This window comes from Pseudopodoces humilis, chromosome 5, assembly GCF_049639895.1.
Source record: "Pseudopodoces humilis isolate 2021_Gansu_Grassland_sample_001 chromosome 5, ASM4963989v1, whole genome shotgun sequence".
Classification (NCBI taxonomy): domain Eukaryota; kingdom Metazoa; phylum Chordata; class Aves; order Passeriformes; family Paridae; genus Pseudopodoces; species Pseudopodoces humilis.
The window spans coordinates 19,158,489-19,286,098 of NC_142204.1; the positions used below are offsets into that span (position 1 = coordinate 19,158,489).

General features: G+C 37.1%; 1 protein-coding gene and 1 long non-coding RNA gene across 3 annotated transcripts; one reads left to right on the top strand and one right to left on the bottom strand.

The window, feature by feature from the left end:
- Positions 1–2,593: 2,593 nt before the first annotated feature.
- Positions 2,594–56,941, bottom strand: IGF1 (insulin like growth factor 1). Of its 2 annotated transcripts, XM_088055215.1 has the most exons (5): positions 56,714–56,941; positions 54,222–54,292; positions 52,279–52,435; positions 17,297–17,478; positions 2,594–10,781 (listed from the first exon to the last, which is right to left on the bottom strand). In XM_088055215.1, the coding sequence occupies exons 3-5, from the start codon at positions 52,427–52,429 to the stop codon at positions 10,722–10,724; spliced, it is 393 nt and encodes a 130-aa protein (XP_087911341.1). In that variant the 5' UTR covers positions 52,430–52,435; positions 54,222–54,292; positions 56,714–56,941; the 3' UTR covers positions 2,594–10,721. The 2 variants fall into 2 exon arrangements, with proteins under 2 accessions (XP_087911341.1, XP_005527936.1); XM_005527879.3 differs by lacking the exon at positions 54,222–54,292.
- Positions 56,942–104,055: 47,114 nt separating this feature from the next.
- LOC106628412 (uncharacterized) lies at positions 104,056–118,933 on the top strand. Its single transcript, XR_001331801.2, has 4 exons — positions 104,056–104,194; positions 105,621–105,704; positions 106,732–106,810; positions 118,297–118,933. It is a non-coding gene; the product is annotated as an uncharacterized LOC106628412 (long non-coding RNA).
- The last annotated feature ends 8,677 nt before the right edge of the window (positions 118,934–127,610 follow it).

The following is a 127,610-nucleotide window of genomic DNA, read 5'->3' on the forward strand; positions in this document are numbered from 1 at the left end:
GTTTTGGTTGTCAAAATACAGAGATGACAAATGAGTTCTTTTCAGAAAGTCGGCAGAGAATATGTGTACGGCTGATGCAGCGAGCAACATGTGCGAACCGTGGGGAATGGTAATAGCTCTGTCACCCTCTCAGTTGGGAAAACACTTCTCAGAGGTAACTCCTTTTCAGAGAGATGTTGGCTTAAAACCCCCATTAATCGACTTCATATTTTTACTTGTTATATCTCCTGTACACGCTTTTTAGATGAAAGTTATGAGAGACAACATTTAGGCAATAACATGAGAATTAAACCATGTGTAAAGCAGTATGAAAATACAAATGTAGAAATTGCAATGCAAATGTGGACAAAACCACACATAGCTTAATGAAGTTGCCCATGTATAAAAAAACCCAACAGTTTAGTTCTCCACATTCAGTGTAAACTTTTCACTAATAAGATAAGAATGTCTTCCATGACATTATTCACTGCGGTTGTTGATAGTCCTAATTTTCACTAAGCTTCTGCAAGCCCTCCTGACCTTCATGTAGCAATGGACTTCTAGGCTGATTTTTTTTCTTTAGTTGTGATATAAAAACTGTTTCAAGCTTGGGCAATAAGTGAGATGATTTCCAGGCAAGTCAATATCCAGGTTTGGTTAATATGCAACAACTCTTAGATCAAAATTCCTATAAATTAAATTCTCTATCTGAGGAAGCACATAATTGAAGAAATTTTTCTGAACTGTTAGTAATTTCTTGTACATTTCTTCAATCTGTGTTTTTATTTTGCTTGTGTTCTCATAGCTTACTATTCCGTTGTATTTATTAACAAGTTAACAAACTTGTGGTAATGCAATACCTATAATTAACAACTTTAAAAAACTGTGGTTAAGATTATGAATAATAGATTTTTAAACTTTTTCTTGGCTGCATTTTTGATCTCTGTTGATTGTATCTTGCCATGAGAATGTAAGAATGAAAATATGTTGAGTATTGCTGAGTGATTATTTTTAAACCAAAATCTCCCTAAATTGCTCAGGTATTAGGACAAGTCAGTGTGGGTTTAAGTTTTATTGCCTGTAAATATTTAAATACATTGAATTTTCTGTGAAAGATATTACTTCAGGGATTGTGCACTTAGAGACTGTGCATTTAGTCTAGAATGGCAATTGTAGCAGTGAGATAATAACACAAGGAATCAGAGTAAAGATGGGGTAACTAATCCAGGAAACTGTTTTGCCCTTTGGCCAAAATCAGTATCTAGGGAAAAATACTAGAAGGAAACATGCAGTTAAACTCCTACCCTCCAGAGATTCAATTTTGGGACTTCCTGGGCCAGAGGCATTTTTTTGTAATTTTTTTTTTCCTGGTAAGGCTATCCTCAGGCCTTCCAGCACCAAAGTTCTCTGGCAGAGAATTTCCCACAACTGAAGTAGATGGAATTATGAAGCACTTGAGCCAAATGTTGATACACAAGTGTTTGGGACAACATGGGATATATAGGAGGGTGGTAAGGGAGCTGCACAGTGGTGTTTTGAGGCTGTTCTCTATCATATTAGAAAGATTAAGGAAAGTATGTGAGTTTTGTGACTGAAAAAGGCAAATACTGCACCCACCTGAGAGGTCCATGATCTGTGGAGATGCACATGAAGGACAAGTTGACAACTGGGAGCAGTCTGCATTGATTTACCATTATCATCCCTGATCCGTCTGATCGCCTTAATATAAATATATATAAATAAATATAGCACCTATAAATTTTGTTGTTACTGTCCACCCGTTCTCCTGCTCATTTAGGGAAAGTTTGAACACTTGGGTTGCTGGAACAGATTACAGCAAGATTTCACATATGGTGCCACTCTGCTATCAATTGGCCATTCTTCCTAATGTCCCTCTTCTGCTTTTTAATCAGCAGTGTGCAGGTATGAAGAACTTGTCTCTTTTTGCATGACAGTTTAGTGTTTTAAAGAACTTTGGATCTGGGACCTGTTTTACAAAGACTTAGGAAATAACAGATCACCCTGTTCTTCCTTGACTAGGTTATTGTCCTTTTTTAAAAAAAAAGGACTCCAAATAGATTTCTGAAGCTTACCTTCACAACCGCCATCCTCCTTTTCCTGCAAAATACTATATTTATAATATAATATTTATTCACTTACAGATTCTGTTCTTGAGAGCAGAAGTGATAGAGATACAAGCCAGATATTGGCTGCCACTTAGTTTTGTTGTAATGAGAAGCTTTTGGGAGATCTCTGTATACCAGAGTTCAGTCATGTTCCTCTGTCTGTGAACATGGTCAGTTCGTGGTCATACACTTCTATCAATTTTATCCATAGGTTCCATAATTTCATCTGCTGACACTTCCTTTCATCAAGGCTCTTGAATCACTTTCCATGCCAGTTCTATTTTAGGATGAATGGAGCCTGATCACCCCGCTAAGGTATGTCCTGATTTTGGTGTATTCTGAGAAAATTGAAATGTATATGCCAGGAAGAGAAAGGAAGAATGCAAATTGCTGCAAAATCTGGATGGATGATGAATTTTCAACACATTTTTTATTAACCATAATCCTTTATTAGACCTCACAGAGGTGTAAACTATACATACAAATACATTAGAAAGATACCCTCTTAACAGTAATGCTTCACATTTTGGACCTGATACCAAGAGGGTTGCAAACATTTCAGTACATTCTACAAACCAAAGGGTGCATTAGCCTTTATGTATACAGAGTGACAAAGCCCTTTACTGAAATCAAAGTAGATAAAAGTGAAAATCAGTCAACTACCTCTTCCAACCTTTACCTACCATAAATGCATATAAAAGCCTTTAAAAGCATGAATACACTATTATTTATGGAGCAAAGTTTACTGTTCTAGACAGCTCATAGAGAGAGGGGAAGAGAATGGTCAAGATGGCATTACATGAACTGCAAACTAGCAAAACTTCTTGAATTTTCCTTATATTTGTACATATCAAGAGCTCCATTTTTTTTTTTTTTTATTTATTGGTTGTTACTAGAAAAGCTTATAAGTGCTAAATGGGGAGAATAGCGCAACAAAGACATTGTTGAGGTATTTGGGGGATTCTGCAACACAATGATGTTACATACACAGTATGAAATATTATTTGTCATCAAGTAGTGACATTGTATTATGAGTAAGCACAAGAAAATAAAAAAGAAAGAATAAATCCAGTTAGAACTTTAATAGATATTTAAATGGTTTCTAGTAAATGAACACTTAACACTTTTCACTGTTTGGATATAATGACTTGAAATGTTAATAGTAGGATTATTCAGTAGTGAAATCAGAAACTCATTTATCCACATTCATGCTTTGCATCATGGAAACCCCAGTTTTAGTCAGGATACCAATTGAGGTCCAACACTGAAGAAAGAGAGGACAATTACTCTTTATGGAAAGGCTGTCCTGAAAACCAAGTGCTATTAATCTCTTTTTTTAGCATTCTGGGTAGCTTTGCAGTAATTTGGGAGAACAGAAAGCTTATACGTTATTTGATTATCAGCAGCAGGTGGTGCTGCTTCTTCTACTTTCATTTTGTTTCCTGAAATCCTTAGTCTTGATGAACATGTTTAATATTCAACCCTAAGACTCCAAGGATTAAGGAACTGTGAAACAGAACCATCACATTCTGATAAAAGCAACAAGAGGTGTCGGACTACAGGTGAAGCTGTTCAGAACATTATGAAGTACCAGTGTGCTTTCAGTGGAGCATTTTATGACTCATGTCTGATGAGACTTAGTTTAATCAGGCAACTATTGTCATTATGCACTTTTGAGAATTATTTTTTCACCTTGTTCAGGATTTCTGTAGAATTCTGTTGGACTAATTCCTTAGAGACAGAAATAAATGAAAATATATTATTTATGCACTGTATCATGCACTGTCACTTGCATGTGCTGTATTATATTCAAGCTTGTCTCTAAGTGGAAATAATGAAGAGAAACATAAGTCTTATGCAGTATTTATATAAATTACATTTGAAATTCTAGAGTAAAAAAAATAGGATAGAATTCATTGCTGTGCACAAAATAAGGACATTTTACTTCTTTATTGATAACACTTTAGTCTATTGTTTCTGGTTCTTTTGTCTTTGATCATTGTTAAAGTGAGGGTTTTTTCACACCTTAAGTCAGGTTAATGCCAGTAAACCAGGAAGAGTGGAACATTCGTTTGATTTTTAAATTTATGAACTTAAATATTTCACTACAAGATATGAGTTTCATTTAATCAGTTGTTTATATAGTTATCTGGCTAAACCTTTTTCTTTAACATGAGTACATGAAGCATGATCCTATTTGACAGGATAGAATCCTTTTTGTTCTGCAGGTATTTTGTTGCTGCTTTAGAGGAATTAAATTATACTAATGAATGGAAAATACAATAAAATGTATTTTTATCAAATCCCTTTGATTTGGTAAAAAAAAGGTGGGAAAAATTACGTCTCAACTGTTTTGATTTTGTTTATTAAGAACTTCAATAAAGTCATAATATGTAGCTATTTTAGGTGGGTGTATGTTAAATACTTGTGGGAAAGAATGTTTAGCAGCAGAAGTATCACATTGGTGCTTTTTATGACTTCTGTGAGTCAAATTGTCAAAACAAAAAGTTACTGAAGAACACAGAGAAATCAAGAATTATTATAAGTAATTTGGGATATAGGAATTTGCTAAGCTTTTTCCACTTCTGATATAGTTAAGGGTGCTGTAGAGAGGGATGAATTATTCTTACAAAAACATATAAATGACAAATTAATAGTTCAGGTGATGATAAAATAATCATTCTGCTCTGTTTATATTACCCATTCTTACTTTGAAGAGATGCTTACACTTAAAAAAAATCAGAATTAACAGAAGTTTTATGGAGAAATATGAAATAAAAGATAAAATTTTAATTAAAGTTTTTATAATATGGCCCTCTGAGTTAGCATTTCATATCTGCATCTAAAAAGATAAATTTATTTGCCTGATGACAATGAAGAGGTGTCTTATGGTTTAAATGTCTGGTCATTTCTTTAGGTATGGAAAACAAAGACAGGATCTAAATTGTGACATCCATATTACACAATGTTCTTCTAAAATTAGATTCCAGTTGGATTACTGAAAATCCAAAAGATTTGGATCAAATCCATAAGATTTGAAGAGAAAAAAGCAAGCATTTCAAATTTTACTTGACAGGAAAAAGAAAAGCATAATATACACGTGCACACACACATGCACATAGACATGCACACACTGTAGCATTGTCTATATATACACATATATATATGTACATGTGTCTATATATGTGTATGTATACACAACTACACCCTTTATGCAACCTAGTGTAAGATTTCCTAATGTAATCAGCAGGGAGGTCCTTCCTATTTTGGTCTCTGCCAGAATGGCATCTCTATACTTCCTGATGTGTAATCAAATTTCAGACATTCCTGTAACACCCTTTGTGTAAAATAAAGTCAAAGAAGATTTCTATATATCAGATGCTGTGTGTTTGGGCATTTATAGTCCAGTGGAATATTCTAGTGCTGTCAGAGGCAAAATGTTTAGTGTAGGAGTAGAATGGGTAACAACTTTGTGTTGAAATCTTTCTTTCAAGACAAATTTAATCTAGTTGCTTTACTGAATGCCACTTCCACACATGAATTGGATAATTAGTAATCTCATTAGGAAAAAGTCTTTATTTTATGCGGATTGTACCCAAGAGAAAAAATATCACTCAAAAGCCTCATCTCCTCCTCCTGTGCCCCTTGTCCCCAGAATCAAAACAAAATGAATCAAAGCAAAACAACCCTCCCAAACAAACAGACAAACAATAGAATTATGTTGCAATAGTGTTTTAAGTTTTCTGGGCAGAGCAAGAGGGAGGAATAAACCTTGGTTTTGATTAGAAGTTGGGTGTTTGGAAGACTAATTTCCACTGACTAGCATCCTAAAAAGAGGGATCAGTGTAAGTAGACCTCCTCCCCCAAAAATAAATTATTACTATTCCTTTTCAGACTAAAAATAAAACATTTTAAATATATTGTTTATACCTTCATCAGAACAACATAAGTATTCTATCTGGCCGATAGGTTCCAACAATCTTTTTGGGCTTAATTTAGCATAATTTCAAAATAAAAAAAATGAAATGTGAAATTTTGCACATAACGATGTTCATAGAGACCACATAAAGTAATAAAAAAAAATAATTCACAGACTGTTAGCCATATATTTCAACTTTTTCTCACAATTTGGAACTGGTGAGAATTGAAAAAAACAGTTTCCTTTTAGGAATAATATTTTTCATTCCTTGTTAAATACAGATGTGCTTGCATCTTTTGCAGGTTTTAAGAAAATTTAGTTTTGGATTATGTACCATGAGTGAGAAAGGAATCAGGTAAAACTAAAAATGTGTGCTCAGTGAAAATCTTGATTGTATCTTGCCACTGACCAAGCCAAACTTTACACTGATTTCAGACTAGAGTGTGGCTTAAAAATCTCTGGTATGTTATAGAACTTGCACAATCTGAAAGGCTTTTAGTCATATCAAGGTTTTCAGTTCCCTGACTTCAAACACTTTTCTTCATCCGAATTTCTGACTTGGAGTAAAGATTAAGAATTTCATTTAAAGTCTATGAATTTTTGTGGCATTTTGTTTCTTATTCCTGCCGCACCTGCATTGATATAAGATTACTGTTTTTTGAGTGACAAAAAGTTGAAAAGTTATGGCTAGTTTTATTTCTATTTTAATAACCATACCTATGTAATTGTCATTTTCATACATTAAAAAAATATTTATGCTTTCTTTTATATTTTAGTCAAGTACTTTCTTAAACAAAACAATAGCACCACTTTGGCATTGTTGGCCAAATCAGTAACAGGTAAAGCAAATATGCAAATATGCTTTTCTGATCTTGTCATATCACACACTTGCTTGTTGAATGGAGAGCAAGAAGACACAGTGCTTGACCTAAAGTCTTCATTAATCAACTTTAACCATTGGTACTGGGAGAACAAGGAGCTCAGGGGGCAACTGAGCATGGCTCCTAGCTGTGTGTGGAATTCACTTCTATAAAGAATTACCACTAATTCACCCTTCAGTCTTACCAAAGTAATCGACATGGTGAGCTGCCTTGGGAAAAAAGGGGACCTATTTTCATGTATCTACCAGGACTGGATGCTTTGATTTTCTTGTCTCTCTTGGCTGAATGGTGCACATGAGCTCATAGAAGTCCTTAGTGGAAATGGAGGTGTGGGTTTATAACTACATCTTGAGAAGAATAAAGGATTTATTAATTATCCGTTTAAACTCTTAATGACTAACTACGTTTACTATGAAGATGAGAATTAAATTTTGCTACCTTGATGAAAGAGAGATAGTAACTTCAGTGTGTTTAGATCTGCAGTGCTATTTGGACTGACTGAAAATGAGGCTTAATTCACTTTTTACTTATGCATTTCAGTGATATTCTGTGTAATAGTTGGAGTTCTAAGTCTATTCTAGAAAGCAAAGATCTGTGATCTGTCATGTAACTTATACAATAGGGAAGGGTGAGAAATGGGCTTTTCTTTACCATTTCAGTGACTTATGAGAATATACAGCATCTGTTGGGAGCCCTGTTCCTAAACATCTGGAGTGCTTTTAAAAGTTCAGTTGAACCTTTCAATTTATTTAATTAGAAGTTTTTCAAGACAGGATGCTTTGTACTTTTTGGAGGAAGGTGCTTTGGCTCACACTTCAACTTCTTTAAGTAGCAGATTTTATTGTGATTATTAAGCTCATGCAGCCCTTTATCTTTCACACTAACTGGTTTAAAATATGCTCCCTGCCATATGACTGGAGACTTCTTATGCAAAATGCATTCCCCATCCATGCATTTCTCACCTCTGTGCGGCTGGAGCTACTTTCCATTTTGTGGTATCATTTATTCTCTAGTAAAGCATAGTGTTGCCTTTGAAGTTTGCAGCTATTCAGTATTTATTTTGTTGCTTTCAAGAATTGTTCTAATTTGTTTAGATAGTTGTCAAATTGTGATAAATATTTCTGTCTCAGAGTGACATTTTCTAATTATGGTTTTTCAGCAGCAGTAATACAGTGGCATGAATGTGAGTGTGTGAATCCCAAGATAAGACCAAGAATTTGAATTAATTTACAGGAATTAATGCAAAATGATGGATAGTTATTCAGTTAAAAGCGCATCAGTAAAAAAGTTATCTACAAAGAAACTTGCTGCCACAGATATCTGTAAATTGCTTTCTACGCTCACACCTTTATTCCCTCTTTCCCTTAGAACTTCAGAAGAAACAGGGGACAGAAAGGTTCATGGGGCATGAAATAGAAACCTGTATTATGTCCATTACATCAAAATAATGGTTTGTTCTTAGATTACATTGCAGAATTCTTATAGCCATTAAAATAAAAGTCCTTCCCTCTCCATCCCCCCTGTGAAAAAAAAGCCTGTAGGAGCTGTGACAGGTATCAGAATTGCTAACTCTGTTTATTGAATTGGTGGTAAATAATTTAGATTAGTTTCCACATCTGTTTCTCTTTTCTTCCTTTTTCAACATAACTATCTCAGTCAGTGAGAGCTGTGACATATTCTTTTTATTCATTTACTGTTCTACTTTTACATTGCTATGGCAGCTTATTGTGCATATAGACATCCATCTCACAGAAAGCAGAGGGTTTAAAGAGTTGTATAGGAATACATTGCACTTGTTAAGAATACAAACCGCAAATTTGCTATGGGAATATAAAAGAAACTACAATAATTTGTTAGACTTTTATGACCTTTCCTACTTGTTTACAAGGGACTATTGAGGAGCTGTACATATGTAGTCTGGAGAGAACTTTCTCTTGTGTTGAAGTCAATAGTTACTGACTCCCTTGGTTGCAGTGGAAAGTAAGGCAGATTTGAGCAGCCTTCAAAAGGAGACGCTTCCTTTATAGATCTAATCTACCACCTCCCTAACTGCTCCCTTCATGCACTGTTTTCCAGGCCCCCTTTGGAGCCTGACCAAGAGATGTTTCATCCCTTGCCTGAGCCTAACACAAAAAAAGTTGAATGGGACCACATTTGAGTTCTTGAACAGGGTGGAACAGTGAGTTCTCCTCTACCTTCCCTTCTCCCACAGGTATGTTTAATGCTCACCTTGAGACACTCTTGGCTGCTTATGACCCTTCACTGCTTGGCCAATCTACACTGGGCTGGTTTAAAAAAATGCAGCAGAGGACACGGTGTTATTCAAGGTAGAACCACTGCAGGGCCCATCAAAGTTACATGGCAGGGATTATCTGGGGATCTCTGTCTCCCACAAGAGCACGTGAATGGCAGCTGTAAGTAAGGGTGTAAGGATGTTTTGTTAATCTCTCCTTGAAGACTCATTCTACACTAGTAATTTGGTAATTAGGTTAGCCTTTCTGATTTATAGAGAGATGCAGCAGCCCAGCTCACAGTCAGGTAAGCCACACCTGATCGTGGGAAGAATTAAAATGGAAGGAAACTTGAGTACCCCTTTATGATTGAACAGAATGCTGATATTTCAGGAACATTTAGGCCCTGGTGGACTATCCTTTGAAGTCACATGAGGGCTGTTTTTCAAATTGTCTTCTCTGGGCGTAGACAACTATGAGTTTGCATTCCACATAATCAGATGTCAAAACACCACCCTTCAAGTATCTAAAAGGAAACAAGTGTCTGAATTTTCTTTTGAAGATGATAAAGTTATTTTCTAGTTGAAATCTGAAGCCATTTTCATTGATTGAAGCTGAATATTTTTGAATGTATTTTCTTATTTAATCTTTGGCTTGGTCTTTCCATATTTGCTTTTACTTATTACTGTTTTGGCCAGACCCTTTCATGTAACAAACTATAAAATAGCACCGTTGCACTATAAAACAGAGATTTTTTTACATACTGTTTGATATATGTGTATTGTTATGCTAAATTTTACATACTGCATTATATGGAGGAAGAAAGAAGTTACCTATATTGTTGCAAAATAATTACCTGGAAGAATCATTACTGGTTTGAGAGCCTATGTATGCTTTAACTGCTTTTAAAAATCTTTTGTCTCACAAATTGCAAAAAAATTGCACATTTGCAAGAGAAGGAAGAATAAAACTGTCTTAAAACAAATGCATCTATAACCCATATTTTGTCAAAATGCCGCAGATGGAATTAATGGATGTTTAAAACTGTATATGTTACCTTACTGCTGCTGTTACTGGGAATGTCAAACTGTGCAAATATGAAGGGATAGACAAACAATGTTTGCAGACACTGTAAAACAAACAGCCTGTTGCTTGTAAAGAAGTGCAAATAAAAAAACCACCACTTAGACAAGGCTGATGAATGACTCCAGCAGCCAGTGTTCATAGGTTAATTTAGTGCAATTGGATCCATCAAAGGCCCATAAATTTGTAGGCTTTTGAGGGGCACAGGACTTTAAGAGTTTTCGTGCAGGACATTTAAAACAGGTTAACAAACAGTAATATATCAACCACAGAATTTTTTAGCTCTGGGCTGGTTAAAATGTTCTGTTCTCTAAAGACTTAATATTGGAATGTTTAGTTGCATTGTTCACTGGGAGAATGCCCATTGGTTGAAATTGCATCAAGCTTTTTAAAACAAAGGGGTTTTTTTTTTAAGTCTTCCAATGTTTAACAAATAATTTATTTACAGCAAAGTATCCTGCAGATGGCACATTCATTCTTCATTCTTGTGGATGGCATGTTCTTACATTCTGTAATTTCTGTTTCCTGTGTTCCCTCTACTTGTGTTCTTCAAATGCACTTCCTGAAAGTTTAGAAAGAAAAATTTATTACAGGTAGGTTTAAATACATTGTATGCTCACAAAACTTATAATAGTGGGAAAACAGTTGTCTAGAGTTCTGGAACTGCAGATAATTGTGTTTAATCAATAATTCAGTCATCTGCAAAGAACTTAGCTACACAGAACTCCTGTATCTGAAATTCCCTATTCTCTCCTAGACATAAACACTTCGACTGCTGTCATGCTTGATCTGGTAGAGGAGACATCTGCTGCTGGAACTTGAATGGGCTTAGGGATATGGTAGGTACCAAAGATTTCCTTTCTTTCCCAAAGACATTTACAAAAGCAGGATGTATAGGGGCCAGGGAACTTTCTAGTTTTAACTGCAGGATTTATGGAATCTCTTGGGCTATGGTACCAGGTATTTCAAAATTGCTCTGCTAACTACATATTGCACAGATGGCATATTAGGTGTTTTGGATTTTGTTGGATAAGACCTTGAGGAGGAAAAAAATTATGGATTAGCTGGAGGAGCTGCAGCCATATAATTTGGATTTTCAAAACAGACAAGGTGATATGCCAGGCAAATCAAGAGAGCTTTGGAATGAATAATACCCTCAGTTCCCTGTCATTCCACACAGAGGCCAGTCTTCAGCAGCTGTGATGGGGGTGGTATATACATTTCATTTTGATTTCCACATTTGCCACTCTAGTAAATATTAGCCAGGCCCAAGACTCCATATTCTGTATGAGACTAAAGCCAGAAGTTTTAAGTGACTCTCCATATTTATAATACTCATCAGAAGTCAAATTCCTAGTTAAATGAAATGATGGGTTTTTTTCCAAGAAAAGCCAAAAATATGAGAGGAATTATTATTTAAAAAATGTAAAAAATTCGGCAGTACTATTAATTGTTAAATTTATTATACCACCACCAAGTATAAAACATTGAGCCAAACTAGGATTTATCATCACTGACAAGTCAAAGTTGTTAACAGCAAAATAATCATAACGAATAAATGTTTTGCTATGAATATGCCATTATAGACTAGATTAATCATCTAGTCACTATTCCTGTGAGCAGTTCAGAAGGATACTGGCTTGTTCTCATCCAGTTTTGCTAATATTGCTGTAGAATAGCATCAATCAAATACAGAATCAGAAAAGTCAACACAATTCTGCTTATGCTTAAATTAAAATATATTTTGATTTTCATTGCCTGTTTCTCTTCTAGCTTTTCCAAGATGACCTTTGCTATCTTCACCTTTTTCTGAAGTTATACCTTAGTTTTCACCCTGAAGAGCTCAGTCTGTGTGAACCCCTAAATTTTCACTTATTTTCATTAAAATCATCATAGCAGAATTTCAGAGGAGTCTGCCAACACTAAGGATTCTGCATTATTCTACAAGTGCTTATATTGGTTACAATGAGCTAAGAAAACAGGAATTTCTTTACTCATCTGCCCAGTTTGTTTTTTTTTTCTACACGGCAACAAAACAAAATATTCTTCTCAGTGCTGACCCTAAATGCCTTGAAGAGAGTTTAACAGCATATAGGAAAAGCTATATGCTTCATTTTGTCTGCCAATAGTCATATATTCTTAAAAATTATGAACTCTTGATCTACAAAATGGACAGTGAGAGCCTTAAAATGAAACAACAGCCATTTTGCATTGCAGTGATTTTCAAAGTATATTTAGATTGAAAATTAACTCTATGTTTCCCAAATGAAAATGTAAATTCTCTCTGCTGCTGTTGTCTGACTTTGAAATGGATTTATCATTCAAATAAAGCAGGTACTAAGATGCAGGAGTGTTTCACTTACAGATTTTAACACTGACAAGTAGGTGGAAAAAGAATTGTCATGATACAGACTAGCTTTGAAATTGAAGGAAGATGGCAGGTTGCTTTTAAAACACTTCCTTCTCCAGAATCAGCATTTTGAGAAATAGCTACTAATAGTGTACTGGTAGTAGCATGCATGCCAGAAAATGCTTTGACCCACATAACACATTTTTTTTCAAGTATGAAATGCTGAGACCACTTGCAGGGGGGAAGCACAGACCCCCAAACCAGGTGTGACTGGCTTAATTAGGTTCTCAGACCTGCATTGGTACTGGCATAGAAAAGTTTGGTTTGTTTCTCAAGTCTTTGAGAAGAAGGTAATTAGAAATAAAACTGCTCCGAGCTGATATTCAGACCCAGGCAAAGAAAATCTTCAAGATGACAGATGCAAAATGTCAGCAATGTATAAGTCAGCTAAAGAACAGGGAAGCAGACTTCTAGCCCATCACCTTCAGAGTGATTCTTTGTAGTTAAGGCATCATCAACAGTAGGATAACAACTACCTCGGTGATGGTAATGGTCATTTGACTGAGCTGGAAGGGTATTGGGTAGCATGCAGCAACATTCTTATCCTATTAGAGCAGACATTCAAACCTCATACTGGCATTGAAAGTTCTCTTGCTCTACTGGTAGTAAATGGAAATTCTAATGTTTGTAGTAACAGGCATGATACCTTGGCTATGAATTCTCTGGGGTCTCGTTGAAAGCTTTCTAGTTCTGTGGGCAGTGTGATCACTGACATAAAAACAGGGCTGCAAAGGAAGCAACGGGAGAAAATAGTTCTCTGAAAAGGCCAAGTCCTTCTATCTGTTTCACCTAAAAGTTCACTCATTGGCTTGGTGATGTGGCATAGCTTCAACAGAAATTGGGACTGGTGCCATGGTGCATATTTTGGCCTATAAATGTATCTGTGAGTTGAAACTGAGCCAATTACAAAAGAATCTGCCAGTCTTAGAAAAAATTAATGAGAAATAATGCAATACTTTTTCTGTTTTCTTAATGGCGTTCTCTTAAACTAAAAATACTAATACCTTTTCCCTTTCTCTCTTAGTCCCCCTTAGTATTTATTTACATTTTGAAGGTTAGATAAAATCAGAAAAGCATTTTTGAGTGAATCCACTTCCTATTCATACTTTGTTGGTATATATATTTGTGTTTTTTTTCACTTTTGAGGCCTAAAGATGAATAAGGACTGAAAATCTGAGGAAGAGCAAAATTTTATCTAGATATGTACCTCTTATCCCCTTTTGCTCAGGTTGCAAGGGGATGACATGGCACTGTGTTCATGAACAAGTTCAAGATGTGCCAGGGTTGATTTAGATTTCATGGCAGGAAAACTTTCTTCACAAACAACATTGTCAAGCACTGAAAAAGCTGCCTGAGGAAGTTGTGCAATCATTAGCCCTGGAGTTATTTAAAATATGTGTACATGTGGCACTTACGGACAGGGTTTATTGGTGAACTTGGCAGTGCTGAGTTAATGGCTGAACCTAATGTTCTTAGAGTTCTTTCCCAACCTAAAAGATTGTATGATTCTTTTTTTTACTGGATTTTAAAATCAGCCTTACTAGCCTTCACCTTCAGTAGTAATTTTCAAGGTACCCTGTAATCTTGAATTTATAAGCAGTTTCTGACATTGTTTCTGTGACACAACTTCATTTGGAACGGTCACAATCTTCCCTCATGTAGAGTTGTGGAAATGTCTGTTGCTTCCTTTAGTAGGGTAGTTGTTTTTCAAGGAGCTAGTTTTCCAAATTGCTGTTAAAATTAATTCACTTTAAGAGTGATTGGCTAAACTTTTAGCATTTTTCAGAAGAGAAAGAAACAAATGAAAGAAAAGCTAGATGGTACCATGACTCCAAAGACAGGACTTAAACTCCCCTTCTTGCACTTGTTTTGCACTTTAAAACTCTAAATCTAATGTAAAACTAGAAGAAACCATTACTTTGACTTCCAGGAGAAATAGTGAAACTGTAAATAAGATCCCTAGTCCACTGAACTAAGATCATCCACCATCTTGTGCCTAGCAGGAACCACATCTGCCCAAGTGGGAAAATAGACCATTTACTTAAGCACTAGAAACACTAAAACAAAACCCTGATTCCTGGATTTGTCATTTAAAAAGATTACAAGGAGATGCTGAACGAAGACTGTCAGGTGTATGAAATGCATAAGAAACTGATTCTCTGTGAGATCTGAGAGGAACTGTACACATATATTTCACCTAGTCCTACTTTACATCTTGCATCTAAATACAAAAATTCTGATGAGGTTGTGTATATAAATATAATCATAGATATATATATACTTTATATGAATAAGATATAGATGTCATATATAACATCATATTGAGAGAAATTGTTTAACAGAAAAATAATCTGCTTAAGTATATCTATTATTATAGTTAAAACAAGTGACATATCAACACTATGAACTAGCTAAATACATTCGTCTTTGGAGAGTGTGTCCAAATAAGTTTGAACATTGTTGCTTTCCTTAATGGTGGCATGAACAACTGACTGCAAAAAGAGAAAGAAAAAAACTAAATGAGAATGTATACCAGTTTTTCCTACTGAATTCTGCTTCTCTTCCCTCCAGTGTACTTTCATTTTATCTATCACAAATCTGAATAATAGTTTTTCGTAACTGCTCTGTATTTTTATTTCCTCAATCTAATTTTCTCCATCCACAGGTAAAAATGAAAATTGTTTGTATTTTCCATCATATTTGTTATTCTGTTGCCAAGTTTCTATTGAGAAACATTTGCGATTTGTTTTATTCTGTTCAACACTCCTTTTCATGTACAGTTTCTGTAAAGGTGTTTTCTTTAATATTAATTTGCCTCTAATTTAATTTTCTTTCTTATTTTCTAAAAATTCCATCCTTTATTTGTAATGCATGTTGGTTCACTCAGTTTATAATATTTTACATCTTCTTGACCTCTTTGGTCTAATTCCCTCACCCTTTTTTTTTTTTTTGGTACTCCCCATTGTCCTTTTACTGCCCTTTTCACCTTTTGATTTTTTCTCTTTTTAATTTCCAGGATGATTTCTTCAGCAGCTATGCTCTCTCAGTTACTCAGTTGCATACTCCCTCTATTTTTTTCTTCTTCCAGTACCCCTCCTGAGTGCTGCGTCCCCTGATGCTGCAGAAGGATACAAGGTCTTTCCTGTCTGTAAAAAACAGTTCTCTCCTGCCTGTGTTTTGAACTGGCAAGAGGACAGCTGCCTAAAGATGACATCATTCTTTAGTCCTCCAAGGAAAGTGGTGTGGAGATCCGTCAAAGAGCTGGCAGGTATCTTGTCTCCTTTACTCCAATGTTTTATCCATCGCCTTAGCAACAAGCATGGGAAGGAGCACACGGATTCCTGGCCAAGCCTGTTCTCTTCTTTTCCCTAAGTTTTCTTCAGCTTTCCTTAAGTTTATGTGTGCCCAGATAAGAATAAACCTAAACCTGGGGTTTCTTGTCTGCAGTTGAGCTCCATCTGAAGAAGTCTTCACTTTTCGCCCTATGTGCCCTTTGAGGTCTCAAGGTGATACTTCCCAGGAATTATTATACAGACACTGATTTTTGGAAAACTCCTGAGGAAGAAGGGGGAAAGGATTCCATTCTATGGATTGATTTATGGAAAAGAATGGATTCTGGAATGTTTATGATAGTTCTTTTCATAAAGTTGATACTAAGGATTTTAATATACAGCATTGGTTTTCTGACTTCCTATGAAATCTCAGGTTCCAGGTCTTGTAAGCAAAAATTTTCAGATAACTGCAGGAGTGGTGCCAACATGTGTGTAGGACAGACAGGGTCAACAGCAATAAAATAAATCACGGGAGACTTCCAGCAGAAGACAGATAATATGTAAAACAGATGTTCAGACCTCAAACAGGAGAGACGGTTAAACATGAGCTTAATTGTAGCATATTCTGAGATGAGTTTTCTGAACTATAGGCTCTGTAGGTACATATATGTACTGTATATCTCGTGTCAGAGGAACAAAAATCTAGATACTCAGTACTCCACAACTATATAAATAATACCAGTCAATATTGGAAGAGGCTTGGAGAATATACATATTGAATAGTTAAAATGAAGTATGCAATGATTGCAGTGACTATCCATTTAGTTTAGTTCTGAAAAATAAGAAAAAAAAGAAGGAAAAAAATAGTGAAGGAAAAAAAAAATCATTTAAATGTAGAATGAATAGCAGAATGTCTGATTTCCTTCTTGAGCACTCACTCTATCTCTCCCTAAAAAGGGAGGATGAGTGAAGAGATTCTGGATAGATGAGTTGTTAAACATCCAGTGTTCAGTTTCTCTTTTGAAAGAAGACTTAGGTGGTATTTATGATTGGATGATGTGGGTACTTGTCGCTTACTATCCAATGGCAGGATAAGACCTCACAGCTACTAGTTTAGCAATTCCATGTTTTATTCAGTGTTCTAAGAGATGAGATGGATACACCACTTCCCACTTATTTCCCACCTTGGCAACTATTTTCCAAAGTTCCAATGAATCTAGTAGGCAGAAGACATCAATTATTTTCTATGTTACCAGCCTTGATAGAATTTTCCTTCCCTAAAATACGTAGGAGGTATTGTTGACTTTTTATGTTTGGGGTTTTTTTTGTTGGTTCTTTTTATATTAATCTTGTTTGGTTGTTTATTGCTCGTGAATTTTTCCCAGCCTGGCCTACCTTTTGTGCTTTTGGCATGTCGGTGTGGCGCTGGGCACGTACGGACCGTGCGGATTTAGGCGGCTTTATTGGAGCACAATACATCTCCAGCCTTCTCAGGTCACAACTCTGGAAGCAGCATTCATCCACTATTCCCTTGTGGTGTAAACGTCTACTGCTGGATCCATACCCCGTGGGCTTACCTATTCAAAACACAAAGGGAAAGTTTTTATGTTAGAAAGGAAATGCAAAGATCTCAGGAGCAGTCATATTATTAACATGTATTATGCTAGTTGAATCACCAATGACCATTGTAGAGGCTGCCTGTGTGTATCTATTCTGACCCTGTTCTCAGATACACCTTTGAATATTCCTTTCCAGATATTCCTGGAAATGGACAGCTTTGATCTATGTCTATGTGTGGTCGCTATTTAAGCATTTGAACATATCTATGCCTTCTTAGAAAAGTATTATTAAAATATTTTCTTGAACTGCATTAGCCTGAAATGAAGAGAGAGGAAGCTGAAATTTGACGTTTAGAAACCCTACAAAGGAAATTTGCCTTTTAGCTTTTGTATGAAAACTGATGGTTGAGACGACTGAGGTAGCTGGTGTGTAAAACCCATAGATCACTACCGTGTTGTAGACAAGTATTTCCTAATAAAAAGGGCTAGACCGAGGTACTGTGTGAACTCAGAGTGTGTTACAAAAGTCAAATAAATACTGTGTATCACTGCAAAGGCTGTAAGATCTGCAAGCTCAAAAGTGGGAAGCAGGAATCAAAGTAACAAAGTAACCAATGAAATAGGAAGGTTGGTGGAACGGATAAAAGTGGAAGATTTTTACAGTCCGTAGATTTGCACAAGATAAGAAATGGGACTGATACAGTGTGGCTTTCCTGTGCTTTGCATATGCACCAGCCATCTATGGAAAATACTTAACTGGCAAATATTTTGCATTTTTCACTCAGCTCCAGTGAAGGCCAACATACTCATTCATGCAACTCTTACACACTTGTATTTTTGTCTTTTTTCCCCCTTGTGGTTTATGATTTCCTTATTAACTGTGGAATTCTCTGCTGTCCCACACAGAGATTAAAGGCCCATTGTTTCCTGGGATTGTTTGTACATGACCAAGTCAGATGTGCAGTTGCCCTGTTATGACTAACTAGAAATGAAGGAACAGTAAACTCCCAAAAAGTAAGTACTTGCTTACTCACTAAATCTTAAAATTCTGGTAGAATTTGATTTTAGACAGTAAAATTCTGAAAAGATTAAGTGTTTTGTTTTGACATTTTCAGCATTAAATGTTTCCATTTACAGAATGATCCACATTGGTTAAGAACTGAAAAATATGGAAAAAAAAGACAAGCGTGCCAAGAGCCAAAAAATGAAGTAACTCAATTCAGTCAGCTCTACCAATTTCTTTTCTTGCCTTTTTTTTTTTTTTTCTTTTCTCCTTCACAGAATTTGGCAGGAGTTTACATTTTAAGAATTACTCAAGTTAAATAAGGGATACGGATATCAAAAAAGATGAATATTCGGTTTTTCTTTGGGAAATTATTGCCCCAAATACCTATATAGCAAAGTTCAGGCTGATATGCATGTGTTTGTCAGCAGTTGTCAATTTGAAGAGACAGCACTACATAATCCCTGTGATTAAAACATGTATCTACTGATGAAGAACCCTTGAGGCCTTAGAACATTGGTAAATGAAAAGACCTCTAGTCTACCCCTATGAACTTTGTAAATGCAGAAAAAAGGGTTTTATTAATATGTCTTTTTTTTTCCCCCCCCCCAGGGACTATAAATTGTACAAAAAGAAAAACATGCTTACTTAGTATATTGCAATCCACTTGGGGCCTCTATATTGTACATTGCCTGCTAAATTATTTGTTTCATTAGACTAAACAGTACAGCAAGCCAGGAGTAGATTACAGTAATATTTTGGTTTGTCTGTGTGTGTTGTTTTATGTGTATCACTGAAAAGTATTACAAATACTAAAATGTAGAGTTTGGTTTGTTTGGGTTCTTTTTCCCCAGACTATTTTCCCTCACTGAGTTATAATATGAAATGTTTTTCCTTGGAGATTTTTCCTAAAATTTGTTAATCTGGTTTTTTTAGCCTAATACTTTTAAAATTTAGTAGTTCTAATAAAGTGTGGAGTGTCATTACTTTGCTGTATACCCACAGCTGTGCCACATTTTTTTCTTGCTCCCATTTAAAGCATGGATAGGAAAATCCTGTTCCTGGTTATGCAGGTGTAACCCTTCTTAAAAGATCCAGCTGAAAGGAAAGAACTGATTAGTTAAACCGTTTCTTTTATCAGTTTGTCAATTTTTCATAAGCAAGCATACCCTAAAAGCTTCTGTTCATTTTACCCTTCAGTGTCTAAATTTAATCATTTATAAAGTTAATAAATCACCTTTACTAACCTGTGTCTGCTGGCTGCTTTTATTCAGTAATCAGAAGCAAAATTTTTCCACACTATCATAAATATGCATAAATAATTAATACAAATCCTGAATCCTGGAATCTTTCTGGTGAAAATCTCCGAGTACTTCAAAATAATTTTTAATATTGCCAGACCACAGATACCTAGGTGATATTTTTCTTTTTTACAGAATAATAATTTTATAAAGGATTATATAATGCCTAATAGCTCTTTAAAAAGCCTGTGTGGTACATGTAACAAGACGGGAATGGAATCTATCACATCAGTGATGGTGTGAGCTGTGAAACGTGACATTAGCTTATTTGTAGGCCTAAATATTTGTGCATCACATGGCACAATAAATGCTCATCTTTTATATAAATATATTTATAAATATAAGTAAATAAATATTTAAATAGGATTTATATAAATCCTATATATATCTGTATATAAAGGTAACATTAGTATTGAGAAGTCATAATATTTCTGTCAAGAAATGTTTTCCCAAGGCTTTCAAAAGACCTAAGCAATCAAGTATACTTGAAATTTGTTTGATGTAGAAAGTGATATTGCCTAAAGTGCTGTACAATGGAGACAGAAAATTAACAGGAAAAAAATACGCTGTTTTCAGTAATCATGATGCACAATCATGATTAAGAAGTATCTGATGACTAAAGTAATTTTAAAGCAATAGATTTTAAATTGCTGCTGACCTCTTAAGTGCTGAAGTATATAAAGATGCTATCACAGAGAAAGATGAGATAAAGAATTACAAGGAGATACCACCACTTCTACAGATGTTATCACTGTTTGGCCCATCTGTTCTGGCAGGACTGCAGGATCAGATGGTCCCAGTTCATCAAGTTACCAAAGTATTCACTTAGATCTAGGCAAGTGTTCAAGCTCCTACGTGGTGTGTTGGATTAAATCACATATCAAACAGTGAGCACACGCCTGAGTGCTCTCCTACATAGGGACTGATGCAGCTAAGCACTTCAGTTACTTTCTGGACAATAATCCATATTGGTAAATAAATGGCTGGTGGTTCTACATTTCTAATATAATTTCTCCTCCTGATTTTTGTTTTCATAGTATTGCTTTCAGTATGGACTGTACCTTCTGTGTCACTACACTGGGAACCCATATAGTTATTTCTCATATTTCTGGCATAGTTTGAGTTCTGCCTTCCAGCTGTTATCAAAAGTTTCTTATATTTATTCAACCTTCACAATTCTGCCTGTGGACATACAACAGTCCTAGGCATTCCTTTTTGCTGATGTACACTCATTTCCTTGGAGGTTTCTTTCATTTTCTGTCAATTGGTAGCTCAAAATAATTTTATATCATATAGGTAAAAGTTTACTTAATAGAATATTTGGCTCTTATTTAATCTACTTTATCAGACCTATGGATGTTTCAGTGTGTGACAAGCAGATACAAAGTCTAGTGACAGTGATGTCCCCTGAAAGCAGTCCAAGGTGTAGGATCCCAGTAGTTAAACAGCTGGCTTCTGCCCTAACAGTACTTCTCTTTAAATAATGCAGTCAGTGGAGTAATTCAGCAGGACTTGTTTACACTTGGTTTCCTTCTGTTCTTCCTCATCCCTCTAAAATATCCTACTGTTGCTGCCACTGGTTCTGCTCTACCAATGGTTTCAATGTGAAAAGCACTGATGTAAGACTACAGAAGTCTCAAATGTCAGGTTATCTAGGCATTCTTTGTAGAATCATGATCTACTGTTGTATATTAAAATTAGAAATTACATGAGAAACAGCCCAGGATAAAAGCAAAACTAATCTACTCTAGTACTGTAGGAAAGACCTGGGGTTATGTGTCCTGGAACTTTTATGTGACTCCTTCTATTTGATGTTTTATCTTTTTTAACCAAGAAGTAGAACTCAAGAGTGCCATGTAGACTGTAATTCAGAAATATGCCATTAATCTGAAAAACAGTGGACTTAATCCTAATCTATTATTAGAGTCAATCTGCAGCTGCAGCTTTTACAGTATGGTGAAAGGCCATTGACCTACTAGAGTGCTGTAGTCTTTTAGCAAGAAACTCAAAATGTTTCCATCAAAACATCAGGGTAAGGTACAATTTGGAAGCATTGACAGCAGTTTACAGTATCAGGATGTATGGGAGCATCCTGTAAGGCAGCAGGTCAGTCAGACAGGATTTTCCTGTGGCCTGAACAACAGGCTGAGAGTTTGTGGTGCAGTATTACAGAACAGTAATTGAACAAGCACATCCTGTGTTCTAGATCCAGACTTGGAGCTGGTAGTTGGGGAGGTTTTGAGTTGCATGTGCTATGTGCCTTATGATGGCACAGAAGGCTAGGGATGCTGAGTTTGAGATTCATCTTGCTCATCTCTGGTCTCTGAAAATTAGGGATCTAGTTTAAGACAGTGAAGTCAACAGGCAGGTGTGTATGGAGAGAGAATTATTCCTGGATGGAATGCTTTGCTTAAAATTAAATTTATTCTTGTCCTCTGAAGGAAACAATGTTCTTTCATCAACTATAGATAAAGCTAATTGATCTAATCTTAGCATACATGCACAACTTCTTCTAGGAAACTGAACCCAAGGAAAATGAATGAAATTAAAAATTATTTGTCCTAAATCACAGAATATATGCACCTGGTGTAGTACAAAGCTATTTCACTTTGATTTCCAATTTAACAATTAAATATTATGCCAAGTTGTTCTAAAGAAAATGCCAGCCAGTGTGCTGTTTAATTATGAATCTCTGTACCGCTTTGACTACCTTCTGTATGTTAGGTCTAGTACTGTCTATTTTTGCATTATAAATGCCTGCATATGCAAAATAAGAGACTGTTGATATCACTTTTTGTCTGCTTGTAAGCTTGAACAAATGGATTAGTGTTATATTGGTAATACTTCTTGAGGGTACTCTGGAATTTCTCGTCTGTATTTGAAAAATTAGGAGTCAATGTTCAATCAGCAGGAAATGCCTGGGTTTTGATTCTTCTGTGAAGTGTTAAAACAAACAAACAAGCAAATAAACAAACAAGCATATAATAATCTTGGAGATTGTTGTAAAGTCCCTTACCAGAAGTACCTCAAAGTTTAAATGTGCAAAGTAGGCAATCTGATTTTCATGTAAATAAGTTGCATGCATTTTAAAGTGACAATATTTAATATTTAGTTTCCATTTTCCTTCAATGTTTTGTTAATGCAAAAAAAAATTATTATGCTTAGACTGATTTTTGTTTGTATTCATCAAAATGAGCATATATTAGCATTTATAAATGCTCAATGAATGGATGCCCTAGCTCTGAAATCTAATTTAATATGCATGAGAATAGAGGATAAGCTTTATCAGTATGCACAAATAAAATCTTTATGAAAGCATCTGCATTTGTTAATATTGAGATATTGCACTACAGCTACTGCTTTGTGGAATGCTAGATTGTATTAACTACTGAGTCCAATGCAAGAAGATGTTTGCTCTTTGCTCTGAAATCCTAGGCAAGTAAGACTGGGAAAACGTGGACGCTCATTTAGTATTGATCTATAAGAGAAATCTATCAAGACTTCACAGAGTGTTTTGCCTGAATAAGAGAGATTTATAAGCTTCACCTTTTGAAAAAAAAACCAACTCTTTGATATTTCAAATGCAAAATAACTATTTCACTTCTTTAAAGTCAGTGAGACAAGTGTAGCTATTTTCCAGAAAATCTCAATTTGTAATTTGTATGACTGTGCTTATTTAGTCTGTCACATAGTTAAATATTTTTTTTTTCTTCTAGAAATATACTTTCAGAAACATTTTTTTCCTTCATTGTGGAATTGGGAAGGAATTCTTCTCTTCCCCTAATCTTGTTTCCAAAGTATAGGACTTGTAACAATTTCCTCTCATATACACTGCTGTACTCTGCCCCTGCTTTTGGAGGCCATCAAATGTATTAAGCATGTGATAGAGCCATTATGTTTCATACAGTAATTTCCAAGCTATTTGCAATGTGTGAAGAGAAGGCGTTATAGTTTTGAGTGTTGTGCTGGGATATGAAGCAGGAATTTCAGTGTTTAGATACTTTTGAGTAAAAAAAAACTGGAAGAAGAATGGGAATCAATATAATGTCTTATTTTACACCAATTCAGTGCTCTGGAAGGTGAAAACCTTGCCGACCTAGCACAATTTACAAGCCTACATCAGATTCCAGGGCTGGAAAGTGCCAGATGCTGCCAAAAAATATATACTTTGGCAAGGAAAATGCTTTGCTGAAGAGAAATTCACTATTGCAAGAATAGCCAGGTTGATCAGGGTTTAGGACAAGATAATTAGAAGCCTGTAGGTCAGTGTTACATCTGAATATTGCCCCTTAAAGTGCATTGAGGAGGGCAATGATAATACAGACCTCCATCCATAATAAAAAGTCATCCTCTCCCCTTCTTGTACATTCTCTCACAGGAAATAATTACTGCTTACCCTTGTGTGTGGTGGTAGTAGGAGCAGATAGAACCTTTCATATCCTTCTTATCCCAAGCCAACGTAAAACTGCATTTTATTTGGATTACCAAACTAATAACAATGAAAATCTGTAAGTGAGTTAAACTGTAGCATTGCTGAAGTCACTGGTAAATATTTTAGTGCAGTCAGGATTATGTCTTGATGAATCACACATCAGAAATTGCTTGTATCTAGGTCTTGTAGACCTGATCTAAAGTCTACTAAAATCAATGGAAAGATTTCCATCATCCTTAGTAGGCTTTTCAACATGCTGATATTGAACACTTGCCTTTTCTTCCAACCTTACAGTTCAATAAATAAATATTTTGTTAGTGGCATCTAAAGAGAATTTATTTTTAATTTAATAAATTGCAGGGAATGGATGTGATGAGATTCCTTGAAGGAGGTAAGAAGAGGATACCGATGGACAGTGTGAAGCAGAATGACTGATATGTGGTTAATGCCACTGACCACATAAGAGGTAGTACATTGCTTTGCACTATGTAATTATAAATTTTAGCTCTATAGTTACTCTTTCTCAGCTGCACACTGAGAAATGAAAACAAGTACCAAATGAAAAACATACTGAGTGCCCTTGCATTTTGATTAGAGGCAGAAGATAGGAATGGGTGTTCCACATCCCATCTAATACATTTCCCATTGCCCAGGAGTGCACAGATTGACACACATTAATTACAATTTTAATTTTTATTTCTCCAGAATAGTCATTGCAGGAGGATAAGTAGGTGGGCACAGGCCAATGTCACCTACCAGAGAGGTGACATAATTATATAAAGGAATTTTCATTTCCTTATAAGAAACAAGTACCAGTTGACAGCAGGTGAACATGTGGCAGCTGTGGGCCCAGCTGGCCAAGAAGGTCAGTGACATCCTGACTTGTACCAGAAACAGGGTGGCCAGCAGGACCAGGGCAGTGATGGTCCCTCTGTTCTTGGCTCTGGTGAGGTCACACTTTGAGTGCTGTGTTCAATTTGGGGGCCCTCAGTACAAGCAAGACATTGAATGGTGTCCAGAGAAGGGCAGTGGAGCTGGGGAAGGGTCTGGAGCACCAGTCTGATGAGGAGCAGCTGGGAGAGCTGGGAATGTTTAGCCTGCAGAAAACGAGGCTCAGAGGAAACCCTATCACTCCCTACAACCACCTGAAGGGAGATTGTACCGATGTGAGGGTTGGTTGATTTTTACTTCTTCCAAATAAGAAGTGATAGGAAAAGGGGAAATGGCCTCAAGTAGTGCCAAGGGAGGTTCAGATGGGATATCAAGGAAAAATTCTTCACTAAAAGGGTGGTCAAATGTTGGAACAGGTTGATCAGGGGACTGGTGGAGTCACTAGCCCTGGAAGTGCTCAAAAACCTGTAGGCACTTTGTGATATGGTTTAGTGGGCAAGGGGATATTCAGTCAAAGGCTGGACTCAATCTTGAAGGTCTTTTCCAGCATTAATGGTTCTGTAAGTGTGGCAATAGAAGAGAAAGTGGGAGGGGAAAAGAAAGTAAAGCCAGTAAAGACCTGGCTCACTCGTCACTGACACCATAAACTTTAGTGGGTTTGCTCTAGTGTGCTCTAAGTTCTGTCTAGTACGATCTCACATCATTGCCAAGGGCTTTGCTGAGGTGAAAACCTTGTACAATGATGCAGCAACACAGCCTAAGGAATAAACAAGATTCAGTTTTGTACTTATGAAGTCCTGCATCTTCTTTAGACTTTGTTATTTAACCTTTCTGTACAATGACATTAATTATTCCAAAAGTTACTTTAAACATGGTCAGATGACTTAATGCTTTTGGTAAAAGTCCAGCATGTAGTTTTCTTACAGCCAACATTTAGATGTGAATCATTTCCCAGAAAAATTATTTTTTACTGTCTTCTACTTTTGCCATATTGGGATGCTTTTACTTGTGAAGATTGACTTGAAGATTCCTGATTAGAAAGTACCAATTAACCACTACATTCAGAAGGGAAATTAAGACAGAAAGATTAAGAGAGAAATTCTTTTGTCTTCTCTGATGCTAAACAGTACTGTATCCTAAATTACAAGAGCTCTTTGCAGAGAAAAATAAGAACTTAATTTGAGTAATATTTAGGGAATCTAACTATCAATTATTTGCACAGGAGAAGGCTGTGTCTGTGCCAGGAACTACATGAACATAGGCGTCGGGTTTTAACTATATACCTGTCTTTCTTTAACGGTATTTTTCAGTCAGTAGAACATGTAAAAATATAATCTTTGAAATGAAACATTCATTTGAGGTCATGATGCTCCTGTTAAATTTGTCAAAGGAGATAAAAGAAAAGTGAAACTTTCCAGAGGAGTACATAGTCATTAGGGAGTTAGGATGAGGTCATTGGGATGAGAAAGGGATATTGTGTTGTAGCTAGAAACAAAACCAGGGCTAAAACTAGCTAAAACATGGTAACATGTGGTTAATCTTTCATTCACATTGGTTTTTTACCAGTTGTAGCTCCATCCTTTAGTGATTTAGTTTTGCAAGTAGGTGCTAGGAGAATCAATTTTAGTGAAAGGAACATGAAGAAGTCAGTACTGAATAACAGATGAAACTACACTTGCTCTCCTTGTCCTTCCAGCTCACCTTGTTATTGCTGCAGACATGCAGGGGGATTATAAAGGAGCACTGGTATAGTGCACGGAGAAATTAGTTCCAGTATAACACCCTAAACACCAAAACTACAGTTTCTATAGGATCCTTGAAAATGGAAGTGCTAGTAAGCAGTAAAGCTGTTTTATCAAACAAAGAGGATGCAATCCTTCTTTTATGGGACTGACAATGCTCTCTGTGGTCACGATTTTTAAAAGGCAATGTAGTTTCTGAGTAAATTTTTTTTCAGCTCTCACTTGCTAAGTTTTAATGGTCTTTTCAGGGAAGTTCAAAGGCTTTAAAAGTTCATTTCTATTAAAAGGAAAGTTTTTCTAAATAATCAGAATCATTCCTTTCTGTTATTATTTCCTTTTCAACTTCTTGAAGTTTGGATAATGATTGAAACTTTTGCATCAGTTAAAGATGATTCTGAATGTTTTTTTCTTATTCTGCAATCCTGCTGTCCTTTTGCTTCACTAGGCTTCTTGTCTGGGTAATGTGGGAACACTATAAACATTAAAAGGGCTGTGGCAATGTTGATCTGGCCTTTAAATTTTAGGTACTCACTGACTTTTTTTGAGCTGCGACATCCACAATTTTTTAAGCAAGTGAATCCAGTTCAGCAGAAAAACTGTAGGATAAATAAGTATTCTTACAATTTTGTAGAATTTTTAATTTTTCTTGCAGGTGCCATAATGTATAAGCTTAATGGTGGCTCTGTAAATCCTGTTAGATGCACTTTGTCTGCAAAATCATTCTTGAACCAATGTTTTTCACATCATGTCATCCACTTCATCAGTCTGAGCTTAGCCCTGCTCAGGATCTATGGTGGTTATTTAAAAAAAAAAAAAAAAAAAAAGAAAGTATTGTGGAAAAAATACTTTTCTTAGACATCATTGGCCAGTGGAGGGCTTACATGGTGTCACAGCAAATGAGAAAGCAGAACCAAGTAATTCCTATAAAACACATTTCTAAAGAATCTCTTTTATTCCCATGTTGGTTATTAAAAATCACAGCCCTTTCTAATTCTCAGGTCTTCAACACCTATCCCTCTTTTTTTATTCCTTTACATGCTAATAAATCTCAAATCTTGGAAGACTTTGAAGAAATCTTTTGATCATCTGAAAGCAGAGACTCTGGGTTTTGTCCTGGACATAGGCATCAGTATGAGTATCTTTGATGTGACTCTTTAGATATTTAGTTCTGTGGTTACAAGTTACTTAGCTGTATTTGAGAGTAAGAACCTAGTATTCCAATTAAGAGTTAAGGTGCACAAAGGAAAATTATGTTTAGGTGTACCTTATTGGTACCCAGAATTTGACTTAATATGATCATAAATATTTTCAAATAACTAGCCTTAAGTAGTTAATTGTAGCTAATCCTACAATTAAATCTGGTACTGATATACATAAACTGACTCAAATAGCATAGAAAACAAAGCTTCCACACAAGAAAGCCACCTAAACAACTCGTAATTTTTCATCTTTGCTTCTTTCTGATTCAGTACAACTGAAGGAGTTGGAGAATGTGCAGGTGAGGTTAAATAATTTTTCAGATATTTTAGATGTGCAGTTGAAGAGATTTTCATTTAATAACATATCCAAATCAACTTTTTCATTAACCACACAAATATCATTGAAAAAATAATACCTGCAACCTCCTGCACTATTAGTATTTATACCATTTTAGTGAGGATACAGATGCTAGCAGTACAATGTCTCTTTCTTTTAGGTCTTCTGTAACAAAACCTTTTAGAGTTCTTTCCATCAAGAGTGATTTTTTTGGATAAAATATGACCATTGCTGTCACTGAAACTTTGGGAAAAATGTATCCCAAATTAAATTGAATTTTTTGTGGTTTGGGAAAGTTGGATTAATTTTTTCCCTTGTTCTTTTCTTTTAAATTCCTCTAAACTCCTCATTGCTTGCCAGAAAAGGAGGTGCCAAAATAACCCAAGGAGGCTGTGCAGCCTTTCCAGAAGTGAGAAGTACAGCAAGTTTAGTGAGGGTGGCTGTTCACTCATTTTCCCCATTTGTGAAATTTAGAAAAGTTTCATGTCTGCATCCAGGATATAATCCTAAATGGAAGTACAATTAAGTCACTTTCACAATTCTTCTTGTCTAAAATGGGTTTGAGTTTTCCCTTCTTTTTTTTCTAAATGATTACCTAAACCGAATCTCTTGTGATTTGGCTTAATTATTTGCAATTTCTTATCATCTGTTAGTTGCTTATGTCTCTCATCTGTTCCTGCTTGACTTCTTCTGATACCACTTCATAACTTTTCTAATGAATTTCCTAAACTTATTCCAGCATTCTAGGTGTTCTTTGTTTATCCCTCTAGCAGTTAGACAGCAGGGCATTAAATACATTGCTATCAATTTAAACTTCACAGTTGTTTTGACTTTCCATTCAGCATCATAAAACTGCTATGCAATCAACCGTGATCACTCTAAAGATAAAACCCACCAAAAAAAATTGTTGCATATGGTTTGCTCTATGCAGCTTCAGAACAGTATTGCTTTAAACTAGATAAATTTAATGTATGTCTCATTTAGAATTGGTGACAATAAAATAAACAACATCCTTGCTGGTTTTTTTTGTTTGTTTTTTTTTTCTGATTTTAGTGATACAAAGCATAAACCAAAAGGTTTTTATGCAGAAATAGCTGCCTATTATGGACCTGTGTGGGACTCAATATCTTTCTTTGTGTCTGTCCCTCTCTACTTGCATGGCTGTGACCTTTTGCCATACTACCACTTAGTTCTGAGCACTGGAATCTCCTGGATATGGTTCTATTGTAGTTCAAACTGGCTATGTCTCTGGAAGATTTGAATGATTCTGTGATAACTCATAAATTTTTTCCTAGTGCATAAGGATTTAAAAAAGGATTTCTGTCCTTTAAATGGTTTACATCAATTGTTTTTAAGGTAATGGTCTATCAAAAAATTTAAATAAAATATTTATCTGACAAGGACTTCAGTTTATTTCTACATTATTCTCAAGTTTTTGGATCCTTTTTTCAGATAAGACTGTCTTTATGGTCAGTCATACATTAGCCCTGAAATCACATTATGACATATATGTTTTTTTGTTTGTTTGACTTCAGGGTTGAGATCCAGGAGCCTTTGTAACTGTTGAATCTCCTGGGCAGTTGAGTTGGCACCGGCATTGTTAGTAGTTATTGTTCTCCTGTGTTACTTGAGTGCAAATTATGGGCTGCAGGTCCATTTCTTGTCCACACTAGAGGGCTCCTTCACACTTGTGTAGCAGTGTGGCAGCGCCTACAAGTCAGAGCAGTGGAAACAAGCTGCAGTGCAAGGGTTTGCCTGCATTTCAGGACATAACAGGCTCCTGTGTCTTCCCCTCACAGAAATTTCTTCTGCATATTGTAACACTGTCACCTCATGAGCAGTGTCAGAATGGCCTGTGATAATTTTCTCTCCTCCTTGCCACATAAGGTGGGAAGAGCAGAAGCACTTCAGAACTATTTCTGAACAAAGAGAAGTTAGGATTTGCTCCCTGTTCAGCCTAAAGGTACTCATGAGAATAATAAATGTCATAATCAAGCCAGCTGATAAACTGGAATTCTTACCTTGAATGTTCCCTAAAATTAGGTAAGATTGTTGGAGACTATTGAAAATCATGTGGACTTGTCTTTCTGCCTTTGGATTGGAAGAGTCGATTTGATTTCAGTACTGGGAACCACTGCTTTTACACAATGAGTAAAATGCTTGTGCTAACTCTGCATGTTGCAGTAGTCCTTCCTGTCAGTATTTGTATCTTGGACTACAGTAGGTCAGAAAACAGAAAATATCTGGAAAATTAGAAGAAAGCTTAACTGTTGGAAGAAGGCACCCCCATGTGATAACTACTCTTGACTTTTTTTAGACTAGAATTTCAGATCATTTTAGCCTCTAAATGCAGCTCTGAAATGTGAAAACTAAGTTGGTAGAGAAGATGTATAAATCAGGAAGCAAAATACTTCTCAAATAATCTGTCCTGTTCTCTATCTCTCTTCTTTTTCACAATGTTAATAGTTTTCTTAATTTTCTATATAGAAATTTCTTAGTATTAATCAGATTGGGCTTTCTTAATATCTAATTTAAATGAAGTACTATGGCAGAAAAACCTGAAATTTACTGACAAAATAGCTGTGTGCTATAATCCAGTAACCTTTTAATTTTCTAAAATAACTGAGTTCTCTTCAGTGTGAGAAGCTGTGTAGTAAACAGCATCTATTCAAGTAACAGTATCAGAAATTGTTCCCAAAACACTGAGTTGTGTTGATATTTTAAAACATTGCTACTGTTTTCCACAGCTTCTGCACTTAGGCTCTGCCCTGCTCTTTGTCAGCTTCATGCTTGGGAAATGTCACTGGAGTGACAGCTGGTGGAGTGAAGGCAAAGAGCAGAGAAGAAGCACTGAAAAAGACAAAGAGCAGAGGCAAATCACTGAAAAAATGCTTGGAACATGTTCCATGTTGTAGGGAGAAAGAATGCAGAAATAAAGAAAACAGCACATGGGTTTCAATATGCACAATGTGTTGTATCCTATGTAAAAGACTGTTCAGTGCTGGTTGCATTTAAACATCCATGCACAATGAGCAGCATTTTTGTTTGTCAGGACTCCTTGATATTCTTCAATAATGCAGCAACAAGGAAGATTATCTTTCTCCTACTCCAGGATGACGTCACTGCACCGATAAGTAGGACTTAGAAAAGGTTTATGTTCTTAGCACTAGATTTAAAGAATATAATGCTCCTTTTAATATAGTAATTTCTAGCTCTACTAATTTTCAATGTTTATCTTGCAAGATCATTAGGAAACTCAGAAATCATTTCTCTGGTTGCAGAGGAAAAGAGTGGGGTGACCTAAGGATAAATAAGCTCTATGCTGTAGAGTTCCTCTACCACTGTATCACATCTGGCAAGTATCCACGAGGTCTTTCAAAGTGATATGCTGTAAAATTGCTAAAAATGCAGTCTTTAAAAACTCAGAATACTTCTAATTTTTTTGTATTGATGTTGGTAGTAGTTATTGAATACTTGTTTCCTAATAGAACAGACATTTTTAATTTATTATTTCACATTTTAAACCTTCACATTACACACCATACTGGATCAAGAGAAAGTAACAGTGACAGAACACTTGTTCTTCCCTTTTAATCAGAAGAAAACAGATACTGTTGTACCATATCCTGCATCTTGCTCAGATTAATTTTGACTCATTTCCTTACAGAAATTGCTGAAAACTATCCAGAGTTCTTCATGGACAATTCATTCATTATTGTTTCATTGCTCTGGCACAATTATATTAAGTTGTATTTAGTGGATGTAGAAAAAGAAAGATGAAGAGAGCTCTTCTGGATGGGCTATATGGCATCTGCTATAGCTCAAACTGGAGTAAGTGGGGGGCAGCCCAGTCCCTAAAGAACAATTCATCCTGACTTATTGCACAAAGTTCATATAAGTGCTTGAGAATTAAATACTTCTGCAAAAGCAAACTAAATATCCACTATCATCAACTGAGCAACAGAACACAAAATTTGGTAATCATACATGCAAATGCTCATTGTTTGGCACGGTAATATTGCCACTAATTTTTGGAGCAGGTAAGGACACCTAATCATCAGATTGCCTGGCATTTTCTAATTTTAATCTCTGCCTTAACGTTGTTATAATTTAACCAAGCCTTAGCTGTCTGGGTTTCAGGTTTTGTGAATTGTGCATGTTCTATAGGTTCATGAGGTGTTTTGTTTTCTTCTTGTAGAGGAGTTGGAAAGAAAAAGATGCAGCTAAAATCATTGAATCACTTCTGACAGTAAGATTGGAAGCCATACAATTTTTCCCCTGTTAAAATGTAATCCCCTCTTCCCTGAAGTGTAGGCCTGTTTTACTGAAAAACCTTTGTGCTTCCACCATGTGAAGGTGGAATTTGGGGAAGATGCAAAAAGGAATAATGGTTTGGGTTGGAAGGGACCTTCCAAACCCCCTGGAGATTACATTGGTTCAGATGTTTTTCTTGTTATACTCCACTCATGAAAATTTCAAGGAATTGTCATCTAGCAACTTTCAGGCTGTTTAAAGTGGCTGCTATCATTTGTTACTACTGCCATAGGTGAACCTGCTATCTGATATTGACATTTCCCCATCTGAACATTGACATGAGGTTTCTCTTAAAAACATTTTTTCTTGGAATCTATTGGTATTGAAGTTAAACAAGGTGTGGCTGCGTTGTAGTGAGGTGGGTTGGTGTGGGTATTTCTGTAGAAATGCTTCACAGTCTGCACTAACCAGGAGAGCAAAATCGATATTTATGTATCTGTCCACTGATGTGCAATGACTACTACGCAGGGCAGTCACTGCCCAACCCAGATCTAGTAAGAAAAATGTGACAAGGTTGCATGTGCTGCGCATTTGTGAGAGAACTGTCCTTGAAACCTGGTTCAAACATGATTCACCCTCAAAGGAGTCAAAGTCCTAGTTCAGGTAAGGTAGCTGCCAAACACAGAACTTTTTTAGCAACTTTTAAAGGCTCCTCTGTCTTAAATTATATTTTCTTCTGATTCATCATTTTCACCTCTTTCTAGATGAGGTTTTTCTGCCTTTTTTGTAACACCTTTCTCTTATTGCTAATTCTCACCTTCTTTTCTCCTTGATGCAATTCTGTTGTATAATGAATGTTTTTAAAAGAAATATACTAGAATTTTGACTCCTTTAAATTCCTGATGGATATCTCAAATAAGACTTTTCTTTCCTATTGTTTCTACATTAAGAATACTGGAAACTTTTGACCAGAGTTTCTATTAAATTTGAAAGATTTAACTTTTCTCAAGTGATTTTTTCCAAGTCAAAATTACTTAGCAATTCTGAAAAATAATGCCTTCACAACTCATCAGCACAGTATTGACCCAGAACTGACAGATATCCTAACTACAGGGAAGTCACTGACTTCAGAAAATTAATCTCATGGGAATATCGATAGAAATGGGACTAGGAAAAGAGCATGCAAGGCAAGTGTGCTCTTCTCTGAGGTAGTTCTTTTGATTTATTGGCAGAATGTTGTGGAAAATAAAAGAAATTGCTTACTAGGCTCTACCACTTTATTGAGAGGATGCGAAGGAAGTGTGAAAAGTGGAATGTGTGGGGAATTAGAGTGAGAGCACAGTATTTTGTTGCTGGCAGATGTGTGCTAGGCTTCACCATTTTACTGGGGTGGTACAATTTAGTTGTTATGACACATCCAGGAAGAAAAACAGAAAACACAAGTTGGAGGCTTGGAGAAAATTAAATGATGATGACTCAGAACTTACACCCCAAACTTAAATGAAGATTGAAACACTGCACCAATTTGTTTAGAAGAGAAATCTGATGTAAATGTGAAGAAATGAGCTTCCTTCAAGTTATTGTAGCTTTGCACTGATCTTCAGATGAGGAGGGTAATACTGGAAAGTTAGCATCAAGGTGAAAGGCAAGGATGATTACAGATAAACTGCGAACTGAGCTTATGTTTTCACTGTCATTTTCTTTTCAAAGTATTCTTTTTGTTCATTGTGCAGTCAGCCTCACATCTGCTTCTGCTGAAAACCGAGGAAAAGTGTTTCAGTGCCTAAAAGTGTTATTGTTTGACTTGTTTGGCTGGGAGAACGAGTCTCAAGTAACCTATGAACTCTGTGCCATATTCCTGCAGTAAGCAGAGGGCCTGCTGGAGTGATCTACTTAACTTGCCATTAAGTTTTATGTAAACTGTTATAACATTGTTTAAAAACGGTTTGCAGGATTCTCTGCAGTAATATGGCATATATTAACTTCTAGACTGAAAGTAGTAGCCAATTTGTATCCCTTATGTAAACAGGTTTTGTTTTTTTTGTATTTACAGAACTGTCTTCCTAAGTTTGATAGACTATTACCTATAATTTATCATCAGTACTGCAATGTGACACTTTGCTTAAAACTTTAACCCTTGCAGTATTTGGGGTATAAGTGGGTGAGCTTCTAAAAAGTAGTATTTCGTTGGACCTGAATTGTTATCTGACTCAGGGGATTTCAAAAGCAGCTTTAAAAGGTGAATAAACATCATTGCCTCATTTTCACACATGGTGAAAGTAAGACAAATACAGATAAAATTAGTTGGTTCAAGGTTATGTAAACCAGTTAGTCCCATAGCCAGAAATAGTCCTAGCCCTCCCACCTGCTTCCTCTTTATCTATTTCCTATCTAAAGAAACACTTTGGCTGTTCCCTGAAATATAGAAGATGGGAGATGGTTTACACCTATTAGGCTTCTCATATTAGAAACTAACATTTCAACATCTCATAATTTCTTTTTTATAGTTGCAAAATTTACAATTAAATTTTCTGTACATGTGAGAAATTGGCTAGCAAGAAGATATCTTATGGAGCATATTAGTCAAGCAACTGTGGGTTTGATTCTGGAAGTAATCTGTGTCCAGAAGTCTTGGGCACTTTAAGCAGCATTTAAAATTGCCTGGTGTTGAAAGGCAAGATGGTGGTCTGGTTACCAGAGAAATTCAGGTATTTTTATCTTTGTGAAAGAAGCTGTAATACTCTCTACCCCAGATGATGATGTTGCATGGAGCACATCATCCCTTATCTTCTGAAAGCATAGCTTCAAATCTCACTGAATGCAGGGCAGCCTAAGGGGCACAGTGAGCTTAATAAAAATAAATAAATCTTTTTATGCATCATAAAGACAGTTCTACTGTTCTCCTTGATGGATTATCAGGAGGGCAAAAGCTACATTACACCACTGCCTCTGACTGTGATCACAGAAAGGCACAATCAGACTGACATTAGTTCCTCTGGCTTATAGCTCCAACATGCTGATATTCCAAAAGGACAGATAATAGATAACACCAGCTACTCCACACCATGTGTCACCAGAGGCAAAGGGTACATGTCATTCCCTTCACTAGTACCTGGCAATGCTGAGCTCTGTTCATCACCAGCCACTGGGCAACAAGGACTATTCTTGGTCAGGGCTTTGCTGTTGCCCTGCAGAGCAGCTACTCTGGAATTTCTGCAGCTCACAGGAATGAAGCAATTTCTGTTCCAGTGAGAGCAGGAATAGGCTAATGATTCTCTGGAAGGGCACTTAGGGACAAAATAAAGGAGAGCAGGATTATATTCCCAATTTCTGTTAGATGTTGTTCTCCATTGCTTGTAGCTGTTGCACCAAATGTGTTAAATTCACTTAGGCTGACACCTGTACCATTTACTCAGCAATTCGGGTGTGCTATGGTTTTGGGCTTTTTGTTTGTTTGCTTGTTTGGGTTTTGTTCTTGTTGTTTTTTTGTTTATTTGGGTTTTTTTATTTGGTTGTTTTTTATTGACTGCATACATTTTTGTGCATTCTGTCCCATTTTTCATATGAAAGCCCAAGTGTATTGCTGTCCATTAAAATGATCACGATTAGCTCTCTTACTACATTATATCATTGTGAGTTAGATTGGTGATAAAACCTGTTCTTACTGTGTCTGTTGTCCAAATCCAAGCTTCCAGTGTTAACATTGGTTTAACAAGCTTTCTCTTTTCTGTTTCCTTTATAAAAATAATACAAAGAGCTCATATTTCAAAATAAATCTCCTGAACTGTACTTTATTTAACAGCTGACACAGCTGAGATTTTAAGCAGCTGAATTCACATATAATGCATAAGAAGTGACATTGCTATGGTTATGAGTTACACAACAATATGATGTCAGCCCTCTGATTGGTGCCATGGTATTTAGCAATGCCACTTGGACAGGAAAGTTCACACACAGAAGCCTGTCCAACAGTTCTAAGAATTTTATATCTTTTGAAGTATTCAATATATTTCTTTATGTGTTGAAGCACTGGCCTTCCAAACCCCTTGTTTTCATTTTCCAGCAATCCCAGTGAACTTGGGGTCATTGGATTGTTTGCTTTCTCACTGGCTGCTCTGAAATCAAGCAGCCATCAGCTAAATTACTATAGCTTGAATGTGTCTAAAAAGAATTCAAAGCAGACCTTTAAGGCAGTGTTATGACTGTACTTTTAACTTAGCATGAGGATATAATACAAACTTAAGAGGTAGAGGCGGTTCAAAGGAAAGGTGGATTTTTAGTGCTGGATCAAAATAAGAAATGATGGGACTTTCAGATTTCAGCTGCATGCTTCAGTTTTCTGTGATTGTAGTTGTTCCAGCAAGAAAACAATCTACTTTTGGTACAAATTAAGTTTTTGTTTTCGAAGCCATCTCTCTGTCTCCTGAGACTATAGGGAAACGCAAAAATGAAAATTTTAGTAAGATACCAATCTATCCTGGCATTTTGACAGTGATAGCTTATCAATTTCTTTGTCTAGGAAAAAAAAAAAAAAGACAAATTGAGGCCAGTTAAGACAGACTTGAGCAAAAAAATCATATTTATCTGTTTAGGTTGTTCAGAACCACCAGTTTTCCAAGTGCTGTGTACAATATAGTGATGCAGAATGGAAAAAGAGGGAAGGAAACTAGTTGACATACCAAGTGGATTTTTATTTAGTAGATTACTGTTCATTGCAATCAAGGCTTGGTGTGCGAAAAACATTGAATTTTTATGGTGACCATTGAGAAATGCTCAGGTGGTCTCTGCTAAACATTCACATAATGAAATCATTTGAATGGATGCTCATCCAATTGTAGTTTCAACTGACTACCAGTGTGGATAAGCCTAATTCATGTCACTATGGAAGACAGGAAACTGCTGAAAGTTTAGAAGGAAACTGAGCTGGCAGCGTGCCCTTACAGCCAGGAGAGCCAGTGGTATCCTGGGGTACATTGGGAAGAGTGTGTCCAGCAGATGGAGGGAGCAGATCTTCTCCCTCTGCTTGGCCCTGGAGAGGCACACCTGGAGTGCTGTGTCCAGTTCTGGGCTCCTCAGCACAAGTGAGATGAGGAGCTACTGGAGAGGGTGCAGTGGAGGGTGACAAGGGTATTGCAGGGTCTGCAACATCTCTCTTATGAGACACTTTGGAAACTGGGTCTGTCGTTCTAGACAAGACTGAAAGGGGAGCTCATTAGTGTTTATAAAATACCTCAGAGGAGGGTGCCAAGGGGATGGTGCCAGATTCTTTTCAGTGGTGCCCAGCGACAGGATGAGGAGCAGATGCCATAAACTAAACCACAAGAAGTTTCACCTCAGCATGAGGAACTTCTTTCCATTGAGGGTGGTAGAGCACTGGAACAGGCTGCCCAGGGACGTCGTGGAATCTCCCTCTCTGGGAACATTCCAAACCCATCTGGACTTGTTCCTGTGTCACCTGCTCTAGGTGACCTTGACTTGGCAGGGGGTTTGGACTACATAATTTCCAGAGGTACCATCCAACCCTAACATTTCTGTGATTCTGTGAACTCTGAGAAGTGTTGACACAGCTACAGTACTTGATGAACTTTTAGTGAACAGATTTAGTGATACAGTTTTCTGTATCACCTTTCATGGGGTCCTTCATTAGTTGAAAAGGAAATTTAATTTTTTTATGTTCTTTCTTCATGGCTTTTAACCTGTTCATCTAAAATCAGATCTCTTGACCAAGAGATTTCAATAATTTTAAACTTTAATTATTTTTTTCATTGACTTCTATTTATCACCAGCCACTTGGCAGGAAATATTGTTCTTGGTTAGAGCTTTGTTCCTGTCCTGCACAGGAGGTGCTCTGGAATTTCTGCAGCTCACAAGAATGAGGCAATTTCTGTCGCTCCAATGAAAGTAGAAAGAAGCTAATGAGCCTTTGGAAAGGTGTTTAGATTTGAACAAAAACAGGAGGATTACATTGCTTTTTTCCCAGCTCTTTTGGCAAAAGTGCTTTGTTAGTTCAGGTAGGATAGAGTATATGCTGAAGCTGCTTTTGAGGAAGGGGTGCATTTGCAGCTTTGGCTTTGTTTTTATCCTTCATTGTTCCCTGTATAAAGGGAAAGTACTACTTCACTCTATCACTAGGTTAAATTCATTGACATTTGTATTCTATTTTGAACATGTGAAGTTCTAGCACAAATATAAAAATTATTTTAGGAAATAAAAGTTCTTGCCATCTCCAGTTGGATATGCAATCACTAGGGCAGAAAAACCTCAGAAATGTTCAGAGAAATAGATGATTTCCTGGGATATTGTAGTTTATAATGTATTTGTCTGAAGGCTGCAATACTTCTATGATGAGCACTTTAGAGGAGATTATGAGGAAAATATTAATTCTTAGTGTCTGCAACATTTGGATCTTGGAAGTCAATAAGGCATGAGACCACTCATTACCTAATGAAGGCACTGCTTCTTTTCCTTCTCCCAAGAAGTGTGTATTCTGTATAACTATGAATACAATTTTTTTGTTAAAGGCTTTAGTCACTTAGTGATGATGTAAAATTCATAGGTCTGTGACCAAAATTAAAGTTAATATTCCCTGACTTTAAGGAATTCCTAGACGCATCTTCAGTCACTGGTTCTTCCATTAAACTCTTCTGTTTGCATTGCAGCATGTTTAAAAGTGAGTTTAATTTACATATTCCTGTATTATTTGTTACACAAAGTAGTACTTTTTAATAATACTTACTCCTTGTATTACAATGTACTTTGAATTACTGCAGTAACTGTAGGTGCTGTCAGATAGTCTCATTGAAGGGGAGACAAGGTCTAAGCCACTAGTATCTGAAACTCCTAAATAAGACATCCTAAAGAATTTTGTGAGAATATAAATTAGATTTTCCTGGTTAGAAGACAAAGAAAATGCTAAAATATGCATTGTCTCCAAGGTTCTGCAGTGATTATATTTTTTTCTCATGCTTGGTTTTCATTCACTGTTGTTTGTGGTGCATGTTTAGGCTTTGGCACCTTGCGAATGAGGTTAATAGAATGGTAGCACTTACAATACTTATTAACTACTGTCTGTTCCAGAATGCCTCATGGAATATTTATTCAAATTTAGCCATCATTATTTTTAGCTTGCTTGGGAAATTATTAGCTTTCATCTGATGCCTCACATATTTATGCTAGAAATAAGAAGATTTCATACTAAGCGTATTAGTGTATTTAACGTCAGAGCGGAAGCCAAGTCATTATGCCAATTCTTATTTTGAAGAGCTTTTAACAGTGATGGCTTTTTTACAAGTAGTCGATAAGGTCCGTAAGCAAAATTAAACAAGTAGCTAAGGACCCTGACTTGTATTTCTAAGGATGCTCAGGCAACTAAAACCACAAGCATAAAAAAAAACCTGCCTAGGGTCACCTATCATTGATTTTAGCAGAAATTAGATACATGACTGCTTTTGAAAAATCTCTTGAGTGTCCATTTGCCTCTTCACTGCCCAAAAATTACTCATATGCCTTTAGGATCTTCAAAGGTCTCACTGGCTATTCATGAGACTCATGCTGATTTTTGAAAATAGAGTAACACTTTTCAAAAGTTAGTTTTTGATCTTTTACATGTAGCCATATACCTATCACAAAATCGAGACTAATTTAGGCACTTTAGCAAACAATTTTGCTAAACTTTGACAAATTAGAGAGATGGGCAATCACCAGCCACTGAAGTTTAAGAAGGGTGAGTGCTTGACTCTGTTCCTTGGATGGGGTAATCCTGGTTGTGTGAATAGACCAGGGAACGAGAGGCTGCAGAGCAGACAGGGACCTGGGGGTTGATGGCAAGTTGAACCCCAGCCAGCAGTGCCCTGGCAGCCAGGAGGGCCAGCCCTGTCCTGGGGGCATCAGACCCAGCATGGCCAGCCAGGCAAGGGAGGGGATTGTCCCCTCTGCTCTGGGACAGCCTCACCTCCAGTGCTGGGGGCACTTCTGGGTGCCACAAAATGAGAAGGATCTAAAGCTCTCGGAGAGCCCAAAGGAGGGCACAAAATGGTTAAGGGCCTTGAGGGAAAGCCGTGTGAGGAGCAGCTGAGGGCAGTTGGTCTGTCCAGCCTGGAGGAGACTGAGGGCAGACCTCATTGCAGCCCACAAATGTCCTTGTGAGGGGAAGAGGAGGGGCAGGCACTGATCTCTTCTCTGTGGTGCCCAGTGGCAGGACCTGAGGAAGGCGCATGAAGCCGAGTAAAGGGAGGTTAAGGCCGGATATTAGGGAAAGGTTCTTCACCCTGATGCTGGTTGGGCACTGGAACAGGCTCCCCAGGGCAGGGGTCACAGCACCAGGCTGACAGAGTTCAAGAAGTATTTTGACAGTGCTCTCAGGCACATGGTGTGACTCTTGGACTCTGGTTCTCTGCAGGGCCAGGAGTTGGATTCCATGATCCTGATGGGTTTGTTCTAACTCAGCACATTATATGATTCGATGAAGAACTGAATGGTAGACGATCTTTAAAATTACAAACCTTTCAGGTTGGTCTGAATAATGTTAAAAATGAGGAGTTATTTGATGTGCATGTACCCTTTTCAAATCAGAAACAGATAGTGTCTATTGATTGCTCAAAAGAGCCTTTATTTGCTGTATTTATACACAGAAAATAAAATATCAGAAGTTCAGTGGGTAGCTCTTAGGAAAAAACAGGTGACTAGTAAGAAAGCAATGGGAATCCAGTCAAGGGAAAATATTTGTGGCATAATGACACTTATGGCCAAAAGACCTAGGAAAATCAATGATCAATGTTTTCTTTAGTGAGCATAGCACAGAACTCATGAAATAGAATTCCTCAGACTAACTCCCACTATCCTCAATGAACTGAGCTAAAGCCATTTGAAGTTAACAGATAACCCTGAGTGAGTATCCATGGACTCATAATTTTGGATTATGAAGAAATTCCTGGACAGGACCAGCCCGGATTATTAACATTACTATTTTCTCCATCTCTGGCATCGGCTTTGTCCCTTCTTTATTATCCTACATATCAGATTTTCCTTAGCATTTTCTCTTTGCCACATGAAAAAGTAAAAATACACTTTAAAAATATTACATTCTAAAATAAAAAATAAACAAGGTACTTCCACCTGTTTCATAGTTCAAATATAATAATTTTGCATTCAAAATCTGTTGCAAGTTATTTAATTCTTGATGGGGCAGGGAAAGCTGTATTTATTAAAAAAAGTTCTGTTGTTTTTTCACAGATCTGAATTTCATCTGTTTCATATCAGACTATAAACTTCTATTTGAAAAGAACAGCAGACAGTAAGAATATCACCACTTATGAATTCTGCTCATTTTATTAGTCTTCATTTTAGTGATAACAGGAAATAGTTGTACTTTATTGCATCAAGTCCTACTGCTTTCAAAAACTAAAATGAAATGACTGGGAAAGAAATATTAGAGGAGTTGACTTAATGCTTAATGCCATTGTAGCTGCAGTTGTAGAATTTAATTCCATTTTTTGCAATAAGAAAGATAAGGGTGAAATTCTGCAAAATATCTTCCTTTTTTTTTTTTTTTGTAGTGAATAGATTTTCTTGACTATTCCACTTTTTAAAATGTTTGTATCTTGGAATAGTTGTATTAAATCTAGTGTATGTAATTCCTGAAATAGTGGTGGAACTCCTTAAGTTATGAAATAATTTTCGTATGAGAGCATCCTTTAAGCGAGAGCCTCATTTCTACCCCATTTTCCTCAAGCCAAACCAGCTGGGAATAGTACAATGCACAATGCTAAGAGCACCTTGAAATAAGCTAAGTCATATACATTTTATTCATAGAAAGTATAAATAATTCTTTCTTGGTTTTAGTGCTTGTTTTTACTCTGCTTCAAAACAATACAGTTACTGAAAAGGATTATCAGTGTCCAAACAACCTAAAGAACAGTTCCTATCCCCATAGATGGTTTGGAAATTTTAAGTACTGTGATTACTGATCCCTGCAAAGGGATCACTTTAGAGAAGATCATGAAATGTGTATGTCTTTGAAGAGGTTCTGTGCTTTTCTCTATTGTCTTGGATGAAGAGGGGTGGGTGCTGGAGTGAGGAAAGTAGAGATGCTTTGTGGTGTTGTTTCAACTCACTGAATGGTTTACAGCCTCAGATGGGATTCTTTCTTAGCTCAGTCACATTATTGCTTTTATAGGTGAACTCATTAGGTTAGCAGTAGCTATATTTTAAATCTTCCAACTGATAAACAGCTTGGGTTGGAAGAGACCTTTAAAGATCACATAATCCAGCCCCCTGCAATTAGCAAGAACATCTTCAACTGGATCAGATATTTCAGAGCCCCATCCAACCTGACTTTGAATGTTTCATTGGCTGAGTATCTCAAAACTGTACTTGAACATCATTCTGTGTCCTTTCTCCATGACAATACCATGATAAAAGGCACAGCCCTCTAACAGAGAAAATCCTTCTTTAACGACATCAATATTTAGCTGTCTCTGTAGATTAGAAATATTATTATTGTCTTGGTTTCTTAAAAAACTGCTGGGAAATGAGTAATCAAAGGAATAGAAATGATCTTGTGTGAACGGCAGTGTAAAAACTGCTTCATTATTTGTGCATGGAAAAGTGCACCTTATTTTTCAGGAATAAAACATGAAGGAGTTTTACTTGCTGTAACATGTAAGAGTATATTCTATCTATTATATCAAGAAAGAAAATATAGATAAGCTTTTCCCTTGCGCTTTTACTGTATCCAACTGGAGTGCTTTCTCTAACAGGATTCACACTTAGTCAGACTAAAGCCTGGGAGTTTTTAAGAGCTAGAGGAGCAGCTCTATCTGGTGTTACCTGGATAAGGCACTTTCTGGGCCTTTGCTCAACTGTATTATACCATAGCAGCTAAAATAAGCTTGGATTTGCTTTGATCTAAAATGGGATCTGCATGAGTGCATCCTTACCTCTATATGAAAGGTCATTGTGTGGTTTTAAACAGATTCATTCCACCAAAATTTTGGCTCCTAATGGAGGGTCCTTACTCAACTGACTTAATGGGCATAAGAACACAATTGCTACAGCTTCCTTGCTTAATTTAGGGGAGAAGGAAAAGTATGTCCTAGGGAAAATTAATGGCTTAATGAGAGCCCTGAAAGATTTTTAGTCCTCTCACTGACTGCAGGAGGAGTTTGAGTAGATTCCCAGCTCAGAATCCTCATTTAAGTGGCCAAATGTAGATGGACTGAATCTGAACCAGAATCTCCTGATTTTAGATCACACTCTGTTCATCATTCAGCAAGTTCATTCTGTATGTGGACAAAACAAAACAATGTATGTCTAGAGAGGTCTGAATTTGAAAGTCTTTTGTCTGAAAAGACATGAAAGGAACAGTATAATCAACAACCTAAAACACAAATGAGATATTTTTGAATATGTCTGTTCTTTATGTAAATCATGCAGGTATAATAACATCACCTATTCTTCCTACACCTCTGTCCTCTTGAAAAAAATGAAAAAAACCAAAAGCCCACTACCAAAAAACATTATAAGGATTTTTTTTATTACTGAATTCCAAAATTTAAGTAGGATTCTAATGCTAATTGTTTCAACTAGTGCCTCTGTTTTTCATTCTGTGCCCTTTGATTTAGAGTAAAATGCCAGAAACAATTAGAAAAAAACCCAGAAGTTTTTTAAAAGCAAATATATATGGTGTTTTTGCATTTAATCTTAGCTATATATTTCAGAAATAAACATGGCTTTTATTCAGGACATGTATTTGCCAATAATACATTTGATTGAACTAGGAAAATTAGACATACTATCAGTAGCTTGCTCCCAAATTACACAAGAAGAAATTAGATACATTTTCAGTAGCTTGCTCTCAAATTTCTACAGTCTATGAGTCACCAGATTCTTCCTGCCAAACTAAATATGTCTGTGAAAGACTGGAAACTTTAATGGAAAGAAACATAAAACTTGAAATACGTAGGAAAAATTAAGGTTTTTTTCATGGAAGACCTGTTGACTAGTAATTCAGGAATTTGGGGGATGTAGAAACAAATTATTACAACAATATTATTATTTGTCCAAAGAAGATTCAAGGTAAGAAGTGTATTCAATTTAAACCTGCTATGTTAAGCTAAAATAGATATCCTTATTAGCTTTCATGTAATCTGAAGTAATCAATGAAGACTTACAAAAAAGAAGCTGTAAAACTTTCATAATAAGAGTAGGAGCTCATATCCAGTTGTTTAGGTGGGGTTGAATTAAAAGAAACTTTCAGTATAGTTAATGCAAGTCTGAAAAAAAAAAAATCCCTCTTGTAAATGTGATTTATTCTATGTGGTCTGGAACAGCCATCAAACATAATTAGGAATGTACTCATCTTTTCAGATCCACAATCAGAATGATATCTTCCCTACAACATTCCCCATGACACTTAGACTTTTTATACCTTTGCATAAACCGTACATTTAAAAATTTTCTTTGGAATACAGAGCTATGAAATATAGAGTTTTTGTGCATAGTTTAAGATTTTATCCATTGCCTTACAAGGATATGTCTGTTAATGAACCTTCTTTTGAAGTAAAACCAATTTTCAGTAGCATTTGTTTTACTTAGAACCTGCTGTTTATAGGATTTGGAGGTATTAAGTGTTTACTTTTTTGGAGATAGAAATAGTGTTCCTAGAATATTTATTTTCAGAAAGAAAACAGTTCACTGAGCTGGACTGAATCAGGATGGTCTGAGCCAACCCCTTCTTTTTTTCTGCATACTCAGCCTTGTGTAAATTTCTGCCCAACACAGAAAGACACGAATAATATAAACAAATAATTCTGTATAAAAAATACCATATAATTTCAGGTTTGTGTGAGTCATAATTTCCCAAAGGAAGTGCTTTAACAGGACACTCTTACCCTACTTCCACACTTTTATGGGCACATAAGGAAGCAGAAGGGCCTGCAGTCTGGAAGCATCCTCTTACTCTGGAAGTGTTATATTACATAAATGGGAAGACTGGGATCACAGCTGAATTTCAAAATAAGGTGGGAAATATTTAAATATGCTGTACACTCAAGAAAAAAAACCAAAACAAAAAGCAAGAGACATATGAGCCCTAGAAAGTTTCTCTGATAAAAGGAAGCCATTCCAGTTTTCACTAGCAAAGGATTTAACATGAGATAAGCAAATGCATTCTGCTTTGCCTAGTAAGGGTAAGGACATTGAAAAGGTAAATTTTATCTGTGTATGGGATTCAACCAGAGAACACAGCATGTATATTGGACTAGGGCTGGATTTTTGTAGGAATTTAGGTAACTTTCCACAAGCTGGACTCACCCACTGGTTATTATATGGTATATCCCTCTGAAGACTAAGGATGTGTTAGAATTTTTGTTCTCAGAACCTCATTTACTGTTGCAAACATGAAATATGCCTGTCATTACTTAAAAGTTAGACTCAGCGTTTGGGCTTTATCCTTCACAATGGTTTTGCACTAAATGCACCACATAGAAAGTAGGAAATAATGGCTTTTCCTTCCTCTTGACATTGAAGTTCCTGTGGTTATTACCAGAGATAAATTTAGCATAATTTCTTCAATAAGTGTACATTTGTGGTATTTCTTTTGTCTTGATTTCTAGACTGAGAAATTACTTAACTGTTGGTTATCCCTTGCATTTTTTGTCATATTCTTGAACAATTAAGCTTGTGTCACAGGGAAACACTGACATTAGGATATGGTTTAATAAACAAGTCCAGATCCAACCTTTTTTAGCAAAGGTCTGCGATGGCTTTAAGTCTCTATTTGATTTTCACTGAGGTGAAAGGGTTTGAAAGATGCCTAAGAGCTAAAGTGCTGAATAAGCCCTAGAGAAATGTCTCTGTGAATTTCTGCCTTTGAACGAGTACTGTGTGTAGAATGCTCTTCATGCACAGGTAGTAAATGCAAAAGATTTTCATGAGCAGAGCGTGTGGTTCTGCCAAGCTGGATGATCTGCTTTGTGACTCCTGCTGCTGTAGATCAAGAACCACAAACACTTTATTGATACCAGAACAAAGAGGTCCATACTCAAAGGTTTTGGCTGATTGCATAGAGCATGAGCTGGAGTTGAAGTCAGGGAAGGGTTTTTCTTGGTATTTAAGATTCAGTGGAAAAGTAAGAGGGGCAGCTATGCCAAGAATTAATGTTGATCTTGCCAAGAGCTTCTTTGAGTGACTTTATCCAACATGAGACTAAACAATGTATTAAATATACATATAGCAGTTAGGGAATCAAATGTCAAGTAACAGCTTTCTGTTATTTGAGACCAAATTTGAAGCTTGGTCTAGTGCATTAAATAAAGGTAAACATCATAAAAAGCATTAACATCTCCAATATCTACCAGCTAATAAGAACATATATAAATTGAACTTCTGGAGAAAATGTACTTATTTGGTTTTGATAGTAGGCACTTTTTGAACAGATGTTTCTTGTTGAAATTTTGATCAATGATTTGTTTCCAGTCACTTCATTAAAATTATCATCACTACTGCAATCCCTCTTAAGGAAAATGTTGAAAAATTATAAAATCCTTGGTGACCTGAGAAACTAGCTGTAGAGGAGACCTGTTGGCAGGGGCTAAATTTAGTGTATATCAGAGGCTAAATCCTCCTAGACTTACTCTGCAATCCATGGAGAAAGAAGACAGAACCTCTCTATCTGTTTTTAAAGATGTAACTTAAGAAGATTAACGTCACTAAACTAAGGTTAGCCTTTATGAACAACTCCTTACCCTTTCTTAATGTGGTAAAAAATGAGAAAATTCTTTCAAAGACTGGCTTATTTTCAGAGAACTTTCTCAATGTTTACTACCAGGGGCAACAAAGCACACATCAAACTTGTGTCAGCTGTTTGACTCTACAGTGATATCATTCCAGAAGTCAGAGCTGTTTTCTTTCTTATGCAGCTACATCAGTGGCTGTACCTATAGTTCTGGCTCCCTAAGCACTGACCTTGCAGAGCTGGCTAAAGCACATCTGAGCTCCTTTCCAGGTTAGCTTCCTTGTAAGAAGCAGGGAATCTAGGGATAGATAGAGGAATGAACTCAAATCTTCCATAGATACAGTATTTGGACATGAATGGGGCATGAAGCCAGACCAAGGAACTTACAAACACTCTCAGATCTTGCCGTGTGAACACAGCCAAGATGACCAGTGTTTGTTTGCAAAGATTTGTAAGACTGTCAGTGACACCAGAGTCTGTGTGTGTCTGTGGCAGCTTTTCAGCTTGCCTCTGCTGGGCTTCTAACATTAACATTCCTTTCAATCAGGGATGCAGAGAAGAGCTAATGACTCATAGCTCCTACAGGTATGGAGTACTTAAAGAACTGAGTGCCATGCCATCTCTTGTAATTACGCTGATAGGTTTGACAGGCCTAGAAACTTTAATAACATCTTAAAAGCAGACTTCCTGAAGTAAACAAGAAGCTCTTAACTAGAGGGAAATGAGAGAAGCAAAAAGTAATTGCCTATTGCTCTGCTGCTTGTTTCCTCTTTTCTAAGGCAGCAATTCCTCCAGATATACCTTAGCTCTACAAAGCAATGAGATCTCATGACAGCTCTCAGCACCCAAAATTATGTTCAGGGGCTTATCCTGATTTTCTGATGATTATAAATAAATAGTTTTACATTGTGCACAGCTGGGGATTTTCCCAAGGACAAGACATAATTTTGATTGTCTTAGTGGACAAAAAAAAAATGCAGAAAAAATTTGCAGTAATTCTCCACAAAGCAGTTAACACAGGGAACATTAAGCTAGATGCCAGAAAAAACCCATCTTTTATGGGATTCATTGCTTTAGACATGGAAGCATGTGCTAGATCATTCTCCATTCTCTGGAGAATATCAGAGGAACTCTAGTGTCTCAGGTATCTAAACTGAGCTCTTTTCTTTTTTAAGCAAGTGATGGTTCAGAAGATTCACCACAAGACTAAAGCAATGTTTTTAGCAGAAAAAAAGGTGGAGTTTTAATTCATGAAGCTGATTGTCATGGTTTCAAATATGTATTGCCATCTAACTTGGGCTATAGATATTAGAAGACTGAAAATGTCTAAGGAATTAAGAAATCTGTTTCTTTATTGGCACTTTTGTATGGTTAGCAGGACTGCTATGTATTTGCTGTAAAGGAAAAGGTATATTTTCAAAGGACAAGAAACAAGTTAGAAAAAAATATAGCATTTTCTCCTTAGAACAAGCTACTGGATCTCACAGCAGTAATAGCCCTTGGAAAACATCATGAGCAAGAATGAATGATTGTTCAGCAAATTCACCATTTATGAAGAAATTATTTATTTTTTTTTTTACTAATTTACAAAGTAAATTCCTGTGATAAGATTAGACTATTCCAAGGAAAACTTTCCCTCTATTAGGCTTTCACTTTTATAAGTTTCATGTAATTTCTGCTTTAAGTTTTTCCAACATTCTCTGCTCTCAGTGTTGTTTTGCGATAAGCATGCTGTGGTAGACCTTTCTGGACATTAAAATTCACGTGAACAATGAAGCTATCCCACTTGGTTTCATGACTGTTGTATCCAGAGGTTTTAACATGGGAGAAACATTGAGAAAAGCTGTGTTAAAGTGTAGCCACTTTTGCAGCTGCGGCCAGGTTCTCTGTCACTTTCTCCTAACAAAACCTAGCACGCAGGAACATGAGGGGCAGTTCTCCTAGAGAGATGTCCCTAGATAGAAAGTGGACAATCCACTTTTCTCTGGTAAATCACAGGAGACAAAAAGCTGTCTGAGGAGCAGCCAGTGCTGGTTGGAGTTAAATGTGACCTTGGAAAAAAAGCAGATGCTCAGTTTGGGGAATGTTGTGTTTTTCCTTAAAAATCTTTGAAAAATACTCCTTGTCAGTCTATCTCAAGACAAAAGGGAGTGGTGGATACCACATTTGACTTTCTCTTGAAGTCAGTACTTCTCTTTGTGTGTGGTAAGCAACTGAGGCATCTCCTCAGAAGCTGTAAAGGATTTCTTTTTATAGCTAGAAAGTTAGGCAGAGTAGACTATATAAAGGAAATTTTTGTCTTCCAGTTCTAGCCATAGATATAGCCTTGTGGTTGGGAAGTACAGCGTTTTGACAGAAAGTAATACAATTATTTCTATCTTCACTTCCACCCACATCTCCCAAGGAACAGTCCAAAATTTGACCTTGACTCTGAACCAGGAATTCCACCTCCAGCCAAAAGGTATTCTTTATACTTGGAATCTCTAGTGAAATACAGAGTGATGGAAGAAAAAATTTTCCTCACAGCTATTTCCTGTGCAAGTTAAAGGCAAACACTACCATTGATTATACTTTATTTAAAGGAACCCAGAGTATGAGAATAGGCTTAAAATACTTCTTTCATTGGCATACTTTTTACAACAAAACAAAAATTTCATTGGGTTTTTACCTCTACAAATAATGTGGTATTCTTAAAAAGTCCCAAGAAATCAAGCAACATTTTTACTTTCTAATAGTATGCTACATTCTGTAGTACATTTGATATGAAGATCTCAATTTGTTTTACCGGTGTTACTGGGCTTACTTTTCTCTAATTTTGTGTTTTAGATTGAACTCTAACAAACAAGAGGGAGAAGGTTAAAACATGAAATTTCTTCCTTACAAATAAGAAGTAGCCAGGTAGAGCACACACATTTCTTGGCATCCAAGGGGCCACATGCATGTCAGCTTCATAATGCTCCTGTTGAGTGATACAACTGCAGTCTATTGATTACAACTGTGCAAGACTTTCCTAAAACAGGGTGGTCATTCATAAGCAAAACCTTCCATATTTTTCCATACAAAAAGAAGGTTAGCGTTTATGGTGCCATTATATTATTTTAATTGAAAACTCAGATTGTCAGAAAACAGCAAAGACTAGAGAGAAAGTCTAAACTGGCAGCAGATAAATGTCAAGATTGCAAAGGTAATGATCTCCTTTGAAACATTGGAAGCCCATCCTGGCATTTTAAATTAAGGGTGACCTAGCCTAGGGTAGAGATTTGAAACATTGTGAAACTTTAGAATAACTGAGATTGAAAGCAAAGAGAGTTATTGCTAATGATTAGCATTTCACATGACCTCTTACCTTGAGGATCACAAAGTACACCTAACAGTAGGTCTGATTGCTGGGCAGTAACAGCTACTCTTGTGGAAAGCAAGCATGAGAGGTCTCTGAACCGGCAGCAAACATTTTGCTGGCAGAGAAGCACCTGAGATACATACACAGTAAAAGAACAATTGCTCTGCTGTTCTAAGGATGTATTGTCTCATTGTTTTCTGGTGCAGAAACAGGAGGGGGAGGTGACAGTCTTTACATGCACTCCAGCAATAAAACATTTGTAGGACACTCATATAATCCCTAACTCTGCTGCTAATAAATGCAACAGACTTTGGTTTATAAATGAACACCTGAGGAGTTTGTAGGAAAATGTAAATTCCTGTATGAGAGACGACCGTACTTTTAACACTAACACCAGAATGCTAAGCTAAACAGCACCCTGGAGCAGGTGCTTATGAACAAGAGTTGAGGTGTTAAATACAGAAAAGAAGGGTTCTTTTGTGAATAGTGGATTACTTTGCATGTGTAAAACCAAGGTTTCAAAAGTGAAATTGAATAAAATATGTCAAGAAGATAGTGAAAATCTCTACAATTTATATGCTGAGGAAATTGAGATTTTCTGTAATTAAGAAGTGCAAGAGTCTAAATTTTTGTTTTTATTGCAAGCAAGGAGAAAACATTGAAAGCAATGAATAGAAATAAATGGGAATAGGGTGGGTATGATCAGAAAACTAAAAATGGTAGCTTAGATGAGAAGAAGCTTCAGCCAGGAGGGACTATCAAGAATATCAGAGAAGCACCTATTGTTATTAAAAGTAAATGCTATCTTCAGAGGCTATAGAAGCACAAATTCTATTATGTTTTGAAAAAATATATTAATGAATGTATTCAGAATTAATATATTTCTAGCTAAAAGCTTCTTTGTTATTTAAGTGGCAAATAGATGAACATCAGAAATAGATTTATATTACTTAAAAGTTGAGTATTTCTTGGCCCTCACTATTGCAGAGTTAATTTTATCTGTTGCCTGTACTGGTGTCAGTCTTCATTATTTCACCATGCATGAATTTTCCTCCACCTGTATTTAAATGATGAAGCATGTGGATACTTGGATGTGGTAACTTTCTGGTTGCTGCCTTCCAGCTCTTATTTTTTCCAAACCAGATGTTGAAGCTTAGTGTGTTTTTAATATGATACAGTGTGTACTTAAAATGTTTACTGTTAGTCTGACATAGCAGGTACATGTAGTTCTGCCTCATGAGTGTCTCGGGTTTAGTATGTGGTCTCATTCACTTAATTTCAGTGACAGGTCAGTGGAAAGCAGGAACACAGCAGGTGGAATAGCAACAGCTGGAAACTGGTGAAAAACAATAACAAGTCTGAAAATGAAAATTTGTCAGAAACTCAGAGAAGTTGAACACAGGCACAACTTTATTCTTTACTGAGGCTTCATGGTAACTGAAGGCTTGAGCATCTTCCAGATACAGGATACCAATCCTAGCTGGCAGCCTGGATGATCATAACTAAGCTCATTTAGAGCAACTGCATACTCCAATGGATTACATGAAGGTGTTTAGCAGTTAAATGAGAGAAATGGTGGACTTACTGAAGTAAAAGCCTCTGTCTCCACACACGAACTGAAGAGCATCAACCAGCTCAGCACCACAGAGTGTTTCTGGGCCAGCAGCAACAGAACTGGTTAAGGTAAGCAAACACAGGCCAAGGTAGAAGAAATGGATGTAGGACACAGTGTGCATCTTCACCTGCCAAGAAAGCAGAAGCAGTGTCAGAATTTCCCCAAAGAGTCTTACAAAAAAATGACTCCACCCTTGTCAATGAGAATGAATATGTATTGTGATTTCTTGGACAATAAACATGGAATCAGGAAATGTCTCACCATGATTTTGCAACTACTTGTTGAACTACTTGTAGAACCTACTTGTTCTAGTCCATGTATTTTGGAAACAGATTATTCTGGTGAATACTCACAATCACATCTAGTTATGGAGCCCTGTAGTAACTATGACTTATATTTACTTTTGGAAAGCAAAATATGGAAGGGCGGAATAGACAAAGGGAAGCCTGGAATAATAGGAACAAGGAAAACAACCTTGAATTTGTTTGTGTCAGACCAGATAAACTAAGAGGAAGTATGACAGGTGCCTGCCAATGAACTGTGGGAAACAGGGGTGGCATATGATGGAGAAGAGCTATTTAAACTAAAACCAACATTGTCACAAGAATAAATGGCTCTAAACTTGCTGTAAGAAAATTTGGCCCAATAGAAAAAGAGCTCATTATTAGTGCTCCACAGTTCTCCAGCCGCCTTAGAAAGGAAAATACCAGGACAAACCAAAAATGTTGCAAGGTTCACCTTGCCAAAGTTACAGGAAATGATGTGGGATCTTCTGTAGCAGAAGACCACATTCAGTGACTCTTACAGTCCCCTGGTACTAGCAGGCCAATGTTTGGAAACATTTGAGAAATTAACAGGAGTGTGAGTTTTAATCCTTTAAAGATTTGTATTTTTGCTTGTTGCAAGCAGCTATACGTCATTGACCTTCATTGTACCCTCTTTGGCAGCTGCGGCCATGAGGTTTACACGGAGGTGACAAAATTCTCATTTACATTTGGTTACACGCTATCTTTTTCCTGTACTTTTCACTGAAGAGAGGCCAGTCTGCAATGGGTGTAAAATTGCACCAATCTGTTTATCCACTTCTTTTTGTATCCCTTTATGTTCACCTAATTTCTTACCCAACATGCAAAGAAGACAGTTTTTTCTTTTGATACTAGGAAAAGCTATTTATGTGTAGTAGCAGGACACTGAGTAACGTGCTTAATGCATATTCTGAACTTATTTAGATCACTTGCCAAAAATGATAGTTTTTAAAGGTGTAAATCTGCATTTAATTTCATTCTCTTTCAAGGTTAACATTAGCATTGTAGTCAGGTAAGAAGCCACAAATCTGTCTTCCACATACAGTTAAACTTGGTTTAGAACTGCTTTGTGTTAGCAGTCTAGTGTAAAGTAGTTGAAGTAAAATGATTAATCTTCCCTAAAGTTTCTTTCAGGGTTTCAGGGGCCATTTAATCTTTAATATTTCTTCACTGAACTTTTGAAAAAAATATGAAGTTATCAATTTTCTGATCAATTGGGATCTGATCCAATGGGGTATTGAGCATTTTTTAGTGAATAATTTTTAAGAATTCTTATTTTCTTGGCAAGAGACCTTAGTGCCTTGCTGGATGAGTCCCTTATTTCTGTATTACAGTGAAAATACTGAAAAATTTTAAATCCCATGATATATCAGAAAAAAAAGAAAGAATAATTATTTTCTCATTCACAAGTGTCTTTACCCAACTTTGCCACGCAAACCCCAACAAGCTCAAACGCATGGACATGACTTCAATGGCAGATGGAAAAAGATCAGATTATAAATGAATGATGATAACATGAGGCACTATTTTCTGTAATGATTCCATATTTTAACAAGTTTCTTTTTCCCTTTGCCATAATTTTGAATTTATAAGATAAATGTGATGCACCTGCAGTTTAAGATGGTTCCCAGTTCTGAGGAGGTAAAGCAGAAAGCTGTTTAGCACACTGCCTCAGAAAGCTGAAAGACATTACAAATACAAGAACATTATGTATTTAACAATTTGTTCTCGTATAACATTTGGTCCAGAAATAAACATAAATTTTAGACATTTAACAATTTTTTATTTTTCAAGACTTCTCAGCTGGCTTGCATTTTCAGATAAATATCAGTACTGAACTACAACAAAACAGATTATCTACTGTTTTTCCTTTAGTGGAAGCCAAAAAAGGCTGCACAGTATAAACCACAGAGAATTTCTAACTTTATCTCAAAAATTTAACAACAGTCAAGAACTTTCAAACAAGTAAAAACTTTACAGAAAAGAAAACAGGCTCACATGTTTCTAGGGTTCAATCAATTATTTGATAAATTAAGTACTGTTTCATCAAAGCAAATTCCAAAACATAGTTTAAAACTTTAACTTTACTTCATCATTTTAATTAAACACAACATTAATTGATTCAATACGCTCATGATAAAATCAAAGTATGCCTTTATATCTGAGGGGAATATTCTTAAGAAAATACAAAGTTGTAATCCAATATTGCTTCAGGTTCTCTCTACAATCAAGCAGAGTACTTACATTATCCCCAATTTAACTAGAAAGTTGAGAGCTTAAAAGAAAACGCATTGGTGTGTGGGTGGGGTTTATCAAAGCATCTCATTACATGAGGAAATTGAATACAGGTTCAAGATGAGCCTGGTTAAGCACTTCTTTTAGTTTCATAGAATGACTGACCATATTTTCACAGCTGGAATTTCCTCTTTTTTCAGTAAAATAGCCAGCTTTTGCTGTATTCCTCTTTTAGTAGTCCAGAAGAGTAACACCACAAAGGAATGTCATATATGAACACTCTACATCTCATTTACTTCTTAATTCTTCTATGTAAGTTCCCTTGTTTAACAAACTATCACTTGACACAAGTTGTGCATAAGAATTCTTCACATGCTTGGTCATGTAAGAACATCTGCAAGAATTAGGAGTATCTTGAAGGAGGTAACAATTTTTTTGGAGAGTATATGCTACAGCAAGAAATCAGGAGTTTTATATTTAAAATTACATTTTATTCCAGAGGGGTTGGGCCTGATTATCAAGCTATAGTAGAAATGTGCAATTATTATGAAATATCAATATTCACTAGTAATTGTTATATAAATAAAGTATATACACTCTGGAGCAGATCAAGGTTTTAATACTGTTAACTTTGAGCAAAGAATCTGGGCTACATGCTAACCTAAATCAATATGTTCCATTGATTCCAAGGAAGCTTGGCAGGATGCACAGCTGAGGAACTAGCACATTACTTTTATGTCTCTTAGTGTCTTGCTCAATACTTAGGAAAAAAAACCAAACAAAACAAACCCCTTCATCTTTCAAGAATATTGGAAAGGTTGCCCATTTATACATTAAGGGAATGATTTCATCCCTTGCAATTACAGACCTGTAATTAAGTCATTAAAGAATGAGATAAGTGTGTTTTAAGTGTAAGACTAACTAAAAAAAATAATTAGGCCCTAAACAATTAAGATAATTCTTTCAACTACATAAATGTCCTTGCAAAATACTAAGGGGAAAAAAAGTTCTTGAAGGATATAAATATGCAGATAATGGAAAGCTGGACGGGTGCCAATTGACAGAAACAGAGGTCAATGCACCTACTGAAGTCAAATTTACCTAAAGACAGTTTATATTATTGTGCAGAAATTACAGGGTCATAACATCAAACTTCACATGCAAACTTTCCTGAAAAAGCCCTCCCTAGAAGGGAAAACTTGGAGATGAACATGTAAGGGAATTTCCATTTTCTTTATGTACAATTGCTTAAGCTGTACAAATATGCAAGGTCAGCAAGAGTCGCAGCTGGTTTCTAATGTAGAAAACAAACTGAACTTCTCATTTACTTTTAATTTATGAAAGCAAAAACCAAGTAAATGCCACGATGCTGCCAGAAAATTGCTGCAGTGACAACATCCCTTAAAAGTTTCCTTGTGAAAGCATGAACATTTTCTCTATAATTGTGTATAATAAAACTGCAGAAACTTAACATGTGAATAATACCTTTTTGCCTATAAAACCCTGCACCTGCAGAAAATAGCTAAAAGTTCTTGTTTTCAGAAGCATTCATTAACAGTATAGACAATGATGTAAGTGGACCTTTTAATAATGACATAACTGAAATATTAGAAAGTTCTCTGAATAGAAGTGAAATTTAAGACATGTATTTGCAATAGTTTACCCTTACAGTTATCTATGTAATTGCAACTATTACATACAGCCATTTTCCAGATCACATGAAATTGCATGTTCAGCAATTTATAAATAATTCTCAGTTCTAAAATAATGTTATTGAAAAGTGCACAATACTCCTCAAGCCAGCAGCAGACAATACACAGCAAAATAAAACTAAAAAATTATTTGAAATAGTAATAAAGATTTACCTTCAAGAAATCACACAAGCAGCACTTAACTAATTGTGTTGAAAGACTGTTGATTTTTTCCATTGCTTCTTGAAAGTGCAAAGTCTGGAAATGAATTTGTTAGCAGTAATGATGAGAAAAAAGAAATCCAGAGAGATGTGAGATGTTGAGAGCAATGTCACATTTCAATATTGAGGACTTTATTCCATTGCGCAGGCTCTATCTGCTCTGATTTTAGCAGTGACAGTGAGATTTAGCAAACAGAAGAGGGATTTAGAGAAAATCCTCACATTTATCTACATTACACAGACACTGTAGACAGGAAACAGCTGGGGGAGCATTTGCCTCTCTCTCTCTCCCTCTTCTGGCAAAGTTACCGAGTAAGGACTTTTTTGGGCATGGTGACAAATAACATCATACCTTTGCATTTTAAAACTAGAGCACAGAAGCATATTTTTTTCCCTTTAAAAGAATGTGAATTAGTGACTGAGGGGTTAGCAGACAAAAAGAGATTGTGCTGCCATGAAAAATAAGAAAATGTATTCTGGTTAACTTTCAGGTGGCTGTGTGTGCATTTGTATTTATGTGTGTGTGTCTGCATTTCAAATATATAAAAACTTAAATACATATGGGCAATGTTTGTATATATGCATACACCTTTATATATATATATATATATACATACATATATATATATACATTTTATTTCTGCATAGCAGCATAGGTATTTTATTTATATAGTACAGAAATGCAGACAGTTATCTACTTTTCCCTTAATGTGTCTTTACGTTATTAAACTTGGCACGTCTGTATGCTGAGTACCAATTAAAACCTCCAACTCTTTCTGTGATTAACCCTAAGATAGCAGTTTGTAATTCTCTAAGCATAACAGAATTGTTGAGAACTACTTGTAAATAGGGAAAAATAGCTTTGTGATCTTTCAGCAATCACACAGGAGAAATCATGTAATTTCCTAGAACTTACAGTGCTATGACTATAGTAACACAAGTAGCCTGGTTTGGGGGACTTCCATGACATTTATCTTAAATCTGTTGTTGTAATTATAAAGTGATAGCCCCCCCTCCCCCCTTTTTAGTACTAATCTTCAAATTTCTCTTGATAACAATTTAGATGACACTGGGAAAGAGAGAATTCAACTTTATTAGTTCTGCAATACCTAACTTCTGCCTTTTTATTTTTCCTCAATTATGAGTATATTATAAATAACACCAGCTGGCCAGCAACATGCTCTCACGGGTTATGATGTCATTCAAATCCCTCAACTGTGTTAGTGGCTTGCAATGTGCTCCAAGCCAGCTGTTTTTCTATTTATAATGTATGCTTGCATTTCAATACTTAGCTATTGAGAATAAAGTTGTGATGTTGTTTTATAGACTCAGTTTATACTTGTTACCCTTTGGGTTTGGAAGATGGTATTTAAAAGTAGAGGATTAAACAAGGCTGCAGCTCCAGAGACCAAACACATGTCACAAGGAGTGCATGATTTCCATAAAAGCTGTTTCAGAACATTGCATTTTGTCCCTGTCCGATTCCACTAAGTGAGGGTTGCATGCTGAGGTGCTAGCTGTACTTTATTATTGAAAATAACAATTGAGATCATGTTGGCCCAGATCTGCTCTCAATTTTCAGATCCACCTTGAACTATAGGGTGCTTGCCAGGCAGAAAGGACACATTTACTTATTTGTATCCTCTGTGAATGGCTAATACTTTGCTCTGTACTGTTTTAAACAGTGTTTGGTTAGCTAAGCTGATTAATCTTTGGAACGGATTTCTTCTAATGTACCATAATGGCAGAAGCACAGAGGGTTTTGAGGTAAGTTTGCTTAGTTCAGATAAAACTAGTGTTTCAAGTATTCTGATACACATTTGTATCACAGGTGCCGTATTTTAATGTTCTGGTCTATTTTATTCTCCCCTCTGCATTTCAGAGGTCACTGAGTGGTGGCACCATTCTGCACATACTTTGATGAAGCCTGCTGCAACTCGTAGGGCATGTATCACTTATTCCACTAGCCTTAGAGAAGAATGTGGGAAGACAAATTAGAAAGTTCTGATAATATTTTGCTTTTCCAGCAAACAGATAGGTGCACACACTTCTGCCTTTTTATTTCTAAATAAGAGAAGGGATACACTCCTTCATAACCTCCCTGCTGCCTGGGCTTCAAACGCCCTTCTTACTCCTCACTGCTTGCCTTCTCCTTGGTGTCACCAGTCTCTCTTGGTCATGAGAGCAGCATGCAGTGGAAGATTCAGTTTTGGGCTGTCAGGGTAATCAGAGAATCACAGTGTCTCCAAACAACTGGTAATTCTGGTTCTTTCCACAGAGCCATTCTCAACGCCTTTCCTCAACGCACCTGACCAGCCTAAGGTTCTGCTGCACTTCTTTATTTTGGTTCTTGTTTTAAAGTAGTACTGTGAAAAGGCAAGAAAACAGAAGAGATTCAAGAAAGTTTTCCATTAGGGATTTTTAGACTTAGTGCAGTGCTTTTCTTCACTAAGAAGTGATTCCATTTTTTTTAACAGAAAATTAAAAATCCCTTAGGTCATACTGATCTGGGGATCACTACTTTACTAAAATATAGCTTCTATGCTGGTGATAATATTCTAGTCAGTACAGCAGTCAGTTAACTATTGGAAATTGGTTCATTTCTCCCTTGTTAAATATAATAACTTTTAAAACCACTTAAAATAAAGTACTGTATGACTGCAGGCTTATACAGTTGTATACATTCCTTTAAATAAAATGCACCTGTAAACTACAGAGTTTATGAGAGTTTTCAAAGTATTTACAAAAGTTGTACGGATCAGAAAAGTTTAATAATTGGAATGTGTGTAGCTGTTCTACTTTAGAAGGCAATAGCATATACATCATTGTTTGGCTTCTTAAGTGTAACCTGTGGCTTCATAGTAGCCACAAAGATATATGAAATGTGTGAGAGATGGAATCAGGTATTTAGGAATTTAGGTGTCCTGATCCTCGTCTTTTGTACTTTATTACTCCAATGATTTCACCAACATGCTCTAATGCTATAGAACTCGTGTGTCAGCTTTTCCAAGGGACAACTCTGTGTTATAGAAGATAGCAAATATAAAAATATGCAATTATCCTAATTTATATATTGTCCCTACTTAAATCCTTTCTTAAAAGGTAGAAACATTGCCACAGTGCCTGAAAACACCTGAACCAGTGGGCCTTTTTCTTGGATTCTTCTCTGTTAGCTCACTCAAACAAAAAGCAATTTGTAGCGGTTGTTTGGGTTTTTACACTGTTTTTTATTTTATTATTTTACACCATTACAAGTTTTCCAATAGAAAGCCAAGATAGAACCACTCAAGTAGATAGAAGCACTGTAATAGATATCACCACTATAACAGATATCACTCAGAGGGTGATGGGGCAGAGAGCATGGTTTAGGAGAGGATGGAAGAGGGCAATAAACACCGTGGCAAAAAGCTGTTCTTATTTATATAAAATAGCAGAGACAAGTTTTTCTTTAGAGGAAGAGATGAGGGGGAGCATTTTATTAATATGGAATTCTGTGTTCAGAAGTTAGAGATTAGTCAAGTATAAGGTGGAACATTCCTTTCATCAAATCAATAGTTGGGAAGTCAAGAAAAAAAAATCATTTTGCTAGTTGATTTGAGCTAAAGAACTTTTTTTTAATAAAAAGCCTCAAACACCTTCTGTAATGGTGACCTAAGCAGCATCATCACTAGATGAAATGCAAGTAAATAGATTATTTATACATAAATAACAAATTTGATGGGAAGGATGAAGGCATGCAGTCTGAGCTGTCCTTACTTTGTCAGTATTGAAGAGACACCAAGGAGAAGGCAGTGCCATGGAAAACAGTTTCTCATTTGGGCAAAACAGGGAGAGTGCAAGCTTCATGTTTAAGTTTAAGAGAGAATCACAGAAATTGAAATCCTTTGTATTTGCTGATCAAGAAAAATATGAGTGTTTCAAGAGCAGGTTTAATGGGTTAGAAAGTCCAGAATTACAGTTTATAGGTAGCAGTGGTAGAAAAAAACTGATGGTAGTAACAACTGTGATGGTGTATGGTGAAAATACTCTGATGAATAAGATAAAATTACTTCAAATATTTAATGTATAGCACTAATTACAGTAGCTACTGTTTTGAATATCTTTACATTAACATGGGGTTTTTCTTGGTTTTTGAAACAAATGTGCTGAGAGGAATACAAAGCCAAATACTGATCTTATTTCCCTACTCAAATGAAATATACATCAACTATTGGGTATAATTGTTCACAATTTAAACAATTAAATTTTTAAAAATTATAATATATTATGAAATTATACATTAATTAAGTGGCATGAGATGAGCTATAGCTATGACTGTAAAACAAAAATACAAAATATTAAAATTATTATTAAATAAATAGAACTAAAAAGCTCAAACAAAATGTGTTTCAACATTTTTGAAAGCATTTTTTTAGTTTTTGGGTTTTTTTTTAATTTCTGCTTTGTGGGAAATTTTGAAATAGTGTGTCCTGATTCAAAATAATCAAAATACCAGCATTTTCCATTAAACTGGAAATTCCCAGTTTTAGCTGTTTGCAGTCTTGCTCTCACTTTCCCAATATTAAGTCCTGAATAGGTCATCTTTGCTCAAAAAAGTTGCTTACTTTCTTATTCCTGAAAGCAGCAAAAAGTAAGAATTACAAAAGAAAGAGATTTAAGAGATATGACTGCGTAAGCTGTATCCTTGCAAGCATAGAAAGAAGGTAAAATGTGGGAACTGGGATGGGCAACTGTTAACATACGTATGTGTATGGAGGGTGATTTCTATGAGACATTTAAGTGCCTCTGTCACAGAAAGAAAAGTGAATAACCTTAGATACTCCCTTAATTTCCTAGACTGTTTCTTCCACATTTAGATGAAATGTAGAGACATATTAAGTTTTTTTCTGAGTCATCATTAGCATCAAGGCTAAATCTGTGCCCACGGATTTTTATGAAATAGGGTCTATCACATATGTTTAATGGTATTTTGTTTTTTCTGTAAGTTAGACTCATGAATGCCAATGCCTATGTGTGATCTTTTTCTTTTAATTTTAATTGCTGACTTAGGAAAAACTGTCAAAAGAACTGAATACTGTAAATTTTACTATGAGCAGGTTGTGTATGTCCATATAAAGCAAACAGCGTTAAGAAAGTGGCAAAAATGCCTATCTATTTTATCTTGGCCTGAAGAGTACTTGCATGAGTTAGACACTTCAGAAACTACTCCTTATTTTACTTAAAAGCAAACTCTATTTGGAGATGAAATAAGATGTCTCTAAACAAAAAAGAACATCTGGTTTGACCATTTTAAATTTATTTAATTTACAATTAATCTGGTTCTTATTGTATGTTTAAGGACTATTTCTTCTGGGTTCATTTCTGTTCACTCTCATGATTTACTACTCAGGAGGGGCTTATCCCATTAAATTTATTCAGTTTTTTGTGGACTGAAGCCCGTATGTTCTGCATGGTCAAATATTGAGTCTGTCACTGACATTTTTCTGTATATTTTCTTCAAATAGAAGTTACAGATAAATCAGTCACCTCTACTTTGGCTTATTGATACAGAGGTTAATTTTGAACAAAACATTAAAAGGAAATGGAAAAAAAATTAACCCAAACCCATAAACAACTTCATCTAATTCTGATTCTTAGATTTTGGTCAACTGTGTTTTCATCAAGAAACTGCTGAATAATTTAAGTACTAAAAAGAACCCACAGAATGGCAAAGTTGCTCCAAATAAAAGCAATATTGACTCTGATTCATGGTGCTTCTCTGTAACAGAATTGTCTGATCAAATGACCAATTCTGATTTCCTTTCCCTATTTTCATCTTAAAATATGAAGCACATTGAACTGTAGCAGAATGATCTTAACCCATGCATGGATTTTGTGGGTCTGAGCAATATCTGCTTAGTAACCTTGATGTATTTTACGCCCTTTATTTTTATCTGCTTTACTTTGATGTTATTTTGTCTTTGCCTGTGGTATTAGGTTTTCTGAAAGGTGATGGCAACTTAGGCCATTGAGACCAATTTTGCAAACCTGTGGTTGTGGGTTTCAGGGCATCCTGTATGTATAAATGAATTAAAACAAACAAAAATGCACCTTTGATCTCTAACATATCTTAAATATGATTACACTGAACTTGGCTTTTATTACAATTTCTACCTTTGAATGACTTGAGCCACTGGAGTGATGTCTCCAACCAGTTCCATGTTTTCCTGTCTGTGAGATAGGAATAATAGTTACTTTAGGTTCTTTGAGAATCACAGAAGGGAAGCAGAGCAAGCCATATTATGTATTTTTTGGAAAACATTATCATGGCTGAAAGAACACCTCTGTCTGTTTATAGGAAGTGACAAGCTACTGTGCTAACCTTGCACATGTTATGTCTCTGTCATCTTCCAAATGTGTTAAGCACAGCTGGAAGAATTCCCAACAGATGCTTCCTTTTACTTATATTCTTATTTTTTTTCTCTTACACCATTCACAAGTGTTCTTGTCAAAGACCTACTTCACAAAACTTTTTCTGGAATGATTGTTGTATGATACAAGTACAATCAGTATGATAAAAGTATGATAAAAGTTTATGCTTCATTACTATGCTGGTTATAAAAGCAAGGCTGTTATTTAAACTTGAGTAAGAGAGGAGTGACGTCTCTAAAGACAGTGAAATGTAACTGGAAAGGGAACTGCATCCCATGAAGTGGCAGACACCAGTGCCTAACTTATGTATTACTTAGGATGTAAGGGAACAATTTATTAATTAATCCTTTATCTAAATATGGACACATGACTGGTTTATAGAATAAGGTCCTGTTTCTACAAACAGACTCATGAGCAATACATTTTTTCCAGTCTCTGAACCTGCCTATGAGTTGAACCATGCCCCTGTGCAGAAAAAAAAACACCTTTCTGGCAAGGTTACTGGCTGGGGTGCTTTTCACTGGTAATAATCACCTGCAGTGCCAACTGGGCTTCTTTTGGTGCTAATAGGTGGTAACCACACTTTAAGATTGGTAAGATAATTTTTGATCCTATGCAAGCTTTCTGTGATAGTTCAACCTCTTTTCCTTCAGTGTGATGCAGGATTTTAGATTTAAAAAAACCCAAACAAAGTGAAAAATCATGAGTATGATACGAAAAAAGAAAGAAGAAAGTAAGAAAACATGTTATAACTTCGTTAAAGAAGGGCAAGTCCTGTGAGGAGTATCATGGTCTAGAAGTTTAAATGATGAAGAGAAATAAATCTTGAGCTATTTTCTTTCATTGTTTGGAATTTTAGCTTTTCACACAAAAGATTAAGAAAAAGAGAGTACATTTACTTCAAATTCTGTGTTATCCATTTAAACAGGACTCTCCTGTTGCTATGTCTATATTACAAGTCTCATGTTTCAGTTTCCTAAATCTGTATTTTTCTTGCTTTTTCTTTTTTTTTTGTTACATAGGGTATATGCTACATCTAAGATTATTATTGCTTCTTTAAAAAAATGTTACTTTTTGAGATTTTTTTTTTAATGGGCAAAAGCATCAGCATTATGGTAAAGAACTGAATACTGATGCAGTTTTGAGATCATCACGCATCATCAATGTTTCAAAACACTCTGAAATTTGAAAAGCCTAGCAGGCTGTGTAGCAGATTTTATCAGTGGAGCAAAAATCTTCACTTAGTATTTGATTTTGAAGGCTTCTCATTCTTTATAAATTTCTATTTCTTTTTCCTTTTGACATAAAAGAAAATGTACATGCAAGCACAGTATCTACCTGTATTTTGCAATTCTTGCATTTATTTGGGATTTTTTTAAATACTTTTCTGCCTTCTGGTGAATGATTCATATTTTAACAGACCTTTTTTTATGTGGCTATAGTCACTGTAGTGGATCTGTATGGGACGAGGTCATTCAGAATCACAAATCTAAGCCAGATCAGCTGTGAACACAAGATCACATTTCAGCTAATAAAGCAGAGCAGAATCCAGCATTGATGTGGTTTTGTGCTGGTTGCAGAAGGAGACATGGTATTTCATTCTTCATCACATTATAGGGGTGAAGGCAATTGTTATCTGAGCTGGCATAAAGACTGCAGGTACAGAATTAACCTGTCAAAACTCCAGAAAATTTTAACAGGCACACTGAGTTTTGTTTGAAGCTTTGTGTCATGTATGCTTTTAATATTTTTATCTAGTAGAAGAAGCCCTGAAATTCAGTACCAATAACTGAACCGTGGACTCTAGCAAGACTGGAACATATTGGCTTGGAATCAGTTGTTTTATTAAAATTCTAGAAATGTCTTTGATACTCTTTACAGAAGATTATTCTGATAAGTGCATTAAGTTTGTTTCTTTTATTCTAATATTTACTGATAATTTTTATAATTTTCTTCTGCTCTTATTCCTGAAATATTATTTACAGGGGAACAAAGAGTATACTAAGTGCTTTTCTGTCTACTTTTTGTTGTGGCAGCTCTATATGATTCTAGTCATATTGCAATACATGTAAACTTACTGCTCACTTCACTACTGGAAAAACATTTGTCTATTTTGCCAGTATTTCTTCCATCATAAGAATCTATAACACTGCTACTGTGTAAAAATAACATCCCTTTCACTCTAAACTAAGTAATGGGATTTTATGGTTGAAAAGTCAAGTGTAGGCTATGATAAGAATAAGATACAGTTGCACCTGAACCCTTTCATCAGCCTCCACTGTGCATTCAGCTTCTTTCCTGAATGAAAATTGAATGTTTTTGGGGAGCTACTCTGTAGCTGGATAATAGGAGAAAAAGTATGGACTCAGGGTTACCTGAGGGAGCACATATTTGGCATCTCCAAGACCACTTGTCAGGCTTGCATAAACATCCTTCTGAATAGCAAGCATATAATTTCTTGGGCTTTGAGCATGGAACTCACTCTTTTTCTTTACAGTTTACTCCTCTTGCCACAAAAAGGGTATCTCATTCCTATTTAGTAAAATTATTATTGCTTCTCTGTGGGTACACGTGGCATGTAGTATCAAGAGACTAGAAAAGCATCCTGTATTTTTTCAGTGCCATACTTACAAGCAATGTTGGGTTTGGGGGCTGTGCCTACACTTCACTGGCCAGACAACCCAGGCACCAGCCCTTTTAGAAAATCACAGCAGAGAAGGTCTCACAACATGCTCAGGTCTTGACTCGAGGCTCAAAATGCACATCTCAGCTGGGGAGCTCAGAAGTCCTCAGTTTCACTGTCCTGATGTAGTCACAGGAAACTCACTGACTAAAGATTGCCTGAGAAACAACCTCCTATAATTTTTATGTGTCTCAGTTTTCCCAGAGACAACCATTTCATGACCTTGCACATCAAAAAATCCAGTGTGATCCAGATGCATTGTGTACTAATTACTTGTATTTGGTAACCACTGCTGGGTTTTCTGGGCTGTCAGGTGAGCTGAGAATGAAGAGCAGTCTTCATTCCAAACACATGGAATGCTTTCATAGTTCAGCAAGCACATGGCCTTTGGCTATCTCACTACTGTATGTGACAAATTAATCAGGGTGTTCTTGTGATATAGCTGGGAAGTTCTCTCAAAGAGGTTTGTCTCCTAAAAACAAATGGCTTAACCAAAAATTTTATTCTTCTTAAAGGTGTGAAGGCATACACTTACACCAAAAGCAGGTGTTAATGACAGGTATTAGGCCCACCATATCATCCTTGTAGTTGCAGATGGCTGTTTTTTGTTTTCCTTCCTTACCTTGCACTGGTACATCAAGCTGTGCATAGTGAAAAAAAAGAGCTGTCATGTTCCACTTGGGCTTTATACAGGGTCATATTTTAACATAATTAAGTCTGATGAAGTCCGTATTTGATTTTTTTGTCATGTGTGCCTCTTTTTAAAAGGCATTGTTTGAATAACAGGTGAGACAGAATGGTTTGACAAAAAGAAAAAAAAAAATATTTCCTCTTCATTTAAAGTGGTTGCTGGCTTCCTTACTGCAACTGTTAACAAGTTTACATGTGAGCTTAAATACTGTTCAGTGTTATATGGGTATTGAACTCTGTCCTCAAAACAACTGCTTGAACTTGTAAGTAATCCTAATGTTAATGAAAATGTTCTCAGAATCTTGTCTTACAGTACTGTATTTTAAATATGCATATGTGTACACGTCTGGCATGAGTTGATTGTGTGTTATAAGAACCAGCTGAAGTTCATGATGTAACCATGTTAACACTTTTTAATAGCTTTTTGAGAGCACAACACAATTGTGTTAATGATAATCAGTTAAAGACTCTATTTGTTCCAGATGTTACTTTTCTAGGCAAAATAAAATAAATTTCTTCTATATCCCTGCTTAATATCAAGTAGTCAAAAAAGTCCTAATGTGAATCTAATCTCCTTCTTTAGATAACATACTACTGAGCCATAGCTTGAATTGGATATGTGAATACAATTGTGAAAGAAACATAAATGCCTAGAAAAGGTTTTTGTTTTTTTTTTCTGGCACGGATCTTTAGTTCCCAGTGGCCTAAAGTCCCACACCACAAAATCACTATAATTGGCATGGCTGGCAACTTCTTCTCTCATTGTCAAACAGATCTTTTACAGTAAATTTGTAGGAACTCTGAAATTGAGCTAATACCAGAAGTATCAAAAGAGAAAAAAGAGAGCAAACCACACACAGATTCAAGCATACCAATAAATGACTGACATTTGATAAACTGTAATATTAGGTGACCTATATTAACAAAAAAAGAAGCATTTATTTATTAGTTGCTTACATTTCAAAGGGTTATCCAAGATAAACTTGACATTTCATGTCTCATCAATAAGAAGGGTACATTTTACTAGACTTATAATAGACGTGTCCAGGCTTGTTACTAATGTTAAATAAACATTTATCTTAAGGAATGTATCTTCAGGAAAGAATCTGGAATTTTGGAGGTGGGGAGATGTTATGCATGTAAATCTGTGCTGCAGTAGTAGCTGGAAAATACCTTTAGTCATTACAGTAGACTGCAAGAAATACGTTCTTCTAGGAATTTCATTCCTGCATAAAACAGGGGTAGGTATGATCGCCCAGAAACTCTCCTGCACTAGGGCAAAGAAAGGAAGGAAGTTCATTATGGGTTCTAGATTTCTACAGTTGTGTAGTTCTCTGCATTGATCCAGAGGATCTCCCCAATAAAGATATCTCAGGCAGAGGGCATTCACAAGGCCACACTGAATGTGTGACCACATGAGGTGACCACATTCGGCTGTGCCATTCCTGTTCACAGGATGGCCTTGGCATACGGTCACCTCTTGTAGGGATACTTCCTCCTTTCTTTGCTCTGTACCAAAAACCCTCTGTGATCCATCACGCTTGCTTTTCACAAATGAGTCTTCTCATTGCTGCCCTTCAGCATTGCCATTGGCCCTTCTGTGACTGTGTGTTCCTGGTCATGGAATTGAAGAGGAGGGAGGAAGGAAGCAGGAGGCTCCAAGGAGGGAGCTGACCCTGCTGCCCAGAAGGAAAGCAGTATTGTTCTGCCCTGGCACTAGTCATTCTGGGCCTGTTTTGTCAGTATCCCTGGTTCTGCCTAGTGAGGTGACTACAAGGAATTTAGCTACACAGAACAGGTGCCACATATCTGCTGAGATTGCCTCCAATTTAGTCAAAGCACAGAGGCTTTGCCTCTGAAGCAGGTGGACTGGCAGTGAGGGGAGTGCTATGAGGATCACTCAGGACTACAGAGCTCTTCAAAAAGCCTGTGGGGAGAGTATGGATTATCACTGTTTATACAAATACAGGGAAGACCTTGACCTTGGTGGATACAGCTCTTGCAAGGTAAGGGAAATATACCATCTGTATCAACATATATTGGGCACTAGGCCAAAGTAATAGTCTCTTTGCAAACAGCAAAACCATTTTCTCTTTGGCCAAGTGTAAAAGTCACTTCTGTTTCACAGTTTCACTTCTGTTTTGCAATTTAAGATTATTTTATTAGCCTTACGTGGAAAAAGAGTTGTAAAATATAGTAAAATCTGAGAGACAGGCCTTTTTTCTCTCAATTGTTAAATACAAACACTCTTCCCCAAAAGGCATAAAATTATTTTTGCCAGTACAGACAGAATCTATATAAAAAAGCTACCCATATTCATCACAGTCAGATCAAGCACTGACTTTTTTTAGAAGCACTATAACATGTTTATGCCCTTGATGGGCTGCCTTATTTTGATGTTTTTAATAGCGTTAGCGAATTTTGCAGTTTAGGGAAAACCAGAAAATTGAAATACCACTCATGAAGTGACAAGGTTGTTTTTTTTTTCCAAAGTATTTAATAAAAAAAATCATCCCCTAAGAGTCTTATGTGTTTGTGAAAGAACAATGGGCAAAGAGTGAGTGCCACCAGCCTTCTCTGTCACACAGAATGGTGAACTCTCCACTGAGTGTTCATTAAAAAATACCTGTTATCACAGGTATTTATTTTCTATTTTCTATGACTGTGAACAGAATGTCCTGTGTAGGCAACAGTGGTCATGTAGACAAGAGAGATGTTCCACTGCCTTTAACTACATCCTCATGACTGTAGACCTTTATCTGATACCTGAGTCACTGAATTTCCCCTCCCAGGGAATGAGGTACTCCACTTCCTCTTGCTTGTCCCAGATATCATGGTCACACCTTCTCTCCAAAGGAAAAAAAGTGCCTGCCAGTGGATTTGGTCTGTTCAGCAGGGTTTTGGAAAGGACATACCTTATGTAGAGCTACAGGGGTTAAGCAGTCTGATATGAGACGGGGGCAGGGTGGGCTGTGCTGTGTTAGGCGTGATGTTTTGGAATACTGGGGTGGGCTGGCAGGAATGCAGATCATCTAAGCTGTGCAAGGAATTCAGAGCATGCTGGAGGAAAATTCTCTAAAGGTTTATTTCTTGACATTAAAACTGCAATGCTCTCAGTTTCACATAAAGGAGATGTGAAGTGCTAGACAATGTGGGCAGTCAGGGAGTCTGGCCTTGAGTGTGTTGCTGAAACTGTAACAAGGCAAACTGTAACTGCAACACAGCAGTTGACTTGACTCGTTCTGGCCATAGCCCTGGCATGGGTGTTTTAACATGTGCCAAGCTGATTATAGTCTGCAGGAGACTATGTGCCAACTGAGAATTGCTGGAAGGCAGGCCAACATCAAAACAGTTAGAGGGTAAACTGCTTGTTGACTTTGTGAGTGACTTCTGGGAAGAGGGGCAGCCTCTGGCAGCCTCTGAAATTGCTGAGAATGGAAGGAAGTAGTGTCCTCTCAGAAATGCAGTTTAGGGTGGTTATGAGGAAAAATAACCCTTGTGCTTCTTTGAGACAAGAGTTGTGGGAAAGATAAAGTGAGTACATGGACTCAGTGTGGGGGAAGGGAATGAAGAAACTTGCTGGGTTTGTTAGGAAATTGGTTCATTTTGCCTTGTTCACTCCAGTTCAGTCTGGAGGATTGGGACCCTGTATCAGCCAGTGAAGTCAGGAGGGTTTGGAACACATTGGTCCTTATTTGCCACAAAAGCCAAAAAGAGAATGTATCTAAGTACAGGCTTTTAATCATTCAGATACCCTTGCACTTTACTCCTTCTGCTGGTAATAAGTTGACCAACACCCCTCAGTTTATCCTCGCCGGTTTTCTTAATAGGGACTGAAATTCATAAGTCATAGCTGTATTTTTTGGCTTTGGTCCGTGCTTAAAATCATTGCAGATGGAGCAGGAGTGGATAGGTAAACTTGTGGCACTTAAGTCCAGACGTTTATTCTTGATAAATTGCATTTAGTTCATTAGATCAATCTCTCTGAGCATTTTTATTTCTGCCCTCAATTCCCTGTATCACTAGAACCAAAGGGAGTTGTAGTGTCTGCATATTTTTAAAATAAACAGAAAAAATCCTTGATGGTGCTGGACTAGATGTTCCTGATAACATGTTGCCAACAGAAAAGTTCTCATCCTTGAAGAAAGTTTTTCAAGTGGTCATGACACTCTCAATCGCGTAAGCCTCTCTTCAGAACAGACATTCGGTGCCCTCAAATGACTCTTCAGACTTGGCTCAGTAACAGGCTGACACAAAAGGGGCTAATTAACACACACATTTTCATGTGGAGGAATCTGGTTTCCAAACAGATTTTTACCAGTAATATAGCTGACAAGCTGAATCTGCTAGGACTGTTTCTTCCGTCCAATTTGAATGAAAATGGGAACAAGGGATAGGAGAAAGAGACATTTCATTCCAGTGATGGTACAGACATGATGAATTCCTTTGAGCCCAACTTCTGTCACATTATATTTCTTCTTAAAGGGAGCAATGCACAAAATATAAGAGGCAACAAATTAAAACAGGGATAAATTTTGCATGTGCCATGTACATATCCATGGAAAATGTGGGTATGAACATTTCAGGAGTATGTATGAATTTATGGAGAAGAAACAGAACAGGGCTAAAAAGGTGGTTCTACATTATGGCACTGGCACATTATAAACTCTTATTTTTCACTTCTGCTATAGACTTCAGATCCACTAATTCCCTTATAATGCAGCATAGGCCTACTCTGCACAAAATATTTTGAGACACTCTGTGTGTCTGTCCAGACAATTGTAACAGGACTTGGAGGCAAAACAGTGTAATCAGTAGAACCCAAAATCCAAACACTTCCTCTACTCTCTCACACTGCCCCAACACCAGTTAGAAGAACACATCCTTAATGTGCAGGGCCTTGGGCTCTCCTATTTACTGTCAGGTTCTCTCTGTTCCACCTAGATTGATTCTGAACCAATTATTATTTTACTGTCTCCTTTATGGAAAATTATACACATACCTCTCTCCCACCATAGAAACAACTACCAGGTGTTGATAGGTAATTGCTCCAGACTAATGCACTGCCTGTAGCCTTGTATCTGGCAGAGCATTGTAGTGGCTTCTGGTAAAGGGCTCTGGAGATAAGAAAAGATTTTCACATGTTTCAGTGAAACTCACAAGGAGTCCATTGTAACGTTGTGCCCTTTGGATTAAGATTAAAGAAATTACTGTTTTGTCAGTTTATCAAAGGAAAATTAAAGTTCTTTAGACATCAGTTATATTGAATCTGAGCCTTTAATCATACTGACAAGAAAAGATAGAGAATTTGAGCTGAAAAATATGTTCATAGCCTTAATGTTGGATGGCTGGTATTTAACTCTGTGTAAACTACTGGTTTTTACTGGGAAGAGTTTTAACTCACCCAAGTTCTGTACTTCTGTATCACTTCAGTTTAAAGTATTCTACCCCATATCACTCTATACTTTTATCTCATATGGTAGACTGGATCACTCCAAAGACTATTAGATAAAATTCTGGAAATGCTTCATCACAAACCTCTTTGGTTTGCATCCAGCAATACAAGGAACTCCAGTGGAAGTTTAGGGGGGAATAAAATTTGTGATTCTCAATGACACTGCCTGGGCAGCCTTTATTCCATGTGAAACTCTATTTGCAGTATTACCAAATATTAATATACTGAAAGTTGTTATAAATGGGTGCTGGACCAACTCCCAGAAAAACCTTTAGGAAATGCTTAATGAAAGAAAGTGTTGAACTTGAGGCTTACCTTTGAGAAAGTAAGAGAATGCTAAGTGGAAATTACCTGCAAACAGAAGATGATCTGGTTAATACCTGAATTACTTTGCTGTTATTTCAGATTACAGTCTTTTCCACATCTGACCAATTGAAAAATGTACAAACAAGTTATAATTCCAGAAAGAAAGCCTCCTTGACAAACAGCTGGTGGTAATTATGAGACCGTGACCAAGCCATCAACAGTGTAGGTGTTACTTTAAGTTTGGAGCCAAAGGGAAAAGGAAGAAGTTAAAAAAGTGCCCTGGGGAGGAGTAGGATGGAGCTGTAAATACAATAAGAAAGAGGGGCCACCTTAAAAAATAATAGTAGCAGTAGAGAGCTACTACTTTTATTCCTTACAAGAGAAACAAAAAAAAATCTGTACGTTCTAAAGAAAACAGATTTTTAGAAGCAGAAAAGTGGAGAAATAGCTTATGTCCAAAGTCAAGCAGAATCGGATGTTACAGGCCCCTCCTCACCAAAACCTAAATAAAATAGATATCTAATTTTCTTTTCTACTCTTCATAGAGTGGGTTTTTGACTCACTTTTCTCTTGCCCTGTAGTTTCCTTTTTTCTCCTTCTATGTAATTTTCAGTGCACCACAAGTTTTGTGATTCCCCTGTGTTATGTGATATTCTTTACTTTTATTAATAAAAAGTGACAAAAGAGAGAATTTAATTTCTAGGATTGTCTGCATCCTTTAGCATTAATTCTCCTTTTCACTGCTATTTACTAACTGAGGATTTGGGATAATGAACTTCAGGTGAAATGACATATACAAGAGACTTTTCTTAAAAAAGCCTTGCTTCTAATTAAACAATCTTTTATAATTTTCTTTTTTTTTTCCTGTGGGATGTCCAGTCATTGAATAACATGGGTACAACTTTAGCCATATAACATGAATAGGTATTCACTGGAAGTCTGACGTTGTGCACAGATGCATTTTGGACAGATATGGTCATCTACTTTACATTTCTCATCCCCTTTATTCAGCAGAACAGTGTTAAATTCATTATTGCTAAATAGCTGGGAGGACTGGAATTGTCAGTTCTGTAGTGATGTAAGATGCAGGAAGATATTTATCAGTGTTTTTGATCCAGAAAGAATAATTTTTCTCTCTGAACCCTTAAAAATATAAGCAAGACTACTGACCAGTTCCAGGCCCTGGAGGAACTATGAGATGAAATTCAGTCTCTCATTCAGAGCCAAGGAAAATAATTATGAGAGGTGGTCAGTATGCATTCATACAGAAAATAGATAATGAGAATCAAAGAAGCTAAGTCCTGTCACTAAGCCTCATCTGAAACACCTGGTACAAGCAGATAAGTAGTTTCCTAATTTTGTTACAACTTGGTTAAAGTACTGCTGAATTTTTGTTTGATTTTGAATTATAGACTTTCTGCTATGTGTTTTACCTTCAAAGTAACTATTTTTTTTTTCCATTTCATAAATTGCCTGTTCAGATTTTGTAACTTGCTTCTTGCCTTTGGACCTACTTGTTAACACTGAAATTCTGGTTTATATGCTAGGAGACATCAGTTACACCACAGTTAGGTTTCGAGCATTTTTTAGCCTAAGTTCTTGTAGGAAGCACCATACAAACACCAGAAAATCTTTTGACAAAAAACTCTGGAAGGCTGTTGAAAGGAAATGTTGAGCTAGAAGAAACAGAAAAAAATAAAAAGATGTAGCTTTAACTTGTTATGTTGGTGTGGACTGAACATGTATTCCACTGTTCAGGAGGTGTCAGGTTGAGAATGCTATCTTAACCACGGCCCTTTATAGTGGCTGAGGTCTAAACTTGACCCAAGTGCATGTTTAGCCAGATGTCACTTGCAATTACAGGAATTTGGACTGACTTTCAGCTAAACCACGAACCTGGATGAATGAATGTTGTTCCAGATGCATTATCTCATAATCCTAAAGAAAATAACATCTCAGATGAAAGGGCTATAGAACTTTCTTTTGTACGACCTTTGAAAGCTAAGGCTAATCCTGAGATCATTGAAAAGGTTTAACCTACCACTGCATGAAATTTTAGCCAAACAGAACTTAAGAACTCTAATACTTTTAGAATCCTCTCAAATTAATAAAAGCATATTCAAAATTAATTGGACTGGAAACAGTGATCTTGAAACTTATAACAATTTCTCACTCTAAAACATTTCAATACATTTTTATGTATTTGGTAGCTTACATTGTGCTAGTAACATCATGATCATGCATGGAATATGCTTCATTGTGCATTGGAACTCTTTGCACATACTATTATGCAGAAAGATCCCAGAGATAATATAATTCAATAACCATGGAATCTTTTAGGTTGGAAAAGATCTTTAAGATCATTGAGCCCAACCAATTAACCCACTGTCAAGTCAAAATTTGTTGACACAAAGGTTTCATTGAATATCTGGAGAAAAAGGAACCTATAGAAAGACAGTAAATGTTTTGGGGAGCTCCAATGAATAATTAGCTACTGTACCGTTGCCCTTTTGCCTAATCTGGAAATGAAACTCGAGATAATTTTAGTAATGAGGTAATATAAAAGATGATTTTTATTTGAAGGCCTTTAGGAGCAGCTATGGAAAGCTGTCCACAAAAGCCCACTCCCCCCCAGGGGTGAGTACACATTTATAGGTTTTAGGAAATTAGCATAACTGATAAAAAGCCCCAATTAGGAGGACAAGTGGTGGTGCAATTCCCCCCCAGGTCAAGCCCCTTCTCAGGAGCCCCCTCTTCAGCACCAGTTGTGCCTTGTCCATGAAAATGTATCTCAAAGAGCTGTTCTCAGCCTTGGTTCCCAGGAACAACCAAGATAGCACTGGGCCTTGTACGTCCTGGGGCTTGGAGCTCTGGAATTTGTTTTGTCTTTCTGCTTAGGGAAAGACCATGGAAAAGTACTGGGAGAACTAGCCACTAATACAGTGGGTGACAGAGTTACAAATATATGTGTGAAAAATACAGAGAGCATAGAAAAAAAGGCAAAACCCAAATGGCATCAGTACATTTCTAGTCATATACGTGTGTCTATATATATGATTAATATTGTCAGTCTTCTGTGCTTCAGAAGACATTCCAGGTCACTAGTTTAGTTACTGGCTTTTAGCTTAAGACTTTGGATGAAATATTCTCCCCCACAAAATATTCCAGAAGACTTGAAAATAAGCAGACAGACACGTGAGACCTGTATGTTCAGTGCACAGCTGAAGGTCCACTGTAGTCAGTACTATGCTATCAAGCTGGATTTAAAATCAAGGTATGGTGTGTTAGCATGCTGTCTTCTGTCAGCTGAACTACTGAAAATCTAAGTGGGTCTTCTTAGCCTCCAGCATGAGAAGAAATGAGTCTCAGTTTTAGTTTTCATTTTGGACTGATCTAAGTCACAGCAATTTCCCGTTGTTTCTGGCAGAGTGAACTGGCAAAAAAAGATCATGTGTTGTACAATAATTTGTCAAGCAACTTGGTGTGTCTGAATCTTTATTGAGAGCTATCCGAGACATTCTAAAAAAATGTATGCCTGGCGAAATTTACAGACCAAGCTGATTTATATGCAGATGCAAATAACAAAAGTAGGCCCATTTTCTTAGTGGTGGGACAATGTGTTTGATTACTGGAATAACAGAATTAAAACAGGGTAAATAACATGTATTTCCCTAAAAGGCTGTGAGTATCATTGGTTGATTTCTTTGGTGTCACCAGAGCGGTTAGTTGTTTTTGAACTCCAATTGCAGAAGCAGCCAGACAATGAATGCATATGTGAAATGGTGACATGGGCTAAACATACAAGAATTGGAAATCAGTTGTGCTGAAGATATTACTGTTAATATCTTAGAAAAATATATTTGTGTTTGCTCACAGTATATATACCTCTGAGATGTATGTATTAGGCTAATGATGAAGGATTAGGTACTAAATTAGATAGCTAACTCTTATATGTTTGTGTGAAAAAAAAATTATATTCTCTTAGCTGGAATTTGACACCTTGTTATAGACAATTTAGAGTGTATAAGTGTATCTTTCTGATGCCAAACAGAAATATCCAGTAATGGCCAGCAATATTATAATGAGCATCACAGATTTGAGCAGCTATTCCTTCCAAGTATACCCTTTTGTAGGAGAAGTGAGCCTGCTAACATGATATTCAATTATTTCCTTTCCTTTTTAAACCTGAAGCAGCCAAGTCAGTCTCTTCTCATTGACTGTTTACATGGATAATCCTTTCCCACCGTGGCCAGTTTAAGATAAATGACACATATTTAGTGAAATAAATTTTTTTCTGCTTTTGTTTCATGGTTTATTTAAACTCAAGTGATGCTCTTACCATCTTGGGAAGAATAGGGAGAATAAGTAATTACTGGCTTAGCTCAGAATAGCTAGTGCAAGAATCACCTGAAGTAGATTTAAATTCTTTACCTGTGCCACATAAATCAGAAAACACAGCTGTCACACAATTCAAGGTTTGTTTTCCACATATACACATAAATTACCTACAGGAATGCTTTGATAATGTTTTCTAAATGCTGTGTAACACAGCTGAGGAAATAATTTAAGAGTACTGAGGTAACCATCCAATGTCATTGCAAGGCTGCTCTTAAAAAAAAAGTCTTTGAAAAGTCATGGCAGCTGGACAAAATTCTCAAGGACTGGCAGACAGCAAAGACACTCCTGTTTTCAAGAATGATGAAAAAAACCCCAGCTAATATTGTTTATTTTGACTTTTATAAGGCTTTCAACACTCCTATAATCTCTCCTCTAATATCTGCATAGACTGGTGAAGTTTGGATGTCATAGTGGGGTGGGTTGAAGACTGGCTGAACTGCTGGCATCAAAGGGAAGCAGCATGAAGTTCTACTGGAGGGTAGTCATGATTTGTGTGCTCCAAGACTGGGATAGTGGAGCTAAAACTGTTCAATGTCGACACTTATGATCTGGATAAAGGGGCAGAGTGCACACATAGCAAGTTTGTGGATGATCCACAATTAGAATGATTAACACACTAAATGGTTGTGCTGCCTTTTAGAGAGACCTTGAAAGGCTGGAGAAATGGGTCAACAGAAATCTCATTATTTCTAACAATGAGAAATGTAAAGTCCTGTACCTGTGAAGCTTCATGGTTTAGAAATGGTGCTCTCCAACTTAATTCTTCCCACTGAAAGCATCCCAAGACAGGCACCTCTCAGTTTTCCCTTGCAGCTGGCCAGAGAGAATTGTAGAGAATTTGAGGCACAAAAGGTAAAGATCACGGGCTGGGGTAAGAACAATTTACTGGAAGCAGCAGTCAAATTAGTAAATAAACAGTAACAGCAACAATGCTAATGACAGAGGGTAGAAGAAAAGAAAATGACAGAGGGTAGAAGAAAAGAAAATGTTATTGCTCACTGCGGCAACGCCCGACCATAGACAGTTCCAGATCGCTCCTGCTGCCACGGTCCCCCCGCTGCTCTCTCTGGCTCTAACAGTCCTACCACACAGCTCCTCTGCCATGCTTTTCCCCACTGGAAGGAGCTCCTTCTCCCCAGAAGAGATTCCCTTCCCCACTTGGGGTGGTTTGGAATAACCACTGGGTCCTGGCCATTCCCCTGCTCCTGGCTACTGCGAAATACAGCCTTGTCCTGGCTGGAACCGGAAAAAAGGAATAACCCCATTCACCAACATAGGCTGGAGACCAAACAGCTGGAAATCCAAAACAGCTTTCCAAAAAAGAACTTTGTGCCCTGAGGATTCTGGTGGACCATGGGCTAAGATTGTGACCTTGTGGTAAAGAAGGCCTACAAAGTTCTGGCCTGTATTAGCCAAATAATTTCCAGAGGATGGAGGGAAGTGACCCTTTCCCTTTTTCCACTCCAGTCCCTATATACAAGAGGAATACTGTTGTACATGCCAGTAAAGGGCATGAAGATGATTTAGAGACTGGAGCATCTGACATGTGGATGGCAGACAGAGAACTAGAATTGTTAAACCTAGAGAAGCCTTAGAGGGATATTTTCAAAGTGGAAAAGGGGGAGAAGAAGTGAGAATGAAGTTGGATTCTTCTCAATGATATCCTGTTAAATGATAGGAAGCAATGGAAACAACTGAAACACAATATATTTAGGTAAAACATAAGAGAAACGTTTTCAGTGTGAGTGTGTTCAAAGGCTGGATGGAAGAAGTTGCCCACAGAGATTGAAGAGTCTCTGTTCTTGGAGACATTCAAACCCCCCATGGACAGAGTACCAAACAAGGAGCTTTAGCTGATCCTACTCAAACCAAAAGGGTGGTGTGTAAGGGGAGAACAGCTGATATCTTTAGAGGATGGATGGACAGTATCCAGAGGTTGCTTCCAGTCCCAGTGATTCTATCATTCTGTGAAATGACTTTCAAGAACTACACTTTCCACGCAGTCTTTGCAAACAATGAGGTTTAGGATGTCAGTGTACCACTGTCATGACTTACATGACCAAAACAGTCAGAAAATCTGTCTGATTAAGCAAACTGTTGTTTTGTGGAGCACAGTGCACAAGAATTTAACCTTGACCTTTTGCCTGAGATTGTGACAAATTGGTTGTGTACACATTGGTTGGTAGCAGAGAAGTGTGGCCAGGGCGGTTCTTTGAAAAAATCCCATTTTGTTTCCGCTTCTGTAGAGCCCATGAGAAAGTTTGGCATTCACTTTCTTACAGGAAATCATATGCAGGACACACAAAGCAAAGGTCTGAAAGAGTTGAGCATTCTTCACTTTTCATGAGACTACATTCCTACAGAAAAAGTAGACCACACATATTTGACTTATTAATAAGATGGAGAATATTTTGTCTCTTAATAAGTAAGACTTCTGCTAAAGTAACACCTCCCATTCCCTGTGAAATACCCTACAGGGTATTTCAGAAATTGAATAGAACTACATTTCTAGTTCTCAGTATTAACTTATTTGGGATGACTTTTTTTCTTGTATGGAGACAAATAGCTGGGTAAAGCATACTATTATTACTCATTTGGCTCAAGTCACAATTATGATGCTCAAAACTAGACAGTACTTCTACAAATATCTTGCTTTTTTTGCTGTCTGAAGTTTTATATGTTTTAACTTTCAGTATTAAATGTATCACTCACCCAGAAGCTTTATCCAAAAGTCGTAGTTGGCACACACTCCATTATACCAAATAATACTAAATAATGAAGAAGAATGGAGACTGATTATTAATGCAAAATGGCTTGAATAAGCAAATGAATAGAATGACAAAAATAGATTAAATAATTGAGTCTCAGAAAGGATGTTAAAATGTATGTCTTACATAAATCAAAAATGAAGTGTGTACGACACAGAATGAGTCATCCCATGAATAAGAGGAAGATGAACTCAAATGTTATTTGCCACTAGTAATAGATGGTACCACTCTGGTTCTGTCAATCTGCTAAATAATAAAGATGGACCTAATACAGGAAGTCAGTAGGAGTTTTGCTTGGCTAAGGAATGTAGCATAGAGCACTAGGAAAGTAATGAATTTAAATATGAAATATCTGTTGTGTTGGCCTACATTCTAATCCTGTCTCCAGTGAATCAACAAGCTAAATGTTTATTAGCATCACTGACAACAGGGAAGGACCCCCTCTCCTCTGGTACAAATTAATTTCTTTTTTAGATGGAAAATAAAATTTAAAGTAATCTGCAAATAGCCTGTAAAATATTAATTTTGATCAAAATAGTAAAATCTTAACAGATTTTTTTTTTTAGTCATGTCCATCAGTGAAGGACAAGGTAGAAATGCTGTTCATTTTAGAGTCAGTAGAATTTTAAATTTTTATCAAATGTCAGAGTACACATGAAAGAAATGGAAAACCTATAGGACAAGAGACTTTTAAGAATTAGCATTTAAATAATATTACATTATCAGATCTGAATTATATAAATAGGTACTACTACATTCAGCATTGAATATTTCATTATTGGATTAGAAAATGTAAGTTTAATATCAAATAGCATTTCCATATGAATTTCTGACTATGCATAAAATGTCACAGATGAGGCTTGAAAGTTGCTATTGTTTTAGCCATGTTCAGATTGGATCAGTTTTTAAAAGCCTTCATTTTTGCTCTACATATTAGGCTGAAAAAAAAATAAGACAATGACTGCTATTTTATTGCTCTTAATAATCTGAATTCCCAAGTTTTAGTTTGTCACTGCTAAAGGAAAAATAAAAGAAGAAATAGTGGCATGGTTTTAGTGCACTAAGAGTAGAAAAAAAATAGAGAAGTGAAAAGAGGCTAGAGAGACAGAGGGGAAATAAACTTGGCAAAAAATGTCTTGAAGTGCAGGAAGGTCAGAACAGGAGAGAAAGCTTGGAGGAGACAGATGTGCTTGGGAACAAAAAGGGTAAATGCAATTTCTGGAGTAGAGCGAAGCCTTGGACTCATTAAAGCAGAGAAAAACAATCAAGAAGGAGACTTTGGGGAGCAAAGAGAGCAATCACACCTTGGAAGGAAAAAGAGGAAGAAACTGGGAAGTGGGCCTGAAAGAGGAGAGCAGGGGAGAATTGAGAAATGAGGTTTTGGGAGAAGATAGGGCTTTGTTAGGATGGAGTTAAGCAAAAAATATTGTTAAAGGCTCCAGCTCTCTGAAATGTCAGCCAAGGTGGCTGTCTGTAAATCTCTGGGTTTATTTATTTGTCTTGCCACAATATATAAAGGAATTTATTTAGTTAGTGAAGCGCATTTTTCTTGCATTCTGCAGAGCCTATTCTCCCTTTGGTGTACATGCTAACGGGAGATTGTTGAATAAATCGATGGGAGAACAGATGTCTTTGCATAGTTTTCCATTGGCAATTTTTTTATTGCTAGTTAGAATTTTTAAGAATATGCAGACTTTTGGAAAAGTTTGCATAGAATGTGCCTAATTAACACAGGCTAGAAACTCAGGATTTTGTACTTAATTGTGAAATACAGAGGGCTGACAAATGGCTAGATGATATAACCCTGAATCACTTAATCACTAACGTGGTTAGATTGTCAGTGATATTATTCCACCAGAAAGTGCTCCCCAAAGTGAAAAACAGTTGTACACTGTATTCCAAAGACTATCTTGGACAGTGAATTAAGCAGTCTGGGTGATTAATGGATTTGGTGAATGCTGGAATAGATTAATCAGTCTTTGATTATGGTGTTCAGAGAAGTAAAGAAGTTATGAAAAAAAAGAGTGGAGTTCTGTTATATAGTTCTTCCATTTAATATATGAAGTTTCATAGAATTTGTCCAATTATACAATCAGTTATGTCACATTAAGAAAGGAGTCTGCTTCTTTTGCTCATAACAATTAGTATGTCACTTTTCAGGTGGGATACCTGAAGGCAGCAAAAGGCCTTGGAAAGTAATGTACTGTTCTCATAAAGAGTAGATAAGGAGTTTAAAAACTTCTTTCAGTATTTTCCTTTCTTTTCACTGTATATCAGCACAGTGCTTTGAAAAGTTTCCTTCCTAGTTTAATCTGATTGTTGGCTTACAATGCTGAGCTGCAAACTGAGCTAAACCAAAGCAACCTAAACCCCAGCGAATCTGTAGTGCCCCATCTACTAATGCTCACATTTTGTCACAGGTTTCATAATTAGTTAAGTACATAAGAATGTGTTTGTACCTGCTGGCAAATCTATAGCTGATGTACTCTGAAGGCAAAAATGAGGAATGCAAAATGTTTTCACAGCAACTACCAAAAATACTACTTTTCTTCTAATATGATGTGACATTTGTTTAATTTTGGATTAGGATATTAAGAACCAAATATTAAAGACTTCTTGTACTTGGGAAACACATCTTGTTTGGGATCCTGATGGTCTAATTCTGTTCCATTTAGTAAAAATACACATATACATGTATACATAACGTTCTCCCTTGTTGAGTGTTACACTGACACATGCATGCATCAATTAGTCTGAAAAGAAGGCAGATGGGTTGCACAAATTCTTTTAGATTGTTGTGATGTAGGTAGAGAGGACAATCCATTCCTGAAAACGCGAAGGATAAGGGTTCTCTGCCATGTCATTGAGGGGAGGGAAGGACAGACTTAGTGATGTTAGATGTAGGAATTGTTGGGTGTTGAACCAGCTGCCATGAACAGAGTGGTTCCTGGCATCTGGTATGAATCATCTGCTGGTGGCTGGTACTTGGACCCATAATCATCATATCAGAAAGAGGGAAACTTTGTCTGGAGTCCATTTGAATGGGACAAAGGGTCTTTAGCAGGGATCGCAACCCAGGATAAATAGAATTATGTACTATTCATTTAAATCTTGGCTGCAGGAAAGATTATTTTACCTATTTTGACTGGTCTAGAAAAGGTGGATGCCATCCTTGTTTGGAATTCTGTCACTTTGGGGTACCCATCTCAAAACTGAGCAGCTTTTGTCATGGTGTGAGTGACTGATGCACAAAAGAGGCTGGTATCACAGGGCTTGCCTCACAGCTGACCTCTGCGAGACTGCATCCACAGCCTCCCATGAGGATCTGAGTGAATGCTTGAGCCCCAACAGGTCAGAGAATTCTGCCAACTTGCATCAAGTTTACATTAAAACAAGAAAGGAAAAATAAATTTTCAAACCTTTCAAATGGAGAAACATTTTTTGAATTAAGATTTATTACTTGGTTTCATAATCTGTTACTTGACAGCAGCTGGCTATACAAAGTGTGGAGTCTATTGGATTAGTTTATATAACAGATGGTTCTGTTTTCAAATTTACTCCAAATGTTCAGATGCTTCAGTAAATTAATATTTCCCATCTGATAATAGCTCATGGATTCAGCGTTAATCTTTGGTCTTTCAAAAAAAAGAATTAATAAAGACCACTGGGAATCATTGACACTCAATTTGGAAATGATAGCCTGGGGAGTGGCAGGATTGGGGCAAAATGCATAAGAAGTTGTAGTAAGAGTATTGCACTCTTAATAGAGTTTAAGCTAAAATCACAGTGTATGCAGTATGTACTTCTCAAAATATTTTTATCAGAAAATTTTGTGACCTGCTTAATGTCTTATTTGTGTACATTTTATAAAAATCAGTCTCGAAAGAATGTAAATAAAGCAAGACCAGGACAATAAATTCATTAAGCTCCATGAAAGTTCTGTAAAGTGGGTGAGATTATCATTGCAGTGCAACACCCTACTGCAATATAATAATTATAATGAATGATTCATCCCATAGGTTTGGTTTTTTTTAATCATTGGAAGAAAAAAAAAAAAGAAATCCAAGACAGCTTTTAAACACCTGCAGGCAGTACAGTGTTGTCTGTTTCTTACTCAGTAGACATATGGAGATGTTCTATGTCTGCATGTCAACCTTATATCGACTTTCAACAATTTTCTTTCTTTGTCTCAACTGACATCTTAAAAAAACCTTACTAAAGGATGTGAGGAAAATAGGAACTGCAAAAAGTGAAGATGCTGTTCCAACATAAATTTTCTCTCTGTATATGGATGTGATGTGATACCAGTTTATATTACATAGCACTTTTAATTAGGCAGCCCACTTCTTCTACAGAACTCCAGCCTCATTAATGACTATGATAAATGGTGCTCATTGAAGATTGGTCTTTATTTGGCAGTTCTTCACAGTCTCATTTTTCAATATATATGACCGTATAAATTATTTATTATGTGCCATCCAAACCCTGTCCTGAATATAGAAATTTTACTGTGTACAGAAATATTTCTACTGCGCTCTTGCATTAGTGCCAATGGATCAGTTCAAAGAGAATATGTGACTGTGGACAGAATCTCAGAACCCTTGAGTTACGTGCCCAAATTCCACATGTGATGTAAAGAGAGAGTAAAGATATTTCAGAGGGCTGATTGATTCTCAGGTTGAGTAGACTGTTGTCTAGGGATGACACATGGAGGTTTACTGAAAAGAAAAAATGCACTTAAAGTCTTTCCACTGTGAAATCTTAAAAATCTTACCCAAGAGTATGAGATCACACATCCCTGCATTTGGGACAGTTGTCTAGCCCTCATCCTTGGTGAAGTATCTAAGTTCTTGCTTTTACTAAAAACAGGGAACATTATTATTTCAGAATTTGACTAGAGGAGGAGGCAGCAAAGGATTTGAGGGTTCTCCTCCTGTGATGTTAGTTGTGCAACAGTTTACTGGTTAAGCATTCACTTGACATTTTAGAAATCCAGGTTTCATTATTTTCAGTCTCACTCTGGTAGAGGAATAAAACGTGTGCTCAACAGCCATTCTACTGTGCACTAAGCAAGTTCTACTCAATAAGGCAAGAAAGAAGACAAGATGAATCAATATTTCTTAATTTAATGGCTAGACCATGCAGTTGAGAAGAAAAAAGGGAATGAGTGAGCAGCTGCTACTCAAAATACGGAATACCTATTTTACTGCTTTTTTCTATGAGGAGTCCTTAAAAAATATGAAAAACCTACAATGGAGTGCAGGGCTTTCTGATCCAGTCCTGCTGTTGCCTGGAGCCTAAATCTTGTCCAGAAAGTTTATGAACATCATCCTTTCATGTTGTGGCAGAGGTTCAAAAGGAACCAGTGTTTCTACCCTCCCTTCCTTGCATTCCCCAAAGTCTATTGTGTGGAAGCTTTGAGTGTGACTCACCTCAGAAGAAAGGGAAAATTGAGACTGTACCTCCTACATCCCCAAGGAATGCCATACTGACTAGACTGTTGCCTAACAGGAGGCACTACCTTTTTGGTCAGCTATGTTTTAACAGAAATCAATGGGAGTAAGATTTTTAATAGATAAAGATGGGAGTTTCTAGAACCAAATCAGGCTGAGGAAAGCATGTTAGATTGAAATAGGCCCTATTTACTGTAACATACCTCTCTTATTCAGTGAATACCACTGCTTATTCAGTGAATAAGCAGAAGTAGAATTTTGAACTCTTGTTACACTGTGAGGTTATTGAGACTCTTATGGAGATGAGGTGATTCCAAGATTGGGTTGAACCAGAGGGGTGTTATAGAAGCTCAGAATGATTTCATCTTAGTGACAGACCTGTCCAATATGGACTATTTTTATCACAGAACTATGACAGACTATGGATAAAACAGTAAAAGAACATGAAGTGGCCAGGCTGACCGTTTAGTTGACATTTTAAGAACAGCGTAAGTGAAGAGTAGAGCTCATCCTGAGGCCTTTTTGGTCTCACTGATCTCAGTCAGAGGAGTAAGAGCTCGGTACGCTTGCTGTGTAGTTTCATACTCAACAACAAAGAGCAACCCTGTTGTCCACTTCAGAAAATTTCAGATTCTTTGACATTCCCAGCAGCACCTAAGAGCTGCACCTAGGAGCTGAGACAATCAATTTACCCAAGGGAAGCTTTAACTGCTCTAGCCTTGAGGATATCCTGCCTCCTGCAGGTTTCAGTCTCAATGTTAGGTTTTATGGCAAAACTCAGGTAGCTCTCCCCATCCAACAGACAGCCTTGAGCACCACGCACTAGATCAGGCCTGGCTTCACTTGGAAGAACTACACTGTCGTGGACTTTGTCCATGCATGAGGGAGGTACATCACAGCTTCCTAAAGCAGTTTGCAATGCAGTAACACAGGAACAAAAATCAGACCAAAAAACCCCAGAACGTTCAATCCTGCCATATATGGTGGATCCTCCTGTGTGTCATCAGTGGGTCTGGCTTCTTGAACACAGCTGTTTAGCACTTGAGCTGACAAAAGTAATTTGTAGTAGCAGAAGGCTTTTATCTTCCACTAGGGGGGAATGGATACGCATACTTTGCTGGTGAGTTAACAAATCTTTGCTAGCTCATGAACAAATTATGAGACTTGGGGGTTGTAGGTTAACTGGCCCTAAGGCAAGGATTATGAAAGTCATAGCCTGAAAATAGAAACAGACCCCAAGAATGATGCCTTGTTTCCTTTTATCTGTCTGTATTTCTGTGAGCTTTGGAAATGCTTACGTCAATTTTCTTTTTTTTTTTTTTAAAAGTGACTAAGAGGGGAAAAGATGAAAAAGTAGACTTTAAGAACAGCACCATGTATTGCAAGACGCACGGTAAAAGTGCATGGATAGGTGAAATAGGTAATTTGTGGTGACTGAAAGCTGAGTTATCAGCTCAAAAACCCTGATTCCCGCACCATAGACACCAGTTCCTGTGCTACACACGATGGCTCAAAGCTCCCTCAGTCCATTCACTGCAGTTAATAGCAGCTGATGGGGCAAACCATCCCAAGCTGTTTCTGTTTCCAATTACTGTGAAACACAGGTGACATGACCTGACACTTAGTCAGAGATCTTCCCAAAATCCAAAACAGTGATGTGAAGATCCCTGTTCTTAGATCTTTGGTGGCTGGTGCTGGGAAAGCTTTTGAGTTTGGGTCTCAGTCAGGCCCTCAGTCCTGTGATGTGCCAAGGGGCCCTGCATTCCCAACAGCCTTGTATATGGAAGCTCTTCTGAATGTGTCTCCTTAGGCCTCAGTTACTGCTCTCGGCTCTTAATTTCCCTGTGTGTGTTCATTCTTCTATTAATGCCCATTCTCCACCACTTCCCACCCTTTTGGAAATGAATTTTCATTCACTATGGGCCTCCCCAGTTCCCACTGTAGTCAACAAGTGCTTTGCCACTGACTTCCATGCAAACAAGATCTGGCCCTTCCTATTTTTTCTCTCTTCACCCACCCACATCTGTCATCTATCTATTCTTATGCTGTTTCTCTAGGTTTTGGGTTTTCTTTTTCATTCTGTGTCCAACATTATAAACTTCATAATTTTTTAAAATATTTCTCTGGCCTCTTTGTGCATTGTAATCTGAACCCTTTGCTCTAAACCTCCCTAACTTTTCACACACCCATTCCCTTGTCCCTCTTTCATTTTGTTTCTTTTCCAGCTTTTGGCTTTCCTATTTTAACCTCACTGACTGACATAGGAAACAGAAAAATAAATGAAAGTACTAAGACTTTCATACAGTAGCTGCATGAGGTGGTGGTTTGAATTCATCAAAGGGTATTCGTTTTTCAAATTTTAATAGCCTGGGTAGGATTCTTGTTCATTATTAATCTGTGTTAGAATTGTAATGAAACACTGTGGTGGTGGTAATTAAATTTCAAGACAGATGCTTCATAAATAAAGAAACATTTCATAAATATAAAATGATGCCACTATCTTAGCATGTGCAGGTTCTCCGTCATTACAGAAATGTGATAATTATGTCTGCTTATTCATTCAATTTAAGGATGTATAAAGAACATGTAGGCACAAAGGAGGGAAATACCTGTAGCACTGGGGTTATACCTTATATCTTTTATGTGTGAGTTTTAGAGGGTTTTGCCTTTTTAATTCAGTGCTCATTTCAGCATGGAAAATTAGTATGTATATAAGTAGTACCTGTCTTCAACAGTACATCTAACTGTATGTTTCACTAACTGCTGGATAGTCCTTTTTCTTGCAACAGGCTCTCTCTTTGAACACTACTCTGTTCCCACTACTACTTTCACAGATATGGCCAACTTGAAACCTTATTTCTTTGGGTTTTAAAAGTCTCTTGAAGTGACACTGACAGGCCTGTTGTTTACAAGGTACTCCTTCTTGCCCTTGAAAACTGGGACAATGTTGGCCAGCTTCCAGTGAGCTGGGACCTCTCTGGATTCCCAAAACCACTCAAAAATCGTTGAGAGAGGTTTTGCAATTACTAAAGTGTTACAATGAGGTCCATTTTGTGAATTGGAGAGAAGTTTCAGCTATGCATCACCGCCACACAATATTCCTCTAGCATATTTGCATATAAATATAGCAGTAGACTTATCCTTGTGTTGTATCCATGTTAATATTTTGTGTGTACAGAGGTGTGCTTTGCTTTATAATTCCAAATCACGTGATAAAGTCCAGTCAACACCTTTGTAGATTTAAATGCAAATCAAGTAGTTCTGGCATTTAACTTTTATTAATCACAAAGTACTCTAAACTTTCTCAGAGTCTGATCTTTTCATCCTAAGCTTATTTGATCTTCATCCAAGTAACCAGCATGATTCAGTATTCTCCCAGGATATAATATTATAGTTTGCAAAGTGATTGTTAAATGCATTAATAATTTCAATGGGATCATTAATAACATCTCTTGTCAGCGACCTAGCTCGGATAATAACTTTCTTGTGACTTGCATGAAATAAATTTTTTTTCTGGGGGGAAGGGTATCCTTTTCCAGAGGTTTCTAGATGTCTTTCAGTTGTTTTCCAGTGGCTGAAATAGCTTTTAACTGTGGTATGTCTTGAGGTTTATGCACTCATTTCTAAGAAAATGTGATAATTGGTTAACCAACCATTCCTCTGTAGTTGTCCTGATTGCTTAACCTAAAACTCCACCAATATTTTCTGTAAATAACAGTAATTTTATGTATTTTTTGTAATAATGTCTTGTTACAGAATAATTTAAGGCAGCAAATGTCTATTGACAGAAGTCATATTAATCTAATAAAATAGTATGGCAAAGACATGTCTTGCGGACTGAAAATTAATTTGGCAGAATTTCAGTTTATAAAAGCAATATATTATCATTACTGGTATTTTCATATCAAGATAGACACTGGATTGCAACAGGTAGCTCTCTGGCTATTGGCAGATTGCAAAGAAACCCAAAATTCAATGTAACTTGGAGAGAGACAGTAATAATCTTCATCTCCCTACTTTCCCCCGCCAGTCTGATAGGTTGCTGTCTGGCAACATTCACCTTGCAGATCACCATATCCTCCTTGAATGACAGCAGTCTATCTCTGTGCATCTCTCCATTCCCTATATTGCTGTCTCCTCTCTGTGGAATAAAGAAAGTCCAGCTACTTGTTGGCCACAGTTAAGTCAGGATCACTCTTCCTTCTTTACCTACCTTGCTATGATGTGGAGTCAAGGGCCAAGGTGTCATTCTTTATCAAAGGAAATAAGTCAATACAGAAAATTCAGTTGTGGAAGCAACGGTAAAAGAGTGAGAGGGAAATCCCTGCCAAATGTTGATAATAACTCACTAGCAACCAGTTGTGTAAGAAGTTGTCTCTGTGCACTGTCTGGTGTGAGCAAGCCAGATTTCACTGTCTTAGGAAAACAAGAAAGTCCTTAGGTAGGTCTGCTTGTAACTGTCCTTCACTGAAACATATTCTGGTACTCTTCTCTGCTGGCTCCTTCCATCTGATGCATCAGGGTTGTACAGTTGAAGAGCAAGATTTATTATGTATTATCAGCAGCAGTCCCACCTTTCAGTTTTTTGCACATACATTGAAATGGCAGCATGGGTCCATAGCTGTGGACTGCAATGGCTACTGTGGTTGGTGTTCTTTGCATAGTGAATGAAGCAAATTTACAGGTGCAAGATAATTCATTTACTGTCCCAGCCCTGGCAGTGTGCAAAGCAATGGAGCTGTGAGCAACCTGGCCTAGAGGAAAGTGTCTCTGCCTATGGAAGGTGGTTTGGAACTAGACCATCTATCTAGGTGACTGGCCTTCCAACCCAAACCATTCAATAGTTCTGTGATTCTGTAATTCTATGTCTTCTGTCTTTCTAAACCTAGAAATTTTAAATAACATTTTTCAGAAGGACACTATTATAATTGTATTTTTGGAGGGTTACCTTGGATCTATTATTCTTCAGTTTGTTCTCTAGGTCAAGTTAGAGGCCCCCATAAGAATCTTCATCTCAAGCCAGCCACCAGTGGTTGCAACTGAGCTGTTTGTAGAAGCTGGGAAATGCAGGAATTCCCACAATAACCATGTCATTGTGTGCATTTGTGTAAGCATCACTCTTGGAAATTTGCCCTATTGTGCTTACCCGCCTTCCCTACCTTTCCCAGAAAAAAAGTTCACCACTTAGTGGTTGCTTTACTCTCCTGAATTTCACTGAAGCAACGCCTAAACAAAAAATAGGGGTACACAGTTAGGTAGAGACAGAATTTTCCAACAAACTCCAGCTCACACAATGATTAGTAGAGTGGAAAGAAGGATATTCAATCTTGCTTTGTTTTACACAATCCCTATAGGTGTTATTTATTATCAAGGTACTAAACAATATATTAATCAAGCATTGTAGCTCCAATTCTATGAAATTTTGTATCCTGTAACTTTAATTCTTCTTTGCACACAGGCAAACTGGGTAAGTACTTATCTCTTCTGTTCAGATGAGAGGCTGAAACTTATGTTGTTAGCATTACAGAATCATAGAAATTAAAGATGGAAAAATTTTATTAGATCATCTACAGTAGTAGTTCATCATCTTGCCAATACAAGCATTTTACTATAGAACAATGATTCCTTGCCCAAAGCCGCAGAGAGAATCAGTGTCAGAGCCAGGATTAAAACTTGGAGTTTCTGGCTCCCTGTCCTCTACTCAGACGGCGAGAGCCTTCTGCAGAAAAGCTAGATTGTCCAAACATTAACAAAAAACAGCAGGGATGATTTGATTAATTCAGATTTGTTGCTAAAAGGCCTGTAGTGTTTTTGATTAGCTCTTGGGCCCTCATCAGGCTTAGAGGGGTGTGTATGGTAAATTTCCTTTTACCAGTATGTTACCTACAAGATCCTGAAGTGATATGTGTTCTTGAGAAACATGCAATTAAAACACTACTTCCAGAAAATCCCTATGAATATATGGATCAGCATCTTCATGATAAATAGGTCAGACTTAATCCTCCGAGCTCTTGAAGACAAGGGCTATGTTTTCAATATATCTATATGGTGCCTTACTAGACACTCTGAAAAGTACTGTGATATGTATTAATAATATTATTTATTGGACATGAGAGCTAAAGTTAGAAGTTATTTCTGAGGGGTAGATTTCAACTGCACCATGAAAATTCCACATGCTTAACTTGCAGAGCTATTTGTGAATGCCAGTTATTTTGCATCCTATACATATTTTCGAGGATGAGTAGTACATGGGAGGTACTTAATATTTTTATTATTACTCTATAGCACTTGGTATATATATTTTATAAATACTTGTATAGTATTTACTTATATAGTACAGAAAGAACACTTAAAAAGACAGCATTTGCTGAACAGCTTGGTTTTCACTTCCACATCAGAGTTTTCACACACAGGTTTCTACAGAAGAAGTATTATTATTGGTACTGGAGAAACTGCCTACTATTACAGATTTCAGACGTCTCTCATTATAAGTTACTGTTTTCAGTAGCTAAACTTTAACTAAGGAAATTTTGCATTTATATGTATCTACCTCAGATAGGGTTTTCTGAGAAAATTTCTTAGAAACTTAGAAGAAAAATTGCAACTATTTTAGTGACATGTGAATCCCTGGGTTTTATAACAGGAATAGAAAATTTGTCAAAAAGGAGATCTTTATGTTGGATGTCTGCTTTCTTTCTGTTTTGAACAAAGTTTTTCAGGATATTCTGAGATGTTCTGGAAGCAGGTTTTCTTCACTTAACTTTATCCCACTTAAAAGTGAAGTTTTCCACTGGTCTGATTCTGTTTACTCTTGAACACCAAGGTTTTTACCTCTTCAGTGCTCTTTTGGTCCTTCCCCCATTGTCAGATGACTTCTCAGACACTAAAAAATGACACTCAGTATTGAGTTTTGTATTGCATTTTAGCAGGAATCTGAGAATGAGTGGTTACATGCTGTGGCAATGTAGAAGATAATGAAAATTAACTCTGCATGCAGCTAAGGTTGTGCTTTCACAATCACTTGAAGATGATCTAAGTAGATGCTTCTGCCAAAAGTGGTGACCTCACCTATCCCCAGACAATGGTGGCATATTCCTGCTTCTTGACTTTGAAAGAACTCATCCAGATGAGGACTACTAACTTTTCAGCTGAATTAGTTTCCTAACACTGTATCCATGAAGATGGTAGCACAGAAGTGGGAGTAAGGTTTCTTACATACGGCAGCGACAGAGAATGTTAGCTCATACAGATAGCAGCTGGAATTATCTCTAATTAGTTATGTCCTCCTCACCTTTCCATTGATGATGATAATCTTTAAATTCAGTCAGCAGCCTGTCAGTATAGAGACTAGTGAATAAGACATGGCTGGTAAATGTCAACAACTTTTGAACATGCTACTTGAGATATTTATCTGCTACTTAAAAATTATTAGGGATATTCATAGTTTTTTTTGTTGTTGTTGTTATATGCCTGTATTTCCTTTAGTTTGTTAAGGACCACCTGATTCCCACATTTAATTTGGCTGTGGAGGATGGAATTTATTTTCAATGTCTGTAATGTAAAATTTGGAAACTGACCTGACCACCTAGACTCTCTTTAATCATCAATGTAATGTTATTTGGACTATTAGGTTGGGACCTCGTTAAGTAATCTGTCATTATGATTAATCATGCTCTAGAAATGCTCACCTTGCTGTATCGAGTAAATAAAATTAATTCTCTGCAGAAGAATAGTCACATGACAACATCTACATTGTTATATGCAATGAAGCCAATCAAAAAGCCTAACCATCTAACCTGGTAAACCCAAGGACTGGTTAGGCAAGGAGAAAAAAGATGTAAGGTTTACTTATGGGAGTATCCATTCTAATATTTGTGCCCATCATCTGAGTCTTACCAGTGCAACACTGCTGTACCCTTCAGTTCAGACCTTCTGGCTTACTTGGAGCTGTAGTGTCCAGGTTGAGGGTAATTAGATATAATGAATGAATTCTTCACTATGTGTGCTTTGGGACACTGGAACACATTGCCCAGAGGACCTGTGGATGCCCCATCCCTGGAAGTGTTCAAGGTCAGCTTGGAATGACCTAGTGGAAGGTGTCCTTTCCAATGACAGTGACATGGAACTAGATCATCTTTAACACCCCTTCCAACCAAAAAAAATCTGTGGTTCTGGGAGATAGGGCCAGAGAGACTGAAACTGGTTGGCAAATTCATGATGCAGCTGGGAATAAATGGGGCTGAAGGCAAGAACAACCAGTAGGAACAATCAATGTCCAACTCACTTGCTCTTATCAGTACCAACAGTAGTCTGTGCCATGCAGCAGGGTGTACCAGCCCCATTAGTCACTCATGGGTATCAGAATAATGCAATGTGATAGATGTTGCCTTTTCCCTACTTTTCTATTTTAAAAATGTAAGTACGGATTCGAAGTCAAGCACCTGAAAGTGAGAATTACCTTTAAGATCATCCCTAAAGGATCATCATCCATGCTACATTTTCTGTGAAAGAGAGATCCCAGGTGGGAACTTGAGCTGTTCCTCTTCAAGGTTAGCATATTTCCCTGAATTTCAAGGTTATACAGGCCTCTCTAAAAACCAAAAACTAGATATGCCTGGAAAAGTGAAGTTAGTAAACTCTCCCCACATTTCAAGTGGAGGGGAAAATGAACAGGCAAGTACATGTAGGTCAGTCAAGGATGCTGTTGCACTGCTGCATGCAAATACTTTGAAACTATTTTAAAAATTAGAATATATTAAAAAACCCCAAACTTTAGGATTAAATAATCATTGCAAAATATGAAGAATTTTCTAAAACCTTTGTAAGTATTTTTGTTTGTTATTAAACTAAATCTGATGAATGACACTCTATACAGTAGTATTTCCATGCTTTGATGTTATGTACTGTGGACTAACTGAATCAGAGATCTAGCTACACAATGAAAATTAGACAGATTTTAAGTATTTGTCAAATTGAGGCCAAAACTCAAAACAAAAGTAAAGTTATCATACAGTTCAATTAAATTATGCTTAAATATAAGCAGTAGATATGTGTTGACTTCAATTGAGTAATATGTAAGAAATAAACAGCTCACTTTGCAGCTGGGCATTTACAGCCTTTGGCAGGTAACTAGCAGTAGCCTCAGAGAGATTTAAGTGGTCAGGTTAAGTGCTATGCATGGGAGCAGGAGGCATGAGAAGAGCTTCAGCATATGAGAACAAGGGATGATCCCAATGAAAAGCCCATATGTGCATTTCATATTCTGTGAATTTTCTGGCTCTAGTTGGAGATCATGCCATTGTTTCTAAATAGCTCTGATATTCCCCCCTGTGTCAGTGCAAAGCATTGTTAAAGTTTAATACTACTTCTGTGCTGTTCAGTATTTTAGTTTTCTTGGCACACTTCACTGAGGAAGAGGAATGCTCAGGGCTAAAAATGAATAACTTAATTGCTGGGCCAAATTCTGAGTCCCTCAACTGAGCAGAACTCCCACAAATTTGAGAGGAACTTTTGTTCAATTGACTGCATAACTTGAATCATTGTCCCATGTTAACCTCTGGTCGCTTAGCTAGTCTCATTGCAAGATACACAGGGAAAACATCTTAATCCTGAGGAGCAGAGTTTAAAAATGTTTCACTAAAAACTGTCTTCTAAAACAGTTTTTGTGTTCTAGCTTCACTTTGATTTAATATTCTCAGCTGCTGGTGATGTAGGGTGCTTCTATACTAGCCAAAGCTTTGGTTTTGAGTTATCCTGCTGCATCCTGGGAGAGAAAGAGTAAAATTTTGGACTGTTTTTCAGTAAAACAATACCTATTTGGAAATTACTTGCATGTTCTTGCAAGATGATTGCTTTTGCTAATCCAGCCAACTGCCTCAAATTCACTGTAATTTCATATGAGCAAGCCACTGGGAAACTTTGTTGTGTTGCAGTCAAGGATGGTTGCATTTCACAGATGGATAAAATAGGAGGCTCTCCCTCCTCCTCTTCTGTTTATGACAGTCAGTTAGCAATATGTTCTGTAATATTTCTGGAAGAAAGAAATAGTGTTGCAAGAAATATGGCATAAAAGACTGTTTTTTAAGGCTTCTAGTCTGGCTGCATGCATGGTTGCTTGGTTCTCAAAGCAAAAGCAACTTATGTGAGAATTATGATTAACGTTTTTATTGTTTTAAGAATTTATTATGGAAAAGAATTTAAAGGAGAAAACCAGCCAGCTTCTTGACAGTTGTCAGCTTTTGTGACAATAATGGCAAGACTATCAGAAGTCCTCATATTTACTTTGCACTATGCATTTTCAAGTCAGAAGGGAAAGTAGCTTTACATTTGATGGAGTTTAGAGAAGAATGAAAAAAAAAAAAAATTACAAATTTCAGAGAAATAGAAAATTTCAGCTTGAATTGTCATCTGTTGGTCTCATGTACTGACATTTATGGGAATATTTCCATTCTGTTTTTCATGTCTTGTGACTGAGGTTATCACAGTCTTATTCTAAATCTTGTTTTAATAACCTTAGTGTTAAGCCCCTCTTGACGGATTTAGGAAAAACAGTTTAAGACATTTGTTTTTCATTCAATGACTTAAAGTGGTGAATGACTTCACCATAATACTTGTGAGTTATTTGTTTTTATCTTGATAATCCAAAACAAGCACCTTATTTTTGTTCTCAATTTGTCAAGCTTCAATTTCCAGTTGTTTGTTCCTGATATTTATCTTCTGTAATTAAAAAGAAACCAAACAACAACAAAACTACTACCAAGACTATTCTTATTTAATCACTAATAAGCTATTATCAGGTCATCTAGTTATCCTTGGACAAATTGACTAGACTGAGCTGTTCTGTTCTGTCATTCTATGAGTAATTTTCCATGCTATGATTCATTCTTACTTTGCTTTCCTGAGCCCTGCACAAATTTTTAACATCTTTGTTTTAAGTCTGGATATCAAGAATTGCACCCACTATTCTAGTAGTGGCCTCACTGGTGAGAATCACACGTAAAAATAACTACAAAATGCATTATTCAAATTCTATTGCCATAGGGGCCAGATAGTACCTAGTTACCATGATAGATATAAAAGCTGTAATAACATTCCATCCCAACCTTTTCTTTGGTTTTGGTTCCTGTGGTTCTCTGCACTCACCATGCCCATTTAGCTCTGAATTTTGGTTGTTCCAAAACTGTAAAGTGAAACTCATCTCAGCCCACAGTTCTTCCCTTTCTGCCCCCTGAATTTTGTGCTGAAACTATGCAAAAATGTGCATTTTTGTTATTTTTATTTAAACAGCAAAAATAGTTTGGCTCAACTGTACTGAAAACTGGGTCATGGCTTGTTCAAAATATTTGCAGCCCTTTCAAGGAACATTGGTTGTACTTGGGGCTTGTAAGGAACTCTGAATTCAACAGTTTTGGTGGCAGGTGAGAACATTGTCCTGAGTTAAATTAATTTGCTTTTAATGTTTCAAAATATTCTATTGTAAGATAATGCCTGTTCATTTTCTTTCAGCTAGTTAGTGATTGAAGTTAAAATATTTTTGTGTTCAGAAGGTGTCACATTGAATTTAAATTAAGTTTACTGCATATGAGAATCTCTCCATAAGGAATTAAACTTGGGTCTCTTTTCCAATAAAACCTGTGCCTGTGATTTCATGCAAACACTGCCTTGTACAAGCTGGGCTCAGCATGGCTGGGCTGAGGGCTCTCAACAAAGTCACATTAGGTCAACAAGGCATCACGCACCAGCAGAGCAGCAGTTACAGCATGGAGGATGTCCTCAGCTCAAAGCAAATATAAGGTCATCCAACAAGAATGTCCAGGCACCAGCTGAATCACAGAAGCTTTTTTAAGTCTTGGTAGCTGACGTGTGTCCTCTCAGACAGTCAGTCATAAATTAATGAAACCTAGCTTAAGTCTCAAGGAAAAAGTAGGAGGAAGGTTATTAGGAGGAAGGTTGTATTTCCTTGCATGTGAAGGAGGCTAGCTAACAAGACAAACATAAAATGTCACAGAATTTCAGTTTGTCTATGGTGACTTGACTGTCCATATGACAGTAATGCAGATTGCTGTTAAAGAGTATATCTCTTGTGGTGTGTGTTTAATATTGCAAAACTTCTGGTAAATGGACTCCAACTCATAGATTTTAACAAGGACTACAAATCTTTTTGGTAAAAATGGCTGAATTTCCAGCAAATACAGAGCAAACTTTTCTTTGGAGTGGAACTGTGTAAAGTGTGCCTATTTCAGCTTTTTTTTTACTTTTGATTTGATGCAAACTACAGGTTAAATGAAAAAAAAACCCCAAACCCTATTCTTCAGCAAATGTTCAGTCTAGCTCTTAAAGCTGAATTAGTCTGGATTGATAGGAAGACTAGGTTTCATACTTTATCTCTAAATGCAAGTAGAAGTATTATATCAACATTGTACTTCCATCATTTTCACTCTGAGCATGGGTGAGAGAACACCAGCTAAAATAATATCGTCTATTCATTTATGTTATTTTAATAAATAGATGGCAGGATGTTTACAGGAATTCAGTCTGTTCAAGGAGTGAGGAAATCAAACCTTAGGTATGTGCTTTGAGATGGTAGTAATAACCACAATTTCAGATTAGCACTGAGAGATTTTAAAAACTGTATTTAATTAATTAAATCTTTATGCCATATCTTGAAATTGAAATACAAAGTACAACCCAAGAAGTATGGAGCTATTTGGCATGACTGTTGCAGAAGAGGCATGGAATCACAGGTTGCTGAATTTTTAACATGAAGAAACACGGAATTAAAACTCAGCAAGTTTTGAAAATTATTGCAAATTCTAGACCCATTCCAGCTCTTTGAAATACTTGGGAAACCTTAAAGTAACTCAAGGTCTGTATTTTTGGAAAACATGAATTTTGAGTAAACTCTGGGGACCAGACACCACATGATTCTGCTGTCATGAAGTCCCTGATGTGTTCCTGTGCAATGCAGTGCAGGGATTGCAGGGATTTGCAGAGCCAGGGTATCTGCTGGATCCAAACCAGTTGTTATTGACTTCCTTAAAAATAGTGCAGAACATGAAACCAAAGTCCTGTGTACATTTATTTTTTGTTATATTATTAAGAGTGTGGAAAAATTACAAGTCACTTGAGTTAACAATACATAGGAAAAGCTTCAATAGATGCCCTTAAGTCAGCATAAAGTTACATTTTCTCATGTAACTGCACCTCAGAATATAACACATCTTGAAGACAAACTAATGAAGTATGGCATATTTGCAGGGATGCAGGAATTACTCATAATATTTACTAGAATGTTTTAAAGGTTGGCCACAATCCAGTTGGTAAAAATATGAATATTTTTAAACTTGTGATAGCAAACATACAAAATCTTTGCGTGTTCCAGAAAACAGTCACTCTGCTTTAGCGAGCATAAGACGTCGTTAGAGCTAAATAAAACATGTGCATGTGTTTCTCTGTTTCTCTTTCCTTACACCTTCAACTCAAACTGATATAAGTCATATTTTTCGTGGGTATCAGACAAAAGTCTCCTTCAACTCACTTTTGTAGCTAATTTTCTACTTCAAGTTGCTTCTTGAGCTCATATCTTGACCAGCTGTTTGTTTTCTTAAGTGTTCTTTTTGTTGAATCTCATCACTTTCATCAGATGATCACGTATTTTCCACTAGAGATTCATTGCTCATTATCAATCCACTTTGCTTCTTTGGTGTTTTGGCTTCTTTCTTTAGCATATTCAGGTATCAGTCACTGTGATCACTCAGTCCAGTGCTGTGTATGTGACACAGGTAAGTCCACCACTCCTATAAGTCCCAGCAGACATCTCCAAAAGAAGTCACCAGTCTGATGTCCAGAAACATGGATCATCAGGTAAAGTTCATCAGGTAAAGGGATGTATATTATTAACATTTAATGAAGAGGTTTATTTGTCATTATAGTCTTGAACTCCGTGAGAAGGCTTTGTCAGCTCAAGTGTAACAAGCAAACCCTGGACAGATAAATGCCAAATTTTGGGCCATCCCTTGTAAACCAATACCATCATGCTTCAGGTAGCTCTCTTCATATCTGCTATAATACCTAAACAAAATGGGGTGAGTTGAGGACAGAGTTGCAGCCCTAACTCTGAATTTCCTGGCTTTTGTGGGCTTAAGTCATACCCTTAATGTTATTTGAAAGTATTTTTTTGTGGTTTAATATATACTATAACTTTTTCTTTTGTGACAACTGGATTTATACTGGCTTCATCCCTAATACCACTGGAAACTGGAAGCAGGTCATAGTGTGAGCCTGTCTTCCAAATATTTTAAACAGAAAGTCACCATTCGGCACTCATCGCTCTTGTTCTCCAATAAAAGTTCAGTGTTCCACTTCAATTAGAATGATACCTCTTATGTCAATACCACATCCAACTTGTAGACTATTTGTCCTCCTGAATGCTGAAGGTGAACAAATGAACAAAAATATCCTTGTACTTTTCTGCTTTTACACATATGAAAAGACCTGTGTTTAGTGGAAAAAAAATAAAAGGTATTTTTTTTTTTCACCAGAAATTTTTTCTTGTATTTTAACTTGATTTTCCTTGGTTGGTTACATGATTATTCTATGGTCAAATATTTTTATGCTACAGATTGCATTCACATTGACCAAAATCTGCCTATCTCACCAGTAAGTACTACTAATATCTTCATATTAAAGCTATAGTGCTTGGTTGTCTGAGTAACATTACACCACATAACGGAGTAAGTCAATGTGCAGTTGTTGATGTGAAGTCCTGCCTCCTAATGACTTCTCAGGTCAGAGAGCTGAAGTGTATTGCTGAAATACAAGCTTGTCATAAAGGTGTAATTCAGCATTTCAGTTTGAGAGGAGCAATTTTAGAACCTGTGGTTTTCTGGCCTTTGTACCTTTGTTTTGCCAGGACAATACCATTAGGCTTATTTTCTACTTTGTGCAAAAATTGGTAGGATATAATTTGTGATGGTGGGCATTGTGATGAGTATATAATTTGGGGATGTGTCAGAATGTCTCTCTTTTAAGGCCATCTTCCATTATTTTTTAATTTTATAAATTGAATAATCAAGCAATAATCATCACTGTCACATAAATGGAAGGCCAGATTGTCTCCCATTTCAAGAAGCTGAGAAGCTGAAACAGTGTTAGCCTTATGCAAAATGGTCAAAATTTAGTTCTAAAAGACATTACCTCTGCCAGCCACTGTCTAAAGGGGATTGCTCAGAACATTTTGTAAGGTCTATACTTACAGGAGAAATACCTTTTACATAGATTTGTGTATCGGTTCAATGCTGTCTAATTACATTAAAGAGCACTTAAAAAAAAACCTTCATTTTTACAGCTGTCTTAAGCATTCCCTTCATTAAATGAAGCCCTTTCTTCCTCTGTTGTCTGACATAGCTTTCACTTTGAAGAACATCTTTAATAAGGTGGAGAAAAAACACCTTTTTACTCTTGAAAGTCAGTTGGGAAATTTTGGCATTTGGCAGATTATTGTTAATTTTTTTGTAATCTTATTTGCCCCCAGTTTTTCTCACCTGTTACAAGATCCACACACTTACCCCTTACATCACTTGTACTTTTCTCACAATGCAAAGAAGTCGAGCTGTTCTGGTTTTTTTGTATGGGGGCATTTTAAATACATCTGGAGATTGTCATGGTGAACCACATGGCCTATTTATTCCACCTTCCATTTTGGTGGCTGGCAGAACTGAGGGCATAAAGGCTCTCGAAAACCCAGGCTGAGGCAGTATTTTTCCAGTAATTGGTGTAAGCGCCATTAACTTAAGTTTTTCATCAGTATGGTTTTGCAGAAGCAACAAAAGTTCACAAGACTGCGAAATCTCATCAAAAACAGGGTAATGTTCTGGTAAAGGAGACATCTTCCCAGATTTTCAAAATTAAAAAAATCTCATAAAAATGAGAGTGGTGATATTGTGGCAGGTGAATAGTAGTAAGGTCATTGTCTTGCTGCATCCAGGGGGCAGATCGTCTCTTTTTTCATCTTGTTTCCATTCTTTTGGGCTGGTCTCTAAGTAGCAAAAGGAGTTTGTTTGCTCCTGCAAAACACAGTACAGTACAGAGGAGCGTGTGTGTCTATGTATGGACGCACACAAGTGCACAAAACCACAGAGGTTAGTTTTAATTTACTTCAAAATGCGTAAGTGTATTTGGGAGATGGAAACTAAGAGAATTCATAATAAGACTGAATGTAGTCCAGGAACCTTGTAAGATTTGAGACTAGAAAGCTGTTTTCCAATCTTTCATGTATGGAAATACCAGATGAGTCAATGGGTGTTCTCTGAGCTAGGAGCTTACAGAGCTTCTCTCTCCATGTCAGCAGCATCGTCTTATAACTTGTTTTTAAAGACCACCCAGTATCCACAGCCACTTCTGATTTAACTGGAGCTTTGGGTGCTCAGTGCCCCTGGAACTGGGCTTATATCTGCCCTGGTGCTTCTGGAAAGGCAGTCACACAAAAACAGTTTAGAGAAATTAACATCTGGCATTCAGGATAATGTAAGACTTACTAAAGGTGACAATTCTTGGTAAAAAATTAAACTAGAGATTTTAAAACAAACAAACCAACCCCCTCCCACCCTTCCCCCCACCCAAGAAAACCCTAAAACAAACAAACAAAAACAAAACAAAAATCAAACAAAGGAAAGAAAACCTGACTTAATCATTGTGTAATAAAAATGTGCTTTCAAAATGCTTTTGGCTACAAACAGTTTGGAGCAACCAACTGCAATCTATTAAATTTCAGCTCACAGGGATTTTGCTTTTTCCTCAACCTTTTCTGGTATATTATATAAGTATTTTTAGGAAATTCACAGTTCTAATTGAGTTAAAAATAAATATCTAGTTTTATAAGGAGAAACCAATTAATATCCAGCTTCTAAGGTAGACTTTTGAAACTAAGGAGATTTTTCACTATTGATTGATGGATATGTTCTATATTATTTTTTTTTTTTCCTCTGGGACTTATTTAATTTTAACTTTAGGGTAAAATCCAGCCTGATTTATGCAAGTGTCATTATATAGAATGCTGGAATTTTTATTACATTTCTTTCTTTGGGATGAATAAAGTAAGCCTAAGTTCCCTTAGGGAGTATGTCTATCTAGAATAAGATGTTTTTCAATATCCATCTTATATGGGAGAGATTTTTACATGTAATCATTCATGAAGGGTGAAGGTATAAGTAACATAGGCAATATTAAAATGCTAAATAGGTACTTATAATTACAGTAATTCTTTATCCACGTAGACCTTTCAACAGTTTCAATGAGAATTGAAACCTGCTCATCTGAATGGTCATGGAAATAACTAGTTTTACAAATGAATGAAAAAAATAGGCTATGTTGTTTGGGTATTCTGTTTTGGAAGTAAGGAAGCAATGAAATCTAATGACTAAATCCTTCTTTCATAGATTTTCAGAGGCACCCCATTATCAGCTACTCTACTTTTGTAGGGTTTATTAAATATTTTATGGAAAAGTCCCATTTCACATGGTATCAGGCTCTGTTAGGATGGTGGTTCTTATATCTAGGAATAGATGTGTGCTTAATGGCTAGAAGTGTTCTACATTGCTTCTTGGAAGCTAATTAAAGACAATTAGTGCTTGCTTTGGAGCTCTGATGATTTCAAATCTTTTTAGAGGATTCATCTAGTATCCCTACTTTTCCCACCATTCTTTTTTCTTTTTTTTTTTTTTTTGACTATGACAGATATAAACAGCTGAATTATTTGTGATATGAAATTGATGAAATTATTTTTATCAAAGTTGCCATGAAAACAATTTTGAGTGGTGTCAGAAGAGATGGGGATGTAGGAGAGAAGACTGGGCCTTTCCTTAACTGGAGGAAAAAGTGGTCTTCAGGTAACAAGTCTGAGGTGACCAGGATCAGAGAGAGAGAAAGGAGCTGCTTGGTGAACCAAATATCAATAGTCCAGTACATGGGTCAGGGGGCAGTAGGAACAGGAGGTAGATGTAGCCTGGGAACTGATTTTGGTACCTGATTCAGAAAAAAACAATTTTCAGTTTGGTCCTTGTAACAAACTGATGGAAGAATTAAAAGAAAATGTAAGTGTTGGGCGGGGGAAAATTACTTGGAAGCATCTCTGCCTACCTATTTTGCCAGGAGAATACCATTGGTTTTGGTTTCCATTTCATGCAAAAATTGATAGGATATAATTTGCAATGATGGGCATTATGCTGAGTATATAATTTGGGGATAGGTTAGAATTTGCCTCTTTTAAGGCTGTCTGCAGTTATTGTTTGATAAATTGGATAATTAAGCAATAATTATCACTGTCACATAAATGGAAGGCTAGATTTCCCTCACTTCAAGAAGCTGAAAATCTGAGAGAGTGTTAGCCAGATAGAGAGTGGTCAAAAGTCATCTGTACTATGCCTTCAACTTGAAAACAAAAGAAATATATTCTTGAGTTTAAGAAATAACTAAGTAACTTAGTGCTTACACAGAACTCTTTTGCTTTCAGGTGAGATGCTCTGAATAACAGAGATAATGAACCTTAAGCCTTCAACCTTCCCATTTGTTTTTATGGAGATAAATTCAGACTGAGGTAAGTATGATACAGAATCTATGAACAATCATGAATCAACACCCTACACAGCATTCCAAGTTCATATTTTCTGGGAAAAAAAATCTTAAGTGTATACTATAATAAATTAGCAATGCTACTGTAATTTACTATATTGATAAATTTTACTAAAATTCTTCTAGTAGTGAAGCTATTCTAAAATTAGGCTTTGTCTTGTAGTTCATGGAGCTTTATATACTGAAGAATGAATCAAAAAATACTGCTTTGTGTTTATTTGAAAGCAGAACTTTTGAAGAGCATCATACTAATTCTGCAAAGCTTAGCAAATATTTCTGAGATTTCCAGGAACTATCTTCCTGCGTAAAAAAGGTGGTAAAGGAACATTTTCTACTGGTACTAAGGTTACTGGGGAAAGTTCATGGACTCGGGGAGGTTTTCGGGGTGATTAACCTCAGGTGCCAAGGCTGATCCATAGTATTTTTTTCTCTGAGAAATAATTCATTCTGATCTGATAAAAGAGGTACAGCAGATCATGTTCTTACAACTGTCTGTACCAACACTTGTGGATGCAATATTGTATATTCCGATATAGAACAAGGCTCTGTATTAAACAAAGGGATCGGTGGAAAGGCCTAGATTTAAAAAGGGTCTTCAATACTTCTTTCTGGGCTCCTCATGCAGAAAATCATTGGCTGCCAGGTAAACTAGATCTGGACAGATAATCTTCATTGCTTCATGAATTGTTGTCTCTAAAGCTTTTATTGTTCTGTGTAGATGATTAACGCATTTACAGATGACTCTGCACTTACTAGTCCTGATGTTCTCCCAGGGACAGCATGAATACAAGCTCTTCCATGAAGTTGAATAGATCTTCTCAAAGACCCACTGGCTCAACCTCCTCCTAGGTAGAGGGAAAATAAATGTCTTATTGTCAAAATATTGTGTCATTTCAAGGTTTTAAGACTTAACTAGGACTATTGAAAAAGACACATTGGATTAGAGGAGCAATAAACACAGAAACTGTAACAGAGACCCTCTGGGACACGCTAGTCTGTGAGAATTTTGTGAAGAGGAAAGATAAAAGAAAGGTTAGATAGGTCTTCAGTGTGCTGAATGTCTCTCACTTTTTTCTATAGAATAATATAACTGAACTGTGCTAAACTCAATTTAAAATTTTACTTTGTTTGACCTTTTCCAGCTTAATGACACAGTTGCAGTGGTAGGACACAGGAGACATGCCAGTGACAGTGACTAAATTAAAAAAAAAAACATTAAGAGAAACCGAGTATATTTTTGCCTAGCAGAGAACAAAAACATTGTTTTCCTGAAAGCCACATGAATTAGTTTTCCAGGTGTTGAAAAAGGGCATTGGACATCAATAGAAAAGAACTGGAGAAGAGGAGAGAGCTGGGTTTTAGAAGTTGTCCTTTGGACAGTGATCATACTTATTATAATATCTCCATATAAATTTTATATGAAAATAAACACTGAATTTGCAAAATAGTCCCAGACTTAAATAGCATTAAGGTCACACTCCAAGTGGATATTTTAAAATGTGCTTCACTTTACTGACTTTAATTACTGTCCCTCTCTACCTATTTTCAGATGTTACCTCAAATCTGATATGGATAAATGAAAACTTAATCTTTTCCCTGTTAATCCCTTTTGCCTTCTTATTAATCACTGTGAATAATGCTAATCTGTTTACTCAGCCCCAGAACCCAGGCACAACCTTTGGGTTGGGCTTGAGTCCAGACCTTCACATCCAGGCTCTGCGTGTGTCTTTGCCATCTGAGACCTCTGTTCTGGGCTGGAATAAATCTGCCTCTTTTAGAGAATATACCCTAACTATATATATACAGCGGAAGCAAGCAGTTTAGATCAGATAAATTTTTAGCAGGCCACAGTTGGATAAAGTGAATTCCTAGATGAAATTATGTGGGTCTGGATCAAGGATTTAGCAACATGTAAGAACAGAAAAGGTGGAATATGAAAGATGATCTGGAGAAGGAACTTCAAGGCATAGCATCATTTTGAGACATCTAGGCAAAAGTGTTGTTTTTATTCTCTCTAGAGTTAATAAGATCTGCTTCTTTCTATTTTATTTTATTTTTAATTTCTGAAGAAAGGTGGATCCCTGACATTTGTTCTCTTTAAAACAAGAATTAAGATACATGTGTTGGAAGAATTTACTGAAGTCACCCAAAGTGTAAGTATTCAAAAACCAATGGGCTTTGAAGATGGCATTGAAAAGCACAGTTTTTACACCAGACAAGGAATAGGTGCAATAAATTAAACCTGAGCCAAAGGATTCTGTTAACTTTTGCTGGTGGAGGCAGTGGGCTGATTGTGACAGCTGATATTCTCTTCAGCCCCCGAAGACTTGAAGCTGTAAGAGTAGGTGACCACCTGAGAAGATTATGCTGTCTTCATGGCCCAGAATGCAGGCTGATTTTCCTATGATTTGGGGAATTGCTTCTGAATCAATTCTGATAAGCACCTGGGCAATCCCTTCCTTTTCTTGACACTTGAAGTGAATGACCTGTCAAGGCAAATACTTAATTTTCTAGAATTATTTTCTAAATTTTTTTCTAAAATATGAAGTCATTTGGTATATAAACTGTATGGATTTTTTCTTGTTTCATGTCTATGGCAAATCTAAATCTGTGTTTGATCAATGGAGAAGGAGAGAGGCCTCTAATTTTCTCCTGTTTTGTAATTAAAATGTTCTCTTACATTCCTGTGTGAAAAAAACAGAGCTTTAAATAATAAGTTTTTCTTTTTTTTTGTTTGTTTCTTTGGGTTGGTTGGGGTTTTTTTGTTTGTTTTGGTTTTTTGGTTGGGTTTTTTTTGTTGGGTTTGGTTTTTAGGTGTTTTTTTTGTTTGTTTTTTGGGGTTTTTGATAAATTATAAAAATGGAAGTTTATTTTTAAGCAGGAAGTAATTTTTTTTTTGTTCGCTTATATGGACTCCAATTGCAACTGAAACAGATTTTTATTTATTTGAAGAGGGCTATGAATGTTCATAAAATAGATATTTAGATTACCTGAATGAGTACCATTTTTTAAGGCAGACAAGGCACATAAATTTATTCCATATTTCCAGACTTTTCTACTTTTCTGGCAATTTAAAGCACATAATTCTCACCTGCATTTTTCTAGCCTTCGTTACACATCAAAAGCCTAACAAACACTAAATGAAATCTATTTTTTTTTATTTTTGAATGACTATTCAAGCAAGCTTTGTTGTCCAGATATCCAAAATCTCTGTATGGTATTCACTGCTGAGGATAACCCGATCTCAGGAAGACTGAAGGTAAAAGATTTCATGGGCATTATTTAAGTAGAATTACCACCTAAGTGAAATGGGAAAACATCACATGACAACCAAAAAAACCTGTCTCGTTAAAAGATGTCTTAAGTCCAAATGAAATAAGAATATCATGGAGTCTAGTTTAAAATTGATGTGAAAAATTGGAAGAAATTTGCAAGAAACTTTTCCATTTTGTTTTAAGAAAATGAATGGCTATGTTCCCATTCCTGTGGAAAATTTTGGAGGTACCTCACATAATTTATAATTGATTTTCCACTAAACTGTTGAAGAATCATTTTTGCTTCTGTTGCTAAAGTGCAGCACCAGCAAAAAAACCTGCAGAACATCTTGGCAAATTCTTCAGTAATTACTTCTACCTCAAAAACCTGAAAGTATGATTTTTTTTGGTTTGTTTTTAGGGCTTTTTGGTTTTTTTTTTGTATTAGAAAAAGAAAATACTGTAAACATGTTGAATACATTATTTCCATAACGTATTCCTATTCAGTAGGCTCATAGTACTGTAGTTCATTTCAGCTGAACATTTCAAATGACACTTTAAGGTAAATCTTATAGATTTTAGATTTGAAATTTCGTAATTCCTTTTTAGAGTGCTTGGATCTAATCTCTGACTTAAAAGCCATACTTGAGCAAGTGTCAGACTTGTGCTTGGTTTACTCTTTCCTAGATTTCTGAGAGTCTGGATATTAGGAGTTTTAAATAATCACCTCATGAGTTTTATTACTCTATAATAAGTCTCTCAGCTTTGACTTGCTCCTGAGTTTTCTCTAGCAATAAAAATGCTTTATTATCTGGAGAGCAACTTAAAGAACTCAGGAATTTAATTTAGTGTGTGAGAACTTCGCCCAGAACTTGAATGCAATACAAAGAGCCATTAGAATCAACCTTAATTGAGCAGTTCACTAGAAATCAAGGAGAAATTTATCCCTTCACCTGAAGTACAGTTTTATCTGCACTGTTTTGGTGTCTCCTGATTGATACAGACAGAGCTGAGATGTACATTTTTCATGTTCATTATTGTAGTCATGCTGTGGAGGATGAAGTCTTCAGCTAAAGGTGAAGGTTCTTTGGAATTAAATACACATTTTACTGCTGATGTCAGGGATACTAGCATTTTTCCCTTAGTTTCCATAAAAATCAACCTGGAATCATTCCCCATTGTCATGGTTTAGCCCCAGCCAGCAGCCAAGCCCCACACATCCCCATGCTCACTCCCCCACCAGTGGGATCAGGGAGAGAATTGGAAGGGTGAAAGCTGGAAAACTCATGGGTGGAGATATAGACAGTTTATCATGGAAAGCAAAAGCTGTGCACACAAACAAAGTAAAGAATCAAGTCATCTCTTCCCATGAGCAGGCAGGAGTTGAGCCTTCTCCAGGAGAACAGGGGCCTATCACATCCAAGGATGACTTGGGAAGACAAATGCCATCACTCCAAATATCCCCCGCCCTTCCTCCCTGCACTCTGTACACTGAGCACGATGTCATACGGTCTGGAACATTCCTTTGGTCAGTTTGGGTCACCTGTCCTGGCTGTGTCTCCTCCCAGCCTCCCGTGCACCCCCAGGTTCCTCACCAGCCTCATGAAAAGCAGCAAAAGCCTTGGCTCTGTGTAAGCCCTGCTCAGCAATAGCAAAAATATCTCTACACCATCAACCCTGTGTTCAGCACAAATCCAAAATACCAACCACTGTGAAGAAAAATAACTATACCCCAGTCAAAACCAGCACACCAATGCACTACACTGATTTTTCAGTCCTATCTCTGAAGCATCTTTTGCAAAATTACTTACACAGTTGATCGCAGGGAAGCTAAATGAAAGGGTTTCACTCGTTCTCTCAAGCAACTTTTTATTTCCTAGACCTCTTGAGAATATATTTTATTTTAGCTGTGCTATTAGTTCTGGTCATATCACTGATAGGAGAAAGTGTGTGTAAGATTAGTTTCACTGCCAGTGCTCATATCTATATATTTCACTTGACAGTGGTGAAATTTACAGACTCTTCGAAAAATATTTCCGCCAGTATTTTCTGTTGCTACAGAACCATCATATAGCTGGAAAAGTACTGCTTAGGAGACAGGTGCACACCTTTGTTTCCCATTTCCTAACATCTAATGTTAGATCATGCATATTAAATTTCTAAAATTTAGTTTTAATCAAGCTTATTTTCAAAGTTCCCATTTTTACCTGTTTCTGGATACACAGCCAAAACTGGATATTATTAAGTTTTTTGACTTGAAAACCTTCAAATAAATGCTAGAATATTAACTGAAAACTCTGAACTGAAATGCCATTTACCTGACGATGTTGTTACCACATGAGGTTCAAGCCAGTCTTGACTACTTTCTACATCTGTTTTATGCCTTCAAATTAGAGCCTGTTCTGCACTTCAAGGAGGGTATTTCTAGTTTAGATATATTTCATAATTAATAAATTGATTCCTGTCTTTGAATTGATTGTGCAGTGACTGATACTGGAAATTAAAATTAAACAAAAAATCCTAATTTATCGATGACATAGAATTTAGGGTTTTTTTCCCTTGCAATGTATATCTGGGGTTTTGGGGTTTTTTTCTTTTCTGTGATGATTGATCATTTCTAAAGCTCTAAACACATATATATATAATGCAGATCAAATGAGCTTCACCTTATTTAAGGTAATACCTATCTTTATCTAGCTAGGGGGAAAGTATGAAATCTGACTTCAGGTTAGCAATCTATTATTGTATTGTTTCAGGTTTCAAAATAATTGTCATTCACTCTCTGTAATCAGAATTAATGACTCAAGGCTTCTTTCCTCAGATATTTTTGCTATGGTGGACTTTGTCTGTGAATGATCTCATGCTGGTATTTATAAGTGTGATGTGACTTTATTTCTTGAAATGACATTAGAAGTTTTTTTGATTTAGGATGCTAATTCTAATTATTTAATTTTTTTTAGTTGACAGGCTTGATGGATACCATAAAAAGGAGTCCTTTTTATTTATTAATTGTTTAATTTGGTAATAATAAAATGCTACTTCATAATTAAATTGTTCTGTAAGCTCACAAAGACAAAACTGTCTAGGAAATTAATGGAAAAAGAACTCTCATCCCTTTCTCCTCTATTTAAAAAAAGAAATTTTATCAATTTTCAAGCTAACATATGCCAAGAGAAAATTACTGTGTAACTTCTTACTCTCAAAACTGCTCTTCAGTCAGATAGAAAATAATGGCCAAAGATTTACTCCATAGATCATGAAGAGTACTTCAATGCATGGAAAAATAAGAGGACACATCTACTTTTTTATTAGCTGAGTATTAACCTTATTTTCACAATTTTATGAGTTCCTTTTAATTACTGTGAATTTAGATTTGTTCAAGTGAAATGATTGAGTTCCTCTGTGTAATTTGTTCAGGTTTTGTTTTTTGGTTTTTTTTTTTTGTTTTTTGGTTTTTTTTAAGAGATGCTTTAGAACAGGAATTATATGCTGGAAGACACTTTTGGTTCAGATAAGTGCACAGGTTTGGAGTAGGAGAATGCAAATACATATAGGACTTAAGAGTGTATGATGAGATCCTCAGCTATTTTAAATATGTCTTTGAACAGATTCAAATGGATGAAAATAGTCCTGGATGTAAATGTGTTGATAAAAACTAATCTACCTTTTTTTTTTTTTTAAATTAAGTCATTTGATAAATGCAAAAGAAACTGTAAATACTCCAGACTAAGTTATCTTCCCTTCTTATGTCTCATATTTTCGTCTGCTGTGATGTCTCTGAGGCATACAAATTCTTTCTGATTCAATTTTTTTTTCTTTCTTTCTTTCTTTTCATTCTGATTTCACCTTGCCTTTCACCTCTATTACTCTTTTCCATCACAGAGTCTGCAAACACAATCTCTTGTTTTGGAGCCAGTGATTCTCTTTGACCCAAATTTTTACCCAAGGTGTTACAAACAGTAAGATGCAATAAATATCAAATAATACAATATTCAATTCCGCACTGTGATTTGAAAAGTGAAAGAAAATTATTAGTGTTTTGTACAGCATGAAAGAAATTGTCACTTAGTCACATGCTGCAGAAATTTATACAGATAGCTGAAGCTCTTTTCACATGTTAGCAGTTCTGTATGCAAGAAAATTCTGACATTTTCCATTATTAAGTGATTTTTTTTAAAGTGCTTTTAGCTTTGCTAGAATTAACCTACTGGAGTTGAAATTTCCTTGTCTGACCGGAGCTGGTTTTATTCGTTTTAAGTTTCAGTTTGGCGGAAGATAAGTTTTACACATCATCTTACACTTGTTGCCATGACAATAATGATCATGAGTATAGTCTTTGGAGCAGGGACTTGCTATGTGAGAGAAGGATGTTTTGAGTTTTAGGAATGGACCATTTACTTGCCCTTGAAAATTTGTTCAGTTTTGGCTAACTCATAATTATTTGAATAGTCTTAACTTATACATCCTCAGTAGAGTTTTGTTAACAAATTTTCACACACATTTTATGACTGTTCCCTACATCTAAGGCACACTTAGTTTTCTCAGACAGCAGATGGGCAATTTATACTGCTTGAAACATCTTCAGTCTCACTGAGGAAATACCTGTTTTCATTGTTTTCAGCACACTGCATGAAGAACATCCACACCATGCAAAATTTTACTGTTTTCCAGGCTGGCTTGTAATGACTGGTGTCACAGATGGGTGACACAATGGTTGGATCTTACAATTAAGGGATGAATATTATGTGTATGTTAAGAGAAGTTCCATTGATGTATAGTTATGTTATTGTGATTTGTTGTTTAGGCATCCCCTGTTCTCTCCATAGTCCCCTTTCCCCTGTATGGTTGCCAAGGGATGGCCTTGGTGGTCGGGACTTGTGGCTGGAGGGCGCGAACCTGTGCCCTTTCTTACATGGGGCAGTTGGGAATGGGGAAGGCTTGTTGCTAGGGGGCGTGGCATGGCAACACCTGACCTCCAATCAAGTTGCAGGAAAGCAGCTTTCACCAATGGATGGTGAAGAAGAGTTGATTGACAGACTTTGGGAGGGGCAAAGGTTGCCTGAGGCAACCCCCAGAGCTATAAAAGGCGGAGCAGCCATTTTGTGAGTGAGCATGTGGGGGTATAATTCAATGTTCCCACTCTGTAATTTTGCCTTATTCAGTCCTTGGTTGTATTTTGTTAAGGTTTACTAAACCTTTGAAATTTTTTAAGTGAGCAGTTGTTTCTCACACTGGCTGTGTCTGCATTGCGCAGAGCAAGCACTATTATTCTTGCCTCTACGTAGTGCTGACCTGCACGGCTTCTGATCCTGGTGTAACTAGATAGTTTAGGTATCTGCATTTTCCTCCCTCACCTGCTGTAATTACATCCACTGCCTATCTGTACTTACCATAATCTTGCTCCCAAAATGTCATGGAGAAGGTAGAGTGGAGGAAGGGTATTCAAGAAAGAGAGTAGAGGCTAAGGCTGATCCCCCCTAGTGAGTGTAGCTTCAAGCAATTTGCTTTGGCAAATCAGACTTTTTACCAAGGTCTTAGAGATGGTACAAGGGGCATTGGTTTTAAAGTGATAGATTTAACCTGGACATAAGGAATTTTTTACAACTACAATTGCAATTTTACAGTTGCAATGAGACACTGGAACAGGTTGCCCAGAGGAGTTTGTAGGTGGCCCATCAATGGAAATGTTGAAGGTCAGGTTGAATGAGGCTTTGAGAAAATTGATAGTGAAAGATGTCCTCAGGGGGAATGAACTAGATGATTTTTAAAGGTCATTTCCAACTCTTACTTTCTCAGTTTTTTCTCCTGCCATTTATTGCATTAACTCAAGTTGTAAATTACTGTGTTGTGATTCTAAAAGTTGTGATTCAGATGAGGGCCAATAAACTCCTTCAGGTCAGACTTCTATGATACAAGATAAATTTCAGGCAATTACACTAAAATTACAGCAAGGGTGTTATAATTGAAAAGTCAAATACTTAAAAACTGTGCCAAAACTGGAGATATTTGTTCTTTTTCAAGTAGAGCTATATGACTATATTACAATGGTACTTTTAACTGTGTTTTTGAATGCTAAACACTTTTCTTTGCTCCACTGATGAGGAAAAGTTGTTAATGAATGGTAGATTAAATGCTGGATATTTTGGCTGTGGGACAAGATGGATTAAAAATGCCAGAAAGCAACAAGTGAGAAAACAAGAGAGGAGGGGAGGGGCATCTCTTTCTCTTCATTTCACTGGCAGACAGCAAGGGTTAAAGAGGTGTGAAGGAAGGGAAGCTGGATAAAGCTAGTGTTGGTTTTTCGTGACTTTGTCTAAGACAACTGCGCTGACCCATCTGATTATTCCATGTGGGTCAGAAAGGTAACAAACCTCAAACAGGAAGCCTTTTACCCCTACTGGAACAAGAGCTTCTCTCCTTCTGTTCCCATTTTTTAAAATTTTTTTTTCTTTTTTTCTACCTTAGTGAAATGATTAATACATTCTGTGTTTATGCTTTTGGCTGAAGCACCTATTCCTAGAGCAGCTACGCCCTTCCAGCCTAATGATGGGCCATTAACACCCCATGGCTTGCATACCCTGCCTTAAAGGTCCTCACAGCTGGACCTCCTCAGTCCCAGCAACTGCCTCCATCCTCCCACTCAGTGCATTCAGGAGCCAAGCTCTCCACATGCCTGTTCCCCTGCAAAGTCAGAAAGGGACCACTGTTCAACAACCCATGGACCAGGCATGTAGCTTTAAGCTACAGCCAAAAATCTGAGTGGGAGGAACACCTGCAGCTGAACAGAAATATGTCAGCAAAAGTGTTCAAACAACAAATTTTTATTCCCTGAGCGGGCAAACATAACCCATAAGTTGTAAGATGATGAAGAGGGAGAGAGGTTTGGGGGGGGTGTAAGTGAATAGGAAATAGAATAGGGATCAGGATAGCAAATTTGCCCACCTCTCTGATATTCCTTGGTAAGATAGCTTGGTCCACTAAGGACTAAAACCCTCAAAATGCCAGTGTAGCAATTCTTACACACCAGGATTGTTGAGAGGGCTAGAAAGGCCCCAGCAGATGCCCTGCTGTGCAAATCCTGCTGACATGCCTTACTTCCCTGGGCCTATTTGGAAGCATAAGGGCTGTTTCTGAGTACAGAGGATAAAGTGAGCCCCCACCTGGACTACTGTGAACCATTCAGGTCTTCCCAACAAAAGATGGACATGGAACTGTTGGAGCAATTCCAGAGGAGGGCCATGAAGTTGATAAGGGGACTGGACCATTTTTATTCCTAAGACAAGCTAAGAAAACTGGGTCTGCTCAGATTGGAGAAGATTGCATGGAGGCCTCACAGCAACATTCTGGTATCCTAAGTGGGACTCTCTGACTGGGAAGTCAGAGAGAGAGACTCTTTGTATTGGTAAGACAAAGAGTAATGGGTACAAACTGAAAGAGGGGAAATTTTACTTAGATATTTGGAAGAAATTCTTTTCTATGAGGATGGTTAGCCTCTGGAACAGGTTGCCTGGGGAGGAGATGGCTGCCCCAACCCTGGCAGTGTTCCAAGCCAGGTTGGATGACGCATTGACCGCCTGGTCTAGTGGGAGATATCCCTGCCCATGGCAGTGAGGTTTGGGACTGGAGGATCTTTAGGGGCCATTCCAACCCCTTAACGTTCTATGATCTGATCCCATTTCAGGATTCAGCTGATGTTTCTTCTCTGGTGTCTCCTGCAGCTGGCCAACACGTAGTGGCCAAGGGAGCAGGATTTTGGAGGAAGACCAAAAGTGTCATAGAGGCTACTGTTTACACAATTACTCCAGCCCTTCCTGTTCTCAAGGAATCACCAGTTCTCTCAGGCCCAGTAGCTGTTGTACAACCAGCCACAAGGATTCTACTGGGGAATCCTCCTGTGGGAGGAATGTTTGAACCTCTCCCAGTGCAGGCTGACAGATGTCATGTCTTTGGAGGCTTAGGGGACCTCCTGAATGTTCATCTGAGAAACTTCCTCTTGACACTAGGGAAAACAGTATGTTAAAATGTGATGGAGGAAGAAAGAGAATAATTAAAAGAGTGAATACAGGGACAAAAATATCAAGGTCAGGTGAAAAAAGATGGGATATTGAGGCAGCAGAAAGGTTGGATAGATGAAGTCCAATTGTACAGTCTTGAGAGTTAGTGTGCAATAGCCACATAAAGGCATGGACAAATTTTGTCATTTTATATTGTATGAGAATTGATCCAGGGTTTTAGATATCAACAGTACCAGGATATTGTGTTATTGTTTGTTTCTTTGGTACAGCCTGGAAGACTTCACAAAAATGCATTCACCTCATCAGCAGTTGTGCTGCACTGGTAGGTTGGCTTCACAATCTGAACTGATACCTGGTAAGCAAAGTTAAGTGGGGTATTTGCTTTAAATGCCAGAACAGAACTCTAATTTAGATTCATACATGTTACTCCTTTGTCTGTCTACAAGGCCTGTTGGTTGACCTATTTTACTACCAGTTTTTGTCTGCTTTTCCAGGTGGATGTTGCTTAGTATATTGAAACTTACTCTTACATTTTTTAAGAGGCAAGGATGGAAGGAAACAGAATATCTTATCGGATTGGTTAATGAAAAATATCTATGCTTATATTATGTCATTATTGGAGTTGGTACTTCATTCTTTGCCTCAGTTTATTGTTTCAAAATTCAAACTAGCTGTCTTTGACTACTATATAATACTAAGCTGTGAATTTCAGATATTTATTTTAATGAAGCTATTTTTCATCAGCACCTTTGTAAGGGTTATATGTCTATTTTGCTTATCTCTGTAACAATCAATGAGATTGTTTCTGGTCATTTTATTTTTCATTTGATTTTGTCTTCTAAGGCCAAGTCAGTAATTCTTTTATTTTCACTATTCAGGTGTCTGCAGTTCACATTTTCATCTGAGATAACCTTTAAAATAGTCAATATTTTTCCTTAGTAAATTTATTTTTTTTTATTCAGAATAATGAAGATTAACTACCAGATTCTCTCAATGACAATGCTGTCAGTTTTCTAATCTTTAATTTTTCTATTTAACTACCCTTTAATGTTTGCCAGCAAATTATACTAATGGTTTAGAGGTTTCTTCAGCTAGTTAATGTAAGACTCTTGAACCTAAGATATCTGAGTTTGTAAATGTTTAGTTGTCACAAAGACTGTCACGTCCTCCTTTGTGTTATGTATGGCTAATTATTTGATCTATCAGTAATGCATTCAGAAGTAGCTACAGAGCTCGTTTCCTTCCAACTTCCACTGAAATATCTACTGGATGTTTCTGCTTTTCGTTGATCCTACTTCACTATCCCACTGTCTGAACCTAGCTGTTCACTTAAAATTAATTCACTGAGTTTATTCTTTCTGGAATAATTTTAATTGCGTTATTATTTAAAATTTGTTGATTCAGTAAAATTCATTCGAGTTACTAATCTCATTACCCATTTACTTCTATTTGTTTTTTTTATAGTAATTTCATTGGTTTTTTTAATTCCCTCTCCATGTATACATACACATACATACATGTACTATATGCTTGTTTATGTATATAGGTGTAAATACAAAATTTATGTGATTGCTTTCACCAAGAAGAACTTCTTCACTCAAGTGTATTTTTTTGATCCTGAGGGATCTTGGCTTCTTGGGCATCCAGCAAGGTACTCCTGAAAAATTTCCGGTTGTTTTAACACTTCTTCATTTAAATGGATTTTCCCAACTCTAAATTCAACTCTTCCTCTCAGTTTCAAAAACCTGCAGGTTTGAAAAGATCCAGCAGGAGATATTTCAGGTTGGTGACATATCCTGTTTGCATTAAATAAATCAAACCTCATTTCACTGGGCAATTTTTCAATTTTACAATTTTTGTAAAAGCCATTAACTGTTCCTTATTTATCATAATGAGGTCCATTATGGTGAGTAATTGATAATGGACATTACTGAGTTACTTGATATCCCATGCAGGATTTCTGTGCTAAGAAAAAAAAAATCCATTACTTCTAGAAATTTCTGAAGTCTACACTGGCTGTGTAGACTGAGAAAATGATCTCCAGGATGAAAGTCACTTTAGGTAACAGAATTTTCTTTTCTGCTTTTAACAACCAGATTTTTTGAGGGGAAGCTCCTCGACTTTTGTGAAATGTGGTGGTCCATTTAAGAGACCTTCTAGTTTGATTTTGTTTGTTTAGCTAATTAGTATTTTAACCACAAATGCTGTGGAGCCCGCTCAGTCATCTATGACTTTCTAATCATATAGCAGGATATTGGATGCAAAATATCACTACCACCTTATCTGATTTTCCACTGTAGCTTTTATGGAACACATTAGACTTGAAATACAATCCTCCAAAACCCATTGGACTTACCCCATCAGTTTTCTCTATTATTAATCACATAATTTCTTTTCTCTTACGTGACCATTTCCAACTACCCTTATTGACTCTCCAGGCTCCACACGATAATACTCATATTACCTCTCAGCATACTTACTTGCTTTTAGTTTTGTCATAAAAAATGATGTTTTTATTTGGCCTATGTGCTTGGATATGTATGTCTCGTTCTGTCATCATGATTCTCTCCTTTCATGTAGTTTGAGTAGATTAAGTCTTCCTGACTACTTCATCTGTCAACCAGAGCACTGGTACATATTTTGTTGAAATTAAAGCCATAATACCATGCAATCTTTTATTTATATAGAGGTTACCCTGCTGTTTTATTGAACCAAAATCTTCTCTTACTCCACCTACCACCCCTACTATTGAACTCCATTATCTTCTGCCTGTTTTTTAATTTTACTTGAAACAAATGAGTTTAAGGTTTTTAAAGCATCAGCTGGGGTAGCTTTTTTTTCTCCTTTTCTCAGCTGCCTGGCTGATTAATGTTTTTAGTGGCTGAAAATCACCTGAAATAAATAAATAATCCTGTCTTCAAAGCTTTTTAATTGCCTTTAGTGCTTCCTGTCAGATGGGAGAAATTGTACTGTTGTTTGTTGTGTATTGTGGAATACATCTTAGGCACATGCCCAAGATCTTTCTGGGGCACTTTTGTGTACTCTGGTTTGAGCCAAACATCAGCTCTCTTAATTTCCCTCTGCTAAATGAATAGATTTGTTCTCACAGGCAGTTCTTTTCTGATGCCTCACACACAATCAGGTAGTTATTTGTACCTGGGAAACTGGGAGATCTGCTGTCATACTGACTGAGCTGATCCACTGGGGAATCCCACATATGCACAGTATATGAACTTCAGTATCACAGATTTCTTCCCAATTTTGGCTACCAGAGTGAACCTCATATAGAGGTGAAATCATTTCTATTCACAAGGAAGGATACAGATAATACTAGATTTGGTGTTGGACAAAGTAAATGATGACTATTCATCTTTGTTGCTATAGTAAAACCACATGTATACAGCAAAACTTATAAACATTGCTCTGCAAATTCTGATGGAACCTCTGCTGCTAACTCCTCTATTTATATTTTACAGTGTCTGTATTAGCTAGCTGTTATTGTTCAAGTCAATCCCATCCTGTGTCAAGAATTGTCAGCAAAGTTCAAACTCCAGAGGAAGAGCACACACCTCAGGCAGTATGCGAGAAAAGCAACGCTGCGTTCCTGTAATTGTTCGTGAAACTTCCAAACAGGAGGGTTTGACTGGGCCATATATCCAGCTCTTTCCTCTCACAATGATCTACTGCTCGAACTCCCCCTTTGGTCTCTCCCTGTTTGTCGCCCTGGCTGCTCTATGGCTTGGTTCTACTTGTTGTGGAAGCATTTTGAAATCATTACGCCTTTGTTTTCTGAGAAGCAAGATTTATAGGGAAGGTAATATCCTTTATTAGACTGTTTGGTTCATTTGGAAAAAATGGGCATTCTTGTGGGGTCAGAGTCCCTTCATTACACTTGTTTTCTGCCTGCTTGGTTTTTCCATGTCTGAAAGCACTGCTTAGAGAAAGCAGACCTGCTCATTTTGTTCTTTTTGGTTGCTACATTTTCTTCCAGAGTAATAGAGAGAACACATGTACTTGTGTTATTTTGTGGAGAATTGTGTTCTTTTGCGGAGACTTGTGTGCTTGTTTTTCCAAAATCCAAAATAAAAATAATAAAACCAATTTTAGGCCAAACATCTGTATTTTGGCCCTGGTGTATGGAAACCTCACTGCCTCCAGGTTTTTTGGAAAAAGTCCTGGACTGATATGATCAACTTCTCTTTCTCTTAGAGGAAAAATAAAAATCTGCTTTACCAGTTATATAAGAGGCAGAGAAAAACCCTATGGAGAATAGCAAGATATATGTATTGATTTAAAAATGACAAATAGAAACATTCCAAATATTTGCAAATTATTTCTTCTGCTGCTTACACCCCAACTAATGGAAAAACAATCTGTATTGAGTCAGAGACTGTAGGTTTTGAATGTTTTTAAGGTCTAATGCAGTCCTGAATTCCAGACCCATGCAACTTCTCAGCTATCTAGCAGAGTTTACATAAGTTTTAACTGATTTGAATGCCAATATATTTTTGCTTGACAGCATAGCCTCTACATAGTGGGCAAAGAGTTCTTACACTCTTCTAGTAATTCCATTCTATGCTTTTCTCACTCTGCTTCTCCCTGAAATGACCGTGACCTTCGGCCAGATTTTCTTGAAGGTTATGCTAATCTTTGTTGGCAAGAGAAACAGTAGCTGGAGCAAAAAAAGTGAAAGAGAATGCCACATGAGAATGAACAGCATGCAGAGAGTGAGAAGTTTCTGCAATAACTGGAACTGGAGCAGCCTTGTCAGCATGCAGTCCCTGGAGCAGTAAGAGGGGATGTACACACTGGAATGTTCAAGAATGAAATCTTAATTAATATTCAGGTACTCAGAAAGGCATTTGGGATAAATCTTTTGCTAAGGCAAGTGGGTGCCCCTCAGGTACTTTCCATGAAGTTTTGTGTAGCTCACACAGCCCCTCATTTGGCCCCAAAACTAATTTCTTTCATGTTTAGTGAATTGCAATTTGTGCAAATGAATTAGTTTTTCTCCCCGAGAGTTTGGTGTACAGCCTTTCACACATAAAGGGCAGTTGTGTTTTTGTGCAAGGTCAAACGAACTTCCCACAATATTTTCTGACGTGATATCAAATAAGGACATCTTAAAACATGGTCAAAATTAAACTGCCTCATGTTAGATTTGTGCAGATCGGTATATTTAACAACATGGAAATATTCTTGTGGAGTGGAGGGAAAGGGTTAATGCCAGTCTTTTTAAGGAGCTGGAATTGCTGTTGCTTCCTAGAAGATCCCAAGCGTTGCAGTTTAAGCCACTTCAGGCTCTTGAACATTGCAACATCTGTAGCATGGTTCAGGGCCAAAATGCAAACAGTTATGTCACATCTACTTTACAAGACGGAACGTGGTTTAACCAAGTTGAGGGGCAAGCATGCTGCAAGGAGGCCCCACAATATGTTTGTTTTTGTAGAACAGATGAACCCTAAATTAGTACCAGATGTCAGTACTAGGTCTGCTGTGTGGGGAACACAGCAGGGAACAAGCAATTATGGTGGAGCCACTGTGAGGCCATATTTAAGGTTGCATTCTGTTTTACGTTGACAGGGAGAACTCAGTCTTTTTATATTGTACTAAAACACCCTCTTGCTCCATTCAGCATTGGCCCATGTGTATATCTACTGGGGGATGATAAAGAGCCTCAAACCAGGTTACTATCTGCCTTTGGATTGCCTAAACAGCATATGCATGTCCTATTTCTGTTTGTGCTCTGCTCTGAGATTGTGAAGAGTGGTGCAAGCTTCCTCTTTCTTGGTTTGCTTCAACTGCCTTTGGCTTCGGATGTAGCTCTGCTCTCATCACAGGCTGCAATGTTTTTGGCCTTGTGATCATTTTTCTGTCATTTTGCTTGTTAGTTTGTTCATTGGTTACTTAGCAATTTTCTTTGTTTTCCTAGACTTTTTTTGTTGCCAAGAACTTTCCTCTTGGCAAACATGGAAAAGAGGAGATTTTCAGTTTGAGTTAAGCCATGTGGCTTCCGATAGCCGTTTAGTTCCCTGCCTCAGAACAGTTTTGTCCCCTGTCCCACATGGCTTTTTTGTGACAAGGTCTTCTTGCTTGCATTTCCCATTACATGTGTTGAGGGCATGTGTCAGGAAGAATCTTTATTGTCAGTAAAATAATTGCTTCCAGAAAGAATTCTTTATTCTGGAGATTCCTCTAACTCCAGGTCTGTCACTTACTCAGATAAAAGAAAAGATCTTCAATATCATCTCTTGAACTTAATTGGGAATCTCTGAGGATTTCTTCAGACACCAGCAGGGCAATTCAGAGGACAAGGACTCCATGTTTGGAAGGCCTTTTTTTCTCATTAATGTCTGAGTAGTTTTCCTTTGGTGCAATAGAGTGCATAGGGAGTTCAAGGAAGAAAATTTAATCCAAAGTCTTCAAATAAATGTCTCATGTTTTTTCCTTGCTTTTTAACTTCCATTATTTAGTGATCCCACAGGCTCCAACTGTAGAAGTATACTGTAAAGGGCTGTGATTTAGAATTTGGCTACCAATCTCTTACAATGCACAGTGTCTAGCTGATAGCACACACCATGGCACAGTTTGCATGACAACCTGCATCCTCCAAAGTAGCACTCACTCATGGCTGAGGTTATAGTAAAGGCCAGGGGGTGTTTGTAAAAAAACAATATGGATAAAACAACTTGGTTTGGGGTAGCTGTAGTGCATGGCTATGAGGGCACAAGTTTGCTCTCAAGAGCGTGCCATTCCTTCTAAAGAACAGAAAATAGACCCTAGGATGTTTTATTTGCTTGGTCCTGAAGAGGTTCAGATGTATGTTTCTAAGAATAACTCAGTGTTGAGCTTCTGTGATGACACAAAATCATCAAGAACAGTAGGAAGTTTTTGGTGTTCATCTACAGAAGTAAAAATTGTATTTTCTGAGAGCTGTAGATCTGACTGTATAGACCCTTTTGCTCACTCCATGATATCACAGACACCTATTGCCATTCAGAGAAAGATTTCTACACAGTTTTGCCCACTGGAAAATATTCTTCTAGTAACACATACTCCTTTTACAGGATCATAAAAACTCCTTTTGATAGAAACTATTATGATAGAAACTAAAATTTTATTTCTCTCTTCACTGTTCTCACCATAACCAAAGAGACTTTTAGGCTGTTGTCCCTACACACTGTGTGTGTTCATTAGCACTGGGACCTCCCTTACTACCATTTAGCTTCCTGGTTTATGACTTCTCCTTGAACACACTCCTTAAGTGAGAAACAAGTCTTATGGGATTCACAACCACATAATTAAGTCTGAATCCTCAGCCCCTCAGAACAGATAAAAGGTGCTTTTCTCATTTGAGAGTCTCAGAAGAAAGAAACTCATCATCAGTCTCCTGGAGTCAGAGTCTACTCTTACAGACACCTACAGGTTTTATTAGCCTAATCTTTTCCACAATCAGGCAAACTCAGTGGCACCTGTCGGGGGTCTGGGTTGTGAACACAACCTTGCAACCTGTTACCCATTTTCTTCAAATGGTTCAAATGAACCTGGAGTTTAAGTTTATTTGAAGATAAAAGTGCCACCTAATGAACTATAGCGCCCTGAATTGACTATCTGCATCTCCTCTAGATGAGTCTGTAGTCTCTCCTGATACTTAGGAAATTATTTAAAGTTGTTCCAAAAAGTCATAAGGTGGTCCAGGATTTTGTGATCATCGTGGAAGAGTGAAAGGTTGTATTCCCTTTTAGACTCAGTCTGGTTTTACAATCAAATGTTATATGTCTGTGAAGATTTACACCTCTTTAATCCATGAATAAAAACTTAGTGGGATGAAGATGTTAAAAAAATTGAATGATTGGCTCAAAAAATTAACTGAGTGAATTGATTCAAAATTTTCTTTAGTATGTTATTGCATACTTCAGAACTGAATACTTTTCAGTCCCCTCGGCCTTAACATCTCAAAAAGTAAAAGGTATGTATGGAATGAAAGTTTGATAGATTTACTGGAGTTAAAGCATATTTTTTCTTTCTGTTAGTCAACCAAGTTTTATTTTTTCAGTGGCAACTTTACGTATATTAAAGTAAGCTAATTGTTGTGAATTCATGTTGTAAATATTGGCTTTTCACAATTATTCTGATAAATATATTATATGCTTTCACTATATTCTTTTCTCTCTTAGTAAGTTATAGGCTTAGGTAGGAATTCTGAATAATAAAGACATGTTTCATCCGGACAAGGCAAGACAATGGGAGGATCGAGCTGTGAAAAGCAGGCTGTTATCAGCAGCAGGAAAGGGAGAGCAAACTGTTATAAAAAAAGAAGAAAAAAAAAACCCGGCACCAGGACGTGGGCAGGGGGGAAAGATAAGCTCAGCTGTCCTCAGAAGAAGGATGAGGGGCCCAGACTCTTATCAACAACTGACTATCTGCAGAGATAAGGAAAACCATACCCCAAAAGAATGCTGACCAGCAAGAATAATGATGACAAGCAGAAACTGAGACTGTGCAGAAGCATGATCTAAGAAGGCGGAACCAGGGAGGGGACATGCTTGAATATGCATTAACCCCTCACAGCAAGGATGGGATAAAAAGGGGTATCCATAGGATACCAGGTGTGCTCTTGGCAGCGCGCCAAGGCACCCGGCCGTTTTAACTCTTTGCTTTATTTTATGTCTCTTATAGTCTTTATTAAACTTTTTAAAACTTATAGGAGTGAACTTTGTTTTTCACAGGAATTGGGGCTCGTCCGGGATGAAGCACCTCGCCCCGGGGAAACCAGGAGATTCCAGGCGGGGGAAGGCGCCTCCCTGCCAGCTTTGGTAATCCGCTTTGGCTCTTCTGGTGTCATCGGTGGTAGCAGGGGCCACACCCGAAGGACAAGAGAGAGACAAGTAAAGCAAAGAAAAATAAAAAAAAAAAAAAAAGTAATAAAGCGCTCCTTCAAAAAACCCCATAATCTTTCAGGACCTGAACAGGAATTGGTAAGTACTGATCAGGGGGTGGAAACGGGGGGGATGAATGTGTGTGAATGAGACGCAAGCTGGTTACCCCAGACCTGCGGAGCGAGAGCGGAGTCCATACTACCGCGGTTCCTATCTTTCGCGAGAAAATAGGCCGGGAATTGGACGAAGCGAATGAAAAAGGAGTGAAAGAATCCCCCCGGGGTTACCGGGGCTGGGGTCTCTAGGAGGGGGTTGGACCCCTGGAAAGGAAAGGAATCGGGAGTTCTCCTAAGTTCAGTGTACTAGGAGACGGGACAAAAAGGGGATAAAAATTAATAAATCCCCGGGAATATTGCCAGGTTGAGGGTGCAAACCACGGGAAGTGTGGGGTATAGTACCCAAGAAAATCTGGGGGGTTGGCCAACAACATTGAAGGTACCTTATTATTGTATTGTCTTGGTGTGAGTGAAAGTGAGTGTGGAAAGTCTATTAAAGAAATGAGAATGCATGTGTGAATGAGAGAACGTGTATAACTGTATTTTGAGGGGGGGAAAGGTGGACAGTAATAAGAACACTGAGAGAGGGATTTGGGGTTTGTTGGTTTTGTTGGTGGTGTTGTATTTTAAAGAAGTGAACTCGTGTTTTTTTAAAGGAGTGGAATTGGTATTCTAAAATAGTACAATTGGTGTTCTAAATAGTGGTACTTAAAAGGAGTAGGGTGAAACAGAGAACACTCGAGAAAAGGGGACAGAGAACCAGTAAGCTGTCCTTAAGAAAAAAAAGAATTAATAAAATACCAGAGGATATACCTCAAGATAGTCCCCTCGGGGTCAAAACTAGCAAATTGGGATACAGATCCCAATACAAAGGGGAAAGACAAAGTAAAAATGATCCAATTCTGCATGAAGGAGTGGGTAAAAAAGGAAATTAGACCTGATCATGTTTACTGGCCAAAATACGGGTCCTCGGAGGCTTGGATCTGCCAGGCTCTAAATATATTTGTGAATTCAAAAGAGCCATACAATCCAGAAGAAAGAGAATATGCCTGTTGCTGGTTAGGAAAACACAGAACCTCTGGGAGCCAGAGTTTTTAAAGTATCTAAAACTCCAGAGGTTGAGCAAACAGAAAATAAAAAAAAATGGGACCCCCTTGATGTCTTACCTCCACCACTAACACAGGGAGCCCTCCCGCTGCAGCCAGCCGCAGGGGTTCCTCAGCCTCCGGGAATTCCTCCGCCTCCAATGGCGCTGGGAATCCCCCCACCCCCGCTGATGCTGGGAATTCCACCCATCCCGGGAATTCCTGCCCCCCCCTTCGAACCGGGGAGAGCGCTGGGTGTCCCGACTTTGGCTTCTGCTCCACCCGCCCTGGCGGCCCCGGCTTCACTGCCGGACATCAGCACTCCGGCTGCAGGCAGCTCCGGCTTCAATGCCGGACCCCAGCAGCTCTGCACAGGCGGCCCTGGCTTCACTGCCAGGCCCCGCTCTCACTCCTTCTGCACTAGGGATCCCAGCTTCCTGCCGGACTCTGTTTCTGCCTCTTTTCCTTTTGGAGAGTTTAGCGCCTGCTGCCCAGATAACATCTCTTCTTAATGAAGGGGCCACCATATCAGAACACAAGGGGGAGCAATTAAAGCTCAAAACCAGCCTGATAACCTTTGTGTCACCAACACTAATACAAAACAAGGGAAGGGGGGTGTAAAAACAGATAGACAGGGAGAGTGGAACCAAGAAATCAATTTATTCCCATTACGAGAAGTACCTATGGGAGGGGTCCAAGGGGGAAATGGGATTTGTGAATGCTCCTTTAACTTCTAACAGAAGTTAGGAATTTCAAAAAGGAGATTAAAGGGCTATTAGAAGACCCTATAGGTACAGCTGAACAATTAGATCAATTCCTAGGGCCCCAATATTTTCACTTGGGAAGAAATGCAATCAATAATGAAAATATATTTTCCCAAGAGGAAAGAGATATGATTAGAACTGCTGGGATAAAAAAATATGGGAAAGAGAAAACCAACAAGGCCCACCGGGAGAACAGAAATTGCCAAACTGCACCTCCTAATTGGAACCAGAATGATGAAGTTGGGAGGGGGAAGTATGAATGATTATCGTAATTTGATAATCAAAAGGAATAAAGGAGGGGGCGCCCCGAGGGCAAAATGTTAGAAAAGCCTTTGAGGGACAACAGGGAAAAGAGGAAACCCCAACTGAATGGCTGGAAAGGCTCCGAAAAAATATGAAACAATACTCTGGAATAGACCCTGAGTCCCTTAGCAGGACAAGCCCTGCTAAGGTCAATTTTGTCACCCGGGCATGGCCAGATATTAGAAAGAAACTAGAAAAATTGGAAGACTGGCACGACAAACCCTTAAATGACTTATTAAGAGAAGCTCAAAGGGTTTATGTACGGAGAGATGAAGAAAAAGCTAAAGTGGAAGCAAAAATCATGATAGCTACTATGAGGGAAAACACTTTCCAGAAAGATCTGAATCAACAAACCCTCAGGAATTCCCTCCTAAACACTCAGGGGTTAGAAGTGGGGAAAAGGGAAGAAATAAAAATCCAGCACAATCAAAATTCCCGGGACAACCCAGGAATACCTGTTTTTATTGCAAAAGGAAAGTCCTTTTAAAACGAAAATCCCCTCACTTAAGGAGGGATCTAAAGATATTTCAAGAGACACCCCCAGAGGAAGAATAGGGGAGTCACTGGCTCTATTTTTTGGGGACAAATACCATCTGGAGCCTTTTGATAACTTTAAAAGTGGGCCCCCAAGAGGAGACATTGGAATTTATATAGATGATACTGGGGCAGAAAAGGACTTGTGTTGTTAATATTCCAAAGGGATGTGATATAAGTAATGATACTGTAAAAGTAACAGGGGCAAAAGGGGAAGGGTTTAAAGTTCCTGTCATTAAAAATGTGGTCATAGAAGGAGAAACAAAAATAGGAATAGGAGATGTTTTACTAGTTCCTGGGCTGGCAGCAACTTATTGGGAAGGGATTTACAGATACAATTAGGAATTGGGGTTATCCCAGTAGAAGGGAAAGTGACAGCCAAAGTTTAAACACTTGGTCAAAAAGATGAAGAGAAAATTAACAAAGAAGTTTGGGCTGGAAAAGGAAATAGGGGTGGATTGAATATTGACCCCATAAGGGTCACTATTGAAAGGGAAGAACGTCCCATACGTGTACGTCAGTATCCTATTTCTTTGGAGGGGAGAGAAGGCTTAAAGCCAGTAATAGAAGAATTGATAAAGGATGGGACATTGGAACCTTGTAAATCTCCTCATAACACCCCTATACTCCCAGTAAAGAAACCTGATGGAAATTACAGATTAGTGCAAGATTTAAGGGAGGTAAATAAAAGAACACGAGCCCGTTACCCTGTGGTTCCTAATCCTTATACTCTTTTAAGTAAAGTCCCACCTCAACATCAGTGGTTCAGTGTGGTGGATCTTAAAGATGCTTTCTGGGCCTGCCCACTGGCAGAAGAAAGCCGAGATATTTTTGCCTTTGAATGGGAAGATCCAAATACTGGGAGAAAGCAACAATTAAGATGGGCAAAAATTACCACAAGGATTCACAGAGTCCCCAAATCTATTCGGGCAAGCCTTAGAAGAGATTACTACAAACTTTCCCCACTCCTGTAGGAATACAAATCATCCAATATGTGGATGATCTCCTAATATCAGGAGAAATAGAAGCTGAAGTTAGAGAAGCTACTATAAAACTTCTGAACTTTCTTGGGGAAAAGGGACTCAGAGTATCAAAAGGAAAGTTACAGTTTGTGGAATCAGAGGTAAAATATCTTGGTCACCTGATAAGCAAAGGTAGCAGGAAATTAA

Coding starts and splice junctions, on each gene's coding strand:
- IGF1 (XM_005527879.3), bottom strand. CDS start 56,776: ATGGAAAAAATCAACAGTCTTTCAACACAATTAGTTAAGTGCTGCTTG. Junction 17,479..52,278: donor AGACAGAGGCTTTTACTTCA/GTAAGTCCACCA, acceptor TGTTTTGAATAG/GTAAGCCCACGGGGTATGGA. Junction 10,782..17,296: donor ACATGCCAAAAGCACAAAAG/GTAGGCCAGGCT, acceptor CTAAACTTTCAG/GAAGTGCATTTGAAGAACAC.